Source organism: Cydia fagiglandana, chromosome Z (genome assembly GCF_963556715.1).
Source record: "Cydia fagiglandana chromosome Z, ilCydFagi1.1, whole genome shotgun sequence".
NCBI classification, from domain to species: domain Eukaryota; kingdom Metazoa; phylum Arthropoda; class Insecta; order Lepidoptera; family Tortricidae; genus Cydia; species Cydia fagiglandana.
Genome location: NC_085959.1, coordinates 10432714 through 10535068, shown reverse-complemented (window position 1 = coordinate 10535068; position 102355 = coordinate 10432714). Strand labels below are relative to the sequence as shown.

The window sequence follows — 102355 nt, the reverse complement described above, 5'->3', positions numbered from 1 at the left end:
CGACATTGTATTCACATGTTATCATTATCACTCAGCAATTGTTTATTTTATGTGTACCATATTTTAAACAAGTAAACTACTTGTCTACAAAGGCCAACGTCTTATTATTTCTCCTGTTTCCTGTTCCTACAGTCAGACCAAGCTAACTCTGCACAGACTTTGCAATGACAGTTGGCAGTTGTATCCTAAAAGGTCTGATTTAGCAACTATTAACTAATCCCATGATTAAGCCTCGGCACTAGTTTTACCACGACTTTTCCACGCTTCAAGAGTAAATTTTTATGGTTTTCTGTGGAAAGTATTATTTGATTTGCAAGATTGTGCAGTTAAGTCAGCAGAAAATGCATTACTTAAATCAGATTAAATGAGAGTAAATACCTCATTATCCACGATACACTTATATATATATATACGCTTACAGCGATTTTGGGAACCTGGAAGATCAGGAACATGTAAGGAAATTTCGTGTTTCTCGGTAGAGGGGTTGCACTTCTCGTAGCTCTAGAGCGGTTAAATATTAAAAAAAAACCTTTATATATATATATATATATATATATATATATATATACAGGGTGTCCCACGGCTATGCCACATGGAGGGAAAGTACCCTAAATATTGTAGATGGAACATTTTACTGAAAGAAGACATTATTTTTATTTAAAAAACAATTTAAACTGCATTCATAGATTTTTAAATAATTACATGGTTGAACCGGGAATCGAACCCGCCGCACGAGAAAAAAAATCACCCTGTAGCTTTATCATACCGATCGAAAGGCTTGATCATAAGGATTATTTTTTGCTAAAGAACATAGTGTCAGAAACAAAAGGAAGACCATGAATTTTAACATTTGATGTGAAATTTAGCGAAATAATCAAAAGAGTGCGGCTTTGTATTCAACAGAATGAGACTACATTTTGAGCATTTGATAAATTAAATTGATTAATTTTGAATTAAAAATGTTAAAATTCATGGGCTTCCTTTTATTTCCGACACTATGTTATTTAGCAAAAAATAATCCTTATGATCAAGCCTTTCGATCGGTATGATAAAGCTACAGGGTGATTTTTTTTCTCGTGCGGCGGGTTCGATTCCCGGTTCAACCATGTAATTATTTAAAAATCTATGAATGCAGTTTAAATTGTTTTTTAAATTAAAATAATGTCTTCTTTCAGTAAAATGTTCCATCTACAATATTTAGGGTACTTTCCCTCCATGTGGCATAGCCGTGGGACGCCCTGTATATAGTAAGGTTTTTTTTTTTAATATTGCTATATAACCGGTTAAATTACGATGACTTGCCCTTAAAAGTAAAGAATAGGGAGTATTATTACTGCAATGTTCTGCTGTAAGAGTGCAGCACTAATTCGTTTAGTAAACCATAGAGTAATAACTTATACAGTTTTTGTCAAGTTTTCACTATGACATTGGTGCATTAAGGCGGTTTGTTTAGGTACAGGTGGCGAAAATCGAAATTTCTTTATCTGCCTCTTTATAGACCGAAAAGGTAAGAGTGATAGAGAGGCAGAAACCGAACTTTCCATTGTCGTGTTTCACCATGGCCATGTGATTGAGCTAGGGACGCCCTCTACGCAGAGTTTTGTGTAATATTCCCCATAAAGAGGACAAAGAGCTGGAACCTCTTTCGTTTACTATGCTTCTAAAGTAGATTTAATCTGTGATCTGTCTTAACGACGTCTTGATGACGTCATCTGACACCATGATTAGAGACAACAAATTACAATAACCTCACAATGAGAATCATGGCAATAGACCGAGTACCTAACACACAAACTTAATTATTTGCGTTAATGGGTGGAACGATTCATATCTACAGAAAATAGATATAAAATGTAAACTAATACAAACTAGTGTGAAAAAAACAACACATTCAAGTAGCATCATGTATCGAACACGTTCATTGCTGGTAGACATAATATATAAATGGATATCACGACGCCGTCGGACATAAAACTTCTAGAAGACAAAGGGTTTCAACTGGAGAAAGTGATAGGAGACGGATGCTACTCTAAAGTAGGTACGGCCTTCAGGCAACTACCAGCAGCGGCGCGAATCTGGAGTGCTTACACTGTTTACTTTGACGACATTTGACCGAAATACCTAGAAATCGTGTGGGTGTAGACGTAGGTATGCCCTTCCTTTATGAGACTAATGAGCCTCCCTGAGAGATGAATATCTACTTTGCGTGAATGGTTTAGAAGCCTTATATAATAAAGCCACCAACGCCATTAAAGAGAGCATTCTAGATTCGTACCAGAAATAAAAGTAGGTACACATTTTTCCGGACGTTCCGATGATTTCCAAACAGTGCAACGTAAAAATAATAAGTATGTGACATTGTAACAAGTCATGATGTCTAAAAACTCCCGTAGGTTTTCAAGGCGGTTCACATTGCACGAGGCAGCAAAACTCCAGTAGCACTGGCCTGTAAAGTTATCGACACTTCAACGGCGGCTCGAGATTACAAGACCAAATTTCTCCCGCGCGAGCTAGACATCCTCATCCGTGTCAACCACCCCCACATCATACCAGTCAATGGCATCTTCCAGCGACAAACAAAGTTCTTCATATTCATGCGACTAGGCGACAACGGTGATCTATACGACTTCGTGTCAAAAAATGGTCGTGTGCCAGAGAAACAGAGCAGATTGTGGACGAGACAGATCGTATCCGCTATCAACTACATCCATACTCTAAACATCGCGCATAGAGACTTGAAATGCGAGAATATCCTGATTACTGGGAATTTCAACGTGAAGTTAACAGACTTTGGTTTCGCGCGTACCGTGGTTAAGAGAGGCATTGAGATCATGTCGGAGACGTACTGTGGCACGCTTTCGTACGCGGCTCCAGAGATACTTAAAGGCATTCCGTACCATCCTAAAATGTCTGATATGTGGTCTGTGGGTATTATTATCTACACCATGCTGAATCAGGCCCTGCCTTTTAAGGAGAACACTGTTCATGAGTTGTATGAGAAACAGGTATAAGCACACCTAAATTGATCTCGTCATAGTTTAGAGATAGGTACGCGTAAAGTAGCTGATTTTACATTAGTATCTGACATGAATTTGTAAGTAGCAAAAATTGGCAGCAAAGCATTCAAAAATTATATATACAATGTTTCCAGTTTACAAATACTACAAGTCTTTGAATATTGGGAGCTCTCGTGTAACAGTAGTGTGAGCACGTCGATAAAATGCTCATGAAGATCCTCATGTTTCATGTTGTGCATTTGTCTTTTGACTATTATGAAATGTTTAAAGGTTAAGAAGCAGTGGCGGTTTCGCTCATGCGTGGTGAACGAGTTGTCTCCAGAATGCAAGGACCAGGTGACGCAGTTGATGGAGCCCGACGCGAAGGCGCGGCCCACCGCTGCCAACGTATTCAAAGGGGCGTGGATCTCTATGGACCAGCGCGTCGCCAGTAAGATCTTGGGTTGACGCCGTACAGATGTAGCTAGTACATAATTATTTTTCATCGTATTTTCACGGAAGCGTACGGACGTGTCTTGCTATTTCATTCAGTCTCGGTACAAAAAGTAGCTACTTAGGTTGACTGAAGTAGCACGACAAATACGAACGTTTTCAAGAAATTACGATGGAAAAGAATTATGCACTAGAAGGTATCTGTTACTACCGAGGATACAGTTACCATTCGCAAACCTTATTGCAACGAGATAAAGTCTAATTAACATTAGCCAGTCTAATCTGTTGCTGTTACTCGTAAGTAGGACGCTAGTAGGTACCCATATAACCATTCCAGTCGCAGAATCATCAAAGTGGTAACTAAATCACAGAGTGCACACAATGTGTCTAGAACTGTTCAGTGACGTCGCCGTGTGTACGCTTTTCCGTACCAAGGTGCGACACATTGATAGAGTCCTGGCTACTGGCTAGGGCATTATACTTATACAAATTTAGTGTAGGTAACGTGTTTATTAGGTATAAATGTATAATTACCATACTTGTTCTTACTTACTTTTCTTAATCTTGCTTGTTCTATTTGGTTAATAAAGAAATTATGTATTTTTTGTATTTTATTTGTCTTTCGTTAATCATGCCGCTTATCTTACAGAATTAACTCATCTGGAAGAAACTCTGCTTAAAAAAGCTGCCGCTTTCGAGAAGCGATTGAAACTGGATGAAGATAATATATCACGGACAATTGACTCGATAAGCCTTGCCTCGGCTGGTAGAAATCCGAGGAGTAAGCAAGGTAACAAGTGTGATAATATTAATATACTTCGTATCACACATTTTAGCTATACTATATATTAAGCGCTTTGAATGCTTATAGAATGGAATTGAGTATAAATCAGTCATTTTGAGGGTTCCGGACCCAAAGGGTAAAAACGGGACCCTATTACTAAGACTCCACTGTCCGTCCGTCTGTCATCATCTGAAATTTTCACAGAAGATGTATTTCTTTTGCTGCTAAAACAACAAATACTAAAAACAGAATAAAACAATATTTATGTGGGGCTCCCATACAGCAAACATGTTTTTTTTTTTCATTTTTTGCGTACCTAATTTACGGAACCCTTCGTGCGCGAGTCCGACTCGCACATGGCCGATTTTTTAAGGTTCCGTACCTCAAAAGGAAAAAAATGGAACACTTATTTATAGGATCACTCGTGCGTCTGTCTGTCCGCAGTGACGTAGCTAGCATGGGTGGCACCCGGTGCGGAAATTGTGGGTGTCACCCCAAAATTCAATCAAAATTGTAAAATATATTTAAAAAGAGTAGTTGTAATTTTTGTTAAATAGCTCAGGATTTACTCCATCGCTTTCATTTTACGAATTTTTATAGGATGGCACTACTGATGTTCACAGTCGGGTGTCAACCCTAAATGGGTGACACCCGGGGCGGACCGCCCCCGCTGCCCCCCCCTAGCTACGCCACTGTCTGTCCGTCTGTCACAGCCCATTTTCTCCAAAGATACTGGACCAAGTTGAAATTTGATACTTAAATATATGCAAATTCGTGACCCAAAGACGAACATCTTATGTAAACAAATTACTTTTAACCATGGAGGCCACTTTTGGGGGTAAATTAAAAAATAAATGTTTTTTTAAACTAGGTATATCGTGTTACATACCTATCAAATGAAAGACCTCGGTTTGAGAATCTCAAATATATTTTTTTGTAGTTTGAAAATAAACAGATTAGAAGTTATTTAAGAACATAGCCAAAAAATGACCCCCCTCCCCCCCCCTCTTTATCTCCGAAACTACTGGGTCTAAAATTATGAAAAAAATATACAAAATAGTTCTTTACCTATATATAGAGGACAGGAAAACCTATTAGAAATACGGACTAATTTAACGGTACGGGTTTTATAAAGGCAATTCGCTCGCGATTCACACGTAAAAAATACACGGTAAAATTTTTTGGGTAATTACAGAACCCTTGGAACACGACTCCGACTCGCACTAGGCCGGTTTTTTCTATAATGAAAACGTGAAATTAGTAACCAATAGCAGTTATTGAAAATGGCCTTTGTTTACCCTCAACGGAAACGCCTGACACTGTTAAATTAGAATTTAAATTCATAATTACCTATAACAGCTATTACAATACATCAGACCCTCAACTCTTCTTGGCCTCCATTTTCTGACCTCCACCAATGAAGCTGCTAGACGCCTGGATCTAGTAATAAGGATAATCTAGCAAGCTAAATGTCATACTGTTCTACCTTAGAGATGGCCAGGGAGCACCATAAGCCTTCATTAACTATGCCGCTGTGACCCGGTGGCCGAATGGCACAGGCACCTGCCGCGATAGCACAGGACGCTGGTTCTTTCCAGCCTGGGGCACTGCAGGGTCTGCAGGCCTTGGTCACTTTTTCTTAGTATATGACACTTATTTCGGTTTATAATGTATTTAGTACCTAGTGTTTCTACTTGATAAAAACAAATTAAAATATTTTTTTTAATAATATAATTTGTTATAATATGTACTTCTAGTACTAAATTTTCCGGGCTAATTATTTTGTTATAAAATGTAATTTATTTTTCTACAGGATTAAATACATTGAAAAGTACCACTACGATAGCATCAATGAAAGAAACATCAATACCGCATTTCAGCGATTTACGATAGGTATATAACTAAAGGCTTCACTCATGGCGAAGATACTAATACCTATATCTATCTACGAGTACCTATCTAATACCACAGAATAAATAATAGTACTAGGTACAGAAGACTCTCTAACAAAATGCGTCTGTTACGATCAGGAGAGATATGGCCGCTAGGTGGCGACAGCGCCACGAGCGGCTTATGGCTAGCCACCAAAATTGGTGTGGAACGGATGTACTTTTAGCTACTTATCTGTAGCAAAGCAACGAAATCGCGGAGCGAGCCACGCCTGCTAATACCTTTAAACGAGCAATTCTAGTTTATTTATTTATATGTATATCTATCTATATATATAAATGCAAGTGTCCTGACTGACTGACTGATTCATCAACGCAGAGCCGAAACTACAAAAGATAGAAAGTTGAAATTTGCACACCAGATTACATTTATAAAGTGTACGAGAGATAAGAAGCGATTTTGAGAAATTCAACCCCTAAGGGGGTTAAAATGGGGATGAAAGTTTGTATGGGGTTCAAGTTTTATTTTAAGCTACGAATTTGAAACTTCGTAAAAAGGTATATTATTAAAATACAAGAAAGCTAATTTCAGCGTTTTTGAAAATTCATCCCCTAAGGTGGTGAAAAAGAGGTTGAAAGTTTGTATGGATATCAAAAAACAATTTCGAACGCGGGACTTGAATCTTTGTATTTGGGGATATTATTAAAAGACAAGAAAAGTGATTTCAGCGTTTTGTAAAATTCATCCCCTAACAGGGTTAAAAAGGGGTTGAAAGCTTGAATCCATTACGAATGCTTTGAAACTTCTTAGAAAGGCGTAATAGCTGAGTACAAAAAAAAGTGATTGCTACGCTTTTGGAAATTCAACCCCTACGGGGGTTAAAAAGGGGATGAAGGTTCGTCTTGGGGTGTAAATTTTATTTTAATCTAGGAACTTGAAACTTTGCAAAAAGGTATTAAATTAAAATACAAGAAAACTGATTTCAACGTTTTTGAAAATTCATCCCCTAAGGTGGTGAAATAGGGGTTAAAAGTTTGTATGAATATCAAACAATTTTTCAAGCTAGGAACTTCAAACTTAGTAAAAGGGCATTAGCATTATATTAAAAGTTTGTATTATAAAGTTTGCATCGATGAAAATTATAGGTAGGTACTCAAGATGTGAAATGTTCAAGATAAGAGTCCACGCGGACGAAGTCGCGGGCAACAGCTAGTTTATTTATATAGAAACGGCTTTAACGTTTTCGATGTTAGCTATATGCGGGTTTTCGGGGCGATAAATCGATCTAGCCAGGTCTTATCTCTGAGATAACGCGCATTTTTGTGTTTACATATGTTTTCCGAGCAAAGCTCAGTCTCCCAGATATTTAGTTACTTATGATACAAATGCGAAAAATGCTATTCGCATGTGTATCGTACGTTTTACAGTACTTATGGCCGGGTGTGTGGCACAGGGAGTAGGGACAAAAGTGGCTGGACATCACGTTGGGGCTTGCGTTTAGCGGTAAATGTATGAACTCGTAATAAACATTAATCATAATGCGCCCTTACACATTGGTTTATGGGGCTGTTCATGAATTACGTCATCTATTTTTGACCCCTAAAATCATGCTTCGAATGACCCCGTTTCCTCCTATGTCATACTACCATCATCCGATGTCCAGACCCCCCCCCCCCCATTTGAAATGGCGTAATTTATGAATAGCCCTTAAACAGGGCCAATGTGACGCCGAGGGCTCAGACACATTTACCCGTATTGACCTTAATATAAAATATTATAGTATCTTCGCTGTGTGTGACGCCCTAATCAAATAAAGGACGTTTGTCCGGTTTCATTAATTATTGGAAAACTTCGGCGCCAAGATTTCTTCATGAAGCACATCGGCATCATCGAGTCTGCCAGCAACCAGTCCCGCGAGACGAGAAGACAACACACAACACCTGTCACGAAAAATAGGAATATTTCTTGACGAACATATAAAGGAAAAAAATATGTTTATTATTGGGTCTAATGCACCTTCGTTTTGTGCTAAAACCGGAATAAAGCTAATGTAATTGAAAAGAAAATGTGTACTTCAATGATTTAATTATTTTATTTTGGATAAATGAATTTATTGTTTTTTTTACTAATATGTTCGCTTATAATTAAACTCAAATCGAATTCAACTATAATTTTATAGTAAAACAATTTATACATTCGTATGAGTTCTAATACACAAACGTACATGCTGGTTGCACGCGAATCCACCGACAATTGTTTCAAAGCAAAGATTGGATTTGCTGAAATAAATTCTGATTATTTTAATTCATTAAAGTACAGTCAACCGTAAAAATATGAGTAGACAACTTACTCAAAAATATGTCCCATAGTTCTTAGTTCTCTGACATAAGAGTTATGGTATGGGACATATTTTTGAGATGATTTGTCACCCATATTTTTACAGTTGACTATACCTAATCAAATACAAAAATAACGTTGGATTAAGGGGGCGCATATAGACTAGTCACACAGAATAGGAAACCCGTTGGTTTACATTTGAATGAATAGCGGAATTCTGGTAAATAATTACCTTCGAAAAAAACGGAATAAATATACGGTTAATTAGAAAATTTATATTATAACTTCTCACATAAGTATTTAAGTATATCATATTACATGAAACCGTAGCGCAATAGCAGCTGCTTCAGCGTGGTATCAAAAAATATATAACAAGCATCTGTTCGGCTCGCGTGTAACCAGTCTAACATGTGGACATAGACAATACAAGACAACATATTGGAGACAAATATACTGTCTACTTTACTGATGTGCTGTTGGAAAGTTTCCAAAACTTCAGACACTTCTCGTATTTTCGTGTAGGAATCGTAATTTTCAATTTCCAAAAAGTTTCCTTGTTTCCTGTGAAAGTTTCGAGAACTTTCCAACACGTTGGAAACATTGCACATCCGTTGTCTACTTATCATTTATCACCGCCACGCGACTTTGGCGTGTCCAGACGCCAAATCTTATCCCTTTTATCGTGTAATCGTGACTTTAGAAGTACGAGGTGTCAGTCCGCGACGCTGGCAGTGGCCGGGTTAACCTATTCCTCTAACTATACACAAACACATTGACTGCGGCATGATGCACATGTGGATCATGGATTAACGTAAGTGCTTACTACGCACTGAATGTGTTATACACCTAACTAATACGTATTGATAAAAACGAAACATAAAAGAGTTGCAATGTTGTTGTCTCGCTCAAACCCTACATGTAGACGAAGCCCGCCCGCGACCCGGACAGCACCGTAAACCCAACCATCTAAAGTACTATTGTACCTAAATTATTATAATTAACGTTAACCGAATGCTTAGCATTACAAAAAAATTACTTGTGAATTTCTTGTTAAGGTCAGGTGGGGTATGAAAAACAAAGGGAAAGAGAAACTTATAATATGTATATGTCGGCGGCCGATCGTATGATCAGGCAGATCGCAATGTTCCTGTGTATTGTTTTGAGGATAGTCACATTAAACCAATATATAGGTAAGATAGGTTCATTAGGTTGCTTCAGATGCCCGAAGGGCAAACTGCCCAGAAATAGTAGCCCCGCGTAGCGGGGCTCCGTCGACTCAGGGAACGAGTCAAAGATTTTCACGTTCACGATATGCCTAGGAATTTCACGATATGCCTGATCTTACGATCGGCCGCCGACATATATAAGGGAAGTCAGCCGCTAATATCCTTGCCAGAGCGATAAGATGCTTTGCCTTGAATTATTGTGTAGCCAAAATCAACGGGTCTAGACGAAAATTGTTAAGATGGACATCTCACTCACACTCGCTGACAGCGTTCTCACTTAATTTTTACCGTCCCAGATTTTGGCCCCGCAATAGTCCGGCTAAAGAAAGTGGAATAAAGTTGATTCAATTATTTATTTTTTTACTGACAGAGGGAAGCAAAGGTTCCCCCTTTCATCTTGGGCAAAAATGCTTTTGTATGTCCGAGTGTTCTCCTCTACAGGTCACATTTCTCAACCGATCCTCATGAACTTTTGTAAGCAGGCTCAATCATTAAATGTTTTAGCAACCATCGAATTCATATAATAAGATAATGGCGTAATTATTCTACCTAGATTTAATTAACTGATTTGATAAATAAAATAGTAAATCAAGACTAGATAATATATACTTTTACGACACTAAACACCTGTATAATGATATTGAAAAAGAAATAAATAATTTTCCAGATCATTTTGAGTTTCTAATTTAGTATAACGAATATAATAAATTGGCATACCAAGTGTGTTAATAATATTCTTATATTATTTATTCCCAAAAAAGGAAATTAGGGAAAAGCTCCGAATAGAGAAATGTGCAATACAATTAAAATATCAGACTATCTACCTACATTAAAGCATTTAACTAAAGATAACCCGAGATCGACTGTTCCTTTTCATTTTTACCTTAAATATTTGATCTGATCGAATTTAGCTAAATAGTCTTCCTTTATTTAGTGATTTAAAAGGATGTAAGACAATGTTAATTTATTTTATTAATAATATCGCGTTATACACTATGTAAGCACTAAATATGTAATTTCATTTGGGCCATATTTAAACAGCTTAATAGCACTTGAGATATAGTAAAATAACTTTGTCTTTCCTGCTCCCGTTGGGAGTATTCTTGATATAATTATACCTATATTGGATAATACACGCCCGAAACTATGGAGCGGTTGACCGCACAAACAAAAATGTTATACTAAAACAGTAGATAAGTAGTGCAAAATATGTATTAACCCACAATTCTGACATACGTTTCGTGACTTCCGGACTGTCAAATGTTTTGGCTTGTTAATCTAAAGTCTATATTTTACTTTACATTTATATTTTATTTTTTACTTTAGTTACCGCTTCATATGGCACTGATCCCACCGCGAGCTAGTAAGCTATGAGCTATCGGCTATAAACACGAACAAAAGATAAGCACACCCATTTAAATAAAAGAGACACGGCGATAATTATAGTTACTCGCCCAGCGGTGAGCTATAAATATCGCCGTGTCTCTTTTATTTACACGGGAGTGCTTATCTTTTGTTCGTGTTTATAGCCGATAGCTCATAGCTTACTAGCTCGCGGTGGGACCAGTGCCTAAATCTGGATTGTATTTTGCACTACTTTATTCATTGAAGTGTTAATTTGTCTATTATAGTAGGTACGGACAGAGACGTTATAAATCTTCAGAAAACCAAAGCAATAATGACTCGGTGGAGTACCTTGTGTTGGTTTCACCTGTGGGACACTGCGGCAGTTACATAGATGAGCAGCTGTGCAAACAGCATCATGATAGATCTATCCATAGAGTGCACTACACTCTTTCATTCCCCATCTGACCTTACACCGCTTAAAGGAGCTCACTAACTAAATATCTGCTCCGTCGCTCTTTCGAGGTTCCAATCGTAGGTGGAAAGCGCTACCCTGGCCTGGTCCTCGTTTATACCCATATCTAGGAGGACTTGTATTTTCTGGTTGCAGTCGTGAATGGCGGTCGGCCCGCCTGCGTAGATGTTTGTCCAATGTCTCGCGGTGACGTTGAAGAGGTGTTGGTTTTCTAGGTATTGTTTTGCGACGACCGCGTCCTGCGGGTCGTTGGGCTCTGCGGCGGACAACAGCACTTGTATGGACAGGAGGACGGTGCGGAGCGTGAGCGCGGCGGCCCACTGGTCTTTCAGGATGTCTAAGCAGATCGCGCCGGTGACGGACGATACGTTAGGATGCCAGATTTTTGTGATGAAACGGATCTGGAATTGAGAGAATTACAATGTTAACATGATTGAGAAGTTATAACTTCCGGGATCGTAGAGCCCGTCAAGAGCTCCGCCAGCTCGTTTCAGCTTTTGTTCAATAAAATCAAATCTAATAATCTGACTGTCAGTAAAAACTGTGAAGAAGTACCTTTGGCAGATCGAATGGGCAAGTCTATAAGATGGTAATAAAATATTACTAGACAGCTTATCATGACATATGAAGTCGCGCGGGACTCATCATATCCTATAGCTATTTTAAACCCCAGTATAAGCAGTAAATAAATGTGAAACGGTACCTTGGGCGGATTGAACGGGTAAGTCTCAGGCACTTTGATTTCTAGATGGAAGGTGCCGCCCTCGTACGGCGTGTCGAGTGGCCCGGCGATGGTGCCGTGCAGCTCCGTCCAGCTGTTGTTCACCAGCTCCAGTGTGATCGCGCCTCCGGCCACCTGGAAATGCAGAAAAATTGTGTAACAGCTAAACTTCGTTTTCGTTAGTGTTATACATATATATGATATGACTCAATATTTAGAGCGCACGGCAACCGGCTGCTTCGAGCAGGACCTAATGGGATACAGGCTAGCAAGTGAGAAAGAGAACTTGCCATGCGTTAGGGAGCGACAGCTTGATTCGTCATTCGAGACCTTTCACTGTCACACACTTAGGCAGCGTAAATTCTGTATGTATACCTACTGAAATAAGATTTCGCCATGTTATAGCAATATGTGGTTTACATTTTGCGGTAGAGTTCGCATTTGAGCGCCTTGGGGAGGTATAGTATAAAAAAGTACATTTTCTCGCGTATGGCATTTACATTGATTGGTATAGCGTTCGTTCTTTCACGAACGCGCCGAGTCAAAACGTGATGTAAGTATGCCTTATCATACCAATCCTGTTTGAACATACTATGACCAGTACGACGGTAAATACCATAAGGCCACACGGGGCCCGTGCCCAGGGCCCCCATCCTCAGTGGGCCCCAAAGGACAGACAGTAACAGTATATATGATTATCCATAATAAGATTAATAAGTAGAAGATTATAGTAGAAAAATGTGAGTTTAATTTGCTTTTTTTACTTTCCAAAAGGCCAAAGGGCAAAAGTCTTATGTGCCCAAGGGCCCCAGCATAGTTTAAGACGGCCCTGACTAATTGATTATGACACGAAGGCTACGGGCCGTTTGTTTCGGCGTCAGCGTCAAGGTGTATGCTCGGAGGGTGCATTTCGTGGTCGAGACTATAGTTGTGCCTCGAAAACGTTCTCTGTTTTGTATGGAGAAAGTCGACCGAGAATATTCTACATAGTAAACGGAGAACGTTGTCGAAAACTCTAGTCGAGACGTAAGCCTGCTGAAGCCGTTTTAAAGCGTAAGTTTTCAGGCGTACCACGCCTGGAAACTACGTTGACTACATTGAATATCCGAATAAATTCGCAATGACCACATTATGCACATCCCTCATGATAACTTTCACTTTTTTGGCACACTGCCACCTAGTGAGAGTAAACAAAGAGACATCCAAAACAGAATCAATACAATGCGGCTAAAAATATTAATTTGTAACATCATTGTGTTGATTAAATGACTTTTCTTTTTAACCAACTTCAGAAAAGATGCCCATAATTTTATTCAAATGCTATACCTTCATTTTATTTTGAGTAGATAAGGATGGTATTCTATCTGTCCAATATCTTAGTCCAATGTGTATTTCCGTCTCACATTTTGCTTAATGAGAGAGTGAGACGCAATGACATAGAACAAAGGCATTGGGCAGGTCAGACAGGTTGAATACCACCCTTAAGCAACCTCTTTAAATTGTATGTTCTATCAAATGATTACTTACGTAATTAATTGTGTAATCATTTAATGTTGATACAAATTTGATTCCGAAATATGTAAATGTTGCATTATGTTACAGATCTAAATAATATCTATTAAATTCCATCTTAATTTTGCATGAGCGACCCTTATTGTATCTCTTTCTAAAGATCTCTATCACTCTCTTTATAATCTCTATAGAGGGTCCATTGTCAATAGGTTATACAGGCTAGCACGTTGCTAGCCTGTAGTATAGTATGCTGTAGAATTTGGGATATACTATGTTATTCAATCTGATAGACCAGCGGTTCTCAAACTTTTTTGGTGACAAAACCCTTTTGGAAAGCGAAATATTTGACGGAGCCCCAAATTAAATATTTTCGTTTGTCACTGTCGACCAGATATACCTATACAAGAGCTGTTTTTTTTCTTATTATTACAAGTATTTTCGCGGAGCTCCAACAGAGGCTTTGCGGAACCCTAGGGTTCCGCGGAACACACTTTGAGAATGGCTGTGATAGACATACTCTCTAAAGCACTTACTATTTTAGCTTATTAACAGATATAGCAAGAGAAAGCCCAACAAAATAGTAGCCTTATACAAACTAAAATCATACAATGTGCACAACAATTTTAACATATAAAATTCAAAAGTTCCTCCAAACACTAAATTAAATAAACAGACATGTGCGAGTCGGACTCGCCCACCGAAGGTTCCCAACTTTTTAGTATTTGTTGTTATAGTGGCAACAGAAATATATTATCTTTGAAAATTTCATAGGTCTAGTTCTCACGGTTCATGAGATACAGCCTGGTGACAGACAGACAGACGGACAGTGGAGTCTTGACAATAGGGTCCCAGTCTCACAACAATAAAAAGGTGATGTTGTTTTGAACATCTCACTACTTAGCTAATTTTCTTGCTGAGTGTACAATGCCACTGACTTGATAGGCTAATGCTAAATGCATTTAAGTCTCATAAACAGTCTCCAGTTGTTTTTAATATTAGAAATCTTTTATATAAATGTTCACAGAAGAGTTGTGCTGTCATGTTGGCTTGGGTACCAAGCCATGTGGGCATTCCTGGGAATGAAAGAGCTGACCAATTGGCAAATGAGGCTATTCACATGGGAGACATTGTGCCATACCATAGTTATTAATAAATTTATCAAAAGTTTATTTGAATGAGGATTGGAATGGGATTTGGGATAAGGAAACCTCAAAAGGTGAACATTATAGGCATATTCAGCCATCAATGGTTTAGTAAAATGTTTTTTTCGAAAACTGTAACTTCTGTTTTGTGTAGAATGCGCCTGGGGCATGTTTGTTCCGGAGCATTTACACAGAATAAATAACAAGCCGGATCCTCATTGTCCTTGTGGTGACTATGGGGATCTGAACCATATTTTCTTTGCATGCTCTCTTTATGATTGGCCTGACTTCCAGCCTTGAATCCCATTTCCTACATCTATAATTTGTCTGTTATTTAGCTACTCATATAATATTTATAAAATCATATCAGTATTTTTAGAAAAGAATGATAGAAAAATATAGTATATATAATACTACTATACAGGGTGATTCAGGAGACGTGAGCAGGACTAACACTGCGCATTTTGTAAATTATAAGCAACTATTTCGTATCAGTATCAGTGAGGTTAACGTAAATTTTCTAGTCTAGTTGAAAAAAAAGTTATTCATTTATTTACGACATGCATGGTCACCCTAGAATTAGAATATGAAACTACCGATATTCTGTGTCAAATTGAATGTCATCATTGTCATCACGGTCTGGTTACTTTTGAAATCTCGTATCTCACTCAAGTTTGACAGTTTATTTACTTCGTAATCAAAATGCTGTCATTACGGTTAAAGAGGTTTTAAGTCAATTCAATAGGTCTTGTAGGGTAACCATGATTGTAGAGAATTAAATTTGCCCTCACCAAAAAGTTAAAAAATAGGAAAAAGTGTGGTTGTTTCACCTAAATACGACGGTCATCGATCAATTATCAGTTACTGAGTGTGCAGGATTAGTCCTGCTCACGTCTCATGAATCACCCTGTATATATATTACAATAAATCCAATCCTTTCCTTTCCAAATCGCCGTATCACAGAAGAAATAATAGTACTACTGTACAGAAAGGACACTTCCTACAAACCCGAAGTTTGACAGCGGTTCAGGGTCGAGTCATGCTTTCCCTTTCTAATATATAGCACTATCCCTTTCGGCTATTTAGGGTTGGTTTTCTTATCTGTGGTCGTGCACGCACAAGGAAGTCAAGTGATGCCAACCCTAATAATTGGTGCCGTGTTCGACTGAAGTCAGGAGTGTCTCCCCACTGTCCGTATTTCCTAATTCCTTGTTTCCCTAACTTTTAATACCGTCGCAACTTCACATTGGCTAACAGCCATAATGCAAAAAAAAATGCTAAATGCATTAGGGGCTACTAATATAATGAAACATTTGAAACATATTGAACATAGTTTGTTTTTTTTTAGCATTAGAAATAAGGTAACCAATCATTATGTCTTTTTAAAAATAAGTTATGGCTAATATGTAACAATTATGAATCTAATAGGATCATTTATATTCTTTTGATTTCATAAGTAATAGTTACTGATTTTTAAAATAGCGTTTTTCAATTAAAAGACATGTCAAGATCGCTTACCTTCTATGAAGTTCTTTCTAATGCTAAAAAACACAAACTATACTTACATTTTGGTTTTGATAAATAGGTGCTGAGCTGCATTTTTTTAGTGAATAGCATTGCTCAAAATATTTTATAAACCAGTTAATCTTTGTTATCCAACATTAGCAATGAATTATTACAGCCATTTATAGAGTTACTCAACAACAGCTGTTTTTTTTTTAATTTATTATTTAATAGGACCTTTATTACAACAGCTGTTTAGTCTTAATGATTCTCTATTTTAGACATACAAGCCCATAAATGAAATTTTTCACTTACATTTAAGAGTGCCTACATGCTGTTTCGCTACAAAAAATGCTCAGGATAATTTATTTACGAGATTATACAGATATAAAGATTTAAGATAATACTGTAGTGGGAGGATCTAAAAATTCGTAAATTGTTTTTCAAGCTTATTTAGCAAAAGCCACACAAAGATACGAAATAGGTTAGGAAATAAATAGAGAGACATTCGCAGCACATTACGAAGCACTTTGACCTCCAATAGCTCAGTATTCTCACTAAAATACGACACAACAAAACTGCAAGTAATTGCTTCCATGAGGTTATTATTGCTAACAATTAATGACGTTTTCAAACTAAATCTCTCACCTCTTCGCTTTTCATGATTTCTTTGAATTCCCTTTTAATTCGTTTGGCGGATATATTGGCCATTATTAAAACCACTAATAAAAATCACCGAATGAACTAAAATTTAGTAGGGTTTTTGAAAGACAACAAAATAAGGATGGCTATTTAGCTTAGGGTTGCCACCATACTAACAAATTCACACGAGCAGAAGCTCAAAATCGAAATAAATAAAGACGACATATTGCAAGCTCCTAATATATTTGTGGAGTAATAATACCCGTAAAAAATAGTATACTATGCTATTTTTCTCTCGATACGTTTTAAGCCATTGGTTAAATTTGTACAGTGATAGGATGGATCAATTTTCTTCAATATGACAAAAAATTAGTTCCTATGTGCTAAAATACAATTTATAATCATAAGATTTCATAATTTATATGAATTAAGAAATTTATTTTCCAGTGTATTAGCAAGGAGCAAAAACTACTAAGAAGATACGCAAGGAGAGAGCAAAGAATGAGCAAAGCTATTTCCGGGAATAGACAACAATTATGATGCTGACTTTGTACGGACTTGCGCGCTTGCTTTCTTTTTTTCGTCTTAAGTCATCCATAGACAAAAGCTAAAGCTCTCATCAGTCTTCAGAAACGCACGCAAGGCTTTATGCTATGGTCGATTGAAATTGGATGGTGGTGTATTATATATTTTATTTCATTCCGTGAATCTTTATTTTAAAGATTTATTAATAAAAGTCTAAGTAAAATGGTGTTTTCTGGTCGGTAATAGCTTCCGGGAATATTTTAGTGTTAAAATAACTAAGTTATGGCTAGTGATTCGGACTGTGAAAGGACAGAGTTATGTTAATGTACTCCTCATGTCACCGGGTTCCACCTATGTACCTGGCCCTCGAAGGTGCGTTACTTGACTTTTTATTTACCTCACTTGTATATTATGTGTATGGTGCCCACAAGCCACCAGAGATAGTTGCTACTTTGTTTTAATTTATAATGCATCCTTTGTTTGATTTAGTACTTGGTGTAACATAAATAAATGAAGCGAGCCCTTGTTCCGCTCGCTCGGCTCGCTATTGCTCATCTGGTGGTGAATACATTACATTTTTCTGGGATAAAGTGTAACTTTACAAGAATGAGAACATTTCTTATGGGATGCCATTGTTGTAATGTTATTCTAAACATTGTTGTTATTGTGATCGACTTTTCGTAACTTCGCTTTTATTTATACAATGTGCACGGTATTTTTTACTGTTGATAGATGCTTTTAGAATGTTATAATTTAAATTATTACAGCTTAAATAGCTGTGAGAATTTCATTAAATATACTTGTTTGCATTTTTATTTATCAGTTGGATTATAAGATATGATCTTTGGTGTATTGTATGTCTGTACGTACATTTATTTGATAATTTAACAGCTGCTCTGCCGTGGTTTAGTTAGTTATTTTGCAATTTGCTACATATTAACAAAACCCATTTCATCTATCTCGGATGTTATGATCCCATCATAATTTTAACTGATTTATTATAGAATAGAATAGACTTACAAATTCTTGTCAAACTCGCTTTTTTTTCTAATATAAATCAAAGTCTATTCAGATAACTCTGAATCATTCCTGAATATTAAGTGATTCCGAATAAACCCATAATTCACTAAATATAAACGGAATAACAAAATTTTGATAGATTATAATCCAGCCATTAATGTGTTTTGCATATTTTTTTGAGTCTGAATACTTATGCCCATCTCACATGCAATGAATAAATAAAAATAAAAGTCAATTGTTATTCACGTTTATCCTTGTAAGTCCCTTTGTACAGTTGCCATCAGTTATATCGGAGCAGCCAAGGCGATCACAAATAAGGGCTTATGCACAAATCCCGCAATCTACCTAATACCTAAATAACTGAATACCCGTCTATTGTTAAGGCATTAGAAAGTGTGTTCAGATATTTGGGAGCGCCTTGGCTGCTTCGATATGTATAATGGCAACTGTACGTCTTTCATGTGAAATAAATCAATTTAATCTTTTATAAAATGATAGCTCACTCACTCTACCCAGTTCCTCTAAAGAAGGCTAAAGCTTAACATTTTAAGAACTTACAAAAATAAGCACCAAAGAATTTGTCTGCCGAATGCGAAAGTCACTTATTTTTTTCCTGGTATTCTTTTCTTCGTGAGTAGGTATGGTAACTTTTAATCAGAATGTGTCATGTAATCATGTCTTTTTATTGTTACAAATAATGACAGCCAACCCCATTGTGGATTGGTTAAAACGCAGCAGTGACTGTGTTTAGGGTTTTCTTCTTCTTCAGTCGGTCCCTCAATACTGAGGATTGTGACATCATATCCTTCTGTTGAAGACCAGGTCCCTCCATAGGGTTCTAGGGTTTTACTTTTAGCTATATATTTTAAACTAAAATTGGTCCAAGTGACAGTTGTTCCATTTGTGCTCTCTTTCTGGCTTACAAATACTACAGTATAACTTTCTTTCCTCTGCTCAACTCCAATCTTAGCTAGCTTCTTATGGTTGGTTGATGTTTCTATAAAACCCTGACACTTGCCAAGTCTCCCTGCAATCCTGACAAACGGTCACAAATCATGATGAATAACAACCCTAAGGGCCATTTGGACCATCCCCTAACCTGGGGTTAAGTGGTTAAACCGTTAACCCAGTATTAAATTGTACTGGTAAACATGGCATCTCCAGGTTTAACCGGTTAACCCTGGGTTAGTGGAATGATGTAAGTGGTGTTATCTGTGTCAGCCAAAGCTGATACTGGGTTGCCACCTCTACAGCTATGTGCAAAATGATAGCAGCTTATGATAAAATAAAATTAAAGATAACAATTTTTGACATTCTATTCCCGTTTTTAGGGAACCCAGGTTCCCTACACGAAAAGTGGGAATATTTTTTTTTTCGCTTTAACTCTATACTTACTGCTTACTGCTAGCCTTTCTCACCAGAGGTTTTGTCTGGTTGCCCTAGGCATAGGCCTCTCCCATATTCCTCTTTAACCCTATAGCGTGCGTCGAATTACGAATTTGGGTCTTCAAGACCCATTTTTTGAAAAACAAAATGTTTTCGGAAATAATCACTCTGAAAAAAAAAAGGTTTCTTAAAAGATTTAGTTAACTCGTCATTTCTTTATTTTCCAAAAATGTCGAACGTAAAAATAGAGTTAGTCCAAAACAAGTCTGCAACATATTGATAGCACACGCAGTCAGGCGTGGCTCACTCCGCGATTTCGTCGCTTTGCTACAGGTAGCTAAAAGTCCATCCGTTCGACCCCAATTTTGGGGTTTGCCATAAGCCGCGCGTGGCGCTGTCCCCACCTAGCGGCCATATCTGTGCTGATCGTGACAGACGCGTTTTGTTAGAGAGTGAGTCTTCTGTACCTAGTACTATTATTTATTCTGTGACGCAGTTCACGCAGTGCAAGTGTCATTTATACGTCATAATTTCATAGAAGTTTGACGTTTATTATAACAATTGCACTGCGTGTGCTATCAAAACCGTTGCAGACTTATCTTGGTCTAACTAACAATATGCTTAAAGAACCGTAGAAAAACCGCCTATTTTCTGACCGTCTTAAACCGACCCCGCGACGACTACTTTGGTACTAACCTAATGCCGCATTGAATTAAATGGAACTCTATGTAAACTCACCTATGACATATGGGTACCAACGAATGGGTACTCATTTATTAAATCTTTCCCCTTTAAGTTCTTGTTAAATGTGTCACGTTTTACGGCTATTTAGCTGCAGTTTGCCTTAAGTCTTAACACGTCCAGAACAATGGGCCCTTGATTGCTATCACTTAGTGTATGTGTGATAAGGGGCATTATAACGCGAATCAAGAGACCATTGTATTCCCTTTATTCATATGTTTATTTCTTGGAGCGCACGGATGTTGCGCGTTAAGTATGAGTAGTTAAATGTGACGTCCTGAGGCAAAGGGCCACGTAGGTTGTCAATAAGGACGATTGTAAATTGCCGATTACAAAGACGGACGTGGAACTTATCAATTATGCGCATTTTCCCAAAAATCTATAAGTATCTAAATAAAATTGAAATAAGTCATGAAAAGTGAGTAGCTACCCGTTGCAAAGCGACAAAATCGCGGAGTGAGCCACGCCTGACAGGGCTTTAGATTTGATCCACATTTTTGGATAAGTTTAAGATGTCTTATAATGATATACCTATATTTTGATTTCATTCCACTATATAGTAACTACATAGGTAGGTAAAAGCTCCATGCGCAGCTATGTTGTGTAAAGCTACATGTCGCGTAATCCGGGGGCCATTTCTCAAACGGTATCAGACTAATAGTAATATTATTGGGAAGCCCATAATGTGGTTTGACAGTTCACGGACTAATAAAACCAATTAGCCTGATACCGTTCGAGAGATGGACTCCAGATCGCTTGCATAAACCGTCCTTTGCGCAGTGCCTACGATAAGGTAATATAATTATCTCAATTATAGGCTTTCCCTGCATTGTTTCCCTACAAAATTTCCGACAATGAAGTCTTGCCAGGTTTTTTTTTTGTTTATGTAAGGAAGCCTGCCGCATACCTATGCAAGTGTACTTTTGTATATTTTTATAAACTTTTTATTTATAACAAATACTTCTATTTTTTGTTCGGCAGCCCCTTCAACAATCTAACAATGAAATACCACGGGTAATAGAGAAAACAGTAATAAAGATTTCTTTTTAAATTTAAATGGGTGCCTGTCTACTCGTAATCGTATTCCGGCAGTTAATTGTAATCACGAAGGTACCTATACGTACATATTGTAGACGTTTCACGACCAGTACCATTTCCTTTCGTTCGATTATATCGCAAACGCACGATCACGACAAAATGGATATGAGTCACTACAAATTTAACTCGTACTCATGATAAGTAATATTTTACATGAAAAGCAAAGCCGGATGTCACTTACATTGTGCCGTAGTTCTAAAATGATACTAGATTTAGAAACTAATCTAATCTAATTAGGCTTTATGTATGATTATGTATTGAACTTAGGTATAAGAAATGTAATGACTTAGGGTAGCGCTGTAACATAGCATTTTGTTTTAAATAAATAAAAAAAAATTGATTGATAAGGTAAAATAACGATCTACAAGTAAAGCTGAAGTTTTACAACAAATTATTACATATAAACAAGCGGAGAGAAGTGTACTGCTACTGATTGTGACTGATACATACTTAAATAACCTTGTAAGACCCACCTTAGAAAGTTTTCCAATTCTTAATTTGAACCTTGTTTTATAAGTAAAATGGAACGAAGTTCGTTTGTTTTAAAACGCAATGAAACAAAATAAATGCTGCTTTATTTGTTTCAAGAGAGGTTCAAATGAGATTGCAACGAGTATGTACATTTTAATGTACATTTAGACTCCCGAGAATTAATTTCACTATTCTATTAAGTCAACTTATCTTGCGTGGGACCACAGACGCGTGCGCTTTTTGATAATGCTCCTCCTGGAGCGGAACCTGTCGAGGAATCTTCCATTTTATAAACGTGAGTGACCCCGGTTTGTATATTTAATTGGTACAACTTTAAAGTACAACTTTTTGTAAATTATAAATAAAATAAATGAGATCAATTCTAGACGACACCAAATTGAAAATTATATGTAATTGGTTTCGATTGCAGTATTTATACAAAACAATAGGTACCTACGTGGTCTCGTAAGCTGTTGTGCACTCAGTAACGCGTAAAAGGCAAATATTAAGTTAACTCAGATGCTATTTGTACCTAATGCAGCCGACCCTATCTACAGAGAAAACGAGAAGTAAGTACTCTTAAAGATATGAATTCTCATATTGCTCTAAAAAGTAAAATCCTATGTTACAGCAGTCAAACAAGAGCGTAATGCGCAAATAATTGCGCCAGCTTGTCTAATTTTAAACATTGACAAAGCCTTCTTTATACACTCGAAAAACTCCCCAATTAAGGCGCTCCATATATTCGCGGAATACCAGTTGCCACCGTCCCTTTCTCCCCCGACATGTTAGGTAGATACGTATTGTTGGTAGAAAGCGGCGTACCTGGAACAACACTTATAACGAGTGCAGCTCACATCTCGCATGCGATTAAGAATAACGAAGACCTTGACACAACAATGTGGTTGGAGAATAGGTTCTTTTACATTCCCTTCTTTCCTTTTTAATTACGAGAATGGCAACTGTTTGCTTTTTGAAGTAGTTTTTGATGAATATTTGTGAGTTAGTTTATGCTCTACGATCAATTGATCATTGACTAAAATGATAGTTTCATAATAACATTTCTGGCACTTTCTAATTTTTCTACATTGACCCAAATAAAGTTACACGGTAGTAATAACAGTTTTCAAACAGGACATTTGTTCGCAGATTCTACTGTACGAAAAATAACTTAACGTTTGATTTGAAAGTGTCACACAGATATAAGTGATATAACATACATGTGTTCGCATACCCGTTAATCCTGCTATGTATTTATACACTGCATGTCCCACAAAATTGGAGGTAACATCAATTCTTACATAGCGTAAACGGCGGATGAACTAGCTATAAAATTGGAAATATATTCAGAGCTTTACAGATACCAATCCAACCGACTAAATTCGCTTGTCACTCACGGTATGATATGCTCCTATGTAACTTGGAATGTTTATTCCAGTACCTGGCGTTTGAAGTGCTTTATACAATACGGCACTGACGTCAGGTATTACACAGCCCCTTTGGCATAGGGCCATTGATACGCCATACCACATGGTATTCTAATTTAGCCTTTGATCTAACTGTGGCATATCGACGAATCACTTCGTCTCATTGTGGTAATTAATCTCTAATTATGTTCCCAGGGTCTGTGTGCATGCATAACTATTATCTCAAATTGAATCAAGGTGCATTATGAAGGCATGCGTATCAGGCTGAACCGTAATCACATCGGACATACACGTACATGTGATCAATTGGTCTGTACTTAATCGTCATGAGGGGTTGTTGAGCTGGCCCATCGGTTTTCAGTTCAGCAGTGCACCTAATCTATCTGATTCGATTAACTATAAGCGAACAAGCCGTTTGGCCTTTTCTTAATTAAGATTTGTATAATATTTTTTCGATTTCTTAATAATTAAATGGAGACGTACGTTTGTGCGGAGAAGCGTTCTTCCCCTTTATCATCTTCTTCTTCTTCATCGCGTTATGCCGGCATTTTGCCATGGCTCATGGGAGCTGGGAGTCCACTTGACAACTAATCCCAAAAAATTGACGTAGGCACTAGTTTTTACGGAAGCGACTGCCATATGACCTTCCAACCCAGAGGGAAAAGTGACTGGTAAATTTCAAGTGATATTTCGTACATAAGTTCCGAAAAACTCATTTGTACGAGCCTGGGTTTGAACCCGCGGATTGAAAGTCGCACGCTCTTACCGCTAGGCCACCAGCGCTTCCCCTTTTTCATCTTAATGATACACATTAATCACATTATACATGTTGACATTATTTAGGTAAGACAATAAAACAATTGCTGAAGGTATTGTTTGAACTTTAATTAGATTATTGTCATACACCAAGCTAGAGCTATTTTATAGCCCTTCTAAAATAGATACGTAAATATTTCAATTTGACATAATCCATTAATCATACTATTTTATATTTAGAGATATTGTGACGCTATCACGGCTAAGTAAGTACTGCAGTGTGTTAACCTAATCTGATAGGCATAAAATACCACATAAAAATAACACCAAGTAGATATATGATGTTTCTTACGTATTCGTTTTAGTATACAAAACGAAGCAAAGTAACATTTAATAATGAATCAAACGAAGATGATCTGTTATCTGCGTCATCTTCCTCCTGCCTTACTTTGGTAATTCTTGGCGTGAATTAATTTCATTTAACAAATTATTAAGGTACTGGCTAACAATGAAATGGCGCTCTTCTGCCTCTTCTTTATCCCCCCTTTCATCATTCCCCGGAACCAGAACGGTTTGTTATTTTATTATGAAAGTTAAAATCGACGTCCAAGTTATAATTTTGGCGTGTTAAAACGAATATGGTTACATCGATGGTAATCTTTCAAACTCTGGCTTAACATAATTATACAAGTAGGTATGTATACAAAGCGGACTCAGGTTCATTAAAGGGATAATTAAACCAGCATGCATACCGTGATCAGGAACGTGGACGTAAAATCAATCAAATATAATCAGGCATTGGTCTAGAAACGGGTACTATTGGAAAATGGAAATTATCCGTTCATAAAATTCATATAAATCTGAAATATTAGGCATAAACCTTGGCCCAGATTGTCAACCTGTGGCAAACACCAAACAGTACCATAAACAGAAAGCGAGGCTTACCGGTTCACGCTATAGTTATATCTCGTTTACCGTTTTTTGATCACGCAAACGTCGACCAGCCGGGGCAACACGAAGGTAGACGGCAATAATGTCAAAGTGCTCTATTATATGTGACAAGGCTCTTTGTTAGAGCCGTAAGGGGCAAGACACATTGATGAAAAGCGAGGAGCAGTGGGGCGTGTTTTTCAAACTCAAACAGATAATGGAGCGCGCAGTGGGTGGAATATTGCTCGCAGTGCGAGTTTTGAGAGGCACTACTCAACCGTCTGATTCTGAAACATATATGTAAACAACAAACATGCTAAATCAGGACTAGGAGTTCATTGAATAACAACTTGGATACAAGCAAAGTCATACTTTCAGTACATTTACTTAAAAGTTGTTATGCAATCTGTGTACCTACAATTTCCGTGCTAACTATTTTTTATTACACAGTTGTTGTTTTCTTATAGCTGTCTGCTCTGCATATGATGCTGACAGCTTCTTCAGGTGTAGATAGGTACAGTCAAGGAATTTAAATTCCGACCCATTTCGTACTTTGTCACAGTGACAACCGTATGAGGTCTCTAGCGGCTTTCATATTGATTGTCACTGTGACAAAGTACGAAATGGGTCGGAATTTAAATTCCTTGACTATACTAGAAAAACTTAGAACTCCAATTACACATTGATGTTACGAATAAAATTAAGCGGTAGCACATAACATTTAGTGAATAAATTAGGCTGAAAAACAAGCACAGCCGCCTGCAACTACCTTTCTTCCGCATCGTAACTTGTCTCAATAAATAAAGCCTGATGTACGAACCTGGGGTAGATATTAAAATAGCTCATTACCGCGTGGGTTGACATCATTACACATTATAAAAGAAAGTCCCCCGCCGTGTGTGTCTCGTTCGCGATACCTAAACTCGAAAACTACTGAACGGATTTTCATGCGGTCACCTATCAATAGAGTGATTCTCAAAGAAGGTTTACGTGTGTAATTTGTAACGGTTTTATGTAACTCGTGCGAAGCCAGTGGGTACCTATATCTAAGGACGGGCCTTACGGGTACTAAGAATGGTGCTAGTTTAGCGGTGTCACTCACGAATTTAACCTTTTGGCCGCCGGACCTAGTCCGCAAAGACGCTCACTCACACGCCAGAGCAAATTTTAAGTAAACAACTAATAAAAAGTTTAGGGATTGCAAATAGTGATATCGATATTTACAATATTATGGTAAAAATCTTTTTAATTTAGCGTTGTTCTTATCCTGTTTTAATTTCATTCCAAATTGCCAAAATTAAACATATGTTGTACACCCGAAAATGTTTAAAATATAGGGATTTAACATAAAAAACAACCACTAAACAATGTCGATTCAAGACGTGATATCGCCGCACTAGGCTGTACGAGAAGTCTTTTATACAAGACAACGGACTGCCCGCAATGCAGACCGACAAGGACTGTTTCCGCGCGGATCAAGTAGTAATAGTCTCTAGGTCAACGGCGTAAGCGCTTGTCGGTACGTAAACTTTATTGGCGTAACGTTAAAGCTGCGCATCATGTGTCGATAAAGTCAATATACCGGAACTGTTTTAGTGAAAATTACACGTGGGTTGAATTTTTAATGAGTGAAGATATTATTCCGGAATTAGAATCTATCATTATAATTTCAGTTTGGTTTACATTAATCTATAGGTAAACTCTTATCAAAAAAACGTTCAACGACTTGTTACAAAAAAATTACACATTAACTTCAATGTTATAACAATAAAAGTAAAGTCTGATAAACAGGTATGTCCCTGTACCACACTTGTGCGAAGCGGTCGCTGCGGTGTATCCCTTCCCACTAAGCTATAAAATAACATCAATTATTTTTTTTATTTATCTCTTCTGCAATTAAATAGTCCACAATCTACAATGGCAAATTTACTTGTCTGACTCTACTTTATAGAGCTAAAGAAGCTACCTGAACTTTAAATATAGTTATGCCTATCTGACTCTCGTTCTACGTATTCTAGTAAGTAGTTACCTACTATTCGTTGAAAAAAATTGGCCATTAACAAGTGTTCAAATACTTAGATAAAAACATATTTCTGACTTTATATTTACGTTAAAAATTCCCATATCGAGTTATCATTCCCATCCCTAGCTGTCTTTTATACAAGACAACGGCGACGAGGAACATGAAAAATGTTGAAAATTGGAGCAATTTTTTTAAATGCCTTATTATAAAAGAAGGGATTTATATAGCGGCTTAAAAAGCAAATAAATGAAAAAACAAAGACCTTAAATATGAACACGAGTGTAAATGAAATTGCAATTGTTATTATTTTCACATTAACTCAGTGGTTGAATTTGTGTCTTGTATACAAGACGACGGCGCCAGCGTATCGTTCTATCGTTGTCTTCTATACCGGACAACGGCGGTCAAAGGGTTAAGCTAATCGTGCAGTCTAACGGAACTAGTTGAAACCAATGTGACTCGAATTCGTGTGCGTGACACCGTTGTACAAGCACCATTCATACTCGCGTGGGTAATGAATATGGTACCGCATAGGTACTGTAAGTAGCTGTAAAACACCTGCGCGGATTTCATTAAGTAAAAACTCTGCTTTAAATATCATAGGCGTAAACTGAAACAAAATTCACAGCGTCGTAATATCGCATGACAACCACAAGGATATGGATGTAGTGATAGACGCCATCCGTTTTGATACTGTAGTCCTGTAGTGATTATGATTATGAACACTTCCTATCCAAATGCAAAACCGTGATTAAACGTCTGTCCGTATTGGAGCACTTTATGGCGTAGTAACGCTATCATTCTGCTCTCGAAGCGCTGATTGCCTAGCGGTGAGAGCGTGCGACTTGCAATCTGGAGATCGCGGGTTCAAACCCCGGCTCGTACCAATGAGTTTTTCGGAACTTATGTACGAGATATCATTTGATATTTACGAGAACCAGTCGCTTTTCGGTGAAGGAAAACATCGTGAGGAAACCGGACTAATCCCAATAAGGCCTAGTTTACCCTCTGGGTTGGAAGGTCAGATGGCAGCCGCTTTCGTAAAATCTAGTGCCTACGTCAAATCATGGGATTAGTTGTCAAGCGGACCCCAGGCTCTCATGAGCCGTGGCGAAATGCCGGGATAACGCGAGGACGAAGAAGACAACTAGTTGGTTCCATATTAGTTAGAGGGGTATTTATATGCTACAAGTGGAAAAAATTGTTAGATAAGTATTAGATACACCAGTACTATTGAAACAGTATTGTAACATCATTGTAATGGAGCTATGATGAAGAAACTGTATACGTTCATGTGCAATTGAATGAAAACGATTTTGCTGGATGTCGAATTGAAACAGTAATCTCGGAGCTATTTCGAAACTATTGATATATCAGTTTTGAGCCTTAATTTTGAGTTGTTTTTACCACTTCTCTCAGTACTTCAAATCCAAGGAACCTTATTCGACAGCACATCTCTTAAGGCTCATTAAGATAGTGCGAAAACTCGAGTTTCGTTGCCTTACGGGTAGTATTTCATGGGATGGCTGAATTGGATGTAACCTCAATTGTTCGCATGACTCCTTGATTATATGCCTTTAGAATGCTTTACATCTATCCTTTTAGAATGCTCTGTCCTGTGTAAGTATTAAATTCTAATTATACATTTAATTTCGTTAGCTTTCGGCCTACAAGGTACCTACGCGTGATTATGGTTTCTACTGATTTCGTAAACTCACTGTGAAGTACATCTTTTGATTTTCTAAGATTTATTTTCCTGCCCACATAGTCCGTCCTTGACTTTTCTCTGACGAAAAGTTTACCCTCAAGTAACTTCCCTTTCGATGGTATACTTCATTCATAAGTACATTTTGCAAGGATCAGGCCAGCGCGCAGCGTAAGACCCTCTACTTACCACATTTCAAATCTCTACAAACTTGCACACATTTCCCTTTAAAAAAACTTTTGGTCCCTTTTGACCCACTTATCGGTTCCCAAACTTATGACATCGTAACATAAATCATGTACCATACAAATTTGAACTTTTTTGTAGATTCAGTAGATTCCATTTGGTATTGTTGAGTGAATCAATCGATTAAGAAAGATCACAATTATTATGATGGGAAAAAAGAATCATATTTTCTAAGTTCCGCACTATCCCAAACAAGTAATATTTATTAAAAAATGTCTAAACATAAATAACAATATGTAGTCTGGAATGAAAAAAGAACCTAATTGCTTCCGACCCCACTAATTTCGCTCCCAGACGGAAAAAAAGAATAATTTCCTTACTTAATTTACAAGTAAAACAAATTGTGAAAGCCTTTATTTTTTATTTAAGTATTTGCTTAATTGATGTTTGCTCTCGTAACGCTCTGTCCACGTTGCGAAATACACCCTAAGAGTAATGAAAACGGGTTCCTTTTTACGATCAAACCTTCTTTGTAAAGACCAAGACTGATGTGCGTATAGGCATATATGGAAATAGCTTTTAGCTAGCTAGAAGGTAAATAGACATAATTAAATTGGAAATGTTACTAGTGAAACATTTACATTTTCATCCATATGTCCCATATCCTCCAAAATCCTTTTACCCTAGTAAGGTGTATTATCGAAACAATTTGCATTGTAGCTTGATATGAGAAACGCAGGCTAGACAGCCGACATCTCTGCTCACGATCTTATCCAATTGATTGACTCGTCAACATATGTACCAATACGATACGCGTCTACTGGCAAGTAAATATGCAGGCTGTGAGATGGGCTACTTTATAGTTTGTCTGACATATCTACTACCTAAACAGTCATGTTAACTAGTCGAGGCGAGCGTGTTAGGGATAGCACAAGGCACAATACTTGAAGTGTTATTTTCAGTAGTTTGTGCTTTCAGGCTCCCGATACGCTTCGTCAAATTTTGCCAAAAGGAATCCGTCTTTGCGTTGAATGTACTTTACGATTAATATTCACGAATCAGAACGATAGTGGAGGCAAATACGAGTAGGTAGGGTACATCGCCAATTACTAGTCACCCCCCAATTACTGGCCACTTAATTTGATTTCTATTTATAGGTGAACAAAGTTCATTTTAGTATATAAGGTACGAAAATCCAATTATTAGCCAGTTTTCAATTACTGGCCACCTATTCCAAAAATGAATTCTATTTACAGATAAATAAAACTCATTTTCAGTATAAGGAAAATGGCCAGTAACTGAAATTTATCCACAACCCACTCGTTCAATAACTGGCCGCCTCTTACAAAAATGAGTTCTATTCACCTATACACAGAATTCATTTTAGTATAGGTGGCCAGTAATTGAAAACTGGCTAATAATTGGCGATGTACCCTATAATAATATTTAGTATAATTTCTAGGTACCTACTTTTTTACCTGGCTGCGTCAGGCTGCAATATTTTTGAGCGTATGTATGTCCTGTTCTTTGGCACGCCCAAACGGCTGGACGGTTTATGACATATAGTTGTCTTTGAATTCGTCAAAATTGTAGTAGTTAGTGACATATATATAAATGTAACTAACACTAAAAACTCAGAAATACAACTATTATTATATAAACAAACCTGACTGATTACGAAAATTAGATGAAATGGGAAAAACATGTAGGTATCACAATACCTAACATAAGTACAATTCGACTGAGTAGGTGCTGCAAAAAATACCAAACTAAACTAAATACTTAAGGCGCTGCAGGCGGGGACAAGCAATAGGTACGTACTTTGTTACCTACTGGAATAGAAAGATCTACCAAAACTATGTTTGTCACCTCATGCAGCACCATAAAGTATTTAGTTTGGTAAATTATACATTACTCAGTCGAATTTTATATAGGTAGTTATTGTGATACTTGTTTTTCCCTTTTTAGTTCATTTTACAAGCTTTTATTTACTTTCACCTGACAGTTGTCTGTCTGTAATCAAATCTTGCAAGTTAAATTTGATCCACTTCCCGGTTTCCGATTGAGCTGAAATTTTGCATACATACGTAAGTCGGGTGACAATGCAATATTATGGTGTCATGGAGCTGATCTGATGATTCAGACCGGAGCCGGAGGTAGCCGTAGGAACTCTGTGATAAACAACGAAACCTAACTGAGGTTTTTAGAATTGTCTTGATGAGTATTAGTTGCCTGTGGAAAGAAAATTACAGTCACCTATAAAAGCTTGTACCAAAAATGAAATTTTTGCTATAAACTTATTTTAAATGCATTGAACGAAATGACTGACGCGAATTTGGAATGCATTAGGAGTTAGTTTTCAATGTGTTTGACTAAATAGACGTTGTTGGTTGTTGGTGCTTCGTTCAGTCAACGAGCCACTGGAATCTACTAAGTTAGGCTTAGTAACGTACATAGATGCAGCGCAGTGCAAGTATGTGTGAAGCTGCGTTTACATTGGTTTCACGTTAAGTTTGATTAGTACGCTGAAGGCTTCGAGGCTAGACGCCCGCCTCAGTCCCGCGCTCTAGGTATCCTAGGGTGCCCTAGTGCTATACTCGTACGACAAGTTGATGGTATAGTGCATCTCTATATTGATGTCCTAAGTGCATTCGTCCGGAGATACTAATTGAACCTACTAATTTTCAATTGAACAGTTCCCAAATTATAGATTTTATAAAAAAGTTTGTAACATTTTAAATCAAATCAAACACGTTTTTAACAGTTTCAGTGCAATTACGATATTAATAATTTTAATCGGTCAAATTTTCCCGTTTATTTATAGAGTTTTCTAATAAAATTCGTTAAGAAGTTGTTGTGTAATAAAAATACCGGTGCCTTGATACTTTTGATTGAGATTCTAACTAACTAATTCGGGGAGTTGTGGCCTGGTACTTCAATATTAAATGAAATTATTAAGTGTTCCGCATTCAATTTAAACTGTCAGATTGTTATCTTATTAAAGACCCTTCCGTTAAAGTGATATTCAAAATTAAGAAAATCCATTATAAAACTGTATCTACGCTTATAAATGAAGTGCCAAGTTTAAACATTTAAGTTAGTCAAGTGATAAGTGTTATTTGTACACTATTCCAGTACTATTTTATCTAAGGAGGTTATACATACACGATACACGTGTCGCATCGTTGAGTGTTACCTCAGAACTTTACTAAACCGAACCTTGTGAAAAGGAAAATGTTTAGTCGAAAGTAAGTGTTGTACGTTGTTGTTTTCGCATGTTTATTGACTGCAATGCAAGCGTACTCTTATCCTAATTTTGCCTTCAATAAGTGTTCGGAATGGAGGTGTAGCTAGTCATAAAACTAGTAGGTGTAGGCGGGTTCATATTTTTTATTACAGTAGATTCCATTTCTAACTATGATCAAACGCTTTGAGATCGATAAAGGCACTAGAAAAGTAACATGTTTTTTTCATACTAAGTACAAAAAAAGTTGTACTTTCACATGCTGTTTTAAGCCCATCATTCCTATTAAAGTTTAGAATGATAACACTGTGTGAAATATTACTAAAGTCGAAAAACGGAAGTAACGGAAAGTTTTATTTTCGATATACATATTTTAAATTATTATTTTAATTATTAGTTCCAAACTTAAGCTAATATGAGTGATTAGCATGGGGAAACAACATATGATTTTTGTATGTTGATTAAGAAACCGAGAACCTAGATTAGTTAGCGCATTAGAAAAGTCAAAAACTCAATACAAAATGTTTTTCATACAAACACAGGTAACATGTTTGTCAACAAAACTTTTTCTAAATCCTGAGCTGGAATGCACTAATAAAGATAGTGGAGACTAACAATAATAGTTACGACTGTCGGCAACTCACGCTTGTACCTACACATCCCAAAAACAAAAGTTGGTGCTTATTGTTCCCGTAAGTTATTTTAGTTCATATTTTGTCTGTATAAAGCGGGTGAACTTTGTAGTTAGGTTATCATATGTTTATATTTCCTACCCTTGTGTATACACTACAAGTAGGCGCGTTTCAAACAAATATTATGATCTGCTATCAAGGAATATCACACCAAAAACATTATCAAAGTCGTGATGTTTCTTCTAGAAGTAACGATTTTTACGCAAGAGAAATCCGTGTTAGACAATGACACAAAGCTATAAAGATTTTTTGAATGACAGCCAGCAACCAAAGTAGCGGATCAGACTATGCGTCAAAAGCATCTGCCATCCTCTAATTTAACAAAATTATATAACCAGATAGGACTTTATACAAATGTAGAACAATTGGACTGTACTTTTGATTGCGAACAATAAATATATATACTCTATAGAAAAATATTCCAGTGTGGCAGACACTTTTGGCGCGTTGTTTTATCGGCTATTGACGCTGACAGTACAAAGTATAGTCCGTCGAAGTACGAGTACATGAAGTAAAGGCAAATACTATTTGTTTATTAATAAAGTTAGTATATACTATCACAATTCTACAGACTTGTATATATGCATATGCATTATACTTTTGTTTCATATTTAGTTTTATTAGTAGCAGAAGGCTTTGACGCTCGCTCACAGACGCGCCCTGAAGTGCAACAAACGATGACAGAGTGTATATTACCCAAGCCTTTTCGGGTAGAAGGTTCCCAGGGACCCGTTTTTCCTGTATCTATAAGCCTTTTCGACGCTCGCCCCGACTGCCCCGTGTCTCGAGCTTCTAACTAAAGTTGGCCAGTTTCATATTTAACTTGTCTCATTTCATGTTTCACCTTTATTACGTGTAATGATACATTTTCATTTATATAAGCTTCTTTGGGGGTCGTTAAAAAAAGTTATTTGGTTATTCAGGTTAACTAAAGTAAATGCCACTCTATATGTATATTATAAGTAGTATAATTTCGTGACATTTGACTGAAACCACTTTTTTCCATGTTTGCTGCGGGGTCCTTTAACATATGATTCGGACTTTCCATTTGCTTGTTCCGTTCTCTATAGGGTATTTTCCTACTAGTCAAATCAGTTACTTTTTTAGAACTGTCAAAACGATTTGCTAATATGGAATTTATATGAAACATTACATCGTGACGTCACGGTCAACTCACCTACTTTTTGTATTTCTATCCGATTTATTAAATACAACTTGTGCTGAAAAATAACTCCTATCTGTGTTTTTGTAATAATTATCTGGTGCTTTATTTCATACATGGTGTAAAATAATTTATTTTAAATACAGTGTAATACCCTATTGTGCAACTTTAATCTTAACATATAAATATACTTAAGTACCTAATTTTTTAAATGCTCGTAGATGTACATGAAACAGTTTTCACTTTTTTTATTTGTCGTTTCTTTTTTGAGACGTAGTATTGCTACAATATATGCAAATTGTTCTCAAATAAATATTTTTGAGAACATATATAAAATTAGGCTTTTTTCACTTTTATCGTAGATCGGCCTATAATAAATCTCGTATTTGTGTGTTTCTAACGGTACAGGCAATAAAAAAATGTAGGAGACATTGAATTAGTTCAGGATTCTCGGTTATCAAACAAACGAGTCATATGAGATCTTACCGTGTTGAATATTAGTATTTTATCTATCTTTACCAAAACATACTCCACGGGCGAATCACATTTATTAATATTAACACGTCGTGCATCTACGGAATAAGGTTTAAATTCCTATACAGCTTTAACGTTTACAGATACCTGTTCGAAATTCTATCTGGGATGTGTTCGATGCAGACTCCTCAATACTCCGATACATAATGGAACTAACCTTATCTCCGGAAGGTTGTGTGTGCGTTGGACGCCAGAGCTTTCAATTCGTCAATCTCTGCCGTTCGAGTTCACAAACTCTACTAAGATTTAATCAACACTGAAAAGCATATTATTGATCAGAAACAATAGATTTAGATAGACGCACCGCAAACACTCGAAATGTTATAAATCCAAGCGTATTGCCTGGGACCTAACTGTGACCTAACAAGAGCACTTCCAATTTAAACTCCACCTACTGAATAGTTTTAGGACGCGGAGAGCTTTGAATGGAATTCGAAGAGGTCCTCTGCACTTATTGGGGAAGCGGAGACTATTTCTCCCCTGTTTCCGTACCTTATTATGAACATTAGATACTTATTAATAGTTGTTGAAAAGAGCTGTCAAAAAATTCTCTGACATTTTAATCAATATTTTTTCAGACAATTAAATATGTAAAATTCTGAGTTGTACTCCTACTCATTCTTTCTAGCCATGATTTGGTTTAATTGCTCTACCTTATATAGTTCAGGAGAAGAACGACTTTGAAAAATGTGTCCATAAAATGACGTTTATGACATTATCTCGGGGACGGTTCAAGATAGGGGGCTGAAAGTTAAGGTGTTTCTATATTATAAGATAGCCAACAAATGACATTATAAAAATCCGATATTCGTCAGAGGGGCCACTTCTCCTTCCTTAGCCTGCTAGGCCCTTAGGCACAATTATTTATATTAACGTTATTATCTTTGCAGTTAGTACTTACATATATAATTAATTACTATTGATAAAGCTATGAAGGAGGACAATTGGGAAATATACATACAATGCTATTTCGGTCTGTTTTATGCGTAATCGTAACGGAGTCGCCCCTTTCATGCACATACACGTGAGATAATAACATATTATAGTTATTATACCTATTTCGACGGCATTTTCTCTTAAGCCAAGCATAATACATTTCACACTTGCCGCGTCACCTCAGTTTCTGCTGCTGACGGTTTCGTATAGACCCCAATCTCGTGTCCGACGTGAAATATTTAATGTACATCTAGCGATTTTTTCCGACCGCAACGGTGGTTACCTACTCTAGATTTAATTACTTTTGACCCGACTGCTGCTGAAGCGGGGGATATTTTCCAATGTAGATAGGTATACTAGGTATATTTATACCTAATACCCAAACTATGTCTACATACTTGTTTGGGACGCTCTTTAGGTTTAGCCATGATACCGGTTATAGGCATATTTCGATTATTGTTTTCAGAAACGTTTGTTTAATTGTACAAAATTGAAAGTCAAGTTTTGAAATACCGACAACTTTAGAAATTCATTAGAATGAAATTTCGGCAAAGATTCGAATCAGGACCCGGTACCGTGCCTGGTATATAGCTCGATCAAATATAGATTAAGACAGAACAAAATAAATATAGAAGTTTTGTGTTCTACATCTCACCGGCATAGCATTATATTTAAGTAACTTCGATCTAAGTTATCTTTTTAAGTTTTCTGCCAACTTACCTACCTAATCGACTCAGGAAATTTGTTTGTTTGTTTGTTCCAGACATGCGGCGTAGGTAGAGATGGTGAAGTGAGCGCGGCGAGATGGTGCCGTGTGTGGTAGCTGCCCTGCTTCTGGCCACGTCCGCGCGCGCCCTCGACATATGTGAGTGCATCTGGATATATATATATTTTAACGTGGGCGACCAATTTCCAATGTACCCAGTGTCCGCCTATATATAACGGGACAAAGTTAAAACCCTCCCGCTGAAACCCGAGCGGTCTGAACAATGAGTTTCTTGAAAACAATTTCATTTGTAACGGCCAAGCGTATTGCAACTGAATTTTTAATAGAACTTTATAAACCAACTGGTGTATACTTTTATTTGAAAATTTAATAAAGTTAGAACGTTACCGTACTATTTATCGACAATGGAACTTTATATTAGTTTAATTTGTTCACGGTAGTGCCTCGGCGTTTGACTTCGCGCACATAAACACGTCACTTAAATGCTATCGAAAATTGAAGTTAGTGGCCCGTCCCACTTCGATGTCTGTGCATGGGCCGCTTTAATATTTAATTAGAAACTTCCCGGTTCCCGCTCTTGTGCTGGAAAGTTATATACGAACACCAAATACTTTAAGAGCTACGTTGCGCCGTCATATTTCAATGGAACTTGTAATGGAAACTTCTCGAATCATTACTAATGCCGGCCCGGACACTTGGCGTGAATTGTGCGAGCTGCAATTCAATTGTTTTCAGGCAAGGATAGTGGTCCGTTTGATGAAACTTTAAGGCCTCTGTTTACTCTCTGAACTATGTCTCTGTTGTTCGTCACACGCAAACTTCGAAGCTTGCATTTCTCACCGATTGTGTATTTTTGTAATTATGATTGTCGTGGCTAGTTATGTAGTATTTCCGAGTGATGTTTAAGTTTTAAGTAATACCGTAATACCAAATACTGTTATACCATATCATTATACTGAATGTTTGAATCGTCTTAACCTTCATAATGATATAATTACAAAGGAATAAAAAATGATAAAATGAACGGAAGACGGAAGTATGTTTGCTGAGCACACACTCAGTTAATCACGGCTGTTGGCCTGTCAGGCATGAAATTAGTGTCACATTTAAAAGCTATAAAGCTTTTGACGGAGACATAAAAAAGCGGCCGTTATAACCCAACAGACTTTTTTCCCTATTGGAATGTGAGGCCTAGAGGCGCCGATGCCCATCGCCAGTACTGTTAACCCGTTGTCCGTCGTGTAGAACACAGTTTTGGCGTGTTACTCACCTATTCGCTTAGTATTCACTGGCGGCGCCCGCGCACGCGTGTTCCTACCCAGTTCACGTGCCCGACCGGTTGTGACAATAGCGAAACGCGTCACGGGCGGCGTTTAAACGCTCCGAAACGGAAGCAACTGGCCTGCCTAAAGTACAAACTAAAACACACTTCATTGACCACTTGTAGACTTTTGGTACTTGGTATAAGGGTTACGCATGCTCAGTTGGTTTTTTTACAAAATTCTCGGTACGCGTGACTTCGTCAAACTTCGATTCGTAGGAATTGTAGGTCTGCCGATTCCCTCTCTGTCTCTTATTAGCAGAGCTCGGCAGGGGTGAGCCATTTTGACGTCACTTATGTCAAGTGTAGATATTAATATAGATACATCTTAGAAAGAAATATTAAAATAAAACTTTATTAATTATAATTAAACTAAAATGACAATGCCTTATGTACAAACAAACTTTAATAGTAGCATATGGATGGATATACATATTATTTGAAGAGGTTTACTAAAAAAGCTTGCTATAAAATTCATTTGTTTTAATGGCGACGTAAAGATCGTAGCGGAAAGGGGACCTAAATAAAATAATTTCTTTAGTTATTAAATTACACCACATATACCATCGAATGACAAGGCATGTCCATGCTGTGCAAACTTTGAAAACAGCTCACCCCCGCCGAGCTCTGCTTATTAGTGAGATCTCATGTAGTAAAAATTTTGGCTGCCGGTGACTTGTAGAAAACAATGCCAAAATAAACCTTCAACTACTACAAAAAATCTCGTGCGATTGTATTACAAGTACTTATATTTAAAAAAATAGACAACACAACAGATCACAAGTGTCAAATAGAATATGCTAATTTCAGTTCAGATAAAAGATCAAAGATCCATGTCAGTATTATTAAATTTGACGCAGCCGTATTTATGATATATATGTATAATAAATAAATAAATATAAAATAAATAAATAACAATACAACGTTTCAAATTAAAAATGAGTAAGGGTATTGGAATCCATAGGTATTCCATTCCGTATTGAGGTCTGTAGCTTAATCTGCGATTACGCCAATCTTGTCGGACTAAAGTTATGTATATAGCTACTCTGTTGGTCGATTGACATTGAACTTCATCCCAATTTCTCAATCTCAGAAGGCGCTCCCAGGATAATATTTCAATCTAAATCTAAAAATAAGTAATCTCTGCGTAAGCGCTTATACAGAGTACCCAAGTTTCCGATTGATCGAGCAAAGAGAGTAGGTAATCCGTTTATGATTGCTTCCTTTGTTCCCTAATCGTTAGTTGACAACATGCCGCCATTACAGCTCATTACGACTGCTTACATTGCTCTGTTTGCTTCCCGATATATGCACCAGTTTAAATCTATACTAATAAGTACGAGTATATTATAAAAACAAATATTTGCTTTAGATTGAATTAACCAACATTGGTTCAATTAAGTGACATAGACTTGGACTAACGTAACTTGAAAACGACGAATCTGTAACCGTCCGCCGACACTATTGAATTCGTGAGATATTAAAATACATTTACCTACCTATGACTTACGAAGACAAAATGTATATCTGGCTCAATTTAATTTTATAGTAAAGCTAGAATAATAGACTTCCTTGTTATGATGCTCGCTTGAGCTAGCTAGCCATCGATCAGATATAGTAGAATCATATACACCATGTTTATGTGTAATAGAACCGATATTTGATTACGAAAGTTTCAGTTCGTACCAAGTTTTCAGATCGAAAGCATAAATTGAAACTAGAAATAACATTGAAACTGTAAATCTATTACTTCCAACTAAGCAAATATTGGACTCGACTCCATGGTTGCTGACATACAATATGCTCAATCGAGTTAATTCGAGCGTCTTTGAATTCAACATTTCCAGGCAATATGCAGTAACCGAAACATCTCGAAACCACAACTTGCCCGACCAATCAACCGGCACAACATTCCTCCAATCGATAATCGAATAAGTCACTACAAAATTAAACATAATTGCTCGAATTACAATTATACCCCAGCGGTCATTATCTGCCCTCGTGTCACATCATAAACCTATAATAACCTCTATTGTCACGGGTATAAAAGTCACGAATTTACGAAGCATTATGCTTTTCGTGAGCTCTTTGACCTGCTTTATCGATTTTTCAACATTCAACATGTAATTACCTACCACCCTATATTAACATTCACATCTGGACATCGAATAGTTTGAAAAGTAATTAAGGTTAAGCCACGTAGGTATGGCCGCTATCGCTGCCGAAATAATATGGCCGTACACATTTGTCATGAAAGCCACTGAGCCTGAAAAATGGAAAAGGGGAAAACAATATGCTAACGACTCCTTGTACAATGAAAGTAATTAAAATAATAGTTCCAACGGTATCACGCAAAGTGTTTTTTAGTTCGAGAAAAAAATTGGTTGGTTAACGTGTGTAATGAGAACGACCGCACCAGTGGTAGCTAGGTAACGTCGTCGTCCGCTCCGGCGATACCCTGAAATTTATACGTGGCAAAGCCAATATTGTAAGCGGTTTTAGTTGACACTCAATCGTTTTATGTAAAAAAGAATATGTATGCCTTTCGTGGATGGATATGAATGAGTAGCGAGTCGCCACCGCTGTTTATTATTCATTAGACGACTACATGTCACGCAAGAGTATAAGCACGCACAAGCTCTGAGCTTCTGAAACTTTCCCCACTCAACATTTATTTTTCGCTCACATAAATTACTTAAATGCTGCTTTACTCCAGTACGGTTTCCCTAATAAAGAATTAGGCTGTAAATTTGGCCGTAAAATAATTATATTTCAATCGCCGAGACGTCAGAAGCATGCGCACTCGCGAACCGCTGTTAGCGGAACGGTCGCGTAAACGGGGATCGTTTATTCGTCTTTATTAATATTCAAAACTGGCTTTATGACGTTTGCAATTTGTTTTCGAGCGCTGAGCAACAAGAGACTCTGCTTGAGTTAACGAGACACGCAACAAGCGAATTCTATTTGCATTTGACCTATAGACGATTGTCTTTTGTTCTTTTGAAGGGTACAAGGCAAAAGGGCCACAATGGAGTCTTCCTCGGCTAGAAAAATGAAGACATTTTGTCATTTTGTAATGCGACGGCGACCGGAAAATACTTCCAGCGTAGACAGTCTGAGAAGCCATTGTACGATAGTACGCTTGATTGATTACTTTACTTTAACAGTAACAAAACGATCAAGCACACTACTCGTTATATGGGAATATTCTATCCATCGACTACGTATGCAGTATGCACTAGTTTGGTCGATTCCGGCGTGCTCCGTGATGTTTATTGTGGCGCGCACGTCGTTAGCGGCGCATTGAATAGTAACCCACAACGAGCCTTTGAGCTATTATAAATATGTAATTCGCATAGGTACCCATTATGCCACTACGCCATTCTCAAGTTAAAACTACATAAAGAAACCCTCATTAAGAATGTAGTATCGCACGAACGCAAGAAAGGTGTTAGGGGGAGGGCACGCGTTCTCTCTTGTTGTTCGGGAGCACCGTTTGTGTTGTGATAGCGGCAGTGATAATTGTATGATATTTCACGCCGTATGCTCCCATTTGTATTTGTAATAGCTGCGTGCGGTTGTGCAACAGTTTTAAATTAAATTTTCGTCTATAGGCGTGCATCGCACCGTACTTGAATGGAATGATGGATCGCCATTGTACATTAAGGCCGGGTCAAATAACGAGCGTTCAGCGTGCTCGGCGCTCAAGTAATAAATTAACTTTTTATTACACTAAATTTAGCTTAGCATTCGTAGCGTTTGCAACAAAGTTTCGAGTTTTAACAGCTTTATACAACAATACCCAGATGCTTTCAATAAATACGTCGCGCTTAGAGCCCTTTGCGTTAAAGTTGTACATTATAAATAAATATGTACGATTCATATTATTTTGTACTTGTACTAGAATGCTGTAGCATACTCGTTTTGGTTTATTTAATCCTTAAAGCCACGGCGGCCGCGCGATTCCACCTGCGACCTTATAACAAGCTTTGTGGGTTCAAAGCAAGGCAAAGGCTCGTCGAAATAAGTAAACTATGCGGAAGCACCCCACAGGCACCGAGGTGCCTCTCTCTCCCCGCCTATCTCGCATCTCCCCTTGCGATTTGTTTACCGTGACGTGCTAAAAACGATTTTATTCATATTCCACTGACAGATGATTGTTCGTTCATCTATTTTTAAATATTGAAATATTGGCACCTTTAAAACTACACCATTGCAAGTTGTATTAGAAATTCATTCAATTTTGAGTCTTGTTACGACGCAGCTATGTTTATAATTGTAGATATTTAGTTGGTGACTTGAAACATGTATTCAAGTCTGATGTATCAGAAGTTGAAAGTAATAGGTATCATGCTTGTCCTAATTTGCGGGAGTGAAAGTTACTCTAGATCTCATAAGGAAACCGACACATCCTTTAGGGTCTATCTACCCTTATCTTGTTGCGGCGGTGTTATATTTCATGGATCATAATAAACGCGGGGTATTTCTCAAATGGGGCTGGGAACGACTATTTGTGTCCCTTGAGTACGTATGCTAAAAAATTGAAAGAAAATATGGTATTATAGGTACATGTTTATTCACGAAAGCTGACATGACACGAACACGAATGGAATGAACGAAAATTTTATTGTATGAGTGACACCTGTATCGGTATACAATCAGAGCCACGATTTTACCTATTCGTTAATGTGATACACACGTACATATTTTCATTCAGCCATTTATTCCATTCGTGACAGATCTTGTGAATCGACTGTACTTACATCGATTATTTTAGGTAGCGTACTAATATTATAATTATTGTCTGCCGAAAGAAGAAAATATATCTAAATACTCTAAACACATACATAAAGTAAAATTTTCTGCCTTGTTCTATTTAGTGACAAAAGTTTAGTTGGATAACCAGACTAACATAACATTGTAGCGTGGTTAGAGCGCTAATCATACTTTTATCACTGGCGGGGCGTTATACATTTCAGAAATAATTTGGCTTACTTTTTCAAATTGTCGCAAATTAGGTATGTCAGTGAGAATCGAATTTCATGAAAACCCCATCAGTTTAAGTTATAGATAATATTATTATTATGTCAGTGTTGCATACAGTCGTGAACACATTAGTTGTTCGCTACCGCTCATGTCTTGACGACGACATTCCTATCTGAGACAGTCAGAAGTTATCAAACCGTGGCAGCTAATTAAATGACACGACACAACGTACATATATTACCTACACATAACACATATGAGTGTAACGTTTGTTTGTCAGCGTACCTACCGCGCGGGAACCTTTCCCTAATTGACTAATAAGCCCTCGCGGGACGCACGGCCCTGTTGAGAAATTTGCGTGTCAACTTGTAGCTTACATTAATTTGCTTTGCATTACAATAACATCTTGTGCTTATGCGAATTTTATGCGAATTGCGCGGCGCTACGATACTGCATGCATTAACATTTAACAATGATCAACGGATGCCCTGATTCATAAATCTCCGACTATCTTATTTTAATTATTTGACATTCATAATCGATTAACTTTATATGTACATATAGTTAATTATACTTTGATATTTGTACTTCTTACAGACAATAACTATTCCAGATAACAGCAGCATGATAAGGTGTTTTGGATCACGTAGGACAATAAAAATGCTCCTTTGACTTTGACGTTAAATCATTATTGATTTGATCGATAAAAGTTTTGTTTTCTTTGCTAAAGGTAAGAAGTCATAAAGGAAGTAAATTTAACCAAAAGCTCTTGCAGTGGTGAAACGTGAGAATGGATTTACAAGTAATATTTTGCAATGGTCTCAAATGAACATAACTCGTTGAAAACATACGTAAAATACTCTGGACATGTTCCTTACCCGCGTCTGGATACTAAGCTGTATCCCTTGTCTTTTGAAGGAGTACTCCAGCACATCCGGCTTAACAAGCATGATATAAAGATTCAACATTTTCCGGTAGCGGCCGCTCTGAATTTTCCTAAATAACGAATGTGCTCGCCCGCTTTGCCTAGAATTCCCCGCAGAAACCTTTATTAATAAATTTATACGCACTGAGTGCCCGGGTCACTCGTATCTAAAATTAATATTTGAATCCAGTGGGCCTACAATCCAAAGGGTCGCCAAATAAGGGTAAGTAGGGTGAGGTACCGACGACTAAATACTAGTTTCGAGAAACTGGTTGTTATTTTATATGATGGCGCTTGATAATTGTAGGTAATTATATCTTATTGTAATGTAAAAGATATGCTTTGAATGCTGTACTTTTTCTGCTTCAACGGTCGGCTGGTCTTCTATAGAGTTATTTCAAGCACATGAAAAAAGCGACGCATTGTTTGCTTAACGTTTTAGGATTATCTTGTATTAACTGGTATAAATTATACCGGGATAATTGTACCCGATGCTTCTTGATATTTCTTGGAGGGTTTTTTCTACATAAATATGTCACTTCAAATTATCCGTCTCGTTCAATAACTAGCTCCGTCCCACGGTTTTTGCTTATCAAAACATTGCGTTTAGTTGACATGCAGGATGCAATTCATAGAAATCAGTTGGAACTTTACGCCGCGAAAGCTAGACAAACGCAAATAAAGAATACCTTTAGACAAAAAGGTATCGTGGATAATATTTATCTTACGTACCAACTTATATGTAGTTTTCTGACCGGTACGATCAGAATACAAATATTTGCGTATACGAGTAACCTGTAAATAAGCAAAGTAAATTTGCCAGGGCGTGCATGATTGCTTAACGATTGCTTATATGGCTTCTAGCCCGGAGGACCGCTGGTATAAATTGCAATCTACCTAATTGATACGATTTTCTCAGTGACATGCTTTCTGGCTTAAACTGATAAGAAGTAAATAACGCTTTAAAGTCGTGTGTCATTGTGAAGTTCCAAAGCAGATAGAACTTTTTTGCTGACAGCGGTGACTGTGCGCTCTACCCTACTTAATTAAATGAGCAAACATCGGGCTAGCTATGTAAATAAGTTCTGTCCCACGCATTTTAAGAAAGGATTGAAACTCCGTCTGCGAGCGAATGTATTTTGCAACGTATTTTCTCACGAATGCCTAGTTTCTCTTGGCTCAGCGAATTTTTGGTGGTGGTAAATATCTATGAAGTGAGTGTTGACAATTCTGATAAGTATTTACGTATTAATTATGATAAACCATATTTTCCGAGGTTAACTATACTGTCAGCTATACGTAGTCTCACATAAACAAAAATAGCATGTGTAATTTCAAATATCCTCATGTACATTTTGATCAGTACGACGTAAATTGTATGAAATAATTTGCTTGCAATGAATGTAACGATCCTCACATGATATCGGCTGATGAAACTTCCGTACTTATAATCATGTTTACGCATCCGCAAACAAACGTTAGAAAATTTCAATTTACACCGCTTCAGTGATCGCACCCTTGAAAAATCAATAGATATTTATCTGCTAACCCAAACAGTAACAGTGAACATTAATATCAATCCTCGCCGGGCGGCGGGCTGCACTCGAAATTTGAAAATACGGTCGCGTCGTCTCTTTCACTTAACTTTTCTGACGCTGGGGAGAGAGAGGAACGGCGCGGAGGACACGGTGTGAAGCCCCCAACACTCGCACACCTAAATCTTTACTTGTGTGTGTGTTGTTGACGCCCTAATCATAATTAATAATTAGCGTGCTCATTCGAGAACGCTAAATATGGACCCGTTTCGTTTCCGCTCGGAGATGTTAACCTCTTGCCCACATCTTTCTGCTTTTAGTCGGTAGGTGTACAACATTTTTGTAAGCTACAGTTAGACTTCCACTCGATCCGGCGTTGACTACGCCCCTAATACTTACCTATTACATTTTATTATTTGGCCCAATTAGTGGGCCAATAATACGTTGAATTTTAACAAATGTTTGCATTTGTGTATCAAAGCTAAACGAGTATCTATTATGAAGCGTTTTGTTTTTCCTTAAATGATTGTAACTACATTTTGTGAAAAGACGTGTAAGAAAAATATTTCTAAAAATTGTTTGTCAACGTATATTTGGGGCAGCCTGTATAGAATACATAAAGACAGGAATCACTATGAAAGTCTTGAAATTCTTGCCCACTCCCTATTAGGTACTTTGTTTTGATATTACATATTAAACATTTGGGAAAACACGACTCTATTTTTCAGTTAATTTTAGGTAAATAATTTTCGTTGGCGAATGTAACAATATGTGACGTTATCTATGAAAAGGGACGTTATTGTCGATGGCGCTTACGCCATTATTAACGATGCTCCGATATAAACACAATGCCGCGCGACGCTGCTGTGCAGCGTAAGCGCCATCGACAGTAAGGTCCCTTTTCATAGATAATGCCCCATATAACAATAAAAAACGGTTGACACATCCAACACCCGACACTGTCCAGCGACACCACAAATGCTGTAGTCATAAAGCGTCTAAAGTAAGTACACATTGCGTCAGGATTTTCCCACACCTTATATCACGCTGTTATGTCTAACATCATTACGCTATTAGCCCTTTTCCTCTTCAATACTAAAACTTAATAAGCACTAATGAACTGTCACATTTTGCACTCCTAGGTAACCTCGCGTAATTCTCTTGGGCACTTATACATTATACCATGTGTCATGACGCCCCAGGTCTCGCCATAACATTTACTAAGACCTCATTTCTAATACACTTACCTACAAACAGCATGCTATTATTCAGAGATGTTTCCTTACAAGATTTTGTTTTTAGGCAATCTTGTAGAAATTAAATATTCACGCTGATATACGGTTGAAGAAGCATTTTTATGTTCACATTTGTCTGCTTTCAAATTCTTCTTTATTACATTTTTATTTGAAATTTTGATTTCGGAGATTGCTCTTTGTTACTATTATTTTTATTCTTGTATGGAGAAAGACCAAAAATTAACAGTACCTAGTCACAAGGGTTATCGTTTCACTCACTCGGAACATCGTGCCCGACACACGTCACACACGTAAAACGAAAATTCATTGCTGAAAGAATTGCAGTACTAAATCTAAAATTTTCAGTTCTTCAGCAAACGTTAAAGGTTGGGTAACCACGAAGAGTAATATCCGATATCAGTTATAAAATTCAATCATTAACCGTCCAGTATAACTTTGCATTTAAAAAAGCCTAAAACTTGGCAGACCTAGTAGTACTTTTTAGATTGACAGTAGCCTTTCACGCTCTGAATACGCTAAAAAGGGCGCCCGTCCACCGACGAAACGGAGAAGGTTGAAAACGTACGACAATGCTAATTAAAATTGCGGCACGCGATTGACGTCCAGGAATGTTATTCCAGTAGCTTATTGAGCGCAAACTGAAACAAATAACACCACTATAAACAAGCTTTTAGAAACGTAAAATCGTTACGAGTCTCAAAGCCACACTTAAAATGGTTATCTAGAACGTTCGGCTTGCTTGCATTCGGGAAGCACCCTCTCTTTTCCCCCAATGCTGAGGTATAAGGGAGGAAAGAGCTCACTAATGGGTAAAAGCCAGACGGGATGGTAACACTGAATTATAAAGATGCCACTCACAGCAGTCACAGCTCGTATCGTCCAGTACGAAACAAAGCCCTTACTTTGCCAATACATGGCAGATAATCCGATTATATACAACCCAATGTCGATGATAGTTTGCCACCGAAACGGAACTTCACTACGCTATCCAAATTTTCATTTTCATAGCGTAGCCGTTGCGTAACGTTATTCAGATCGAGTCTTCGGTGGTTTCAATACTACAGAAATGTGATGACGACATTTCACTACATATATTAAAGTGCTAGTACGCCATATAAGTCAAGGCTCAAGCTCATGTCACATCATTTGGTACTGCGATCATAACACCCAGAAACAACAAGTAATGTTTTCTTGCTTATAATGAAACATGAAGATGCACCATATTCACGAAATATTTCAAGAAATATTTGGCTATTCGTTATGCTGGATAACGACCGTGAATCGATAATCTTAGCTAAACAAAACAGTTCGTTTCAGATACTATATTTACTATCACAGTAGTATACTTTGTTTATATAATAAATAAAGCTTGCAAGTGTCGTGCATTATTAATAGAGATGCAACGGATAGTTGTTTGGCTGGATACCGGATACCGGATATTCGGCCTGACCTTCGGCGGAATATCCAGTATCCGGCCGCCGAATATTCGGCCAGCGGAACTATACCTACATTTCGATTTTTCAGGTGCGCAGTCTGCAGGTTTGACCTGTTTCCTAGTAAACGTTCGCGCGGACTCATTTCTAGGTTCGAAATGACTGCACGTGCAAGTCAGTGGAATGATTTTTTTTTAAATAATAAACAAGTACGATTACGACCGTATCTGTTTCTTAAATCCAATTTTTTTACTCCGAAATCAAGCAATTTTACTATCCGGTATCCGGTCGGATAGTAGGTCACTATCCGGTATCCGGCCGGATAGTAAAATATTGGCCGGATAGGCCGGGTACCGGATAGTAACCTGATATCCGGTGCATCTCTAATTATTAATTACGAGCTTTTGGCCGCGACTTCATCTGCGTGGATTTAGTAACAGTAGCTAAAGTATAGGTATAGCACCCGGACAATGCTAATAGCAAACATTCAATTAGCGCATTGCTTACTTCAATTATTAAGGCTATTCATTAACTCTTTCAATTCCGGCCCCCTTTGCACTTTCTTCAGGGATGATTTTCGACATAAAAACTATCCTATGTCCTTCCCCGGGACTCAAACTATCTCTATAGCAAATTTCTACTAAATCGGATCAGCGACGTGAAGAGGTAATAGACAGACAGACACACTTTCGCCTTTATAATATTATATATATTATTATATTAAGTATGGATTATTGTCACCAAAAATACTGAATCATTATCATGCTTGCTTGTCGATTATTTGAATAGTTTCATATCTAATTTCCCCGAAATTCAAGTTGAATATTCAGATGGCTGGCGGCTTTACCCGCTTCGTACCGTTCGAATCAAAGCATAGTTTCCTTTGCCACTGGTTTTACTTGAAAGCTTGTTGTCTACCTATACCTACGGTAACATTGCTAAAATTGCGAAAAGCGACTTGTGTTCCATATAGTGCATACCTACTCTAGTTTATTGGGTGGGCACGGATTTTGATGCAGTAGACCGATGCCACTGGTAGAGTGGTAGCACTTTAATACATCTGTGTATTACAGCAATACCAAGGCGGCAAAAATATATATGTATTACTAAACGAAAATACTTTCTATTACAAAGTAACCGCGGGCAGTCCGTAGCTGAAAAGATGTCCAGAGAAAGAATAAATACTAGAGAAATAAAGAAAAGGAATCGTTTTATACTATTTCATGCGAGTAGTACTGAAATATATATAAAAATATACTAATGTGCTTTCTTTTATCAGTTATGTAAAACCTAGTAATGTGTTTTGATATAACATTCAATTATATTCAAACACTATATTTACACTTATTATGATATTAATAAATATTAAAATTGAACCATGTGCTTTCTTAAACCTAGGCACTCGTAGCTATAATAATGCTATGTCAGCAGCAGAAGCGGTACCCTCTATAACTAGAATGTGTTGTCTTAAGAGCCAACAAGAGTGGTCATTTCTCCATACAAACCTACTCGACTGTTTCCTCCGTAAAGTAGCGCTCAGATAATTTTAGACAACTCGCCCGTTTAACTACTTCTGCTGGTGACGGAATACTCCTCAGAAACGTGTCTTCTTTTGTTCTTTAACTTTGGTAGATTTAAAATATATCACTACTTATGACTATCACCCGTCGAGGGCACCCTTTGTTACTAAATGCAAGGATGGTATACATATAATTAAATATCATGTTTATTTGAATAATTACTTAAAGCAGCAGGGTCATGCAAGCACGTAAAGCATGTCGATTAATTTGACAGTCCAGGGTATCGCTATACATATGTAGGGGTCAGCGACATATAGTCCCGAGCTCCCGTGCGTCCCATCGCGTTAATGATTTACGGTCTTACCTAAGTACATGAGCTGCGCTGAAATGTCATCAAAGTTCCCGTGCCCCGGGTAAATTGTTTATGGAATAGGGTGAACTCGGACAATTCTGTGGTACCATGCCTGTGTGTCTTAAGAGCATCTGTGCCTGTCCGGCATCGAGTTTACCTTTCGTTACGAAAAGTAAAACTAAGAGTTAATTTGGAACATATCGTAAATGTCGTTAAGTGTTTTTGTTGGTCTCGACTTTTTGTTTGGAATTAATTTTCTTTAGCAATAATTTTTGTTGACAATTTCTAATATAAAACATGTCTTTGTGAAAGAAGTAGAAGTGCAAACCCTGCTCAAAATAATTGTATTTTTTAATTAGATATTGTGAATCTAGCAAAACAAATTACATTACAAAAACAGCCTTCAAAAGTCTTACTGGATATCCATAACAATCCTGTCCAAATGCGGCTGATCTGAATTGTGTATAAAATAATAGGACTGTTTCGACGACCGATCTGGCCTAGTGGGTAGTGACCCTGCCTGTGAAGCCGATGGTCCTGGGTTCGAATCCTGGTTAGGGAATTTATTTGTGTGATGAACACGAATATTTGTTCCTGTGTCATGGGTGTTTATTTATTTCTGCCTACACTTTCTACCACGAATTGCATCACGCGATTATCTGAACTTACCCTATACATATGTCCCTCGCTCTCAGCACCTCCGCCCTGCTAATTAGATACTCGTTGTCCCTTTCTAGTTACATAAAGACTTAACTGACCAGCTGTATTGTATATCAATAAGGCGTTTACATAGTGTCGGGAGAGTGGGACCAGTGAACCGTCCTGGAACTGTTAAGTATTCTTGAGGTATTGGTCGGAAACAGCGAAGGTGTAGGTTTTTGCTATGCTTATGGTGTGAACTGTTGCAGTACTCAGGTGTTATGTATATGTATTACACGTAACAGGATCGAGAAGACTGGAAAAAGTGGGGGGAGGCCTTTGCCCAGCAGTGGCACATTATAGTAGGCTCCCAATAATAATAATAATAAATAACAATTTCCAAGTACTATGGTCAGGAACTTATATGTTTGAATAATCAAAATATATTCTCATATCATATCATCATCATATTATCATATTAGTACGTCAAGCATTTGATTTTATACAATTTAATGTAAACCACCACGCTCAATGTAGTTATCCGTACCTCCATAGCTCCATACGACACAAAAAGCGTAGGTACCATCATACCACCAACCACAGGGTGTTGTGCCTTTTCGCTAAAGTTTGGTTGTCCGAATTTCACTTGCCAACCAACTTTTCGCAGACGATTTACTTTGGCAACCAACCTTCATCGGCAAATTTTCATCATGATAACGCTTTACTTGGTAGAATTATTGTTTTAATGTACTTATAGGAAAGGTGGGTCGATAAGTCTACAAATTTTATAATTGGAATTTATATAAGTAATAAAGTCTATGTCTTAAGTCTTAGGGCCCTTGCACCATTCACTAACCCGGGGTTAACCGATTAAACCTGGAGTTACTATGGTTATCAGCACAATTTGACACTGGGTTAACGGTTTCACCGGTTAACGCCGGGTTAGTCGGATGGTGCCAGTGGAGCTTAGGCCACACATTAAATCCATTAGGCCAGTCACTTAATTTATATTTTAGTGCAAGAATGATTTTTTGTAGTGCTGTGTATTGTAGGTAACATTGCTATTGTTTTAAATACTCACATACCCGAATAACAAACAAATCGCAAAAACAGCGATTTGGACTACGCTATGGAACCGTAAAAATGCTGAATTTACAGCCATTGCCGACCGTCCGTCCCTCCTCCAGGGTAACCATTCCACCGCGCTAAATGGTTACGACGTAACTTGATTACGCACTCTTACTATCATTAGATGGAGGAGCTTGATGTGATAGCATTTTATCTAACTCATGACCGTCCACACATGGTTGCAGAGGGACTTACATGGTGGTGGCAAATACTCCCTACTCTGAACTCTAAAGCCCTCCCGTAACCCCTTTCCCATTACCAGCCTTTAACCTTTATGAAATATTCTGATGCTGAGACTCTGACGGCGCCTATTAATACTATATTTAAGCTTTATTGCAAAATGGCACGACACATTAATAATAAAGTAGTTCTGTTAGTAATTATACGGTGAACAACGCGGCAGCGCAGTCTACTTAAAATATCGATCGAAGCTGTTCGACAAAAAATCCAACGATGCTTTTCACTCCGCTGTCGGGCTTTTAGCAACGCCTCAAATAAGCCAAGAGGCCTAGAGAGCTGAAGTTTTGCAGACAGGTAACACTTTCCCGGTGCGCTTCAAGGAGCGTACCTTAGCTTATCCCAGGGAGTTCCTACCGCGGCACACATATTACAAATTTGCCTTCTCTCATAAATTTACTTACGAGTATGAAAATATATTTTTACTGAAATATAAGCTGATCATTCACCGAGCCCGAGAGACTCCAAAATGGATGATGGACTGAAGAGTGGTTTACCTCGCCAAGTTAATTTATTCGCGTTCTATCGCTCAGCGAAGTCTGGCCATTGTTGGGGAAACTCCTTGTCTCGAATAGTGTATTAACAATTTAGCCGTTCGAAGCTCGTCTAGCGAGAGAATACTAAGTGACTTTCTCAGGAATACCTGAGGTAGGAATGTGTTTAGGTCATTCATAGGAAATAATATTGCTTTCCTGGGACTCGTGGGGACGCGCAATTTGTGTTGTCACATATTTCGTTAGATGTTGTTGTCTGCCCACTCGTAAGGGTATACATATACATAGCGATAATTTACCCTCACACTTTATTTTCACAGGTACCAACGTGTGATAATTTAAAAACCGGGCAAGTGCGAGTCGGACTCGCGCACGAAGGGTTCCGTACCATAATGCAAAAAAAAAAAAAAAACGGTCACCCATCCAAGTACTGACCACTCCCGACGTTGCTTAACTTTGGTCAATAATCACGTTTGTTGTATGGGAGCCCCATTTCAATCTTTATTTTATTCTGTTTTTAGTATTTGTTGTTATAGCGGCAACAGAAATACATCATCTGTGAAAATTTCAACTGTCTAGCTATCACGGTTCGTGAGATACAGCCTGGTGACAGACGGACAGCGAAGTCTTAGTAATAGGGTCCCGTTTTACCCTTTGGGTACGGAACCCTAATAATGACCGAGGAAGGTGACTTTAACAAATGTAGTTTTTCATATTCGGGCCCGTATGACGGTGGTTACATTCAGAGTAAAGAGGGAAGCCAAATCGTTTTCGCAAGAGGTGCCAAGTACCATTTACCTCAATATTGCAAGATTAAACATTGTATAATCTTAGCCTTTACTAACATGTTAAGTAGCTTTAGATAATGTCGGAAAACGAGTATTACTTACGAACTTGCATGACCTCATAATTTTCAAACTGTTCAACCTACCAGTGCGAGATCTAAACCAATAATATAGCCTTGTGCTTGTGTCATAAAAATAAATCTAAGTGTATGTCAGTTCTCACATTTCTGTTTACAAGAATTATTATCGCAACGTTTGTCGTTGTCGACAATGTTTACACGTGTGCATTAATAATTATAATATAAAGAGCACTTTATGATGGTGTTTGCCGAGGTTTAATTTTGGATTCTAGCGATCCCATTTCAAAGGTGCCTTCATCATTTCGTTCTGGTGCGTTTAATCTATTTTTAACGGACTATTTATAAGAAGGTTCTCTATTTAACGCGTTTTTGTATTTGTATATCGGTTTAACTTAATAAGAAAATGAGAAAAGGGATTTCACTACTTAAACCCTAAAATAGCTTCCTTAAACGAATTTAAATGACATAAGATCAACGCATGACAATCGACTTAGGCACTGGGCCTATATACAGCTTAATATGTACCTACTTGCTATTGGAAAGTGAATACTTACCTGAATAGATACAGGCTAACTGCTAGATGGTCAAGTATTTTTTAGGTTGTAATAGTAATAATGCTAATTTTTATTTAATTTAGATAGATAAAAGTACAGGTGCCCCTTACCTATAACAAAGCTCCCCTTTAGTTTACAGTAAGTTTGACTGTACATAGAGTCAGATATCATTCTCACTTTCGATTTAATTACGTAAACATATTATAATATTGTAGTAAAATGCTGTGACTGAAGTGTATTCTGCAATATACATGAAAAGATACTGCATAGGGGAACAATTCCTAGAGTATATACAATCTTAGAAAGACTATAAGCGTCTATGACTAATTCTAAGGGCGAGCAGTAGGTACGTGCTTGCACCTCCTGTACGAATTCCCCCACTACGGACAAAGATGGTGGTGCCATCTGTACAAATTTGGGAACAAACCTAATTATTTTAATTAAAATATTTTGATTGGTTCCCAAAGTTGTATTAATGGAGTTATCCGTTTAGTACAGCTTTGATAATTGAGTTTTATTTGGTTCGCAGCTCAATGCATCGCGCCCCTGGGTATGCAGAGCGGGCTAATACCGGACAAGGACCTGAGCGCCAGCTCCTCGTTCAACGACGGGAATGTGGGACCACAGAATGGAAGGTAAGCCGACTATACGAGGGTCGCACTGAAATATTCGGGAATGGGACACTTAGAAATAACATAATAGAAAGAGGCATATAATTTATAAAAATGTAACTCTTTATAAAACTTTTAAGGTATATTTCATTTGGTTGTCATTTGTATTTAAGAATTACTGGCAATTTGAAAATTGTATGTCGAACATTATTTGAATTTTTGGCAAAGTGATTTTTCCGATCAAATTTTTAAACGGTTTTCAATATGCCCTCAGCGAACAAATAAAAGTTACAATGGGCTTCTGTTATTTTTTTATGAACTAGAGTTCATCGTACGCTCGTTTGCGGTTAAAATTAAATATGAAAGTCACTTTCATTTTATCCCATAGATGATCTTAAAGAAGCATGTCATTCCAAAGCGACGTCAAAAATTAAAATCGCATTTGTGCTGTTAATTAAAAAGACTGCCAAAAAAGTTGCATATCGGCAGATTTCGACATTCCTAAATATTCATATGACAACAGTAAAAAAATATTATATATATATATATGTAAAAAAAACTTCAATTCCGTTGGCTACTCCACGAATTTCATACAAAACCACTAAGGCTCCAAAATCGCCATACAAAAAGGACTTTGGGATTATGAGCCGTGTGCATTACAGAATGATTACTTTCAAAAGAAAATTTATATGCGTGGTCAGTTTGAGATTAAGTATGCATTAAAATAAAGATTGACTGTCTAGATGCGACAGTATTCTCTATTCCCGACATTTTCAGTGCAACCCTCGTAGCCTCTGTTTCATCACTTTCACTCTCATCTCATCATCTATGCAGGGGCGTATTTTGAAATTTGGCGCCCCGGGCCCATACCTTACGCCGCCTCAGAAGCCAAGGAAGAAAAACAAAATGCAATCCGCCAGGGGCTACATATTTTATAATAAAATCTGTTTTCTCGAAAAGGATAGAAGACTTAGTTATAAGCGTCTGAAAACAGAATCTAGTCTCAAAGCAGAGTACTCAAAGGACTCTAGTGTTGGTTACAACACTACTTTACAATGTTGACGATGGTTCAACGGATGCCTCGAAATGAAAGGTGAGCTTGCTGAGGCCACGCCCCCAATCACGGGAGATTTACGAGGATGTTTGACGAAGCAGCGCTTCCTCTGCCATTCTTCACTTAATTAGAAATACTCTGCCGAAAATTCTACGAGAACCTACGCAGATTTTAAATTAGAGCTGCATTAAACCGGCTACAAAATAGCACATGGCGGCTGTTTTCGTCAATTTACCAAACAATGATTTTAACAGACACACTAAATTAACGACTGTAAACGATTTGACGTTAATCGTCCATTGAACAAAGAAACAATGTTAACGGTCGCGGCAGCGATTCGCTAACGTTCAATTTCAAAGGTAAACGCTATGTTCCAAGTCCGATTGTCAATAGCACCTTATTGGCATTCGACAAAGTGGTGTCTTGTGTCTTACAGTTAAAAACGATACAAATAAGTAAGTAAAAAATATATGTATCTTAAGATACTTTATTAGACCGGTTAGGTTAATCTTTTCTGTGCATTTCACTCCACGAATGTGTAAGAGAAGAATTAATTTGGTAATATTTTTAAAATCTGGTGCGTTTTTAGATCATGTCAGATATTTACACTTCATAGTGCAAGATGTAATTGCAGATTACATTAATAGATTCTATCGTTGCCTTCAATAAAAAGAGGTAAACTTGCTAATGGAATGGATTTGACAGATGTTGTGAATAATACGATATCGTTATTCTCGGACACCTCCGTATTTATCTTGCTTTCAAGTGAATAAATATCTAAAGAGAGTGCTTGTTTGCCTCATTTAAATACCCGCCGTAGTTTGATTGTTTATGCAGTATCAGCATAATTGGTCAATAACACCTCTAGGTTCTATGGCAGCGCTTATTAAGCGCTGTGATATACATAATGGTGTTGCTTGTAGCGCAGGCTAAAAGTGAGCCATTATCTTGTAACGTCCCGTTGTATATGCAAAATGGTGAAAATGAGGTGCAACATGACGTCTGATGCAAATACGGGACCGTTTCTCAGCCACTATGCGACTTGGCGCGTTTCGAGTATGGAATTGTCGACGTGACGCCCTACACTACACGTTGCATCATTCACGCTGTTGACTGACAATTGGGATGATTACACAATTGCACATGTTGAATTTCATAACCAAATCTAGTTAAATAGGTAGAAAATGAGCAATTGCTCATCTTCATGTTCACTCTTCTTAGTAATAATACTAATCATATATCGGGGTTTTAGGTGCGCGGTTTTACACTAGCCAAATAACAGGTAAAAACTGATACTAATTTAACATTTCTAAGCACATTTGGACCTTACTACCTACGTTTAATTCATAGTTTGGTAATTATTTTATTATAAACAAAGTTATAAATACACGAAATCATTCCCGCACAGAAAACCCCTATTATGTATGGTAATATAATATGTCTCTTTTCGTAATGAATTTGTCTTTCTCGAGCAAGAGCATTCCATAAAGTTTGATTGTCCCTTAAAAAAGCGATTTTTCTGAAATTTTTCTATTTCTGTGACAAATCGTCAAAAATATGCACTGCAGAGAAGTAATCATCGGCTTTTAACGCCGGAAAAAAGTTTTAGTGGCCGAAGTATGAAGTGTTTGTACGGAACAGCCCGTGGAATGCTTTTGTTCTATTATTAGGTACTTATTATGGCCAAACCACGGTAAATTTGTAATTGTTACCCGAAACATGTCTGGAATAAATGTTTAACAGCGCCTAGCTTAATCGTCTGTTGTTATCCAAACTTTACTAATGCTATATTTGGAAACGGAGCGCATCAGTATATTTTGGATGCACTTTACTAGCGAGTATTTGGGTCAATCAACTTTTTCTTTGTACCTTGGCTTTGGCTATGGTTACTACTCTCGGAACACTGTAGTTTACGATACTTGACAAAATGTAGGTTAAGGTACAAAATAATTTGAATGTGTAATATTGTAGAAATTGTAAACTTTAGGTACTTATCCGGGGATCTCGGAAATGGCTCTAACGATTTCGATGAAAATTGGTACAGGTATGGGGATTTCGGGGCCGAAAAATCGATCTAGCTAGGTCTAATCTCTGGGAAAACGCGCATTTTTGAGTTTTTATTTGTTTTCCGAGCAAAGCTTGGTCTCCCAGATATTTTTAATGATATCATATGCGACTTTCCATCAGATAAGGGTCCTTATGCTTTTTATGTCTTCTTCTTCCTCGCGTTATCCCGGCATTTCGCCACGGCTCATGAGAGCCTGGGGTCCGCTTGACAACTAATCCCATGATTTGACGTAGTTTTTACGAAAGCGACTGGCATCTGACCTTCCAACCCAGAGGGTAAACTAGGCCTTATTGGAATTAGTCCGGTTTCCTCACGATGTTTTCCTTCACCGAAAAGCGACTGGTAAATATCAAATGATATTTCGTACATAAGTTCCGAAAAACTCGTTGAAACGAGCCGGGGTTTGAACCCGCGACCTCCAGATTGCAAGTCGCACGCTCTCACCGCTAGGCTACCAGAACACTCTTATGCTTATGCTTTTTATGTCATGTGCAATTTTTTAAATCTTTGACAAATTTAATTCTTAATCATATAAATATTGTCATATGACTAATGTCATATCACTATATAATTTGTCCAGCCTAACTAAGCAGGCACCACAGCCGGGCACTTAGACATCTTTGCCTTTAGGTAATCGTTCCCTCGCGCAGACGACGGCACAGGCGCCCGCTGGGAGGCGCTACTAGACCACCCTTTGTTGGAAACCTACCGCTGAATCATAATTGAGAGTGATACTAAATTGCATAGACGTTAATTAAGTTGTCAATGTTCTTGATGGGATATTAAACGTTTTGGCTACACGACAGCGTTCGACTAAAGCTCAGCATTACAAATAAACAAATACGCGTACTCGTAACCGTAGCAAATCAGTCTTCTCGTATTAAAGCGTAGCATTAGGACGCTCACAGCGACGGAAATGGGGGTTTATCACGAACTGCTATTTCGAAGCTATTCTAACTCCGTCTCTCTCGTTCTCATTAAGTGACATTGATGGAAATCAATTCAGAAAACGGAATATATTGACGGATGGACACGGCCCACTGTTTGTTTTCTGCTCAAGACGTTCTCTAGATAATCTGGCGTAAGGTGCCGTGTGTCCTTTAAACGTCGACGCCAATAGACCATTCTGTTGCATTCTGTCCTATAGAAATAGCTTTCAAAGGATTTCAACCATGTGTCCGTACTAATATTATGTATGGGGCAAGTTGGCATGTGCAGACATGCCGTGATTCGCAGTATCCTGTGAACAAGAGGATAATAATTAAGGCTAGTGCAACGTGATTGTCTTGGCCGGTGCTTCCATTGAAACGGCGATGTATTGAGTCTCCAAGTTAATAACCGTCAATGGTCTAAACGGTCATTGCTTATTGCAAGATACCTCGGAATATTAATTGAATCTCTAAGTACCTGTGCTTGGATATTGGATACAATAGACGGGTGCTTTGTTTGGTGATTGGTTCCTTGTACTGTAGTTATGTAATATCATATGTAAGTTTAACGACTTACAGTGGATATAGCACGTACAATTAATTCACCAAGTCTATAAAAGCAATGCAGGGCGAAGAAAAAACCTGTTGCATACCTACATTATATTAGTCATTATGAACTGAACTGACATAAATTTTTATTTCAGTTAAACTAAACATTATTTCAATCAAATATAACTATTGGTATTAACCGTTCTCACACTTTTAGTTTCTCGTTAGTCGAAGTGCACGCGAAACCTATAAATTCCTTAAGTCAAATTTTCATTCCAGAATAGACCACCTGCTGACTGGCCGTCGGTCATTCGTACCTAAGTATAAACAGTATACATACATATGCCACCACAACCTATCGAGAGTTGTAGATTATTGCGCCCGCCCCGGGCTTGGTCTAATCAATATGAAACCTACAAATGCGGTTTGATTTAGGTGCATGCGAGTGACGGCCTTTTGACAATGTGGTGGAAAATTCACGTCGCTGTTGCATTGGGTCATTCCACCGATCGATGAGATGAAGCCAACCAAACGGTAGTTTAATTCGTGGGTCTTGCTTGATACTCTGATTGCTTAACGCCAGTTCTTGGTATAATAACGACCATTTAAAACTCTCCGATATCTGAATGTAAGACGGTTTTATTCGATCACTATGCTTTGGTTATTTGCCTTGAGTGAGACGTGAGAGCATAAATATTCGCGACTTATATTAAACCAAATGTCTACTATGCTTATAGATTTATGTATGTCAAATGTTATACTATGCTTATAGATTTGTGTTGGCCGGGGAATCATTTTTTATTGCTTTTATAACATTAATTATAACTTTAACTTCTCGTGATTCACGCCACCGCTGGCTTTACAATAAATAATTTTCAGAATTCAATGAACACTTGGGCGTAGTTAAGTAGAAAAGTCCAAAGAAAACGAAAATCTCCAATCATGTTGAAGTGGGCCGAATTTACTAGCCATATTGGAAACCAAAGTAGGTACTATAGTTAAGAGGGGGCTTACGCAAAATTGCAGTTACTATTTAAATATATTGATTTTTTACACGTTTTAAAAATAAAATAATAATTTACACGTTTTAATCAAGGACTACTGCCATGAAAAAAATAACACCGAGTCTAGACTATGTTTGCGAGGGCAGACTCTTGGATCGATAGAAAATAACATAACGAAAACATGTCTAATTTTCATTTTTTTAGTTGTATATCGTTAATTCGTTACTCTGCATACAATAGCGGCATAACTATAGTATAAAATAATTAGTTATATAACCTTGGGATATGACTAGCAAAATTTTAATCCGAAGTATCAGGTAGTTACATCAGTTATTGAAGAAAACCGTTAAAAGCTACGCAATCGCCAAATCTTCCGACTTTTGTTGTTTTTTTCTAATTTCTTGGCTTTACGCCCCCTCTTAAGGAAGATATTCTCTAACAAATACTAAAAACAGGATAAAATTAATATTTAAGTGGGGCTTCCATTAGTGAATAACGCTCATGTCGGGGCTTAAAGACTCGAACCCTTAAGACTCTCGAGGCTTAACGCCTCAAAGGCAGCAAAGATGATTTCTTATATCCATACGCGTAAAATAAATAAATACAATTCTTAAATATAGTCTAGGATCAAGACTTACGAGTCTTGAAGGCTCAAGTCTATACGCCTAAAAATGAGCGTTATTAACAACACTGTCTCTCATACAACAAACGTGATTGTTTTGCCGTTTTTGCTTAATAGTACTGATGGTATTGCACAAGGCCGATTTTTTAAAACTAATTAATTCTAAATGATTCGTTTAGTTTCTATCCATCTGATGCATTTTAATACGCTTTTGACTCTCCAAATGTCTCTCAGGTCCAGTCCAGACACACGAAAGGTTAGTTTGAACAGTATTCCTTTAGAAGCCTACTGAGCAAAGCTTAACCTTCAAACGGATTTCGTAATTTCCACCTGAGCCGGTATAAATGTGCAAATGAAATGCTAAGTTAAACGGCACCGGGCGAGGGTCCGGGTTCGATCCGGGCCCGGCCTTATTCCGAATGATTGGCTCGGACACGTTTTACATAGCCGACGGCTTGTAAAACCAATCGCAGTCTATCTGTAATGAATGCCGAGTTCTTTTGCCGTCGTGTCTATATTATGGCTCCTCTACACGATGGGCCATGCGGTAGAATGAGATGCGTCCCTTGGAGTGGCCGGGGCTGGCCCATTGTGTAGAGGAGCCATTATGTGTGGAATATCAATGGAGGGAATTAAAGACTCGAACTTCCAATATTCTTACCCCAGGAGTTACACACAATGTTTTTCATCACACTTGCGAAGAAAAACTAAATTTTAAGCGATTAATTATTATATAAAATACATACATTTAAAACATTTGCCCGCCATATTGTCATTTCTTGACAGGTTAGGCATCGAAGGCACAGACCTTTGGGGTCATCCATTAATTACGTCACACGTTTAGGGGGAGGGAGGGGGTCAAGAAAATGTGACATATTGTGACATGGGGGAGGGGGGAGACACAAACTTTGTGACGTCACTTATTTAAATTATTTAGTTCGCTGTACATTTAAATAACAAGTTTTTAAAACGAAAATAGTTTTTAATCGTTTAATTTTCTTTCCTAAGTAGTTTTGGGTTATAAAATTACTAATATTTATATCGTCAAAAATATTTTGATAAAATATTAATAATACTTAGGTACTTACTTAATTCGATTTGGCGATATCGTAGAAAAAATGTGACGTCACACTAGGGGGGGAGGGGTTTGCCAAATGTGACCAAGTGTGACAAGGGGGGGGGGGGGTCAAAAAACCTAGAAATTGGTGTGACGTAATTAATGGATGACCCCTTTGGCGTTCAGCCACGGTTGAAAGTCGTGTAATATTTTAAACGGCTATTAAATTACAGCCAATCGTCAGCCAATATTTAAAAGGACAGTTACATTGTAGCCCTGTGTAGATTATTTCGATTTATCTCGCGACGTGTAGCAGAGGTTAAAATACTTAGAGCCGTTTGCACCATTCCACTTACCTGGGGTTAAGCGGTTAAACCGTCAAATTGTACTGGTAACCATTGTAACTCCAGGTTTAACCGGTTAACCCCGGCTTAGGGGAATGCTGCAAGTGGCGCTTAGAAAAAAGGCAAACGAACAGATGAACGTTCCTAATATTTTCCTATATTACCTAGTAATCTTACCTGTAGCCGTACCACTAGTTGACACTTGACGTTTACGTTAGCGACTGCTTAAACTCGATCGCAGTCCATCTCGCTCGCACTGAGGGATTGATGTGATAGAGGGAGAATGCTAACTCGTGGTAGCCGTGCTGGACATTTCCAGACTTGCATTACAGTGATAGGTCGCCGAAATCCGTCGGTTTAGTATGTATCTAAGGGTCATTCTTTGGTCATTCATTCAGTGACAATTTCATTATGGCGGTTTGTTTACATAGTTAGCAAGTTCCATACAATGACCCTAAAGTGTCTGAGGGCCTACCCCGAACCACGTTATCTCTCTGTCGTACTTGTAAATTCGTAAGTCAGTGTGACAAGGGGGCAGGGCAACACGTCGCACGTGGTTCGCGGTAGGCCCCCTGCCCAAGTCACGGAACTTTCCGGTGTGACGGCGTATAGAGGCTTCCTGAATTTGTATGGTAGGAGACCATTTAGACTTATAAAATTTGACTAATGAGAATTGTTCCTAGAATTTTTTTAGGTAAAGAAAGGTGATTTTTGTTAATATAATATAGATAATAATAATTATTTTCGGTTTTATTTGAGCTAGCTAAAATTAGTCAAACTAAAATTCGTCGGCTCTCAAAAACCAGTAGAAACATCGAAACCAAAATTCAAAAATGTTAAGTAACACCTCAAAGTACTTACGAGAACATGTTAGGAATTTCGAAAGCGGCCATGTTACGTCTTCTTTTAAAGGGTACCCTGTTCTCACACTGTTTGCGGAACTCATCGTTTTGAATTCTAATAACTTGTTCATAAATATTTCTTCGGGAAAAGCATACTGAGTGATACTGAGCGTGTACATACGCCAAAGATGAAACCTCCCATTTCGTACTGGCAAGTATGCAAAAACTAAAGTGACAATACTGACAATATTGATACAAAATAAAATCTGCCATAAAACCTTTTGCCTATAAACAAACTACAAAACGACATGTTCCTTGGCATTACGAAGATATCAAAGACAGAGTTAGTGTTATGTTGTCGCGTGGATCAGTTTGCATAATGGATGACTCGCATCGCGTCGCTTCTATTTAGGTGCGTCGCCATCCCAGAGACCACATCCAGAGGCCTTATCTATTGTATGGACGCGTTCTGCTTCCTACGTCTCGGGGCAAACGTACGCATTCTGCATTTCTAACGATTTCTGCCATATGTACAGTCACTAGCTATGATGTAAGCTGGACCTAGCTATTCTGTAAGAATATTTAAAATACATTTAGAGCAATAAAATATTCGTAGGCAATTTTAAAACAAAACATTAAGATGCGAATCGACACGAATTTCTTCATATTTGTTTGCAGCATACGATATGCAATATTGCATATTATAGATAGGCCGTTGTGACAAAGAAGTCCTTTTATATTATATGTATGTTAGTTATTTAATGGAACAAATAATCGAAAAATTGGCCCATCGTGACAACCGATGATTATATAAATTATAAAACAAATACTTCGATCAATATCTATGAAAGCTTCAAGTCAAAAACCATTACACATTTTTGTTCCTTCTCTTCATTCTAAACCTTACACGTGTAGTTATAAAAGTGAATCTGGAACGGGGAGTACATGTACCGCCGTTTCCTATAGTTTTATACCGTCGTCAATGGTATCGCGGCAGTTAACCTATATACTACAAAGAACAGTACATCTGTGGTGACATGCGAACTGTCTGCTTGCGGCAACCGCAGCCGGAAATTCGGATGGATTTCTTTCAAGACTCCATATTTCATTCATATAAAATGTTCCATAAGAGAGAAATTGTTTCATTTGTTGACATTTTTGAGGTAAGGTAAATATAAATGTGAAAGGAGGTGAAAATGATGTAAGTCTGTGCGATTCCAATAGAAATGTATTGGTTCCCTTATGTTCCACAACTCGTCTCTGTTCTGAACAGACTATAAAACTGAAAGTGAAGTCTGAAGTTTATAATATTACAAAATTAACTAATTGTTTTGCATACAAATGTCGGAAAAGGGTTTTTGGGGGCCATCTGTCAGAGTATGATTTTGGGGAATAGTTTTTACTCGGACCAAGTTCTTCACCCTAGTAAATTATGCAATGAAACTTGTTCACCAATAAACATACTACCCGAAAGTGTATAATATACAATATAAAGGACCTATAGTGTCCATTACATTAACTTTATATACCTACAGGGTGGCCAAAAAATAAGTGTAGGTATTCTCGTTGCCAGTGAGGTTTTGGGATTATACTGAGCAACTTTTGCTATGAACCAAACCCGATATCGCGAAATAAATATTTACCGTCCCATAGAAAATGAACCAGCCCAACGTTTATCAGTATAATCCCAAAACCTCCCTGGCAACGGGAATGCACTGATTTTTTGGCATCCTGTATATTGTTTTAAGTAGGTATCTATCTTATCAATGAGCAAGAAGAATTCTACATGTGCATATTGTGCATTAATTTATCTTATTAAGTAAATTTACATTTTACAAATGTCGAATTAATCAGCGATTGTAAATGAACGTATAGGTATTCAACATTCGTTTGGTATTGGATATTTACTAGACTTGTATTACAAAAGCTATCGCTTAGCTATATCTGAATAATTCTGTTTTCGGAATTAGTGCAATCAACATCAGTACCTATACATACCTACGTATACCGTATACATTTCCCGGTTATGATTGTAACTGGTGAAGAGCAGGCAATTGAATTGGTTGGTCTAATATCGCACAATTATACTATTGAACACAGTTTATGAACTTGATTGAATTTTGAGAGTTGTAAGCGCCGCGGCATCAAGTATTTTTCTTTTTTTCAAAATACAGAATATCCGATTATAGTCACTGATGCTGGGTATTCGATTGTATAAATTGAAGTTTAATCTTTAAACCAATACTCGAGTAACATTTACAATATTCCGTGAGCCTGCATTTTCAAATAGTGTTAAGAAATTTAGTTCAACATGTAACGCATTCAAGGCCCATTATCTCGCACGCCATAGTCCGTAATTTAATTCTTATATGGGTGACGTATATTGGCGTTTATTGGCTTCAGCTGGGTTAAGCGGTTGAGGGAAGCTGCCAGGATGAAAAGTGTTTATTACATGATGAGCCTTCCTACAAAACATCACAAACGATAACCATATAGATTATACATTCTACCCTTGTCATGAAAGTCAAGGTACTGTACTTATGTTATATGTTATACTTTTATTGCGCTAATATAGCGGCATGACCGAATTCGGCGCGTTTAACTCGCATCAATCGATATTAGATTGTAACTGACAGCCGTACAATTTGACATCTGTCGTGCTAGTTCTAGTCACGAATGTTGCCTCAGTCCATATTAAGAGCAATACTTTAACTTATGAGAGTTATTATGAGAAAACATTAATCAAGTTTGTGTACAGTATATATTTTATATCGTTCGATTACGTAAAAAATCGGGATGTGTTTTAAAGTGTATCAACTGTATCAGTGTTTCGATTAGTGAATTTTTTTATATTGATATTGCTCTTTTCCAGTGACGACTTAATACCTACTGAAGCATAAAACAAAATTATAACTTGCTATACCTACTGTTTTTCATCAAAATTTGCGTCGGCCATTACATACAGAAAAAAATACATAGTACCTAGTAATAAATAATATTGGTACCAAAAACACTAGCATTTTCATAGTCTAATGCTCAACAACATAAGACTTTCCGGTCGGTGCTACATCTATTTTCACTTGACAATACTACTACTGCTACTTAAAGTAATGATAATTCCGCTACAGGATGCTAGATGTCGACTATGAAAATGATAGTCTTTTTGGTAGGTACCAAAACTGATGTATGGAGTGAGCACTCTTGTCTTACTATATTTCTCTTTGGTCATGGTACAACCACTGGGATGTTCGGAGTTACTCGAACCTCAAGTTCCCTGACCGATGTGACACGCCTATGCTGAAAGTAACGGATCGTGAATCGAAACTGGAACTCGAGCAAACACCGAGTGAGATACTATCAATTATGACCAGTTGACGCGCCGCAGTCAATGGTCCTTAATGACTGGCCATCCCGCCAACTGATTGTCTGAAACGATTACCGCGGAACGTTTACAATAGCGTTATTAACTCTGATTGGAAATGATCATGACACCAGAGACGAGTTAAGCTAAAACCAGTAGTAGACTGAGACGCGTTGCTTATTAGAAGAACCCTAGTCTTTGTTTTCAGCACAATAAGTGGAACTGATAGTCAACGCCAGAACCACTACCACCAGTTTTGATATTGACAGATACGCTCGCGTCTAAGTAACTTACTTTCTATGCATCTCACTCGTACTCGCTTATTAGTGCAAGCGAGATGTATAGAAAGTAATTTACGTAGACGCGTGCGTAACTGTCAATGTCAAAACAAGTGGTAGCCGTACAGTTTTGGGTAGAATTCATATATTTTAATTCAAACATTTGACATTACATTAGACGTAATAGGTTTACAATATATTGTGCCAGTCTAGTACAGTCAACAACAGAGCTATGAAACAGGCAAAGTGTCAAAAATATGTATACAGTACTTTATTGCCTGTACATTAAGGTCGTGTATACATATTTTTGGCACTTTGCCTGTATTCATAGCTCTGTTGTTGACTGTACATATGCAACCTCCAATATTGCTCACCCAGATCATTTATTTACAACATTCAGCGAGATACTCGTTGCCTTTACTCCTTTCAAGCTTTAAACTGCGCTTTCTAGATGTCTTAATGATTTGGATCTGACCTCGAAATCCTCATTATTGACAGCTTCCATAATGATGAACGTAACTAATCAGACTGTCAGTCTACATTATTCACGTGTCTGGGATGATAGTATGATAAATGTTATTTAAATGCCGCGACAGATTAACACCACATTCTTCGGAGCGGCGACTGCGACCACTTATCTGCATTGTGTGCATAGGCTTTGTGTGTGTCGTTTATCGTTATCGCACTGGATAAGGAGAGCTATGCTTGTTGTCTAAGAGGCCGCGCGAGCTTTTCCACTGGAAGCGCTTTGGGAATATGACAGGGAAAATAGGACACGAATAACATACAGTAACTAATTTTGAAAACTTTACCTATATACATTTCTACAAGCTGTTAAAGATGTTTTAAATATACTTCTTTTAAAGTACATAACTTAACCAAATATAGGTGATTAAATAAAATTAATTAATAAAAAATCCTTTATTGCTATTACCATAAATTTACACCTTACCATAAATGATGAACAATTACGTATATAATATTTCAATTAGGTAGAAGTTGCTTCAGCGGCGTAGGCTTCCCCCATTTCTTTCCAACAGTTGCCTTTCTCCGGCCTTTTGCATTCAGCCTGGCCCAACCCGTGGTGTAAAAACATATCGCCATCTTACTTTTTGGCGTCTTAAATATAGGTACACACTCCTCCAGGTGATTAAATTGGACGTTTCTGTCCAATAGGATCCGCCGTGTGACGCTAGCGGATTAATCGAGCGTGCCCGGATCACAATTGGCTTCTAACGTAAACATATATACCTACTTGAAATCCAGACCAGCTCAAGTCTATTCCGTTTAACGAGCAATTTCAATGCTAACTCCTTTAAACTTATACCTTAAAATCGGCTTAAGTCATCATGGCCTTTAGGATCTAAAATGTGAGTAATAAACCTTCACAGCTTGACCGTGCAACGCCTGAAACTTCAAGACGCAATTGCTTCAAAGTAATCGCCGGTTCAACAGAGACCATAATTGTTAGCTCCGGCCGCAGCTTCAAACGTGAACCTCACCTCTGTTCTAGTAGACAGTTGACGGTTGTATTCGTTTCACGTCTGTGGAAAACAATGAATAGAAACGTTCATTGTTTGCTCAAACGCAGAACAGGTACTTGTTAGATTTTCAAAGGACGAAGAGCGCAACACAATGCCCTGTGTGGTAAATAAACGCATTGTCATGACACTCATGACTCGTTTAGACTGATCGCAAAACTATTTCTTTAAAAAGTAAAATGCTAACTATGACCATGGACCAAGCTGTATAACTATTATTCAATACCTAAATGCGTTGCAAGGTTAAGCTGAATAATTATAATTATTATAAAGACATTGTTTATTAAAACTGATGTGATTGTTTTTACTAAAATATTTTTTCGGTTCGCTCCTTTAGTACTTATTTCTTTCTGGCTGTCGGAATACCATTTAGAAGTTTCAATATTGATACACTTTTTGGAAACCAATAATTTCCTATGGAGCTTTCATGCTACAAATATAAATATTGTTCAGCATGTAAATGGCAGATAACATGAGCGGTCGTCGCGCAAATGGCTCCTTCGTAACTGTTTTCGATTCCGCTTTGCTTCCCTTAAATCGATACTCCCGGTTTGGGTAAATTATGGAACATTCGAGAATGTGCATCGAAAGATGTTCCCTTTTAGTTAATATTTTGTATCGGTGTTTTATCGGAACCATGAATATTTAATGTATACGTCTGTGCGTTTTATTTGTACGCTACTCGAACCCTACCGATTTTTCAAGCACATATATTATTTTGATAAAGGGAGAGATTACTGTTGGCGTTTAAAGGAACAAGTGAAAATATTTGAATGAATTTTCATATACAATCTCCTGCTATTCAAATTTTGATAAATATATTCATCAAAATGTCTTTTTAATATCTTTCATTAAACCAAGTTGAATTTAGAAATGATTAATAAAATTCGATAACAAAGCAATTTAATGACCTATTCTTTTTCAACAGGTTAAATCAAGAGATAAAAGGCGGCGCTTGGTGTCCCAAGTCCCAGATCACGACGGAGTCGACCGAATGGTTGGAGATAGACCTTCGGTCCGTCCATGTGATCACGGGAGTGGGCACGCAGGGCCGCTTCGGCAACGGCCAGGGCGCGGAGTACGCGGAGGCCTACGTCATCGAGTACTGGCGGCCTAAGCTTGGGAAGTGGGTGCGCTACCGCGGCTCGGACGAAAAGGAGGTACGGTATCTGCTTATATGAGTATATCACGTCTTACTGCGGCATAAAGATATATTAGGACATTTAGGACTCCCGTGGACGCTATGGAACGGGATTACCGAAGCGTCGGTAATTTATCAGTTTAAGAAATTCAAGACAGTGACAGTACTCGCTAATGTTTCAGTCCTGCGTATCCAAGGGAATGATCTAATCAACTCAACCACATGAAAAAAAAAACATTGATATTTTCGTACCTCCAGGCAAGTTACAGTACTCAATGGTCACCTGGTTTTAAGTGAAATACGTCGTTGCGCCAAAAGTAGTCTAAGACCTAATTAAACAGTTAATTCAATAATTAGCCTTATTTTATTCGGCATATCTTGTTTTGAAATTTTCAACATGCATATGAAACAACCATCAAAGATACTATAAAGTGTTGCCAAATGCAGATTTGCTGTAGTATATCCACTTTATTAATATTTTCTATAGATCGTCTATGTAAGAATTGTAATATTAATGTCCATTGAAGTGCATGAATGCCGATGACAAAGCTTCTTTAAAATCTGATTTCCCATGGCTTTCCTATTGTATGACATTGGAGCTTCTTATCCTGTAGCTCTTGATAATAAAAGCACTTTGGTGTTACTCAAGCACATGTTTAATGCCATAAAGTTAAGAAAGCGATGAAAAGAAACAACTGTTATTGATATTTCATCGATTTATTCATCTGACCTGATTTAAGTGCACAGTATTTCTGCGAATCGATCTCTTATTCATTACAGAGAATTCACATTATTTGGTATATTAACAGATGTGTAAGTGGATGGAAAGTTCCTAAATGTTCTCGGAAATATTTGAAATGGCAATTTCTATTTTGGAATTGGTAAAATAGCCAAAATAGTCCATGAAAATATGAGAAATTAAATTAATCAATTTACATTTGTAGAAGTTTCGCGATTTCGGAAACTTTCTAGCTGCACATCAGTAGGAAAGTGAATTACCGTGTAAGGTTCGAGTTTAACATAAAATGATCCTGTACAGTACAGATCTCTATGAGTGTTAATAGTCAATCAGTTAAGTCAAACAGACGGCCGCAGCAAGGCCACAACACTGGCGCCCTTTTAATTTCCGAATCGATCGCAGGGCATAAATCAAGATTGCATTCCGATGCGCCACGTCCCAGGAAATTAACAGGATTGAGGTGATGCAAGTGTCCATCGATCAAAACTGGACAATCGGAGAGAATGCGGGGTGAAGGTTGACATCATCGGTATATTAGTAATGAATAGTTCGCCGCCTTGAATGAATAGTACTTACCTAAGTACTCGTACATGTTACAAAAATATGGTCCTATTTGTGTTCTTATTTATAAATTGTACTTAATCTAAGTGTTAAATACACAACATACGGCTGATTTTCTGCCTTCATAGTGTTCATACACTATGTTGGTGAAAATAATAAAAATTACTATGTCATGTCTGTCGTAACATAATTATTGAGAAAACAAAAAACGCGTAGAATTCTTTAACACGTACTAGCCGTAAAACTGAGCCTGCACTAAAACTAACTAATGCATTTTTTGGTGAATCTTATACGTCTCTATGCATAAGTTATTTGAATTTAGTATATAAATAAACAATTCGATTTCAGATAATGCAGGGCAACACAAACACGTACTTGGAGAAGAAGAACCACCTAGACCCGCCGATATGGGCTCAAAGGATCCGCGTCATACCCTACAGCTTCCACCGGCGTACTGTCTGCATGCGGGTCGAGCTCTATGGCTGCTATTGGAGCGGTGAGTGCCGCTTATTTACGTCTATTCCTCTAAATAAAGATGTATTTCGTTATACCGTTATTCATATTTGGCTACTTTCTGCTACGAACTATTTGATGTTGACTGAACTTACGTACAGTCACCGGCAACACTATATTACACAACGAAGGCAGAAAAAATATCTGACACTATCTTATTTGCAGAGTCATAAGAGCGTGTCACATATTTTTACGGCCTTCAAAGAGTAACATATTATTGCAGGTGACTGTACGTCAACATTCACATTTCGTCAAGCACTAGTTTTCTCCTCTGGCCATCAATATTCGTACTTAGCTACCGTTTTGTGTAACATCAGCCAGGTGGGAAACTCTGTGCCTCTTTTGTTCGCAAGTTTGTGCGACTACCGTTAGCGACTTTTGGTACTTAGCAGATTGCTCAGTCCCTTCAGGCAACATGGCACTACTGACGAATATACACTGACGGTCGTGAGCAAGGGTTTTCAACACTTTAACATTGGAATAAGGTAAAAAATTGAACACCGACATGTTTAACACCGACTGTGTGCAGAAAGTTTTCCTATGTGGGCTCATTTTTTAAAGTTTCTTTGCATAAGAGGCAAACTTATCCGTGTATGATGAGATTGATAAGCTTCACTCTAAAGAATAGCATACAGATAACGACAAATTTCTATAGAGAAATCCAACATATTCCTAGAAACATGTTTTATTATTTTATAGGTACCATTCATAATAGTGTCGCAATATTTAAGTCATGTTTTTTTCCTATACGAGTATTTGCCTAGTAAATTACATAAAGGGAATGATGAGTATCGAAGAAATTTAGGTATCAAGTTAGCATTTGAATTCGAGGTCGTTTGTGCCATGATCAAATAGAAGCTTCGAGCAACACCGGCTTCCGACACGTCGGAAGGGACCCAAGCGATATCTCGCCGCACAAATCTTTCTGCCATTTTTCGCGGGGGGAAAGGTGCACATAGTCGCATTTCTCACACACTTACGTACAAAATCCAATCTGTAATGACGACACAAATACATAGAAAATGACACACGTCAAAGACAAATCTTGCAAACCTCGATCTCTTTTAATGTACGGACGAGTGACTAGTGTCACAACACGCACACTAACACATTTTCGTTGAAGTATGTCATTGTATTCTGAGAGATGAGAAGTCGGATTTGTCGCTCGACCGATCCGCAATTTGTACTGAGCGAGCAAAATCGATAAATCCAACAATTACTTGAGACTAAAATATAATAATTGTATTTAAATGTAATTTAACGTATGATATGTAAAAAAAAAATTACATGTGAAATGTAACACTTTCTTTTTGTAAATTTGATGTCCCCGACCTCTTTTTATAACAAAAAACCGAGCAAACAGGCATTTTTGTGCAGCAGTGTTCACGCGCGCGTCTGGAATCGGTCTAGTGAAAAATCCAAGTGCAACTAGTTTTATTACCCGCGCTAGATTATTTTGACGCGCTAATCTTGTACCTCGGCAGAGGGGAAATAGTGCGAATGCCGCCTCCCTTCCGTGTTGCTCGAAGAATAGAAGGGTATTTAAAGATGCAAATAGTTCTCGTTATTATTGACAACTGCATTGAACCGTTTGGCTGAAAACGTTACATTTAATCCGAGCTCTCTTGCAAACTACGCCAACAAAAGTACGAAATTTTGAACAATATGTTATTATGTTTCTATTCACCAATAACAGTATTTTAATTGTAGCCTTATTGTGTCAAGATTAGTGAGAGATAAATTTAAAATACTTCAATACTTTACTATACTTATACCATACCGAATAATATCGATACTAACTCGACTTAAATCAATATGAACCTAATTTTCCCTCTGGTTTAGAAATTCAGATTCCATCACTTTCTTAAAAACCTGGCTGCCTTTCTGAACTGTAGGCAAAAAGCAAGGACATCGCTAGGAAAATGATAATGAAATAGTAAACGATTTGACATAGAAAGCAATTATGTTGCATATAACGTGTATCCAAACATCACAGTTGTTTGACAGAAGCTATTATTTATTGATTAGTCAACGCCGCCTCGCGTCTCCACATGACGGGAGTTTAATTAATAATATACTGTGCGTTAGTGACTAATTAGCTTCGCCAACTAATCATAATCCACAGAGCCCGGCTTCAATTACGCAAGCCCCGCGATTCGTCATCACATACCGGGTACCTTACACACGTGTGTATCGTCGGAGACTGAAGTGCAACTTGATTCCTCCACCATTGTTGAAAAGTAGTCATATAAGGAGGAAATAACCCTATCGTAGTACTTTAAATGGTCTCTTGAAAGTTCTTAGACTTCACTATAAATAACATTTGTTTCTTTGAATTTCCTAAAACTGGTGATCACTGTGCTAGTTTTATTTATTCTTAATTATTTCATTTCATTTCATTACATACTTATTTATGATGGTTAGGGGTAATCTATAGGACGCCTGAGTGTATATATTATATAAGTTATAATGTACGTAGATATTATGAATTAACACCATTACTGCCAGCGAGTTCTCTGTTCTTAGGCGCTTTTCACTACATATGGGTTTTCCCGTCTTATCGGCTACGACGATGGACTTAGTACAGAATGCTTAACCCTAGGAAAAAGAACATTACTACCCCATATAACCAATTTATTTAATAGCATATTACAAACCGGAAAAATCCCCAAACAGATGACCCACGCCAACATAATATTACTTCATAAAAAAGGGGACAAGAGCAATATTAATAACTATCGCCCTATAAGCCTAGTGTCACACCTATACAAAGCATTCATTAAAATAATAGAGCATCGCATTGCTGGGCAACTAGACAAACATCAACCCCCTGAACAGGCTGGATTCCGTCCCGGATTCTCAACGACCGATCACCTACACACGCTAAATCAGATCATAGAAAAGTGCCACGAATACAATAGACCCCTGTATTTAGCCTTTGTGGACTATACAAAGGCTTTCGACAGCATTACGCACGAGTCCATATTTACAGCACTTCGCCATCAAGATATCGAGCCCACATATATAGATCTACTAAATTCCATTTACAACAACAGTACCGCTAATATAAAACTACAATCCTCTGGTCAGCCGTTCAAAATAGAAAGAGGCGTAAAACAGGGGGACCCGTTATCTCCAAAACTCTTCACAAGTACCCTTGAACATGTATTTAGGAGCTTGGCGGTCCCTTGGGAAAACAAGGGCATTGTCATCGACGACCGAAGACTAACAAATCTCCGCTTCGCCGATGACATTGTACTGTTTTCCTCATCAGCCCGAGAACTCCAACTAATGCTCCAAGACCTAAGCTCAGCAAGCCTTCAAGTTGGTCTTACAATGAACAGGACCAAAACGCAAATAATGACCAACAGCACAAAACGTGGGGTCGAGGTAGATGGGCAGACAATACATTATGTCGACGAGTACCCGTATCTGGGCCAATTAGTCTCCTTCAGCCATAGACAGGATAAAGAAGTCGAAAGACGGATCCAAAACGCGTGGAGGAGCTATTGGTCTATGAAGGAGCTGATGAAGGGCGACCTTCCTCTGACCCTAAAACGGAAACTCGTCGACATGTGCATTCTGCCTGTCCTAACCTACGGTGCTCAAACGTGGTCACTCACCGAGGCGCAAAAGACCAAATTGAAGGTTTGCCAGAGAGCTATGGAGCGCAGCATACTAGGAGTAAAACGGATGGACCGAATCCGTAACTCTACGCTGCGCTCAAAAACGCGCATTACCGATGTTGGAACTAAGACCGCCAAGCTGAAATGGGACTGGGCCGGCCATGTCTGCCGCATGCACCCACAGAGGTGGGCCAAAATAACCACGGTATGGGTGCCGCAAGACGGGCGAGGATGTGGTAGGCCCAGACGGAGATGGCGGGACGACCTGGACGCATATTACCTTAACGACTGGCCGGAGATTGCCCAAAATCGAGACGAATGGAAATCAAGGGGGGAGGCCTTTGCCCAGCAGTGGGACACCGTATAGGCTTATAATTATTATAATTATTATTTTATCGGCTACGAACGTAGCGCGTAGCTCACGCTGGCACTGAATGAGTTAATATTTTTACGTTTATGTTTCATGAATAAAGTTTTATGTCATATAATTCGTGACTACGCATAAATACTATATTAAATTGAATAGTCCTTTAATTCAGGTCTGTGGCCCATAAATACTATATTTCTTCTTTCCCCTGCCCTTATCCCACGTTATTTGGGGTCGGCACAACGGGTGTTTTTCTCTTCCATTCTCCTCTGTCTTTCGTGTCCTCAGCACTCACTCCTTTCTTTCTCATATCCTTCTTTCACACAATCCATCCATCGTTTTTTGGGCCTACCATACGCTCTCCGTCCATCAACATTCATCCCTAACATTCTTTTGCCTATATGGCATTCATCCCTCCTCATTACATGCCCATAACACGCTAACCTAATTTATTCTTTAAAATTATCAAACTTTACATTGACAGTTCAACCAAACATGCAAGTTATGGTTGACAATAATCAATGAGTAAACTAAACAGGCAATAAAAATTGTTGAATTCAATATCAACTGCACAAATCTGTTAGCATCATGTACATATTATGGACTTTACGAATCCTGTGGTATTTATTCTACTGATTGTACAAGAAAAAGTTTTCCTTTTAATAAAGTTGGTGCCGATATAAGGAAACTTGTTTTATTGAGAGGCACAGCACGCGTACAGATAGTATTACGGCCAGACCTGACATTGCTACTAAATGTCACAGAGATCCCCTTATTGCCAAACCGACCACTGAACTATAGGGACTTAAGCGCCGTGGAGACGGGATCATATTATAAGACTTTCCGTTTGAATATAGCGTTTTAACACTTAACGTTTGGCATTTCGTTATTTTTTTTATAAGGTACACCTTGGCCTCAAGTATTTTATGGAATGTAATCAATTGAAAAAACGCGTGTCGAATCGATCTAAATGTTCAACACAAAATAAATGTCTCAAGACATACTTCGTACTTGTAAACTGCACAGTCAGCATCAAAAATATAGTGAGAGCCAAGTGGCCAAATATATCGTTACATACCCTCATTAGTCATTACCATAGAAATAAGGATGTGTTTCGATATATTTGGCCGCTTTGGACGTCACTATCTGTTTGAGGCTGACTGTAAAAGTGCATAAATTGAGAAAGTTCTAGTTTTCTTTACCTACATATATGAAAGCGGATGATAGAGAAACAGCTCATGCTCTCACTAAGGGACGGACAAAAGGAATATTACCCAGAACTGCTCGTCTACGCGATTCTCTTTGAATCACTTCGATACTGTATTGCTATTTCAAAGTTCTGCGAATAACAGATTCTTACTTTGTGAAGCTCGGACAGTTTAGTACTTTAAGCAATAAATTGAACTGTAGTACCATAGAATAAGGTTCATGTTTCTAAAAACTATTATGAACGAGATGCGGGCTCCTGTTGCTATTCCCTATATCCCCTAGAACTAGAGCCTTTGAGCTCATAGAGGAATATTAATATTTTAGCCACGATTTACTTGCGTCTCTCGAGATCTTTTGCCATCAATTCCGTACACGGGTTTTTGATGACATACGAATAATATTCTGCCGTTTATTGGATGTTCGCGGATGGATAAACAGTTTTAATTACATGTTAATTAATGGGTGTTTTAACCTTTGAACATCGCGAACTGTAATAATTGGTAGTAGGCGATTCACTGAGCGTCTAGACGGCTCTGCCACCTCCGGTGCCTGGAAATAGGCTACGATCGATGATGCCTGCCAGGAACTGTTTTTTAAAACATTACGAACCCACAATACGCACATTTTATTTCTATAAGAGCTTTAAAAAGCGTACAATAAGTATAATTGTCCTCGTATTCTAGATATCCTATTTTCATTTTTCCGAGCAAACAATGTCCCCAGCCCAGTTTAAATGGAATAGAAATGACAGACGCAATATAAATTCCTCGGTATCAGGTAACCCGCTTAGGAAAGCACCTGAAGAGTACACAAAACGCGCTCGAGGAAGACAGCCGCTCTGTACTTTTATTAGTTTTATTACATTTATTACCACTTAAAATCAGACAATACGAAATAGCATTGAATTTTATATAAACTCAGTACGTCGTTCGTAATACTCTATTATTTACAGGGTGTCTGTGAAGACCTTTTATTACTAAAACACGTGCTTGTAAAAAGAATGAACGCGAACAACAGAGAGGTAATACAATATTTCAGGGCGTCAAACAGACTTTGCTCGAATAGTTGCGAGTGCGCTGGAGTAATTTGCAGGTCGGTCGTGCTACACGACAATGTAATGCCAGCGTTTGATAAGTGTGGACTTTTATTTAGTTTCTCTTTATTTAACTTGCATGATTCTATTACCTACGAGTGCAATGCCCGTGACAAGGTGTAAAGCATTCGTTAGCTTTAATCGCTGGCTGCAAGCGTAGGCAACGTCACTAAGCTATTGATAAACGGATGTTTTTCATCTGCGATTCTGCTGATGCGAACTGAAACAACGAAATATCAAATAAACATCTTAGTACATCAGCGTTGGTGGTTTAATCGCATGAGAATGAAATTTAATGGTCATAGTCATAAAGCTAGGTACTTAATTTTGTGATATGAATTTGTAAATGTGTCACGAGTCATAAATAACTCCCCAATTGTCTAAACAATTGTTATTGAATATATTTCTTGTTAATGTTAAGTCCATTAACCATAAGTATTTATAACATATATTTTAGAGACCATGCCATGTCATGTACAGCCCGTCTCGAAATCGGAACATAGCATAAGCTACTTAAGCTAGCACGCCGAGCGACTCATGAATCTGAAAATAATTAGCCATGATTTGACTGGTGGCTACACATGAAAGAAACTTAAACGCAAATAACCGTTGTGGCTTTTGAACCGCACTTTACATAAATATGCAATTATATATCAAGTTAACTGCCGGTCATGCAGCCTGTTCTTAGAATAAGCTATCGCAGCGAAAAAGTTCTTGCCAACGTTTTTAATCGTTTGGTAACGATAGCGTTCTTGTACATAACTGGTATGTGTTCCGTACTCCCTACGCGTTCCCTGAACTGTTTATTACATTACGACTATTTTCCCGTTGAGGCAGATTTGCATGATAGTTCCACTTATGCGAACAGCAATAGTTGTTACCTACTTATAATTAAGGGAGCAAGTAAATATATGCCGTTATTCGTTAAAAAAATTCAATATAAGAATCATAATAGTGTTAAAGAAGGGATCTGTTGTCGAAATGTTGGTGAACCCGATACCGTTTGGTATTAATTTAACGTTTATTATATTTTTAATATCGAGCTAACAGCGAGTGTGTAGCGTAGCTCGGTCTTACCGATTTATGAATGATTGAATATTGCGCAACCTGACACGTAATAGTACATTTCGATGCTAGTGCGGAAGGTATGTCATTACTTCACGAGTACCGAGATATCTTGCCACCAGCCGCAGGCGAGTGGCAAGACTCGGGACGAGTGAAGAATGACATTTCCGCACGTGTATCGAACGACGTTTTTTAATACAGTTGCGAAAAAATAAGAAAAACATTGTTAATCGTACACTAAACAAAAGTGGTAACAGTGACAGCTCGGTTAGACGTCGTCTTTAAGTATATTATATCTATGGGCGTTTGGCAGCTATTCCGTTCCATTCAGTCAACTTATTAAGAACGGAATTTTCAATATTGAATATTAAAAAATAAACGTGTTATAATGATGAAGAGGTAAGTAATTAAATATGAAATATGTAATATTTTTCGTATTCTTACATTAACGGTAGGTTTTTATGCTGATTACGACGTTTAAAGGAAACTAATATTAACACTCATCAATAAGTAGTCGTGAATTGGAACAAGTATAAATTTAAAAAAATTGGAAAAGTAAAAAGCACTAGTTCGAGATAACCAACTTTCCGCACGCTAAACAGCTACGTAAAGTAGCACTTTTTGAGCAACTGTATTAAAAAAATATTACTTGAAACACACGTAAAAGATGGCAAAGATACGCCGTCAGTTAAATATCTGGTATTAGAAGGGAGCCCAAACATTTTTGATATAACATTTTTCTCAGTTCCGTCGGATATCGGAACAGACAGTCGTACAAAATTTTAACCTGTCGCATCATCAAGTAACAGTAGCAAAAGTGGCTTTCCGGACGTCGTGCAGAAATAGCCAGCCGCTACCGCGTACCTTCGGGGTTTAATGTCAAATTCAAAGTCTTAAAATAAAACTCATGTCATATAAAGCTTTCCGGGAATATTAAGCTGCCGGCTCGAAAAAGCGCAAGCCATTAACGAAAACACATTGTACTGGAGTCAGTAATTGCACGCGACCAGTGCAGCAAATGAGCGCATTCACTTGAGCCTTCAGGTTTAACTTAAGCTCTTTCAGGAATTCCAGTGGTAACGTAGTGACGGGAAAATTGTATTTTTATTCAGCTATTATTTCTATTTGCCGCGCCAGACGCAAATAAATGGAGTGCTATTAGTTTGTATCCTTTGTCGCTGTCTAGTTGGCGCATGGCAGCTCCCCGCTACTATGAATCAATTAGTAGCTTTACATATTCCCTTATTCGACTTTTATGAATACGTTGCTTCATTTGTGAACACCTAACTTACAAGTTTTACTCGCCAAAGGCGATGTTATACCTTATATTACACCTACCTATTTGATTACAATGTTCCAAAAGATATAGTATTAACTATCTATATCGCGTTCTTACCCTCCGCCCTTTTCTCGAAATCTTTAAATTCTCGCTTGATAATTATTTAATAAAGTTTGTTTTAAACTATAAGCAGCACTTTTCTAAAATAAATGTAAGAGAATACATAAATGTTTGTAAAGAGAAGACATCAATCTTAAATTTGTGCTAAGTCTTCGCCGTTATTAAAATTCATTTAAAATTATTAATATTTGTTACGGCGTTCGACGGCGTCCTCCTCGCCCGCAGCGCGCCATGTGCGCCTCCCATTAAAATGTTCGTACCGATCGGACGGCAACTGTAAGCGAAATAACGTTTTATCTGAAATCGATCTATTGAGGTTTGCATAGTACTGTACACACCGAACTTCCCCAATTGAATTTAGCGGCTGCCACCAGTTGTAAATACGGTCTGAAAAAAGGACAATGCCCGCTTGTTTGTATGAACTCGTGACGCAATTCGTAATCAAACTCCCATTTTGATATTTTTGTTTACTAATCCATTTCCAATTTTTACAAATCCATTCAATATTATTTTTCTGTCGCTTAATAAATTATACTATGATAAATATCTACACCGCGATGGTTTCTATAGTTCATGCTTTTAATATGTAAGAAAAAAGTTTCCACAAATTAAAATTCATAAAATCGTAATACCTGTTACAAGCATTATACTTTTAGGCGGCTTAGTTAATACTAAACTTTTATTTGTAAAATAATGTACAAAACACCGTGGACTAATCTATCAGTCTTCAACTAAAACTTAGTAATAAATATTAAGAAAACTTTAATAGTGCCCGGTGTTCAAGTATATTCCTATCTGTGTACACAACTGATGTAAATTTACGTCAAAATTTTAACAGACAGGGCTACCTGAGTTACTTGTTTACACATAGTCCTTTATAAGCTACTATGTCATGAAGCGCCGCAGTGTATATTCTATGTAACGTTATTTAAATACAAATATGCAGAGTCAGTGTTGCTGTATGTACAGTCGACATCAGATATATAGGAGCGGCCAAGGTGTTCACAATATCTGAACACGCACTCTAACGCCCTGACAATACAGGCGTGTTCAGATATTTGTGAGCGCCTTAGCCGCTCCGATATATCTGATAGCGACTGTACAAAGAGGGTAGTTAGGTATTCGAGGATGACACACTACGTCATTATGAAAATGTGTGCTTATAAAAGTTCACATTTTTGCCAGTTAACGCAGTTATATCTTGGAGTTTTCCTTTCATCCAATTCGCACATTTTATCAGTCTTAGTGTGCCGCTTGGTTCCTAGCTCTTTACATTGTAGTATTGTAGGTTACATATCCAGCTTTTAATTTCCTATAGTGTCCGACCGAAGGTTCGGTTTCGGTTTCGGTTTCGGCCAGTTTCGGCCAAAAAATCATGTTTCGGCTGTTGTTTCGGTTTCGGCCAAAAAACGGCCGAACCTTTCGGCCGGGCCGAAACTTACGAAATGGTACTTCGGAATAAGACCAAAAGTTGGGGAATAAGTAGGACAACAATATTAATACCTACATATTATACTGATTCATGTATAGGTACAGAAATTAACTGGTTTATTTATTATAAAACACAATTCCACTAATGAGGGCGCTGGGCGGTCGACGCAGTCTTAAGAGGCTGTCAATACCTATAACGCACACACTGTCTAATTGTTTCGGAGTGAATGAGTGATTTTACCTCAATTTACTATTGGTTTGTGTTCCTCATGTCCTCTACTTCAGCTTAGCCTTTGGCCTCGCTGCGCCATGCTCGGCCTCCGGTCTCGCTTTTTAATACAATGGACATTGGTTGGAGTCTGTGCTCAACTACTTATCCTGAAGCCTGAAGCACGGCTTTGACTTCGCATGAAAGTTCGCCTCACTGGGGCACTTCGGACTTTTAGGCCCAGGTGAAGATTGGTACCCGGACTTGCGATATTGTCAACAAAAAATTTCGCGCTCGCGTTTTTGGTTGGTTTTTTGGTTGACCCTGTATCTACATGTTAACTTGACTGGTGAATGAATAGAGTTAGACCAAGAAAATTCTGCAATGATTTTGATAGCATACGCAGTGCAACTAGTGCAAATGTTATTTATACGTCATAATTTCGTAGAAGTTTTGACGTTAAAAATAACACTTGCACTGCGTGTGTTATCAAAATCTTTCCAGAATTATCTTGGTCTTAAAAAACTGCTGGAAAAGGTCTCAAGGATATTGGGTGTTGACAGCCCCATAATATGAGTATAAAAGGGGTTTTATGACATTTTTTCAACGATTTTAACAATTCTACAAAAGTTTCGGTTTCGGTTTCGGCCGAAACTAGAGCCAAAGCCGAACATTCGGTTTCGGTTTCGGTTTCGGCAAAAAAACATGTTTCGGTCGGACACTAATTTCCTATTGTTTTGCATATATGTAAGTATGTATAATAATCACATAATATACGTTCCTACGGCTTTCGGCCTGCTTAGTATGCCATAGTCTACAGTTGCATTGCATCTCAGGATGTATATTTTAGGGTTCCGTACCCAAAGGGTAAAAACGGGACCCTATTACTAAGACTCCGCTGTCCATCTGTCTGTCTCCGTCTGTCTATCACCAGGCTGGTATCTCATGAACCGTGTTAGCTAGGCAGTTGAAATTTACACAGATGCGACTCTGACTGAGAATAAGAGCGAGCGTGTCAAAGGTTATTTTGTACACTTCACCCGCTTAGCAACTTCTGTTGGTGACTGTACCTTTTATTTACTTTTCTTCAATATAATGAATGTTTGCTAAAACACGACTGGCTCTACATCAACAATCGTCCCAGGTATGCGTATGCGTTCATGCCTTTTGAATACCAATAAACTCGACATGATACCCACATTTTAAACGTTTATATCGATTATATGACTGCACGCCTTTTTACTGAGCATTGACCGGGTTTGCAATGTCTTGTTTGGTAATTATTATTATGAACGTAAATTAGCTGCGATAAGGCGTAAAATTGTCCGAAATTTTAAATAACAATACAACCGCGTATTCCAAAATGTTCGAAAATGTTTTATAGTCTATATCTATGGGTAAGCTGTGTTACTGGAACCACCTTTTAGTAAACGGCGAAAAGTGACGCAGTCTCGTGTGATTTCTTATACCTTAAAACAGTTCTTGTATATTTAATTGGGGATCTCGGAAACGGCTCTAACGATTTTGTTGAAATTTGGTATATGGGGGTTTTCGGGGCCGAAAAATCGATCTAGGAAAGTCTTATCTCTAGGAAAACGCGCGTTTTTGAGTTTTCATATATTTTCCGATCAAAGTTCGGTCTCCCAGATATTATGGCATAATAAGAGAGAAAATTTATGACTGAAACAATCCGGCCTTTACTTGCAAGTATGCAACGAATAAGTTGCATTGGGGTAATTTTGAAAATGGGAAATAGATAGAGGCACTTCATACTTTAGCAACATAACGCTTACCAAGTCAAGATGCTTACTGTTGTTACAGTAGAAAGTGCTTCTAGTTTAGTAGATGTATTCCGTTTTCAAAAGTCCCGTCTTTCGAAGTTAAACTTGATCATGCTACCGGTGCAGAAATACAGACTGGTATTTTATACTCAGCGCGATTTTAAAGCCGTCCTCAAGTGGCGCAATATCGCTTTAAAAATCAAGTTTATTTTTAAACGCAGCATAACTAAAGCAAAATTTAAAAGGCCTGTTCCGAGGTATTTTGTCCCTTTTGCTTAGTGATTCAGAGTAAGTTCCGATTGAAACACCCGATAAACCGAGTGGTGAAGAGCGAACCGCATTTAAGCACGTTGCTACCTTGACATAAGGGCAAAACTAAAAAAAACTGCATTTAAATATCAGTCTTGAAACAAAAGCAGTACGATTCAAAACAAAAGTAAAGTCTTCTGATACATGTTCCTGTTATTATTAAGCGCACGGGTGTTGTTAGTGTTGTAAAACATCGATTATTTAACGCTGCATCGGTATTAGTGTTTAGCTTTAGCTCATAAAAATGCGTTTAATGTGGGATGCGGGATCATGTGCTGTCCAAATGGCATCTGAAAAAGTTAGAAAAAGTATTTCAGTATTGTACTATAGTTCGTTTTTATTTAGCATTAGAAAGAACTTGCAAGAAGGTAAGCGATCTTGGCATGTCTTTTAATTGAAAAACGCTTTTTAAAAATCAAAAACTATTACTTATGAAAGCAGAAGAATATAAATAATCGTATTAGATTCATAATTGTTACATATTTGCCGTAACTTATTTTTAAAATGTGTTTTTCAATTAAAAGACACATCAAGATTGTTTACCTAATTTCTAATGCTAAAAAAACGAAGTATAGTCCAATACTGAATATAGTCTGAATATAGTATACCAATTAGTATAGTCCACATCGGGCGTAAAAACTTAAACTGCCCAAGGTTGGTAATAATGACCATTGTGACCGTGGACATCGTCTACGCACCTATCCCTTTATCATACCTGCATGAGCTACACCCTAGGTAAATACCACGTGGCAAGAATATTGTCCACGACAGCAGCTAGCGTGACAATTGTATTTTAAATTATGGCATAACGCCTATTGCGTGGAATTAAGCTGTCATGTTTTTTTTAACGACAGCTTGATAGGTCGATAATTTAGGTACAGGTATATGCACTGTGGGAATTGCTTTTCTATTCTGTGTACTCAGTAGCATGTAGCAATGATACATTGCATACACGATATCTTCAGACATGTTTACTGGCATATTTATTTGATAAATTGGGTAATTACTTTAATTTATAGCATTTTGATTATTTAAAAAATGTACTGCCACAGATTAGATACAACATCTTAACACTATTGTTAAATAAAACAGCTTACATTGCTAACACACTGTGTTATGCGTTTATCGTAAAAAACGTGTTAAACATTTTCATGATAGATGTTATATGCGGGCTACATCTGTACGTCTATACTAAACTAATATGTAGTATGGGCAGTTGTTTACGTTACTATCTCGTTAGAACAGCTGGCGTTTACCCTAACCAAAACAGTTTGGTATTAGTACTACAACTAGAACACAGGCAAGCCTCTCCTTACACTCTTTTTTATTTAAAACCGATAGATTTAGCTTATATTACTCCCACAGATAAATAAAAACTGGCATGATCTTGCACGTTAAGATTTTTATCAGTCCAATCTTTGGATGCGCGCATTACTACTCGTACTTAGCCATACGGCTAAAGAGCTTTGCAGAAACAGCTAAGAAGTCAGCCGTCGCAATTTCGCACGGGAGGTGCCAGACTTTTTTTAGGTTGCAATAAACATGTTTCAGTTAAAAGTTGCTTTTAATACTCATTACGTTGGTCCCTAAAATAAAGTAACATCTGTCTAGCAGATTCACTTCATGCATTTTGTGGTTTAGCTATTGCGTTTTTGGCTACCTACTTATGTTTTATATTTGGCATGTTTGTGTAAAGTTGGGTTTTATGGATTATAATTGGGTGCTCCATTTAGATGTTGAAGCTTGTTTCAGTCGTTACGAGCGTTGGAGTGCTGTTAGTTTCAAATTGGTTCAAAAGTTCGACTGAGGATTTCCATGGACATTTTGCAAGTACATATACTTGAACTGTGTAGTTAGGAAATATTGTAGCGCTTTTACCAACGCAACCTTAAAAACAAAAAAATGTTGCAAGACCCGAGAGTTTACGGTCACTGGAGATGATTTTATGGTTTAAAATTTTAGATACATTCGCGAATAGAATTCCCCACTGTCACCCCATGTCAAACTATCACGAACAGAAAGCCTCTGATGTCACAATCCATTCATAAAGTGGCCATGTACTTTTGGAGATAACTGTAGGTATTAGGGGAGGCCGGATGTGGTTGTTTCAGAGGTTGGCTGTTGCATTGGCCATAATACTTAAACCACTAAACGAACGAAAAAGTTCGTCTACACATTCATTACGTAAAGAAGGAGTCCTTTTGCTATATTTCGACACCGGTTGATGAACTTATTCATGCGTTTAGTTGATTATTATGGCTGCTGTGGGAACCAACCTCTAAGACAACCATTAACCAGTCTCCCCTCCATGCGCTAGGATATGCCCACAACTGATTACGCTCTACACTAAGTACATACGAATGATGCGTAGCCGTAATGTGTACCGTCCGATTTTTAATACGTCTTGTAGGTATAGTTGTGGAGTTTAATAAACAATGGAATAATGGTGCATCCAGATTGGGCGTTCGCGGCGCAAATTAAGGTTGCTTGCGAAAGGCCCCCAATCTGCTCGCATTTTTTTACTTTGAATACCACCTAATAATATAATAATAGTTTATCCACCTTTACCCTCTGTTAATACAATATATTTGAAGGTAACGGTAAACATATGTATTGTCCGCAGTGGGCATAGTATCGTACAACATGCCCAAAGGCGACAAGCGCAGCAACGGCGTGGAGCTGACGGACATGATCTACGACGGCACGTGGGGCGAGGAGCTGCGCGGCGGGCTCGGCCAGCTGGTCGACGGCAAGTTCGGCGGCGACGAGATCCGCGAGGCCTCGCAGAACTCCGCCTGGGTCGGCTGGAGGAACGACACCCGCCCCAACCCGCCCGCCATCGTGTTCGAGTTCGACAAAGTGCGCGAGTTCAGCGCCGTGCACCTTTATTGTAACAACAAGTTCATGAGGGAGGTTCAGGTTAGTCGCTAGCTTCTATCACTAATACGAAAATCTACTCATACCCATATGATAGACTTGACTGTGGAGTCTAATATACTTCGCATTTTACCGAACGCATTTACTTACGAGTATGCATATTGTTATGATATGAATACGAATATAAATAACTGTTGTTTTGTATATCTTGTAATTTTGCATCTTCAACCTATAACCTAGTATAATATATTAGTAGTATAATATATTATAATATATACAGGGTGGAAAGGCACGACGATCCTTTCCGCAAAAGGCGGATTGTTTAGCCTAAGCTCTACATTTTCTCCATAGAAACTATGTTAATATGGGCAACCGTTTCTAAATTATGGCCTTTTAAACATCCATGCAAAAACTACTTTGTTCTAACCCTAACAGGTGACAAGGTCAATGAACTTATTAGTAAACAATCTGTATACGACAGGAAATTGTACTAATTTGTTGCCATCCAACTATTCTTAGGTCTGCTTACAACACGGTAAGAATCGTTGCAGGATTTTCGCTTTCTTAGTGGTTCGACTGGTTCAATACTTGAATGAAGTAGTTATGTTATTCCTTAATATTAATAATACTAACCACAACATTGTTTACAACGACAGTTTAAATTGTGACATTGACAACCACTCAAAAGTACGCAATCGTCTTATAAATATCTCTGGTTTCCTTGACTGATAAAAAGGTTATAGTTTCTTAACACGTTTCACAAAATTATTTTCGAATAATTGGAAACTGTCTAAACTAATACAAGTAGGTTGTGTTTGATAGACCAAATGAATTTGCAAAAATGAAATATCTACTAAGAATACATCAAGAATAAATAGGTACTTCTTAAATATCTAACTAACAAACCTTCTTGCGTGGTAGGAAATAGACAAAACGTCTGATGTTTGAAATTAAATTGTCATTGAACTTTACTTATCTAATGTCATATTCTTCAAATAAAAATACCGTTGTTAGATGCTCGTGGTTATTTAAATTTGTGGGACTGTGTAAAAGATATGGTGTACCAAACGGAATGTGAAACTGCGGACGAAATGAGACATTAAAGGCTAATTGCTGCTTTTGACAATCTGCGGAGGAAAAATGAGGAACATTATCAAATATCTACTACAAAACTCTTCTCTTTCTTCTTCAATGAAATGACATGTGGGCAATGTGCGCGGGCTCGGGTGCGGGCTGCGGCGTACATTATAAGACACGGAGGTACATTTGAAAACCGTATGTGAAGAGAAGATAGTGTTAAATATTGGCAAAAAGTACCTAATTATCTAAGGAAGTAATAAAATTGTTTGTAATATTTTTGCATTCATTTGATTTATTTGTCATTTATGCGTCATTCATACATCATTGAGATTCTGTCAACAATCGGAAAAAAGCGTAAAGTCCCGAGCTTTCCCGACGGAGATCCTTAACCTAGCCGTCATGTGCACATGCTATAGGGATCACCACAGTTAAAAAGTAGAAAATTTTGTATTTTTATTTTTTATTCAATTAACGATTCTTACCATTACCAATCTGCTCTGTATCACTTAAACGACCTAATACTTCCGGGAAGGATCGTCGTGCCTTTCCACCCTGTATAATATGGTTATGTATCGAGTAGATACCGATGCAGTTATACATATCTACATGTAGATATCTACATTGTTATCTTGATGTTGATATCTTATTCAATGAGCTGCCTGGTGCTTTCAATTTGAAAACATTAGTATAGCTGCGGTTGTATCAACTGGGAAAACGACACGAGACACTGAACTACCTAATTATATTTTCTAAAGGTGTTTTCGGAGGCGATCATATCGTTCTCGATCGGCGGCCACCACTTCCAAGACGAGCCCATCCGCTACACGAACGTCGAAGACAACATATTCGAGAGCTCGCGCAACGTGAGCATCAAGCTACACCACCGCATCGGGAAGTGGGTCCGCATCGAGCTGCGGTTCTCGTCGCGGTGGATCCTGATCAGTGAGGTCGTCTTTGACTCGGGTACGTGGCTTTATACCAACATGGGCCCCGTGAGCATCAAGCTACACCACCGCATCGGGAAGTGGGTCCGCATCGAGCTGCGGTTCTCATCGCGGTGGATCCTGATCAGCGAGGTCGTCTTTGACTCGGGTACGTGGCTGTATACCAACATGGGCCCCGTGAGCATCAAGCTACACCACCGCATCGGGAAGTGGGTCCGCATCGAGCTGCGGTTCTCCTCGCGGTGGATCCTGATCAGCGAGGTCGTCTTTGACTCGGGTACGTGGCTGTATACCAACATGGGCCCCGTGAGCATCAAGCTACACCACCGCATCGGGAAGTGGGTCCGCATCGAGCTGCGGTTCTCCTCGCGGTGGATCCTGATCAGCGAGGTCGTCTTTGACTCGGGTACGTGGCTGTATACCAACATGGGCCCCGTGAGCATCAAGCTACACCACCGCATCGGGAAGTGGGTCCGCATCGAGCTGCGGTTCTCCTCGCGGTGGATCCTGATCAGCGAGGTCGTCTTTGACTCGGGTACGTGGCTTTATACCAACATGGGCCCCGTGAGCGTCAAGCTACACCACCGCATCGGGAAGTGGGTCCGCATCGAGCTGCGGTTCTCGTCGCGGTGGAACCTGATCAGCGAGGTCGTCTTTGACTCGGGTACGTGGCTTTATACCAACATGGGCCCCGTGAGCATTAAGCTACACCACCGCATCGGGAAGTGGGTCCGCATCGAGCTGCGGTTCTCGTCGCGGTGGATCCTGATCAGCGAGGTCGTCTTTGACTCGGGTACGTGGCTTTATACCAACATGGGCCCCGTGAGCATCAAGCTACACCACCGCATCGGGAAGTGGGTCCGCATCGAGCTGCGGTTCTCGTCGCGGTGGATCCTGATCAGCGAGGTCGTCTTTGACTCGGGTACGTGGCTTTATACCAACATGGGCCCCGTGAGCATCAAGCTACACCACCGCATCGGGAAGTGGGTCCGCATCGAGCTGCGGTTCTCCTCGCGGTGGATCCTGATCAGCGAGGTCGTCTTTGACTCGGGTACGTGGCTGTATACCAACATGGGCCCCGTGAGCATCAAGCTACACCACCGCATCGGGAAGTGGGTCCGCATCGAGCTGCGGTTCTCCTCGCGGTGGATCCTGATCAGCGAGGTCGTCTTTGACTCGGGTACGTGGCTGTATACCAACATGGGCCCCGTGAGCATCAAGCTACACCACCGCATCGGGAAGTGGGTCCGCATCGAGCTGCGGTTCTCCTCGCGGTGGATCCTGATCAGCGAGGTCGTCTTTGACTCGGGTACGTGGCTTTATACCAACATGGGCCCCGTGAGCGTCAAGCTACACCACCGCATCGGGAAGTGGGTCCGCATCGAGCTGCGGTTCTCGTCGCGGTGGATCCTGATCAGTGAGGTCGTCTTTGACTCGGGTACGTGGCTTTATACCAACATGGGCCCCGTGAGCATCAAGCTACACCACCGCATCGGGAAGTGGGTCCGCATCGAGCTGCGGTTCTCATCGCGGTGGATCCTGATCAGCGAGGTCGTCTTTGACTCGGGTACGTGGCTGTATACCAACATGGGCCCCGTGAGCATCAAGCTACACCACCGCATCGGGAAGTGGGTCCGCATCGAGCTGCGGTTCTCCTCGCGGTGGATCCTGATCAGCGAGGTCGTCTTTGACTCGGGTACGTGGCTGTATACCAACATGGGCCCCGTGAGCATCAAGCTACACCACCGCATCGGGAAGTGGGTCCGCATCGAGCTGCGGTTCTCCTCGCGGTGGATCCTGATCAGCGAGGTCGTCTTTGACTCGGGTACGTGGCTTTATACCAACATGGGCCCCGTGAGCGTCAAGCTACACCACCGCATCGGGAAGTGGGTCCGCATCGAGCTGCGGTTCTCGTCGCGGTGGAACCTGATCAGCGAGGTCGTCTTTGACTCGGGTACGTGGCTTTATACCAACATGGGCCCCGTGAGCATCAAGCTACACCACCGCATCGGGAAGTGGGTCCGCATCGAGCTGCGGTTCTCGTCGCGGTGGAACCTGATCAGCGAGGTCGTCTTTGACTCGGGTACGTGGCTTTATACCAACATGGGCCCCGTGAGCATTAAGCTACACCACCGCATCGCGAAGTGGTTGACGAGCTGCGGTTCTCTTCGCGGTGGATCTTGATTGAGCCAGGTCATCTTGGACTCGGTTAGGTCTTCTGGGGCCTAAAACTATAACCTGCCAAGCCCGTGAACGCTGCTTTCTATTTTTACAATTGAAGCTCACTGGAGTTCTGCTACTTTTATTGGACATGACGTCTGTTTATTTATTTTTATTCTCTATCCACAGACGTCGCTCAAGGCAACTACACTCCCGAGAGCCAAAAACCATCCAGCGGCAAGGAGAAAACTAAACTCATACCGAGCAACCCCCAGATCCCCATATCGACCGCCCACCAGGAGGACCCGCTGTACATGGCCATCGTGGTGGGGGTGCTGACGGCGTTGGTGATACTCCTCGCCGTCGCCGTGTTCCTCATCGTACACAGGCACAGACACAGAAAGTGCTTCGCGTCCCCCCTGGCGAAGACCGCCGTCTCCCAGAAGAGGGAGGACAGCTATAGCCGCTGCGGGACCTCGTCGCACGTGTCGATGTTGCCGGCCAATAAGATGAATATAGACTGCGCGTTAGATGTTAAGTCCGACGAGTACCAGGAGCCCTATCAGGCTCTCAAGTGCGCGCCGTATTTTAGTTATAGCACCGTGCTGCTAGAGATGAAAGACTTTGTTAAGGATTCCAATACAGCTTTATCAGGTAACTAACTTTTTTATTACTAATAAAATCTGTTTTTATGACCCGTGCTGGTTTTGCGAGTATTATATACAGCTTATTTATGACTTTAAGGGTGAATGCCGGTATCTTTTCCACTCCTGAAGCGAGGTAACATTTATCATACAATCTTAAAAATAACGTGTTATAAAATTGAAAAAGAAAATTAAAGTTGTAGGGTACACCAAAGTTTTAGATAATAAGCAAATTATGTTGAATATAATATTGAAGGTAATGTTGGTCCCTGTAGATAGCTCAAACTACGACTACGCAGTGCCGGAGCTGAGCTCGGCGCCGCTGCTGACGAAGCGGCGGCTCGGCGACAGCCTGTCGGACCGCGCCACCGAGGTGATGGGCGAGCGGCTCGACCTCGACGTGGACGCGCGCCTCTCCGCCGCCGGCTCCGTCCGCTCCAAGCACAGCGCAAGGGTGAGCCCATACAATTGTCTAGAAATAGACCACGCTAATCTCACATCTCATAGAACTTTGAAGTTTAAAATAACACTTGCATCGGCTGGGCTATCATGATCGATTAATCTCTGTCAACTTAACTTGGTGTAACTGTATAAACGCGAATTTTCTGATGATTTGTAGGTAACAGAAGATTATTTTTCCATGAAGAAAGGGTCTTAACAAACGAAAGGACAACAAAGTCATCATATTAGGGTTCCGTTTTTTCCTTTTGAGGTACGAAACCCTAAAAATAGTCAAAAATATGCCCAGAAAAATTACCATCGGCTATACCGCCGAAAAAAATTCTTATACACAAAATAAAATGCTTTACAGTCAGCTGAGACTATTACTAAACTGAGATAGTAGATACTTATGACGCGTAGTCTGATTCGCTACTTTTGACGCTGAGTGAAATAGACTTGTTGGGACTGGCCACTCAGTGTCAAGGTGTAAATAAATCTTCACCTATTTATGTAATGTTTCCTGTGTTTCAGTCGGCGAGCCAACAGGAGGTGTTCATAGACATGAAGCGGAGACTGGAGACGACCAACGTGATAGAGTTCCCGCGACATCGGTTGCGTATGATCTCCAAACTAGCCGAAGGCGCCTTTGGCACGGTATACGTGGCCGAGGCGGACGGTGTACCTGAATACAACGGCACCATAACCCCTGAGAAGCGACTGGTCGCCGTCAAATTTCTGTGCCACGACGCGTCCGTTAAGGAGAGGTATATCATGTATGCATAGCTTATAGACCGTTTACTACCCTGTCTTCTCATCTTAGCGTTTTTCGAGTTGCTTTTGCCCTTTGACCGCCAAATAAATGTACTGATGCGGGCTAGACCCAATATCAATATTCGCGCATTCCGGCTAGTCCCCAATGACGCGCCGCACACGATAGGCGTGGCGTTCAAAGGGTTAACAAGAATACGTTATTGACGACGTAGCCCCAAGAATTCAACTAAGTAATATTCCTAACCAGAGGGCGAACTAGGCCTTATGAGTATTATGTTATGGTATGGATATCAATATTCTGTGTAATACTCAGTTCACCTGTAAACTTAAAACAATGAGTTATCAAACGGTACAAAATGGTGGGTTTACTAGTATTATGTGTGTGTTAAGTACTAAATTTTGTAAGTACGTAGTTTAACTTTATAATCGTTAATACTGCTTAGACGCCTGACATAGACCATCAGCCTTTAAACTGCTTTCACTCGTACGCTCATTATTAAATTCCCTATTATACTTGTTTTCCCGTGTGATGACTTATCGCGGCACCCTCAGGGAAGAGTTCGAGCGCGACGTCCGTATCCTGGCAGCCCTCTCGTCGCCGCACCTAGCCCGGGTGCTGGGCGCCTGTCGCTCGCCGCCTCTCGCCGTGGTGCTGGAGTACCTGGAGCTAGGCGACCTGTGCGCCCTCCTGCGGGCGGCGCCCCCTCCGCCTAGCGCCCTGCTACACATGGCCACGCAGATCGCTGCTGGAATGCAGTATTTGGAGTCGCTCAACTTCGTCCACCGCGACTTGGCGGCCAGGTATGAAACTCGCAATCCTCGCTTTTAATGTTAGGCCTGTGCTATGAAACGAACGCTCAAAACTTGGCACGCGCTATGTAGTGTTAAGAATCTCTCAACTTGTTTAGGTACCGTAACTTTTCTGCGAGGTGTAAGCAGTGTAAATTGTCAATTTTGCAAGGTTCTTGATACTCTACTCTTCAAGATCGCTTAAGTTACAAGGCTACGCAAATTAATTCTAAGATTTCTTACAGACAGTCAATGGTTTACGCCAATTAAAGTTTGAGACCTTCCGTAATATGTAATAAACCATCTAGATGAGTAATCCCCACTAATCCGTAGTAACATTATAAATGCGAAAATATCTCTGTTTTCTGTCTGTCTGTTGTTACCTGTTCATGCTTAAACTTAAACCGCTCTAATAATTTGAGGCCCAAATTTATCAGTCATCGTCATTATACCACGTATAGACGAAGTCGTGAGCAGAAGCTAGAAACTTGCTAGGAACTTATTAAATTAAATTTTAGGGTTGGGGTGTTCCGAATAGTGTCACCGCGTAAACACTAACCCCCTTATTCATAGACGTTTACTAAAGTCGACAAGCTGATACTAATCGTTTGTCCCTTTCCGACGTATTAGTATGATAGAAAGGGACAAACGATTATTAACGGCTTGTCAACTTTAGTAAACGTTTATGAATATGGGGGTACATGTTTGAACAGCTATTTTATGTATGAAATGTGTTGTCTACCGTAACTAATTAATTCATTGTTTGTTTAGGAACATCCTTGTCGGCAAAGGGTACCAAGTCAAGATCAGCGATTTTGGCACCGACAACGAGGCTTACGCCTGTGACTATTATAAGGTATGCCAATATTATTACAAGATTATAGGCACAAACATGTTTATTATGGGACGTTTTCTGAAAACTTTAAAAAACTGACTGAACCGGGTTTCGATCTCGTTCTGCAATTAACGTTATAGTTTTACAAATTATCACCGTTACATCCAATATTCCATTAAATTCCAGTTTATCATCCAGTATTCCGTAGTTAAAGGCACCCTTAAATACAACGCGGGATAGCGTTAGATAGGTTTACGATAGTAAACCTTATTGGAATGTATGAAGGACTATATTACACTATATTCGTGCGCGTCAGTTGCCGGTCAGTGTTAATGAAGGAACATTATAAATGTAAAGATGCATAATACAAAATTTTAATCCGTCCTTAAAAGGGCACTGGAGCATATTCTGAGTTCTAACCCATATTTGAAATACAGGTGGATGGCCGCATACCCCTACCGCTGCGCTGGGCGGCGTGGGAGTCCGTTCTGCTGGGAAAATACACGACCAAGAGCGACGTGTGGGCGTTCGCGGTCACCCTCCACGAGATCTTCACCCTCTGCCGCCGCCGGCCCTACGAGCATCTCACCGAGAACGAGGTTAAAACACACGCCACTTTATTTTACCTTTGCTTTCGCCACAGAATAAATAATAATACTAGGTACTGAAGGTTCACTCTCTAACAACGCGTCTATTACAAGAGCTACAATCGCAAGCAGGCATCCCTTCCGTAGCAGTGCGCGGCAACTACTATAAGCAAAATTGCTGTGGCCCGCGTGTACTTGTTGCAACGCAATGAAAACGCGAAGTGACCCACGCCTGCTTTCGCTGATATTTAGTATAATACTTATCATGGCATATCTCAATAGAATTCTGTAATGATGACGTACTCATGTTAATGGTCGGCTACTTATTTCCAATTTAAGACCCTCTTTTGAGTGATTAATTTGCTATAATAACAACCTTCAAGCGTAGTCGGCAATGGCACTGCCTACAAAGAAGAAGGTCCCGGATTCCAATCGCGATGAGGGCATTTATTTCACAGTTTGTCACGAACACTTGTTCATGAGTTAAAGTCCGTCTAAGGGTGGTATTCCACCTGTCCAATTTTTTTGTCCAATGTGTATTTAGTTTCACTTGCTTAATGAGAGAGTGCAGAGACGCAATGATATTGGATAGGTGGAATACCACCCTATGATAACTTTGCACCGAGTTCAATAGAACAAAATGAGTAAGTTTCGTTAAATGCGTCATATTGTCTTAGTAATTTGACTTTAATGAATATATTGCCAAACTTTGGCGTTGCAAACGGCATGCAGAATTAGATTAAATAGTCCGTATCTATGGTATGGATGTTATTTGCGTATCTAAGTATACATGTATTTGTCCGTATCAGAATGAATTCCATAGTAAGTGTCCATATTTTGGATCCAATGTATTTGCATTGCATTGCGTCTCACTGTCTCACTAAGCAAAATGTGAGATGAGATGAGAGATTGGACAAAGAAATTGTACAGGTGGAATACCACCCTTAGTTTGGGGTTAGGTCGAACTGTGCAAGATTGTTCCCAAGTATTTATGTGTTCTGTCGTGTTCCAGGTCCTCGAGAATCTGTCGCACCTGCAACTAGGCGACGGTATGTTCGAGGTGTTGGCGCGGCCGGCGGGCTGCCCGCGCGACCTGTACGACCTGATGCGCGCGTGCTGGCGGCGCGACGAGCTGGCGCGCCCCTCCTTCGCCGACCTGCACCTGCTGCTGCAGCGCACGGCCGCGTGATACATGTGCTAGAGGCCCGAGCTTGCACCGTCCGACAACAAGTGCGTTTTTACACTCTCTCTATTAGTCCTTTGAGCCTCGCGGACGCGATATTGGGTCAATGACAGTCAAAATGCGATGAGGTTAAAACCCACAGATTAGGATCGTACCCAGAAATATATACTTTTTGGGTCTATACAATGTAATTTTACCCACTTGATTTTTTATCAGTAATATTAGATAAATTCGCAATACATGATACAAATTTGAAACATAAATAGAACAAATTAAAAAATATTGAAGGTTTTTTGTTACAATGATCTACATAGTTCTTAATTCCATAACTAAGAAATTATTCTTCTTTTTTGACGATGGTATCGCCACCTGAGCTTAATATTGGTTCGTATATCCACATTCTCCCCTGAGACGTTTATTGGCTGACAAATTTAAATCTCTAGGACTCAAAAGATTAATAGGTATAAGAGACATTTGAGAAAAACGGACTTCGTGGCATGACCCTGCGCAACGGCCTTAGAGCAAACGCTGCATAGGTATTAGAGGGCCCTCCCGGCGACTTGGTGATCCGTTTACAATGAAAATGTCACACTACACACTGTGGCAATAAAGGTCCACTCCCACCGATCCAGCGGTTATTCCGAGAAAATAATTGTAGAAAACGGATAAATTCTAAGAAAATATCATGCCCCTGAATTTGACGCTGTAGAATATTTCACTGGCCTGTCAAATTGAAGATACGATTCTTTCATAGACTTTATATCGCTTCCACTATTAATGTTTCTTTGATTCGGAGTAATGCTGAAACACTGATGCTTTTCAACATATCGTGACGGTCTGTTTGAGCAACTCTCTCTTAGGGCTCATTCAGTTGGTGCGAGAACTCGCATGCGAGAACTCGCATGCGAGTTTCATTACATTGCGGTATTTGATCAGTCAGCAGAATTGGATGTAACCTCAATAGTCCGCAATGTAACTAAACTCTCATACGAGTGCGCCGCCTAAATGGCCTACTCGTACGATTAGCACGAAAAGGACTACTTTCATAGAGGAACAACTATAAACAACATATCCTGCACAAGGTTTATTGGCTATTGGAAATTGAACTTTTGCTTAAGATAGTTCGAGTTTATAAATAAGTCAGCTATTTTATTATCATGTTGGCTATAGGATGCAAGCGCTATCGCCTAGTCGCAGAGCTTAGCAAACGTAGATACATGGTCAGCAAACTCGAAAAGAACGTCGGAAAAAAAGTTCGGTGTTTCCAATTAAACGCAGGACAAACAGCCCACGTACGTAACGTATGCAATACTTTATGACAATCTGATCCCAGAAATTTGTATGCTTGGAAACATTGACCGTCACGCGTTGCGTTGCTTTTGACAAGTATGTTTCCAAGCATACACATACACATTTCTCGGTCAGATTGACACAACGCATTGCATACCTACGTTGCTTAATTCTTTAGCCATATACATAGTCCCAAGACTATGGGACATCAAGGGAATCATGTTAAAATTCATGGTCTTCCTTTTATTTCTGACTCTATGTTATCTAGCAAAAAATAATCCTTATCATGTAGCCTTTCGATCGGCATGATAAACCTGCAGGGTATTTTTTTTTCTCTTGTAGTGGGTTCCATTCCCGGTTCAACCATGTAATTATTTAAAAATCTATGAATGCAGTTTAAATTGTTTTTTTAATTAAAATAATGTCTTCTTTCAGTAAAATATCCTATCCACGATATTTAAGGTACTTTCCCTTGATGTCCCATAGTCTTGAGACGCCCTGTATATTAGATACTATTGCCAGATTTTTGACTGGTATAAATAGCGCATAGACCCATCTTGCGGCGATTACATTACGACATCATCGAATAGTGCAAGATGGCTTGTTTTATATGAATGTAAGTATTGTACTTAACTCTGCATCCCTCATAATGCTTATTAAAGAGTTACTTAAGACTGGACCCCAATATGACTTATTGTAAATAATTCTGAAGCATAATATTTGACAAATATGACTGTGTTGAACGGTAAGGTTGTGTCAACTAGTTCATATGAATTGTCACTTTGATAGATATGAATTAAGTTGAATATAATTAATTAATTATATCTCGAGTATCAAATAAGAACTTGGTACTGTTCATATGAATTTTGTCTTGTCGTAACGAGTACATAATTATTCACTTGTGATTGTAAGCAACCTTAAATTATTCTTCTTAGGGCATTAACAATTTTTTTGTTGTCTTTTTTATTTTAATCCAGATCAAATATTCTGTAACGGCTTGTATTGTACAGTCGTCAAAGATACGTTTACATTTTTCGCCTTAATACAAAGGAATAAGGTGCAAAAGTGTAAACATATCTTTGACGGCGAACGTCGACTGTACCTAGAGTATATTTTAATTTACTGACGTCCTGCAATAAAACGACGAAAATCGAAGTTATGGTGTGACAGACGGTGTTATATACATCGTATACATGTCTTATCATACTGTCAAGTAAACATACTGATACAGACCGTCAGGCTTGCTGCTGACACAAGTGCATATATATGCACCTGCTAGGTTCATGTAACGTCGCTACGGCGATACGTATGCATTAAGGACGTATCAATTACGCTTTTGTAAGAAGTTCATGTGAACTGTGTATAGAATCTACTAAATTGTACCTTAAGCGATACTGCAAAAATCTTATGATAAACACTGCCTAAGAATATCCCTTAATAATGTGAATCGTGACTTCAAATTGTATTTTACGTATCTTTCTCGCACGCTACATGATCTCTTTTAAAAATGTATTGTTTTATGTAAATCGGACCTCACCGCAAGCATTACACACGTTCTAGTCAAGTAAGCAAACTGTTAGTATTATTTTTATACAAACCTTTTTTTTTATTTTTATCACATTGTTTCGTGGCGGTCCTTTTTACTTTTTTTACACAAGTTTCATCATCTCATCATAATTGTTATTAATTCACAAATAGGTAAATGAGTTTTGGTTCAATAAATAATTGTTAGCATATTGAAGTGACGCTGTCTACGGTATCCTGTGCAATAACCTGGTTTAGTTAGAACGTATCAGCTACGTTTTGACTCCTTTCAAATGTATGTACCTACAATATGAAGGGTCACTTCACTACGCTGTTATTCTGTCATTGTTCGTATCAATACGCATAGACAATATAGGTATAGAAGCATTCATATGAAACGGTGTCGACGCTACTCTAGTACTACCCTTTCACAAGTGAGCTACGTATAATAGACGCATAATCCAGATCTTCCTACACTTCCTGAGCTGTTGTCGTTTTAAACGTAACGTCTCCTCTATACGATTGTTTATCCTTGAGTTCTGTAAACTTTTTTTAAATACATACTACCATAATTATTAAAAAAAAATCAGATATGATAATGAAATGCAATCATAGTGTATTGTTTGTACAGAATTTGGGTACAATAGAGTATTCGTTTGTGTTGTTGGTCAGTGAAGAGCTGATGTTATATGTATTGGCAAATCGAATATTAACGGTCTAAATATTTATAGTTGTTTTCGGCCTAAAATTCTCTAACGAGCAGTAGCGAAGGTAATTGTTTTGATATTTTTTTTCATGTTGGAAGTTTTTCACTATTCATTCTTGATCCCATATCCGATTTGTGTTCGCACATGTTACCTACAGGTAGAAGTACTTTGTAGTTCCTTTAGGTACAGTCATCAGCAATAGTATCTTACACAACTAGGACCGCAAAAATATGTGATACGTTCTTATTTGGAGCGCAATAAGAGCGCGTCATATATTTTTGCGGCCCTAGTTATGTAAGATACTATTGCTGATGACTGTACTATGATCTTAGCCAGAACCAAAGCGGGAATCTTTGGTACAGCAAGCAGGGTTAGCAGGGTTACCTACTACTGAGTGAATATACTTGGTCAAGCAGATCTTGTCAGTAGAAAAAGGCGGCAAATTTGAAAAATGTAGGCGCGAAGGGAGATCGTCTCATAGAAAATTTGAATTTCGCGCCTTTTTCTACTGACAAGATTTGCTTGACCGTCTATACTTCTCATATACAACCCTAACCATCGATCGTATAGAGGACCCGTTACATATAAAGTTACCAATTCTTATAGTCATTTATTTTCATATAACTTATATCAACGTAAAATGATACAACGTAATATTAGCTAGTAAGTCATAGATCTGATTCGATAGAATGAAATATTAGATGTAATGATAGTCGAAAGTCTATTTTCCGTAGTTTGCTTCGTCGAAGGCAGTTTTAGTGACAATATGAGGATAGGTATCGGTGCGAGGTAGAATTCTATTTATGATAAAATGTTTTGTTAAGGGGCGGATCTGGAGATCATTTAAATGATGTGTTTCTGTGCCTACGGCGGGATCATTCGTGTACGAATCCGGCTATGGTGTTGAACGAATGATCGAAACAATACGGGCCTTCGCCGACTTGAGCGGGTGCGCGGACCGGGTAAACGATAAATAGTGCGGTTTTTACCCACGATGGTACCCGCGAGCGTGTACCCTCTCCGTACACCCGCGCAAGTCGATGAGAGGCCTACCGCGGAAACCGAAGTTCGCAAATTGCGGAGATCTTTCTCTTTTACTCTCATTAAGACGTAATTAGAGTGACGGAGAAAAATGCCCGCAATTGACGAACTTCCATTTTTAGCGGTTATACGTTAGGTGTAGAAACGCTTTAAGCTATTGTGAGGGTTACTTAATTTAAAACTGTTGCATGTTGTCTCCTGATCCGTCTCACTTTGTTCGGATGCGCGCCCGGCGCCGGCAATACTTTGAATGAAATTATACATCGAGTCACTTTTCACTAATAAACAGCAAACGGCACTACTTTTTTTGTGTTTCGAAAAGTATACGCGGCGCTTACGAGCATCCGAACGCGGGCTCAATATTATTATGCTGTCTCCACACTGGCTAGTGTAAACTCAAGGCCATTATAATGTATACATTTTTAACTTTCTACACCTTTGTGACCTTTATCATGGTACGGCGTGCCTCATTCTGTCTATAATAAGAATCTATAACTATCTCTTCGTACATAAAAATCATATTAATCTACTATACAGTAAATAAATGTTCAAGAAGTGGAAGAGTAACAACTATGTAAATTTGTTATGCGTTTCGATAATGAATGTTTATGACGACCTACGTGACGGCACGCCATTTCGCACGAATACGCCGGTGTGGACAAGCGTTTAGTGTTAACTGTTATTTTCGCTATTTATCGACAAGGCTTCACTGGGCCCTAGCACTTAGGCGTAAGACTTTAGTTGGCAAGTAGTGAGCGACACGAGTACTTATCGTACACTAAAGGAACCAATGTCTTATAGAGTTAGGCTAATCGAATACATAGAGGTCTAATTATATTTAAGTAAGTAGAGCTACGGATTAAGGTGTTTTGTTTGGCGGCTTACCGAACGCACCCCGTCTACCCGGAAACAAAGCTAGCAAGAGCTACAGTCTAAAATCTATTTTAATATTTCCGCACAAAGTGACCTGTTGTAGTAATTCTCGTGTGTTGGTTGAATTCTGGGCTGCGTACTTTGATTCTTGTTGAAATGACAATAATATGATTGGCCGACGGTGTATTGGTTCATGTGGTGTACCTACCTAAATTTGAAAACAATAAATGCAGATATCACTTAAACCAAGCGCGAAAAAAGAATGTCGTTATCTTATATGACGTGTTTCAGCAGGTACTGTTATTTATTTACGAGAATACGGATGTAAGGATCGTGTTTTGGTATATCCGGGTGGACGGGGCACGGGCAGGCGCCGCCCGCCGCGCGGCGACTAGAGACGTAATGCTAGGCACTAATAATAATGTACAATAAAACACCCTCTCTGCCTTAGTGATGCTATTCTTACCCCTAATGCTACGACGATATCACGTTAGAACGAAATTTATAATGTATCTTGTAAATACGAATTCTTATAGCTGATGTAAATTATTGAGCACTATGGAAAACTTTAATTCCTAACAATGGTCCAAACTTCACTCGCTTTTTTATTTGTACTATACGATTATACAATTTCTATATAGATAAATGAAATAATGAAATTAGACTAGATACATCTTATGCTTTAATTTTTATTTTATAGATGTAAAACATGTATTTGTCGGAATGCTTAATTTTCATAATCAAAGTTTTATGAAAAAAGGTTGATACCAAATGCAGTATTTTTATTTTATACTCTACATCTTTGTACCCAAATAAAAGCAATAATCTATAAACCAGTTTATTTTTTACCCTTCCAAACCTTTAAAGTCGTTGCTAATACGAATAGAGAATATTACCCGAAACTCTGAGTAGAGGGCGTTACTAGGCCAATCACATGGCCTACCGCGAAACACGACAGTTGAAGGTTCGGTTTCTTAGGGCTCCCGGTATCCGTGTTACACGCCGAAACGAATACCCGTGTTCTTAAGACCGGCGGTGCTAAGAACACGGTTTACACGGAACCGCCGGGATCCG

General features: G+C 38.6%; 3 protein-coding genes across 3 annotated transcripts; 2 read left to right on the top strand and 1 right to left on the bottom strand.

The window, feature by feature from the left end:
• Window positions 1-1742: 1742 nt before the first annotated feature.
• On the top strand, window positions 1743-7682 carry LOC134678219 (testis-specific serine/threonine-protein kinase 3-like). The gene is made up of 5 exons (XM_063536689.1): window positions 1743-2034; window positions 2394-3005; window positions 3288-3447; window positions 4099-4239; window positions 6047-7682. Exons 1-5 carry the CDS (start codon window positions 1945-1947, stop codon window positions 6124-6126), a joined length of 1083 nt encoding a protein of 360 aa, XP_063392759.1. The 5' UTR covers window positions 1743-1944; the 3' UTR covers window positions 6127-7682.
• Window positions 7683-8191: 509 nt separating this feature from the next.
• On the bottom strand, window positions 8192-17196 carry LOC134679221 (ubiquitin-conjugating enzyme E2-22 kDa). The gene is made up of 3 exons (XM_063538108.1): window positions 17032-17196; window positions 12209-12361; window positions 8192-11906 (listed from the first exon to the last, which is right to left on the bottom strand). The coding sequence occupies exons 1-3, from the start codon at window positions 17092-17094 to the stop codon at window positions 11523-11525; spliced, it is 600 nt and encodes a 199-aa protein (XP_063394178.1). The 5' UTR covers window positions 17095-17196; the 3' UTR covers window positions 8192-11522.
• Window positions 17197-17527: 331 nt separating this feature from the next.
• On the top strand, window positions 17528-102114 carry LOC134678329 (discoidin domain-containing receptor 2-like). Its single transcript, XM_063536861.1, has 14 exons — window positions 17528-17922; window positions 36625-36726; window positions 54363-54468; window positions 69022-69253; window positions 70883-71030; window positions 86159-86454; window positions 88248-88455; window positions 90786-91250; window positions 91516-91694; window positions 92213-92445; window positions 93005-93253; window positions 94013-94097; window positions 94514-94675; window positions 95676-102114. The coding sequence occupies exons 2-14, from the start codon at window positions 36666-36668 to the stop codon at window positions 95850-95852; spliced, it is 2601 nt and encodes an 866-aa protein (XP_063392931.1). The 5' UTR covers window positions 17528-17922; window positions 36625-36665; the 3' UTR covers window positions 95853-102114.
• The last annotated feature ends 241 nt before the right edge of the window (window positions 102115-102355 follow it).

Excerpts from the sequence above, each read along its gene's own strand:
- LOC134678329 (XM_063536861.1), top strand. The coding sequence starts at position 36,666 with ATGGTGCCGTGTGTGGTAGCTGCCCTGCTTCTGGCCACGTCCGCGCGC. Across the intron at positions 88,456-90,785 it reads TGAGGTCGTCTTTGACTCGG|ACGTCGCTCAAGGCAACTAC; the intron begins GTACGTGGCTTT and ends CTCTATCCACAG. Across the intron at positions 94,098-94,513 it reads ACGCCTGTGACTATTATAAG|GTGGATGGCCGCATACCCCT; the intron begins GTATGCCAATAT and ends TTTGAAATACAG.
- LOC134679221 (XM_063538108.1), bottom strand. The coding sequence starts at position 17,094 with ATGGCCAATATATCCGCCAAACGAATTAAAAGGGAATTCAAAGAAATC. Across the intron at positions 12,362-17,031 it reads AAATCATGAAAAGCGAAGAG|GTGGCCGGAGGCGCGATCAC; the intron begins GTGAGAGATTTA and ends CTGCATTTCCAG. Across the intron at positions 11,907-12,208 it reads ACCCGTTCAATCCGCCCAAG|ATCCGTTTCATCACAAAAAT; the intron begins GTACCGTTTCAC and ends TCTCAATTCCAG.
- LOC134678219 (XM_063536689.1), top strand. The coding sequence starts at position 1,945 with ATGGATATCACGACGCCGTCGGACATAAAACTTCTAGAAGACAAAGGG. Across the intron at positions 3,006-3,287 it reads ATGAGTTGTATGAGAAACAG|GTTAAGAAGCAGTGGCGGTT; the intron begins GTATAAGCACAC and ends AAATGTTTAAAG. Across the intron at positions 3,448-4,098 it reads TATGGACCAGCGCGTCGCCA|AATTAACTCATCTGGAAGAA; the intron begins GTAAGATCTTGG and ends CTTATCTTACAG.